This window comes from Hevea brasiliensis, chromosome 4 (genome assembly GCF_030052815.1).
Source record: "Hevea brasiliensis isolate MT/VB/25A 57/8 chromosome 4, ASM3005281v1, whole genome shotgun sequence".
NCBI classification, from domain to species: domain Eukaryota; kingdom Viridiplantae; phylum Streptophyta; class Magnoliopsida; order Malpighiales; family Euphorbiaceae; genus Hevea; species Hevea brasiliensis.
This window is the reverse complement of record NC_079496.1, coordinates 13,760,593-13,904,771: the sequence shown is the minus strand read 5'-3', so window position 1 is coordinate 13,904,771 and position 144,179 is coordinate 13,760,593. Positions and strand designations below refer to the sequence as shown.

General features: G+C 34.6%; 7 protein-coding genes, 2 long non-coding RNA genes, 1 other non-coding gene and 1 pseudogene across 13 annotated transcripts; 7 read left to right on the top strand and 4 right to left on the bottom strand.

The window, feature by feature from the left end:
* The first annotated feature begins 81,465 nt into the window (after nt 1-81,465).
* On the top strand, nt 81,466-86,340 carry LOC110670780 (uncharacterized). Its single transcript, XM_058145376.1, has 9 exons — nt 81,466-81,666; nt 81,779-81,868; nt 82,351-82,463; nt 82,837-82,915; nt 83,178-83,206; nt 83,944-84,037; nt 84,394-84,483; nt 84,591-84,777; nt 85,665-86,340. The coding sequence occupies exons 4-9, from the start codon at nt 82,877-82,879 to the stop codon at nt 86,117-86,119; spliced, it is 894 nt and encodes a 297-aa protein (XP_058001359.1). The 5' UTR covers nt 81,466-81,666; nt 81,779-81,868; nt 82,351-82,463; nt 82,837-82,876; the 3' UTR covers nt 86,120-86,340.
* A 365-nt stretch (nt 86,341-86,705) lies between these two features.
* LOC110670781 (chloroplastic lipocalin-like) lies at nt 86,706-93,124 on the top strand (annotated as a pseudogene).
* On the top strand, nt 86,922-88,536 carry LOC131179224 (uncharacterized). Its single transcript, XR_009148197.1, has 3 exons — nt 86,922-87,303; nt 87,742-87,828; nt 87,950-88,536. It is a non-coding gene; the product is annotated as an uncharacterized LOC131179224 (long non-coding RNA).
* Nucleotides 88,548-90,085, top strand: LOC131179223 (uncharacterized). Its single transcript, XR_009148196.1, has 2 exons — nt 88,548-88,772; nt 88,870-90,085. It is a non-coding gene; the product is annotated as an uncharacterized LOC131179223 (long non-coding RNA).
* Nucleotides 93,125-95,560: 2,436 nt separating the features above from the next.
* LOC110670782 (protein MOS2) lies at nt 95,561-100,376 on the top strand. Of its 2 annotated transcripts, XR_002497951.2 has the most exons (3): nt 95,561-97,070; nt 99,591-99,753; nt 99,999-100,376. XR_002497951.2 is itself a non-coding variant. In XM_021832958.2 (2 exons), the coding sequence occupies exon 1, from the start codon at nt 95,634-95,636 to the stop codon at nt 97,032-97,034; it is 1,401 nt and encodes a 466-aa protein (XP_021688650.2). In that variant the 5' UTR covers nt 95,561-95,633; the 3' UTR covers nt 97,035-97,070; nt 99,591-99,972. The 2 variants fall into 2 exon arrangements, 1 of the variants encoding a protein (XP_021688650.2); XM_021832958.2 differs by lacking the exon at nt 99,999-100,376 and having other exon boundaries at nt 99,591-99,972.
* Nucleotides 100,377-100,666: 290 nt separating this feature from the next.
* On the bottom strand, nt 100,667-102,415 carry LOC110670783 (protein LHCP TRANSLOCATION DEFECT). The gene is made up of 2 exons (XM_021832960.2): nt 102,047-102,415; nt 100,667-101,152 (listed from the first exon to the last, which is right to left on the bottom strand). Exons 1-2 carry the CDS (start codon nt 102,308-102,310, stop codon nt 100,898-100,900), a joined length of 519 nt encoding a protein of 172 aa, XP_021688652.2. The 5' UTR covers nt 102,311-102,415; the 3' UTR covers nt 100,667-100,897.
* Nucleotides 102,416-108,001: 5,586 nt separating this feature from the next.
* On the bottom strand, nt 108,002-110,963 carry LOC110670774 (uncharacterized). 3 transcript variants are annotated; one of them, XM_021832948.2, is made up of 2 exons: nt 110,823-110,963; nt 108,002-109,340 (listed from the first exon to the last, which is right to left on the bottom strand). In XM_021832948.2, exon 2 carries the CDS (start codon nt 109,197-109,199, stop codon nt 108,714-108,716), a length of 486 nt encoding a protein of 161 aa, XP_021688640.2. In that variant the 5' UTR covers nt 109,200-109,340; nt 110,823-110,963; the 3' UTR covers nt 108,002-108,713. The 3 variants fall into 3 exon arrangements, with proteins under 3 accessions (XP_021688640.2, XP_058001358.1, XP_021688638.2); XM_058145375.1 differs by lacking the exon at nt 110,823-110,963 and adding an exon at nt 110,496-110,813 and having other exon boundaries at nt 108,002-109,404; XM_021832946.2 differs by lacking the exon at nt 110,823-110,963 and adding an exon at nt 110,496-110,813.
* A 4,055-nt stretch (nt 110,964-115,018) lies between these two features.
* Nucleotides 115,019-123,599, top strand: LOC110670835 (microtubule-associated protein TORTIFOLIA1). Its single transcript, XM_021833110.2, has 7 exons — nt 115,019-115,152; nt 115,781-117,201; nt 119,195-119,389; nt 120,306-120,411; nt 120,508-121,142; nt 121,220-122,095; nt 123,177-123,599. The coding sequence occupies exons 2-7, from the start codon at nt 116,428-116,430 to the stop codon at nt 123,372-123,374; spliced, it is 2,784 nt and encodes a 927-aa protein (XP_021688802.2). The 5' UTR covers nt 115,019-115,152; nt 115,781-116,427; the 3' UTR covers nt 123,375-123,599.
* Nucleotides 123,600-124,725: 1,126 nt separating this feature from the next.
* LOC110670840 (probable serine/threonine-protein kinase PBL23) lies at nt 124,726-128,322 on the bottom strand. Its single transcript, XM_021833114.2, has 5 exons — nt 127,129-128,322; nt 126,270-126,451; nt 125,952-126,141; nt 125,415-125,806; nt 124,726-125,331 (listed from the first exon to the last, which is right to left on the bottom strand). The coding sequence occupies exons 1-5, from the start codon at nt 127,250-127,252 to the stop codon at nt 125,038-125,040; spliced, it is 1,182 nt and encodes a 393-aa protein (XP_021688806.2). The 5' UTR covers nt 127,253-128,322; the 3' UTR covers nt 124,726-125,037.
* A 497-nt stretch (nt 128,323-128,819) lies between these two features.
* On the bottom strand, nt 128,820-131,401 carry LOC110670839 (uncharacterized). The gene has a single exon (XM_021833113.2). The coding sequence runs from the start codon at nt 131,078-131,080 to the stop codon at nt 128,960-128,962; it is 2,121 nt and encodes a 706-aa protein (XP_021688805.2). The 5' UTR covers nt 131,081-131,401; the 3' UTR covers nt 128,820-128,959.
* Nucleotides 131,402-140,353: 8,952 nt separating this feature from the next.
* LOC131179751 (small nucleolar RNA R71) lies at nt 140,354-140,460 on the top strand. The gene has a single exon (XR_009148638.1). It is a non-coding gene; the product is annotated as a small nucleolar RNA R71 (small nucleolar RNA).
* Nucleotides 140,461-144,179: the final 3,719 nt, after the last annotated feature.

Sequence of the window (144,179 nt, the reverse complement as noted above, 5' to 3'; positions counted from 1 at the left end):
AATAAAAGCTATCAAATATAAATATCAATGTTATCTCAATTTAAGCAAATAAGAAATTAAAGTATTAAATAATTGATTTTTCAATAATTTCCACACTTACACATAGCAAGAACATCACTATCAATTTAATAAAAACATATCACATAACATAATACCTATTTGATTAAAAGCACATCGCCTGGTTAGCGTGTGTGTATGTGATATATGGGTTAGCATGCTTGATCAAAATTGCCATGGTTTTGACTAAGGTGTGTCATGTTACTGTCTCAAGTGTGTGTGTTAATCATTTAACAAAAAAAATTAAGTGCTGAAATGCTATCCCTTTAACAAAAAAAATTAAAAAGAAAAAAAAAACAAATTAAGTGCTGAAAGTCTGGTACTGCTGGCATGAAGAATGGACCGTAGAAGGAGGTAATAAAAGAAGGAGGAGAGAAAGAAGAAAAAACTAAAAAGAAAAAACCCCTGGATCACAACAGGTGCTTGCATGTTGTGCAGCGCAGGTGAAAGTAGAAGAAAATAAAAGAAGAGAAGAGGAGAGAGAGAGAGACAAAGAGGAAAGAATGTGAAGATGAGAGAAAGAGAGAAAAAAAAAAAGAAAGAAAATACCTGATTGCGTTGTTTATCCTTGCGTTCTTGCTTTTTGTAGGCGGGTAAAGTGGAGCTGCTTTAGGTTTTCTTTTGTTTTATGTTGTTAAAACAAAAATTATAAAAAAAAAGAGAGAGTTTCCATTACGTTGAAAAGGCGTCGCCTCTTCAACCCATCACTTCTCGCCTCAAAGGTCTCAGGCGCGCGTCTTTTCTCATTTGCCTCGCCTCAGCCAAGCTTAGGGCCTCGACTCGCCTCGCCTGAGGCTTTTTTGCTCCTTTTATAACATTGTTTGAAATAGATAGAAACTGAAACATTCATGTTCCACTCGTCATTACTATTAGTACCACTCGTCATTACTACTGGTACCACTATGGGTGCTGCTTCTGCTGCTACTGCTCCTTCCATGAAAGTTGGCCGTGCCACTGCTTGGATTGATGGCATCATTAAGGACCATATGCATAGCTCTACCAACGTTTTCCATTCCTCAGCTTATTCCATAATAAAACCTTAGGATGTTTGGTGTGAAGCTTTTCAAAGAAGAAGGAAACGGAGCATCTGAGAGAGTTAATGCGTGGCATACGGTGGTGGCGATTGTCGTAATGGAGAGTAGGCAAACTGTTCTAAAGGAGGGAAATTGGTATTGGGCTTTAATTTGGGGATTGGAAATGCTTTCTGTTAGATTTTTAGCGGAAAGTTTACGGTAGAATTGTTAAAAATAAAAAGTTTAGGGTATAATTGTAAAAAAAGACAAAAGTTTTAGAATTATTTTGGTCATTTCCCCTTTAATTATTTATTTTTTTTAAAACCATTCTGGAGTTCTATACATGTATAATATGATATATAGTTGTTTGATTGTTTTGGGGTGTGAACAGAAGGCAGAAAGCACTTGTAAGCCTCTGCGATTGATAGGGAAATTGATCATCCTATGCAATTTTCTGAACTAGTGTAGAATCTATTTCTTCTTGTTTGCTTACTCATCTTCTTTTGTGTTTGATACTTGATACAGTTAAAGGCTCCGTTTTTCCTTCCTTTGTCCTGACTTGAAGTAGGACCATCTGGAAAGCTTTTAACTAATATTTGTTTCAGTTTGCATAATTTTCTTATTCACTTGTATGTTAATTGGGTTTTTTCTGCACTAGGTGTTACGCTACTGTTCAACGAGCCTCCAGATGCTCGCAAACCTGATATAAGATGGCGACTCTATGTTTTTAAGAATGGTGAAGTGCTGAATGCTAAGTCCCGGATATCTTATTTCTTTGTTCCTTATTGTGTATTATACGCACTAATCCATGCTGCACAGAACATTTCATATCTTTCTCAAATCATAACTTCATTCTTTCATCAACTAAAAGGTGTTTATGCTTTGGTCCTGTCATGTTGTGAAGTAGTTTGTACAAGTTCTGTTTATTTTGTATTAGTTATAGAATTTCAATTTGTTTAAACTAAGCATAATATATATATATATATATATATATATATATATATATATATATATATATATATATATCATATTTAACTTCAACCATCTTATACCTATAGTTCTCATTTACATGTCTGGGAGCTTTTTGTATTCCTTAAGTGCTTATTTACCTTTATATTTATTTTCTCAATGTTCAATCCATTTTAGTTATGGAATATGAATTACGAGAGAGCTTTTCATTATTCCCATTGGCTTATATTTATTTTACTAATGAATGTTTTGATAAACAGTGCCCCTATATATACATCGTCAGACCTGCTCACCGCCCATCTTGTAGCAAGCAACATGCAGTCATTCAATTCCGGTAGATCTATTATTAGCAGTTTTATTTTTCTGGTCGATGTTCGGGACATTTTTTTGATTTTTAGTAGAAAAGGAGCAGCCTGATGGTACCTCATCTAAGCAAGTAAGGTGATAATTTGGCTGATTTGTGGTGACTGGAATTAATTGGCATTAATTTTGAGCGTATTGTTTTGATCCATGTTTAACCTTTTGATTTCTATATGCCATTATAGGCCTTATTTAATGGATCTCGGAAGCACAAATAAAACTTTCATTAATGTGAGCAATATATCTTGATATGTAGTTGCTGATTTATCTCTTTTCTTATTTTTTTATTTATTTCATTAATCGTTTGCAGAGTTATTATTTTTAAATCTTTTTTCTGCATTTGCAGGTTAATCCGATTGAACCTCAACGTTATAATGAGCTTTTTGAGAAAGACACAATTAAATTTGGTAACAGTAGGTAGGCAACTAATCAACGTTCCACTTCTGTATTTCCCTAGCATGGATCATGATATAGATTATTCTTGCTTTTCAAGTCTTCACTCTTATTGTACTGGTTAAAGTAGTCTAATTTTCGCCGGTATTCATATAATATGCCTTTTCTGCAATTTTGTTGTCTTTCTTTCGGTGATTTGCATTGACTTTCCATGGTCTGCAAAATAATATGGAAAGTAAAGAATATCCTTGTGCTTATATGAAAATTAAGGGATGACTCTTCTTCCTCAAAAAAGCTCCGGTTCTTTTTGAATCACATCAGCATGCCCATAGATGTTTGGCTGCTCTGAGGCATAATTCTTCTCTCTTTGGATGTTGGTTTAGAACTAACATGTCCTTTGACCTCAAATGATTTGATTATAAGGTGATTATAGTGTCAAACAGGTAAATGTTACTGAATTTGCATTTTCTGCTGAATGTATTATAAACGAAACACGTTAATTTAGTACTAATGCGTGTATTACAAACATATCAGTATGAATGAATAAAGGTGAACATTGTAAAGTTGTTACTGCTAACAATAGGTAGTTGTTATGAGGTTGCATTTTGGTTTTTTTGAGGCTATGCAGAGGATTACAGGAGATACAGTGAAGAATTCACTCGACACTATAAGATGATAAGGAAAATGTACTATAAAATTTGTTTTGGGAAAAGGGAATTTGCAGAATAGGATTGTGCCATTATGGTAAGAGTAAGACAGACAGACGGCAACCCACACACATGTTCGGCTTTCTAAGTCATTTCGCATTGTATGACTTGAATGATGACTAGATGTAGATGGTGATTGCGGTGATCCATGATCATAGGTTGTCTGCTAGACTTGTTACGACATATCTATGGTATTGTTGACATTATTACTAGTGATATTTTATTTCCCGTGTCTTTTGTTTTCGAAGTAGTTAATATGCTGGAATTTTGCAGCCAAGAATACGTACTATTGCACGAGAATTCAGCAAGCTGATGGGTGTCAATTTGCATCTCCGAGATGTTTTTCGGTCTTCAGCATGTGGGAGATTCAGGAACACTTTGTTTGTCTACAACACTCTTGTTCTAGGAAACAGGAGTGCTCTATATAGCAGTCATTTTGCTTTGATTAGGATTGGACAGAACTTATATCAAATGCAAGAACTCATTTGGTCATATTCATACTGCAATGCTGCTCTCTCTAATGCTCATCACGTATTTGGTAATTTGGTATGCATTCTTGGCCGAGGTTACACATCGTGATGGATCCTTGGACAGCACATCATATAATTTAACATTGTTACTAAATAATGAAAAATATTTTTATAAAACTTATTATTTTAAAAAATATTTTATACATAAGTGATTTTCTACAAAACAAATGAAGCACAAGATAAATATTATTTTCTAATGACATCTTAAGGGACTTATCATACAAAAATATGAGTATGTCAACTATATGAAGGAACTGAGTAAAATTCATAGACCTTTTAAATTTAATTCTAACAATATGATAAACAGCTTAAAAATATTTATTGAATTCTCTTAGCACATTAATTATTATGGATGAAAATTTATTATTGTATGTCAATAGGGATAAAAATTCATGAAATTATTGTAAAGCATTTTTTTGTATACAAATGAGAAGACTACAAAATTACAAAGTATGAAGTATATTTCATATATTTGAGCAGATAATTATAGATATTTTTACATGCCCTAAAAAAAGTAGCGCGATAAAAAATGGTGTCCTTTATATTAATTCATAATACATATAAAGACAATCATTTACATTTATATGAGTTGGAGAATGAACATGTAATAATCTCTCATAAGTAGATAACTAAATTAAATATATTAAGATAAGTTCATGATTAAATTAGTATTTTTTTAAAAAAATTTATAAGCTTATTAGCAAGGTTTGGAACAAATATATAATGTGCCTTTCCTAGTATTTTCAATCCGTGATGAAAATCCTAGTGAATTAAATATTTATGATGTCCAAACACATATGTCGCAAGGATTTTATGGTCGTCAGGCAGTTCTCACTAAAGTGGAAATGAGGAGTCGCCACTTTAATTTTAAGTGAAAATTATAGAAAATCATTTATTATTAAAAAAAAGTAGAAAATAGTATTTACTACTTCTAACCCAGAGATCTAGAGTTCGGGGTCTATATACGTGTGGGGAAGGTGTTAGGTACCCCACAATCGTCCCTAAACAGGGTAGATAGATTTAATAATATACTGACAATAATTTAATACAAATAATTCGAATGGAGTTTAAATCATAATATTGGTTCCTTGTATTTGTTCAAAAACAAAAAAGCATAAATATAGAAACACATAAATATCTCACTAGTAAGTCAAGTAAGTGAAACGATTGTCGCAAGGGATTTTGCGATCGCCTGGATGAGTTCTCACCGAAGTGGGAAAAGTGAGGAGTCGCCACTTTAATTTTGAGGGAAATTAAAGAAAACTATTTGTAAAAATAAATCAAAAACCACTTTAAAAATAGAGATTCTAGGTTCGGGTTCCGTATACGGGTGGGGAAGGTATTAGGCACCCCACCTCGTCTGTGACGCCCCTTACCCGTCTATTGTATAGCCGAGCAAGAAGTACCACATTCGGTGCCGGAGCACCCTATCTTGTCTTGTTATATCTATTGTAAATTTTAATGTCCTTTAAATCAGGTAATTTACGTGTAGAATTTTTTTTTTTTTATATCTTATTTTTGTGGAGACCCGAACAAATCCTCCTCTGTTTTATTAGCATCTGGCGGGTTCCACTATCACCTGTTAACATATTCATAGTCATCTCACATATTTCCATATCATATTCTCTTTTATCATATCATTCCCAACTATTTATGAGATCTCAAAATGAAGTGTCATCTATTGCATTCATATTGAAATTCATAGATAATAAATTATAAGTTTTCATTTCAAGTCCAAAATAAAATACATCATAAACTAGTAATTACATCATGACTAGACATAATGAACCAAAATACTAGTCTACACATGGGCCCTACCAAAATACAAAAGACTAGTGAGGTGACTCTGATCGGTGGTAGATCTGGTCGGAACTCTGTCTAAATACTACTGTGGCGACTGCTGATCTTCAGTACCTACGCGATGGAAAACCAACGCGCTAAGAATAACGCTTAGTGGTGCATAATTTATAATAACAATAATTAAACAATTGAATTAATATTTACAAATCATAAATTCTGGGTCTTTTACATTTTTTTTTTTTTACACTTTGGAAACAATTAAAATTATTGGGATCTTTCCTGTTTACATATTGTATATTCAGTATTAATTAATTATTATCAATGCCCAAGAAACCTATAACAAATTATAAAAGTTGGATACACAGGAGTATACGGGTTAGACAGCCATATGTCTACCATGTATACATCTGTCAGGCACGAGGCCAGCTGTCGGGCATAAGACCCGCTGTCAGGCTTGTAAAGCCAGAATAAAGTAGGCACAATGGCCAGTAAGTAGGCATATAGCCTGTAGAACAATCATACCAGACATATATTGTCAGTTCATGATTTTCTCGGTAGGCAGTACTGCTATCTATAGTCCCTAATTGGTATACCAATTTATCCAAACTAAATAAATAAGTCTAGGTATACTATGGGCAATTAAACATTTTTAATTAATTTATCACTATTCACTGTTACTATTTTCTAGCACTGTTCATTAGTACCATTAATTTCATATTAATAGGACATTAGTCCCAATTTACATATTCATATCATTTTTAATATTTAATTTTCCTTATGAGTATTTTAATTATCATATATAGCATTTTTCTCATGAATCTTTCTTTAGGTTCATGTTGATGTCTTATCTTTATCTAGGAATTTGACTAGGTTAGGATGTCTATTTAGTCACACTTCCTTCATAACAATTGCTCCTCTATGTTTAAACTTGAATTTCAATTTTTGAATCACTGAATTTGGAGTTATAGAACTCAAGTTATGGTCAAAATAGCATAACTGGTCCCTTTGTCTCTAAGCTGTCCAGAATTTACAATTCTTGGTCAATAAACTTTGACCAATCATTTGATCATTTTATGGTCATTTTTAGACTTAGGTTCCTTCACAAGATATGATCCTCTATGTCTTAGGGACTCCCAGGTACAATTTCATAATTTTTCAAGCTTGGTATAGTGAGTTATAGTCAGTGTATTAACCTGGACTCTCAGTCCTATAAGGGCAATAACCAACTTCAGGGCAGTATGTTTGACCCTCTTTTTAGGGTCTTTAAACTTAGAATTTGGCAAAGGTGTCTAAATCAATGTTGTAGCCCTAAGTATCATGTTTCTAGATCATATTGGCACATCTCAAATGGAATTTCCTAGTGGGAGTTATGGCCAAATGAACACACAGGTATCAAATGGCATTCTGGGTTCAACTTAACATTTTCTAGATTTCAATTCCTAATTTTGGCTAATATTTTCCCTAGGATGCAATGGTTTCTAGAGCTTGGTCAAAACATAAAAATTGTTGTGCTATGTCTTATAAAACTTTTGGCACTAGTTTCACTCAATTTGCAGCTTTGGACACCAAGTTATGGCATTTTTGCCAAAACTGTTCAAGCATACCAAAGGAACAATATTTTGGACAATTTCTGGGTTGGTAGTTTTAGTGACTCAATTTGTGCTAACAATTTGATTTGGTTAAAGGCAAAACTGGGTTAAGTGGTCTTCATGAAAAGTGTAGCCCTATGTCTAAACTTTCCATTGATGAAATTTTAGGTCATTTGGACCAGTATAGAGAGAGTTATGACCAAATGAACACGTACTGTTCATTTGGTCATTTTCTGGGTTGGCAGTTTCAGTGACCCAATTTTTGCTAACAATTTGAAGTTGTTAAAGGCAAAACTGGGTTAAGTGGTCTTCATGAAAAGTGTAGCCCTATGTCTAAACTTTCCGTGGGTAAAATTTTAGGTCATTTGGACCAGTATAGAGAGAGTTATGACTAAATGAACACGTACTGTTCATTTGGTCATCTTCTGGGTTGGCAGTTTCAGTGACCCAACTTTTGCTAACAATTTGAATTTGTTAAAAGAAAAACTGGGTTAAGTGGTCTTCATGAAAAGTGTAGCCCTATGTCTAAACTTTCCATGGGTGAAATTTTAGGTCATTTGGACTAGTATAGAGAGAGTTATGACCAAATGAATATGTACTGTTCATTTGGTCATTTTCTGAGTTTGGTGCAGGGAAATCCGAATTTGGGCAGTATTTAGGTCAAGTTTTAGACAGAATTTGGGCATGATTTCTTCATGGAAAATGGGATATTTTGGGTCTAGTTTCACCTCCAATTGGCCTCATACCAATTGGGGTCACACAATTTCATTTATGGCCTAAAATGTACACTGCCCTCAACAAACACAACCTGCAGAAAATTGACACTTCCAAAACTCAATCTCCTCCAACTGCCTTACTTCAATTTGCATGCAATACACTTCTATAAGCAGCAATCTCATCCCAATTAGGTCAAATTTCAAGCATTTACACAAAATCTCCAAGTCATGTACACAAACCCTAATTTCCAAGTTTCAAACTCAATCAATTCATTCCCTTTTCACTTCTCATACATATAATCATATCAATCATCATCTCTAAACTCATTTACATTATTTGAACACAATAAAATCCAACACATTTCATGGCTGCCAAAATTTGGGGACATCATGGGTTCATGAATTTCTTGTTAATTCCTTGAAATTTCCACTTATCTCTAGTCACTTTCAAGTATTAAAGAAGAAGGAAGGGGGAAAAGCACTAACCTCTTGTGACCCAACTTGGAAATTTTCCCAAAACTTCAACTTTCCTTCTTCCTATGGGTACCTAGAGCTTCCTTATGATGTGGGCTAAATTTTTAATGAAGGGGACTATGGGTTTTGGGGAGTGAAAGCTTGGGAAATCAAGCTTTAAGCTTGATAACAATGGTGGGGAGGGAGAGACTAAGGGAGACGGCAAGGAGGGAGAGAGAAGATGAAAAAGAAAGATGGTTGGTGGGGTTTTGTCTCTTATGGTTATTTATATATATACATTTATGTGTACTTTATTATTTTTAAATTTCATAAATCTATTTCCTTTCTTTTCTTTTCTTTCCTTTTCTTTCCTTTTCTTTTCTTTTCTTTCCTTTTCTTTTCTTTTCTTTTCTTCTTCTTTCTCTTCTCATTTTTCAAATTCAAATTCATAAAATTAATTTATGTTAATTATTCTATTTCCAAATTTTAATTTGACATTTAAGTCAAAATTCACCTCTAGGGGTGAAATGACCAAAATGCTTTTCATGGTGCTCATCGGATTATTTTTATTTTTTATACCAATTAATAAATTCTCTAAATTTTATTTTATTTCTCAAAATTTTTTTCTTATATTTTTTTTTATATTTATTTCATTAATTTATGCCTCCTCACTATAGTTTAAGTGTAGTTCCAAACATCCTGACTGTCCGAACAGACATTAGTCATCGGAACAGTAAAATGTACGGACTACCTACGGTGAGGGCGTTACAATTCTTCCCCTCTAAATAAAATTTCGTCCTCGAAATTTACACACTGTAATTAATCGAGGGACCGCTATCTCCTTGTCTTTTCACCTTTTTGTGTTATAATACTTTACTTTTTTTTTTTGTAGTCTGTCTTATTAATCCTTATTCTACAATCTTATCCTTATCTCGATTTACTATTGAAAATACATAGCTCTACACAATAGTCCCATGTCGGTACTGTAATCTGCAGCTTACAGCACAAACATCAAGAGCATTGCATAGTTACTATGGTATATCCCAATAAACTAACTCCTTTTTTTTTTTTTCAACCAGTTCTGTACTCATCTTCTTTCATCTCATATACAGCCTCCTTCTCATTTCCATCTATTATCTTTAACACGATCCTTTTCGGTTGATAATCTACAATCACCTGGTGACCTAAAGGGTTGGTGACAAGTATGTCATCTTCTGACCCATCTATCGGTATCCTCTTTCAACAGGAGGTACAATGCATATATAGGGGTGAACATAGTTAGGGTCTATCAATACATACTTAAAGGTATTATAATTAGGAAATGTACCTCTGATAACATCTACCGGATTTGGCTCCTCTCGAGCCATAGCGTACACACGGGATGCTACTTCAGCCTTGAGGTGTTCTATAATCTTAGAAGCTCTTTGTGATGTACCAGCTACCTCTGGTCTCATCGGTCTTCTACCCCTCTGTACTGTCGGGGCAGACTTCTGAGTCTGTGGTGGAGCTGTGGGAGCACTCCTCCATGGGCAATCTCTCAAAAAAAAATGCTCTATGGACCCACATCTGAAACATCCACCCGTTAGTAATCTACACTTTCCTCTGTGGTTCTTCCTATAATGTGTACAAACTGGCATCGGGATTGATCTCTGTGCTATAGGACCCACAGAATTGTCAATTGATACACTCATCTGACCTCTTCTCCTCAAGGCAAATCGGAACCTCTGCCTCTGTTCTCTACTCTGAATCTAACCCTGAGACCCCCTGGGTCTCTTACTCTCTATGTGACTCTGTTTGGGTGACAGTCAGACCATCTCTTGCACTGCCTGTCTCTCCTAAACTGCTCATCATTTCTAACTCTCTCTACTGGGGTCCTATATACTAGCTGGGGAGGTGGTGGCATAGCTCGAGTGACCTGACGGAGCAATTGAGTCAGTACCCAACGATGGTTCTGCTCTACTGCTACTGCGCCCCTGATTAAACGCAGGTGCAGGTGCGTGACTCTCTACTTCCTCCTATATCGGTCTTGGAGGTCCGTGCTCTGAAGGATCAGATGTCATCGATCCTATAAAACAGACAAAGAATAGATCTGCATTAGTGTCACCTCGACTCTATCTAAAGGCACATGCATGTGATGTAACTATTTCTTTCTATCTATCTAGGTCTAGGACCGCCTAAACCTCTGCTCTGATACCACTAAATGTGACGCCCCTTACCCGTCTATTGTATAGTCGAGCAAGAAGTGCCACATTCGGTGCCGGAGCACCCTATCTTGTCTTGTCATGTCTATTGTAAATTTTAATGTCCTTTAAATCAGGTAATTTACGTGTAGAATTTTTTTTTTTATATCTTATTTTTGTGGAGACCCGAACAAATCCTCCTCTGTTTTATTAGCATCTGGCGGGTTCCACTATCACCTGTTAACATATTCATAGTCATCTCACATATTTCCATATCATATTCTCTTTTATCATATCATTCCCAACTATTTATGAGATCTCAAAATGAAGTGTCATCTATTGCATTCATATTGAAATTCATAGATAATAAATTATAAGTTTTCATTTCAAGTCCAAAATAAAATACATCATAAACTAGTAATTACATCATGACTAGACATAATGAACCAAAATACTAGTCTACACATGGGCCCTACCAAAATACAAAAGACTGGTGAGGTGACTCTGATCGGTGGCAGATCTGGTCGGAACTCTGTCCAAATACTACTGTGGCGACTGCTGATCTTCAGTACCTACGCGATGGAAAACCAACGCGCTAAGCATAACGCTTAGTGGTGCATAATTTATAATAACAATAATTAAACAATTGAATTAATATTTACAAATCATAAATTCTGGGTCTTTTACATTTTTTTTTTTTACACTTTGGAAACAATTAAAATTATTGGGATCTTTCCTATTTACATATTGTATATTCAGTATTAATTAATTATTATCAATGCCCAAGAAACCTATAACAAATTATAAAAGTTGGATACACGGGAGTATACGGGTTAGATAGCCATATGTCTACCCTGTATACATCTGTCAGGCACGAGGCCAGCTGTCGGGCATGAGACCCGCTGTCAGGCTTATAAAGCCAAAATAAAGTAGGCACAATGGACAGTAAGTAGGCATATAGCCTGTAGAACAATCATACCAGACATATATTGTCAGTTCATGATTTTCTCGGTGGCGATCTTGCTATCTATAGTCCCTAATTGGTATACCAATTTATCCAAACTAAATAAATAAGTCTAGGTATACTATGGGCAATTAAACATTTTTAATTAATTTAGCACTATTCACTGTTACTATTTTCTAGCACTGTTCATTAGTACCATTAATTTCATATTAATAGGACATTAGTCCCAATTTACATATTCATATCATTTTTAATATTTAATTTTTCTTATGAGTATTTTAATTATCATATATAGCATTTTTCCCATGAACCTTTCTTTAGGTTCATGTTGATGTGTTATCTTTATCTAGGAATTTAACTAGGTTAGGATGTCTATTTAGTCACACTTCCTCCATAACAATTGCTCCTCTATGTTTAAACTTGAATTTCAATTTTTGAATCACTGAATTTGGAGTTATAGAACTCAAGTTATGGTCAAAATACCATAACTGGTCCCTTTGTCTCTAAGCTGTCCAGAATTTACAATTCTTGGTCAATAAACTTTGACCAGTCATTTGATCATTTTATGGTCATTTTTAGACTTAGGTTCCTTCACAAGATATGATCCTCTATGTCTTAGGGACTCCCAGGTACAATTTCATAATTTTTCAAGCTTGGTATAGTGAGTTATAGTTAGTGTATTAACCTGGACTCTCAGTCCTATAAGGGCAATAACCAACTTCAGGGCAGTATGTTTGACCCTCTTTTTAGGGTCTTTAAACTTAGAATTTGGCAAAGGTGTCTAAATCAATGTTGTAGCCCTAAGTATCATGTTTCTAGATCATATTGGCACATCTCAAATGGAATTTCCTAGTGGGAGTTATGGCCAAATGAACACACAGGTATCAAATGGCATTCTGGGTTCAACTTAACATTTTCTAGATTTCAATTCCTAACTTTGGCTAATATTTTCCCTAGGATGAAATGGTTTCTAGAGCTTGGTCAAAGCATAAAAATTGTTGTGCTATGTCTTATAAAACTTTTGCCACTAGTTTCACTCAATTTGCAGCTTTGGACACCAAGTTATGGCATTTTTGCCAAAACTGGTCAAGCATACCAAAGGAACAATATTTTGGACAATTTTTGGATTGGCAGTTTTAGTGACTCAACTTGTGCTAACAATTTGATTTGGTTAAAGGCAAAACTGGGTTAAGTGGTCTTCATGAAAAGTGTAGCCCTATGTCTAAATTTCCATTGATGAAATTTTAGGTCATTTGGACCAGTATAGAGAGAGTTATGACCAAATGAACACGTACTGTTCATTTGGTCATTTTCTGGGTTGGCAGTTTCAGTGACCCAATTTGTGCTAACAATTTGAATTTGTTAAAGGCAAAACTGGGTTAAGTGATCTTCATGAAAAGTGTATCCCTATGTCTAAACTTTCCATGGGTAAAATTTCAGGTCCTTTGGACCAGTATAGAGAGAGTTATGACTAAATGAACACGTACTGTTCATTTGGTCATTTTCTGGGTTGGCAGTTTCAGTGACCCAATTTGTGCTAACAATTTGAATTTGTTAAAGGAAAAACTGGGTTAAGTGGTCTGCATGAAAAGTGTAGCCCTATGTCTAAACTTTCCATGGGTGAAATTTTAGGTCATTTGTACTAGTATAGAGAGAGTTATGACCAAATGAATATGTACTGTTCATTTGGTCATTTTCTGGGTTTGGTGCAGGGAAATCCGAATTTGGACAGTATTTAGGTCAAGTTTTGGACAGAATTTGGGCATGGTTTCTTCATGGAAAATGGGCTATTTTGGGTCTAGTTTCACCTCCAATTGGCCTCATACCAATTGGGGTCACACAATTTCATTTATGGCCTAAAATGTACACTGCCCTCAACAAACACAACCTGCAGAAAATTGACACTTCCAAAACTCAATCTCCTCCAACTTCCTTACTTCAATTTGCATGCAATACACTTCTATAAGCAACAATCTCATCCCAATTAGGTCAAATTTCAAGCATTTACACAAAATCTCCAAGTCATGTACACAAACCCTAATTTCCAAGTTTCAAACTCAATCAATTCATTCCCTTTTCACTTCTCATACATATAATCATATCAATCATCATCTCTAAACTCATTTACATTATTTGAACACAATAAAGCCCAACACATTTCATGGCTGCCAAAATTTGGGGACATCATGGGTTCATGAATTTCTTGTTAATTCCTTGAAATTTCCACTTATCTCAAGTCACTTTCAAGTATTAAAGAAGAAGGAAGGGGGAAAAGCACTAACCTTTTGTGACCCAACTTGGAAATTTTCCCAAAACTTCAACTTTCCTTCTTCCTATGGGTACCTAGAGCTTCCTTATGATGTGGGCTAAATTTTTAATGAAGGGGACTATGGGTTTTGGGGAGTGAAAGCTTGGGAAATCAAGCTTTAAGCTTGATAACAATGGTGGGGAGGGAGAGACTAAGGGAGACGGCAATGAGGGAGAGAGAAGAGGAAGAAGAAGATGGTTGGTGGGGTTTTGTCTCTTGTGGTTATTTATATATATACATTTATGTGTACTTTATTATTTTTAAATTTCATAAATCTATTTCCTTTCTTTTCTTTTCTTTCCTTTTCTTTCCTTTTCTTTTCTTTTCTTTCCTTTTCTTTCCTTTTCTTTTCTTTTCTTCTTCTTTCTCTTCTCATTTTTCAAATTCAAATTCATAAAATTAATTTATGTTAATTATTCTATTTCCAAATTTTAATTTGACATTTAAGTCAAAATTCACCTCTAGGGGTGAAATGACCAAAATGCCTTTCATGGTGCTCATCGGATTATTTTTATTTTTTATACCAATTAATAAATTCTCTAAATTTTATTTTATTTCTCAAAATTTTTTTCTTATATTTTTTTTTTATATTTATTTCATTAATTTATGCCTCCTCACTATAGTTTAAGTGTAGTTCCAAACATCCTGACTGTCCGAACAGACATTAGTCATCAGAACAGTAAAATGTACGGACTACCTATGGTGAGGGCGTTACATCGTCCCTCGACAAGGGTAAGCAGATTTAATGTTGTGCTCTTTATAAATTAAAATTAATAATTAGGAGGGTTGGAATGATGATGTTAATCATTTGCACGGATAAAAGGAATATTTGATATTTCACTATTTAGGGTTACCCAAGAACACGGGTACATGAGATAACCCTTCAGTGAATAATTATTGTGTAATGGACTTTTTTGGGGGTTAATTCGCATGTTGAAGTTGTGATGTTTTGATTTGGATCTAAGTCAAGAGAATTCAGGTAAAAACTCTCTCCCGATCTCTTAATATATTCGGTTTAAAATTTAAGCGGGAGATTTCGGATAAGAACTCTCCTTCGATCTCCACATATTTTATTAAGATTTTTGGCCGAGAATTCGGGTAAAAACTCTCCCCCGATCTCTTAGTGTATTTTGTTTAAAATTTAAGCGGGAGATTTCGGATAAGAACTCTCCTCCGATCTCCATATATTTTATTATGATTTTTGGTTGAGAATTCGAATAAGAACTCTCCTCCGATCTCTTAGTGTATTTTGTTTAAAATTTAAGCGAGAGATTTCAGATAAGAACTCTCCTCCGATCTCCATATATTTTATTAAGGTTTTGGTTGAGAATTCGGGTAAGGACTCTCCCTCAATCTCTTAGAGTATTCTGTTTAAAATTTAAGCAGGAGATTTCGGATAAAAACTCTCATCTGATCTCCACATATTTTATTAAGGTTTTGGTTGAGAATTCGGGTAAGAACTCTCCCCTGATCTCTTATACTATTCTGTTTAAAGTTTAAGCGGGAGATTTCGGATAAGAACTCTCCTCCGATCTCCACATATTTTATTAAGGTTTTGGTAGAGAATTCGGGTAAGGACTCTCCCCTAAACTCTTAATGTGTTTATTAGAATGGCATTTTGTAAGAACTTGGAACTAAGGATTCAGGTAAAAGGTCTCTCTTGATCCCTTTTTTTGCGAATGGAGTACCGAATACATAGGAAACCCGTGTAAAACTTTTCCTAGCCTACAGGACCTTATAACTAGATAGTGGACGAAAGACCGAACTCCTTGCTGATCTTTCGCATGATCGCTTTAGTGATATCTGATCTCTTTTTAGTCGCTAGTCCAGGATCCGATCTTATCTTGATTCTCGATCTATTATACTATCACCTGGACTCGTTCTGTGGCCCAACCTCATAACTTATTTGTTTGACCTATTCTTGTTTCCAACCTATCCGACCTATGATACACCTATCTTCCTTTGTCATTCTTGTTTTTTTTTTTTAGATTGAAAACTCTCACATCGAAATACCCCTGCCTATATTCTTTTGAGTATTTACAAGTTGCCTGTGACTTGAACGTCTACTCTTGAAGGAAATGAAAACTAAATGACAATAAATGGAATTTGCGAATGAAATGAAAGAAGACACAGGAAATAACTATTGGCCTAGATAATCTATTTTGAGATTTAATGCGGCTGGATATAAAAGAAATTTTAAAAGAAAACTGGGGAAAACAAAAAAAATAATGTTTGACAAAATAACAGTTTAGGTGCTTACCTGTGGGAAGTTGGGGGAGACAGATGAGCTGACTCCGGAATCTACAAATCTTGTAGAGATGAAAGCTGATGGCTGAAGGACTTGAACTTACCCAAAGTACTGGAAATAGATCAGAACGAAGTTGAACTCTGAAGGTAATGCCAAATACTAGAACAGTGGGAATGAGGTGATATGAAGATGGTTGCACAGAAACTGAAAATGGAAGTTTCAGGACTTAGAGCTCCTTTTAGTGAAATACTTAAGAAAACTGATTTCTAAAGTTTCTCAACACTTCGAAAGCTCAGAATGGCAAGTAGCAAGACTGAATCAAATTTCATAATCTTTCCACTATAATCACCACCTTCTCGTTTTTTGTCCGTCCCCTCTACAATATTGCATATAGGTATTTATCGGAAACGGGTTTCCATAATGAAGGGTTAGGATCTTGCCAGGGGGAGACGGAGAGTTTAGATTCAAAAGGACATAATCTGATGTCTGAGAATTAAAGAGAATCAAAATGGAGGGCCAAGATCCCGTTCAGAATATCCGTCCTTTCTCTTCTTAATCCAACGACTCGGGGTCTTGCTGTACAAAATGGATCCAAAGGCTGGGAATAAAAAGCGCCGAATCTGTCATCTTCTTTTTTATCTAAGGGCTCCAGATCCATCCTTACGATTGTGATCAACGGTAGAGATCAAAATGTATAGAACTGCTTTAACTGTTCTGACGTCTGGCGGCTAGGTGGGCGTCCTTGCAAATGAGATGTGTGGTGAGAATCTGATCACGCCTGTGATGTTTTAACTAACCCGAATCTGACGATGGAGAGAGTTAGTGGAAAGTTCGGACCGGAAGTTACTTAACCCTTCGGCGCTTTTCTATCGCTATAGGCCGCCTTCTGTATCATCATGACCATCCCCTTTTCTTATCTCTGTCTCTTGCATCGGGTCTCTTTTTATTTCCCAATCTCTCTCATTCCGGATCTTTCCTCTTTATCTAACTTGCATTGGTCAACGCAATAAATTCTTCAGTTATCGATGCATCTGCTTCGGGTTCTGTATGCAATAAATGCCAAGGCCCTATATATATGCAGCAATAGGAAATCACCTTCAAACTTCACTTTTCCTTTTTCAGTTTATTTTCGATGCACCACTTCTTCAATTCTAGCTTTTCTGGTGATAATCCTGATTATGATGGCCCTTTTGATCTTTTTCTGACTGTTTCCTTCACCCCTCGCCTGAAAATTTATGACCCCGGCGATCGGAGAGCTATGAGAATGTCACCTAATAACAGTGAGGGAACCGGACTAATTTACCCATCAAGACCGAAAGCGACGGCCGTGCTGATCTTGAATCGGTCTATCGATATAATCGGTTTGGAAATTTATTCAATTTAGTTAACCGATCTCATTTATCTGATTTTTATTATGTTTCTGGAACCTTTTTTGCGACTTGTCAAGGTGGCAGCCCGGTTCCGCTAACCGATGCGTCACTTGGGACTTCGTGAGCATTCAATGCTCAGACGGGTATAAATAGGGGGTGGGTGAGTCATTTGCTCCCTTATGTCATTTCAGAGCTTCCCCTAGCAATTTCAGGATTTCCTCTCATTTTTTAAAATTTTCAAGCACCGATTACACTCCGGTAAGGATTTTGATCTTTCCTAAGTTAATTTTCTTTTTTTTTTTATGAAAATGAGCGGTACCGAGGGTCAGAGAGCTGCGAGCCCGCCTTCCGTCCAATTTTCGTGGACCTCGGAAGAAGGCAATGTGATTAGATCAGGCGAACGATCCAGCACAGCCATCGTTTCGGTTATTGGTCTGGCTACCAGACCGAAACGAGGGACCTCTTTGAGAAGGGAAAACCTACCAGTCGATGAGCTACCATCCGTCCTGAGAGAAACGGATCTCCAATCCATAAGTCAAGAGTACAATTTGCAGATCGACTCCTTTGAACTGATCAAATGCCATGGCGACTTTCGGGCCAATCACTTCTTTGAAGAAGACGATCTCATCATAGTATAAGAAGGGCAGCTGAAGGCCGAGCTCCGTTTTCCCTTGGATGAATTTTACAAGGCCGTTCTAAAGTTCCACCACGTCTCGGTAGCTCAAGTGCATCCGAACTCCTGGCGGACTTTAGTAGCCTTTAGGAGCCTCTACCGAGCCAAGAGACTGGAGCCCATGGCTAAAGTCTTTGCCGAGCTACATAAGCTTGCCTGAAGGAAGGATGACGAATTCTGGTTCTTTTAGGCAAAGTCAAACTGCGCGCTTTTTACCAATCTCCCTTCTTCGCTGAAGAACTGGAAGGATCGATTTTTCATCCTTAGGACTAAGGATCGAAACGGCTTCGAAGGGATCCCACGTAATTGGAATAACTTAGTCCCCTAACTCCCTAAGAAGCTCACCTTAAATAAGGACGAAGATGCCATGGTGAAAGAGTTAAAGACTCAGGCATCCACCCACAAATTCTCATACTTAGATACAATCATGGCTGAACTGAAGTGGTGGATGATGCGGCTGATCACCGATGAAGACTATGAGCTTCAGCTCTCTAACCTCGAACCTGGTACAATCCATATCTCTAGCCTCTAAATCTTAGTGAACTCACTGACTTCTTCTTTGTGTAGGTATGGCGGGTGGTGACGCTTCTAAGGAGAGCCGCAAGCGAAAGAGGGAGGTCTCCAGAAAGGTATGGGCGATGAAGGAGGCTACTGCTACTGCTGCTCAGACACCTCATCGAGATTTGGCAGAAATACCGAGCTCCCCTCCTCGACCTCAAGAGCAGTCGGTCTCTGAAGTAAAGGTCGCCGCTTCTCCACCTCAGCAAATTGAATGTTCGCCTCCTCTGATCTCTTCCAATGTGGAAGGGGAGTCTTTTGGCCCTACTGTTAGGACACTTTCCCGGGGAGCTCAACTCCTCATCCAATCACTAGAAAGGAACTGCTTCACCCGAGGGAATCTCGGTCTAGCCAAAGTCATGGGAGCTTCCATCTGCTTCCAAGAAGATCGAAACAGATTGATAAAGGAGAGTATCGACGATATTTTAACTCAAACAATGAGTTTGGGCTTCAAGGCTATTGCAAATCAACATGTAATTAGAGAAAAAGCCCACGCCTTAAGGAGGGAGATTCTTAAGGCGGTCCAGGATGCCTCAGCTACAAAGGCTCAGCTCTCCTCTGCCAATGATTACATTGCCCTGCTGGAAGATCGGGTGAAACATTGCAAAGAGAGGATATCTGAGGTGGAGCGGGAACTTGAAGTCTCCCAAGCTAGTCGATCTGCTGATCTCGCTCGTTTTGCTGAAGAACTTCGGGCGAAGGAGGAGGAGCTCCAGGCTAAGGAGGAAGAGAGCACTACAAAAGAGGCTGGGGCATATGTGAACACCCATAACAATCTCCTGGCCGAGCTAAAGAAGCGTTACCTTGAGGAGAACTTCTCCTGGATGAATCAGCTCATTCCAAAGGCCGATGAGGAGAGTGATGAGGAGCCTGAGAGAGAGAGAGAGAGAGAGGCTGAGAGAAGCGATAATGTACCCAGGGAGCAAGTTGGGGGAGACCCTCCTGCTGAATGACTTGTACATTTTCATTTTGAAATGAATTGATGTCCTCTTATTTTTATGTTCAATTTCTTGATGAGATTGGAAAGCGTCCAAACCAAATTGTCTGAGTATTTAATTGATTGAATGTAGTTGAACATTAAAACTGAGATCGACTATTAACCAAAAGATAAGAGATCGAAAAAACATTATACGTAATCATGAGATCGGACTAAGTCATGATCGAATACCGGATGAAACTTTAAAATATTAGGATTGCAGAGATTTGACATTGACTTTGAACTTTTAAGATCGAAACCATTATTAGACCGGATAGAAACCTTAACTTTATTTTAAGGAATATCTAGGGCATTCAAGCGAGAAGTCCGATCATAACATTAGCCAAATGAAGTTCTGTAATATTTGTACAGAGAGATCGGAGAATATCAGTAGGTAAGATTGGATGGTCCAGAGACCCAGTGTTGACTCGAACCCATCTGATAAAGACCAAGAGATCGGAAAGCATTCTAACTTAAACGTGAGATTGGTTTGTTTCAAGGATGAGCAATCGGTGAGCCCGGAAAAGCTATTTGTGATTGGGGACATCGGTTGAGAGCGAATAATAAAGTTTCAATTTTAAAAGTTCCTTGACTTTAGAGGTCGGCCAAAATATGGTGTCTACAGCTATCCCTCTTTACATAATTTCTATTTAAAGAGAAGGAAATTCTCTTTTATAGAAATTATGTAAATATTCGGACCCATATTTTGGGCGGCTGGGATATTAGAACCAGAGATCGTCAAGAAATTAAATGATGAAAATTATAATCAACTTGGATCTTGAACCCAAAGGTTGATAACAGAAAATTAACATGTTGAAAATTAAAATCAACTTGGATTGAGGAACTATAACGCCCTCACCATAGGTAATCCGTACATTTTACTGTTCCGATGACTCATGTCTGTTCGGACAGTCGAAAATGTTTGGAACTACACCTAAACTATAGTGAGGAGGCATAAATTGAAGAAATAAATGTTAAGAAAATATAGAAAAAATTTAGAGATTTTATTAATTGGTATAAAATAATAAAAATAACCCGATGAGTACCATGAAGGGCATTTTGGTCATTTCACCTCTAGAGGTGAATTTTGACCTAAATGTCAAATAAAAAATTAGGAAATAAAATAATTAATATAATTTAAATTTATGAATTTGAATTTGAAAAATGAGAAGAGAAAGAAGAAAGAAAAGAAAAGAAAAGAAAAGGAAAGAAAAGAAAAGAAAGGAAATAGATTTATGAAATTTAAAAACAATAAAGTACACATAAATGTATATATATATAAATACCCATAAGAGACAAAACCCCACCAACCATCTTCTTCTTCCTCTTCTCTCTGTCTCTCTCTCCTTGTCGTCTCCCTTGGTCTCTCCCTCCTCACCATTGTTATCAAGCTTAAAGCTTGATTTCCTCTTCATTTACCCATCAAAACCCATAGCTCTCTTCACAAATAATTCTCCCCACTCCATCAAGAAGCTTTAGATACCCATTTGAAGAAGAGAAATTGAAGTTTGCAAGTTGGGTCACAAGGTAAGTGCAAAAATACCATTCCTCTTTTCATTAAATCTTGTAAGAATGATGAGATGAGTGAGTATTCCATGAAAATAAAAACAAATAAAAAGGAATTGAAGAACCTTAATTTTGGCAGCCATGAATCTTGTGAGGTTTGCTGTTTTTAAATGATGAAAAATGGTTCCATAAGGATGTTTGAATAGTTGATATGATAAAAAGCGTAAAAAAGTTGAGTTTGTGTAAATTGGGTGATTGGAATTAGGGTTTATGTATATGATGTGGGGACTTTATGTAAATGCATGAAATTGACTTGGTTGAGTTGAGATTGTTGCTTATAGAAGTGCTATGCATGCCAATTGAAGTAAGGAAGATGGAGGAAATTGAAATTGGGAGTGCTTGTTTTCTACAGGTTTTAGGACTCATGAGTCCAGCATGAGTTTTGAACCATAACTGAAAATATGTGACTCCAATTGGTATGAGGCCAATTGGAGGTGAAACTAAACCCAAAATAGCCCATTTTCCATGAAGAAACCATGCCCAAATTCTGTTCAAAACTTGACCTAAATACTGCCCAAATCCGAATTACCCTGCACCAAACTCAGAAAATGACAAAATGAACAGTACGTGTTCATTTGGTCATAACTCTCTCTATACTGGTCCAAATGACCTAAAATTACATCAATGGAAAGCTTAGACATAGGGCTACACTTTTTATGAAGACCACTTGACCCAGTTTTGCTTTTAACTAAATCAAATTGTTAGCACAAGTTTAGTCACTAAAACTGCCAACCCAAAAAATGACCAAATGAATAGTACATGTTCATTTGGTCATAACTCTCTCTATACTGGTCCAAATGACCTAAAATTACATCAATGGAAAGCTTAGACATAGGGCTACACTTTTCATGAAGACCACTTGACCCAGTTTTGCTTTTAACCAAATCAAATTGTTAGCACAAGTTTAGTCACTAAAACTGCCAACCTAGAAAATGACCAAATGAACAGTACGTGTTCATTTGGTCATAACTCTCTCTATACTGGTCCAAATGACCTAAAATTACATCAATGGAAAGCTTAGACATAGGGCTACACTTTTCATGAAGACCACTTGACCCAGTTTTGCTTTTAACCAAATCAAATTATTAGCACAAGTTTAGTCACTAAAACTGCCAACCTAGAAAATGACTAAATAAACAGTACGTATTCATTTGGTCATAACTCTCTCTATACTGGTCCAAATGACCTAAAATTACATCAATGGAAAGCTTAGACATAGGGCTACACTTTTCATGAAGACCACTTAACCTAGTTCTGCTTTTAACCAAATCAAATTGTTAGCACAAGTTGAGTCACTAAAACTGCCAACCCAGAAATTGTCCAAAATACTGTTCCTTTGGTATGCTTGACCAATTTTGGTAAAAATGCCATAACTTGGTCTCCAAAGCTGTAAATTGAGTGAAACTAGTGCCAAAAGTTTTATAAGACATAGCACAATAATTTTTATGTTTTGACCAAGCTCTAGAAACCATTGCATCCTAGGGAAAATATTAGCCAAAGTTAGAAATTGAACTCTGGAAAATGTTAAGTTGAACCCAAAATGCCATTTGATACCTGTGTGTTCATTTGGCCATAACTCCCACTAGGAAATTCCATTTGAGATGTGCCAATATGATCTGGAACATGATACTTAGCGCTACAACATTGATTTAGACACCTTTGCCAAATTCTAAGTGTAAAGACCCTAAAAAGAGGGTCAAACATACTGCCCTGAAGTTGGTTATTGCCCTTATAGGACTGAGAGTCCAGGTTAATACATTGACCATAACTCACTACACCAAGCTTGAAAAATTATGAAATTGTACCTGGGAGTCCCTAAGACATAGAGGAACATATCTTGTGAAGGAACCTAAGTCTAAAAATGACAATAAAATGATCAAATGACTGGTCAAAGTTTATTGACCAAAAATTGTAAATTCTGGACAACTTAGAGGCAAAGGGACCAGTTATGGTATTTTGACCATAACTTGAGTTCTATAACCCCAAATTCAGTGATTCAAAAACTGATATTCAAGTTTAAACATAGAGGAGCAATTGTTATGAAGGAAGTGTGACTAAATAGACATCCTAACCTAGTCAAATTCCTAGATAAAGATAACACATCAACATGAACCTAAAGAAAGGTTCATGGGAAAAATGCTATATATGATAATTAAAATACTCATAAGGATAATTAAATATTAAAAATGATATGAATATGTAAATTGGGACTAATGTCCTATTAATATGAAATTAATGGTACCAATAAACAGTACTAGAAAATAGTAACAGTGAATAGTGCTAAAATAATTAAAAATGTTTAATTGCCCATAGTATACCTAGACTTATTTATTTAGTTTGGATAAATTGGTATACTAATTAGGGACTACAGATAGTAGTACTGCCTACCGAGAAAATCATGAACTGACAAAATATGTCTGGTATGATTGTTCTACAGGCTATATGCCTACTTATTGGTCATTGTGCCTAACTTTATTTCTGGCTTTACAAGCCTGACAATGGTCTCGTGCGACAAGCGGCCTCATGCGACAGACGATATCTTTGGGCGGACATATGGCTGTCTAACCAGTATACACCCATGCATCCAGCTTTTATAATTTGTTATAGGTTTCTTGGGCACTAATAAAAATTAATTAAGATTTAAAATACAATAAGTAATCATAAAAGATCCCGATAATGTTAATTGCTTTCAAAGAGCAATAAAAATGTAAAAGACCCAGAAATTATGATTTGCAGATATTATTTCAATTGTTAAATTATTGTTATTATAAATTATGCACCACTAAGCGTTATTCTTAGTGCGTTGGTTTTTTATCGCGTAGGTACTGGAGATCAATCCCGGTAGCGACAGCGGCACCAATAGTGCACTTGTGAGCTCGACCAGATCTGCCACTGTCCAAAGTCACCTCACCGGTCTTTTGTATTTTGGTAAGGCCCATGTATAGACTAGTATTTTGGTTCATTATGTCTAGTCATGATGTATTTCATTTTGGACTTGTAATTAAACTTTGAGATTGAAATGAAAACTTATAATTTATTATCTATGAATTTCTATATGAATGCAATAGATGATAATTTATTTTTAGATATCATAAATAATTATAAATGATATGATACAAGAGAATATGATATGGAAATGTGTGAAATAAATATAGACATGTTAACAGGTGATTAGTGGAAACCCGCTAGATGCTAATAAAACAAGGAAAGCTCTGTCCGGGTCTCCACAGAAATAAGATATAAAAAAAAAATTCTACACATAGAATACATGTTTTAAATGACATCAAAAGTTTACAATAGGTATGATAAAACAAGATAGGGTGCTCCGGCACCGAATGTGGCACTTCTTGCTCGGCTATATAGTAGACGGGTAAGGGGCATCACAGGAACCAAAGGTTGATAACAGAAAATTAAGTGTTGAAAATTAGAATCAACTTGAATCAAGGAACCAGAGGTTGATGACATGAAATTAAAATGCTAAAAATTAAAATCAACTTGGATCTAGGAAGCAGAGGTTGATTTAATGACATGAAAATTAAATGCTGAAAATTAAAATCAACTTGGATCTAGGAACCAGAGGTTGATGACATGAAATTAAAATGCTAAAAATTAAAATCAACTTGGATCTAAGAAATAGAGGTTGATCACATGAAATTAAAATGCTGAAAATTAAAATCAACTTGGATCTAGGATCCAGAGGTTGATCACATGAAATTAAATGCTGAAAATTAAAATCAACTTGGATCAAGGAACCAGAGGTTGATCACATGAAATTAAAATGCTGAAAATTAAAATCAACTTAGATCAAGGAACCAGAGGTTAATGACATGAAATTAAAATGCTAAAAATTAAAATCAACTTGGAGCAAGGAACCAAAGGTTGATAACAGGAATTTAAAATGCTGAAAATTAAAATTAACTTGGATCAAGGAACCAGAGGTTGATGGCAGGAAATTAAAATGCTGAAAATTAAAATTAACTTGGATTAAGGAACTAGAGGTTGATGGCATGAAAATTAAATGTTGAAAATTAAAATCAACTTGGATCTAGGAACCAGAGGCTGATGACATGAATTAAACCTGACAAAGCAAAGCAAAGCTGACACAAGATGTTCCTCCAATTAGAATGTACTTAACACGGTTCCTAAGATAGATGATTAATGGAGAGGGTTAGAATGAGTCCCAAGGCTTGGCCTACAATTTCCTCTTTTACTCACCTTTTCGGAATGCCCTTCGGGTTTTGGCTCCTCACTTATTTTGCAGAAAGCGCCCTTTACGGGTTTTCACTCTCTTCTACACATTTTGCTAGGAGCGTCCTTTCGGGTTTTCACTCCTACATTTTTTTTTTCACCCAGCCATCGTTCCTCCCCTGCAAATCTCATAGCAAAGTATATGAGGTTATCAATATTCAAATCATGATCTTATAATAAAGCTTTAATGAATTAATAGTGCATAAATGAAGGTGTATAAGAAAAACAAATTAGAGTGAAGGAACAATTTTATTATGACTTAAAGACAAAGGTATACTTTCAAAGGAAAAGGGTACAAGAATAGATCTCATAAATTCCTCGCAGCTAACTTTGAATTCCCTTAACTGCCATTATTTCAAGTAATCTTTCGATGAATGTTCATGCCGTGGTGACTTATTGTAATGGCCCGGCCCACTAGTGATATTGTCTGCTCTGGGCCGAAGCCCTCACGGTTTTAAAACGCGTCAATAGGGGTTACGAACTATCAACTTATGAACCCAGCATCTCTCCCGTGTTTTGTCGATGTGGGATTTGCCTAGGGTGTTACAATCAACCCCCTTATGGGACTCAGCGTCCTCGCTGAGGTTTGCCCCACCATCGTTCAAGGTTGCACGCGGAGCGGCTCTGATACCACAAATGTAATGGCCCGGCCCACTAGTGATATTGTCCGCTCTGGGCTGAAGCCCTCACGGTTTTAAAACGCGTCAATAGGGGTTACGAACTATCAACTTATGAACCCAGCATCTCTCCCGTGTTTTGTCGATGTGGGATTTGCCTAGGGTGTTACACTTATTACCTCTTCTGGTCTCGGGCTCCCTTCCTTATTTCTCCGTTTTCTGGTCCTAGGAGCGCCCTTTTGGGTTTTCACTCCTAGAGGATGATTTGATTTTTTTTTTTTTTTTGCTCACTTTTAGGGTGCCCTTTCAGGTTTTCACCCCTTGCTCATTTTGCAGAAAGCACCCTTGCGAGTTTTTGCCCTCTTTCACACATTTTGCTAGGAGAGCCCTTTTGGGTTTTCACTCCTACATTTTTTTTTCTTGCTCAGGCATAATATCTCTTTACAGCATTTGTATTCACGGGTCTTGGGAGTTCTTCACTGTCCATATGAGTCAAGATCAGTGCATCGCCAGAAAATGCCTTCTTAACTACATAGGGTCCCTCGTAAGTTGGTGACCATTTGCCCCGAGGATTATTTTGATTTGGAAGGATCTTTTTCAAAACTAGATCTCCCGATTGGAATTCGCGCAGTCGAATGTCCTTATTAAATGCTCTAGCCATTCTCCTTTGGTACAATTGTCCATGACATGCTGCTGCTAGTCTTTTCTTGTCTAGTAGATTCAGCTGGTTCAACCTCGATTAAATCCATTCTGACTCGTCGATTCTCGACTCTTTCAGAATTCTCAGAGAGGGAATTTCCACCTCTATAGGTAAAACAGCCTCCATTCCGTAGACCAATGAGTATGGAGTTACCCCTGTCGATGTCCTTACGGAGGTCTGGTAAGCATGAAGGGCGAAGGGAAGCATATCATGCCAATCTTTATAAGTGACGGTCATTTTCCTGATTATTCTCTTGAGGTTTTTGTTAGCGGCTTCCACTGCTCCATTCATTTGGGGACGGTATGGCAAGGAATTGAAATGCAGGATTCAAATTCTTAGCATTGTCGGTGATAATTTCACTGGGGAGACCATGTTGGCAGATAATATTATTCTTGAAAAATTTGAGGAATGTATTTTGCGTGATATGCGCATATGACGTTGCCTCAACCCATTTGGAGAAATAGTCAATAGCCACCAAGATGAACCTATGCCCATTGGATGCCTTGGGATTAATAAGACCGATTACATCGATGCCCCACATTGTAAAAGGCCAAGGTGAGACAATATTAAAAAGCTAATGAAGTGGGACATTTATCGGATCAGCATAAATTTGACACTTCTGACACTTCCGAAAGTACTCGATGTAGTCTTTTTCCAAAGTGGTCCAGAAGTATCCCCGTCTCATGATTTGCTTGGCCATCATATGTCCATTGGCGTGAGTAACGCAATTCCCCTCGTGAGTTTCAAAAAGGATCCTCCTTGCTTCTTTTGCATCCACGCACCTCAACAATTCGCCATTGGAGCTTCTTTTGTACAAAATTTCCCCACTGGGGAAGTATCTCAGTGCTAATCTCCTGATCATCCTTCTTTCATTCCTGCTTGCCCCGAGAGGGTATTCCCTGGTTTGGATATAGAACTAGATGTCATGATTCCAGGGTTTACCATCAGTTTCTTCTTCGATCATGAAGCAGTATGCCGGCTCACTCCTTGCTTTGATTTGCAACACTTGCGTTGTTTGTCCCTCTTCCATTTGAGCCATGACAGCTAGAGTGACTAAGGCATCGACGAATTGGTTCTTGTCACGATTGAGGTGAGTGAAGGAAATATCTTCGAATTTCTTGATCAATTCTAGGAGATACTTTTGATACGGGATCAGTTTCGGATCTTTAGTTTGCCATTCCCCTTTGACTTAGTAAATGATCAAGGTCGAATCTCCGTACATCTCTAACTTCTTGACCTTCATTTCGATGGCAGCCTGTAGACCCATCACACAGGCTTCATACTCTATAACGTTGTTAGTGCAGTTGAACCTCAGCTTGATAGCTATTGGGAAGTGCTTTCCATCATGGGATATCAAAACTGCTCCAATCCCATTACCGGACAAATTGACCGCTCTGTTGAAATACATTTCCCATACATCAATTGTTTCTTTGTCATCACTGTTGACTTCATTAACATACTCATTGGGGAATTCGAAATCCAGAGCTTCATAATCCTGGATCTAGTTTTCTGCCAGGAGATCAGCAATCATGCTCTCTTTCACTGCCTTTCAGGTTATATAGACAATGTCATATTGAGAGAGTATGACCTATCATTTTGCTATCCTCTCTGGCATGAATGGACTTTCAAATACATACTTCATTGGGTCCATTATGGAAATGAGCCATGTTTTATGATTCAATATGTAGTGCTTGAGTCGATTTGCCGTCCACGCCAATGCGCAACAAGTTTTCTCTAGAAATGAGTATCTCAACTCGCAATTATTGAATTTCTTGCTTAAATACTAAATGGCTCTTTCCTTTCTCCCCGTGTCATCGTGTTGCCCCAGAACACAACCCATTGAACTCTGATGAACTGCCATGTACAAAATCAACGGCCTTCCCATCACTGGAGGAACCAATACTGGCGGATTCAACAGGTACTATTTAATTTTTTCAAAAGCCTCTTGACAAACTTGATCCCACTGAATGGTGTTATTATTCTTGAGTAATTTAAAAATGGGCTCAGCTTTAGCAGTGAGGTTGGAGATGAACCTCGAGATGTAGTTCAGCTTTCCTAGGAAACTGCGCACCTCCCTTTCTGTCTTTGGGGATGGCATTTCTTGAATAGCTCAAACATTGTCTGAATCCACTTCTATTCCCTTCTCACTTACTATGAATCCCAATAGCTTACTAGACCTGGCCCCAAACACACACTTAGCCGGGTTCAGTTTCAGTTGATACTTCCTGAGCCTTTTGAACACCTTTCTCAGTACCTGTACATGACTTTTACCCTCTCTGGATTTGATAATCATATCATCCTCATACACTTCTACTTCCTTGTGCATCATATCATGGAATAATGTGATCATGGTGCATTGGTAGGTAGCTCCGGCATTCTTTAACCCAAAGGGCATGACCCGATAACAGAATACCCCCCACTGAGTGATAAAAGCAGTTTTGTCTTTGTCCTCTTCATCCATGGGGATTTGGTTATACCCTGATGCCCCGTCGATACATGAACATCTTCCCAGTTCTGCAGCATTGTCTACCAGCACGTCTATGTGTGGGAGAGGGAAATCGTCCTTCAAGCTAGCCTTATTGAGATCCTTGTAATCAACACATGCCCTGACTCTTCCATCCTTCTTCATTACCGAGACAACATTAGCTATCCATTGAGGGTACTTGACCACTTCTAGGAACCCAGCATCATATTGCTTTTTGACTTCATCCCTAACTTTGAGCAGTGTGTTGGGTTCATTATTCTCAACTTCTGTTTTACTGGAATTGTCCCAGGAATCAGGGGGATCTTATGCGTTGCTATCTGAGGATCCAATCCGGGCATATCATCATAGCTCCATGAGAATACATCAATGAATTCCTTGAGCAAGCTGACCATACTCTTAAATTCCCCGTTATTCAAGACTTTAAGTTCCCTCTTTATTTCCTCAGTCCCTAGATTTATGGTATGCGTTTCATTATCCCCACAAGGTACTAGGGAAGGTTCATCTCTTTCTCCCCATTCTTCTACAGGTTCTTCTTCAGAATCACTTGAACCAATGGTAGTTATGGGAGTTTCAAAGTTAACATAAGGAACTTCTGAGTCAATTGAATTATTAGGTGTGAATTGGTCAATGGTCCTAAAGAAATGAAAGTGGAGCATATTAAAAAAAATGGACTTTAATGGCGAAAGGAAAAAAGAATTGGACACAAAATGCGCTATGAATTCATTAATAATTTTATTATAAGAAAAGGGTCCATTTACAGCATTACACTTGTCACCATGGACAAAATGATCAAGTGTTGATAGCAAAATGTACTTTACTCGAGATTGAGCACAGGAATGTCTTCTGCTTCCCAATTATCCAGCTCTTGCCCCTCAGTGATTGGTGAGATCAGTGCCTCGGACAGGGAGTCCAGTTGTATGACATCAATGGATGGTTCTTTAGGAGACTCTTCACTTTCCTCTGGATTCTCGATGATTGGTTTGGTGAAGACATCTGTGATTTTCGGGATAAATTTTCTGACTTTTTGGTCAAACCTTTGATCCTGGAGCATGTTCCTCATCCAGAATCTCCCATCCATAAGAGCATCTTCCTCATATCCCAAGCCGAAGCGACCGATCTTCTGAATAGCTGGTACAGGTTCGACAATCCCCTGTAACGCGGTGCCCAATCCTTTGCCCTTCTCATAGCTACTTCTTAACATCACCTTTGCAACCATAGCCGCAGCCCTTTCATCCCTCAGGTTTGTTCCTTGTAATTCCAGTGCTTGGAAAGAACTTTCCAAGGATCTTTCGGTTGTTTCCACATAAGGAACAGATTGAGGCTTGGTGACTAGCATGGCTTCCTCCCCTTTCACCGTGATGATTTTGCCACCCATGATGTACTTGATCCTCTGATGCAAAGTTGAAGGCACAGCATTTGCTGAATGGATCTAGGGTCTCCCCAATAGCATGGTGCATGTCGGCTCAATATCCATCACTTGGAAGGTGATGTTGAAAGTGCATGCCTTGATCTGAAGCGGCAAATCGATGTCCCCAAGTACCTCCCCCTTTGTACCGTCAAAGGCTCTTACCACCATGGCACTTTGGCGTATGTTTGATGGGTCAACAGGTAGTCTTGCCAAGGTGGCATTAGGTAAGATATTGAGGGCAGATCCATTGTTAATCAAGACTTTGGAGACTATGCACCCTTTACACTTGATTGTCACATGCAAAGCCTTGGTATGCTTCAAGCCAGCCGGGTCTATCTCATCTTCAGAGAAAGTGACAAAACTAGATGCCTGAATTTGCCTAATTATTTTCTCAAATTACCCCGATGTGATATCGGGGTTCACAAAGGCCTGGTCCAGAACTTTCTGTGAGGCATGGCGATGCACTTCCGAGCTTAGAATTAGTGACAGCAAGGAAATTTGAGCAGGCATCTTCCTCAGTTGCTCAATGACGTCATACTCACTCTGCTTCATTATTTGTAGCAGCAGTTCTTTCTCTTCTCTTTGTTCAGCAGGTTCCCCTTTCTCAACCCTCACAGCCCCATCCTCCATATTTTCTTGTGGCTCTCCCATTTTTACTTTCTCCTTCTTCTTTTCAGCCTCATCATTCCCGTCACATCTCCCACTCCGGGTTATGAACTCTATTTCCTGATCTTGTGGGAAGGAGTTATTAGTTGTGACAGGTTTTGGGTTAAGTTGGGGAGCAGCATTGTTGGAGGGTCCTGTGTAGGTCATTTTAAAATGCTCGTGAGGAGCAAAGCAGGGCTTAGGAGGGCTGATGGGTTGAGTGTGAGTATGGTTGAGGGTAGTGGTTGGAGTGCTGCTGGATGCACCCTGAGTAGACACTTAGAGATTGTAATTCTAGGGCATTGCATGGGTGTTGGTGACTGGGAGTTGAGGCGGGGTTCGGATGATCGTTATTGGTGGTGTTGATAGTGTTGGTGTGTTGGGAACAGAGAAGATTAATCTTGGATTGGGGGTAGAGATATATTGGCCAAACCTGGCTGTGTTTACTTCACCCTCCATCCTCGACCTATGCTGAAATCTCAAAGTTTTGAGTGACAGCATTCTCCAAACTTCCTTCCGAAATTCATCACAATTATGCAGCTCATGATCAGCTGCTCCTTCATGGTAGGGGCATCCTATATCACTTTCAGACCCGGATGCCTGAGGACAGAGGTATCCCTCTCTTACTGCCATTGCAAAAATGTCCTCGAAATGAGGAATCAGCTGATCTACCTCCAAAGTCAACCTTTCATCCCAAGGTTCTATCATATTTACGCCATTACCTGTACCATGATTAGGCAATGGGTTTGACGTGACGTTGGGAAGAGAGCCATTTCCCTCAATTTTTAACCAACCATTTCTGATTAAGGCCTGTACTCTTCCCCTGAGAGCTCCACAGTTGTCAGTTGAATGCCCCAGTGCCCCACCATGATATTCACATCGGGCACTAGCATCATACCACCTAGGATATGGTGGCTGAATCGGGTCAAGGGGGATAGGCACTATCTGATTTATACCAAGTAGGTACCGGTATATTTCACTGAGTGGAAGAGGGAGAGGTGAATCAGGGTTCCTTTGTGGTCTTGGGTTGGTTTGGGGAGCAGGTTGTCTCAATTGATTAGGTTGGGTAGGTGGTATGGGGTGGTAAGTGGCTTGCAGTGGATATTGTGGACGAGGGTGAGGATAATTGGGAAAAGGGGGCGGAATGTTTGCTATTATTGGGCCTTGAGTAGGAGGGTACGGTCAAAAGTTATTTTGAGGGAATGGTGGTTGGGCTTGTCGGGTGATGGAGTGTACATCAACCTCCTTGTTTTTTCCAAAACTGGCAGTCTTCTTTGCAGAGTTCTCAGTCAACTCCTGCAATCTTCCTAACCTGAGGTTAGCTTCAATCTTTTGCCAGCTTGAATAATGTCAGAAAAGCTATTGGAGGTGTTTCCGATCATCAGATTGAAGTACGGGGCCTTCAAGGTTTCAATGAAGAGAGAGCAAAGCTCATTGTCAGTAACTGGAGGATATACCTTAGCTGCCTTCTCTCTCCATCTCTGGGCATACTCCTTAAAGCTTTCCCTTTCCCTTTGCACTAGGTTTTGGAGGTCTCTCCTTGTGGGGGCAACATCACAGTTGAACTTATACTGCTTAAGGAAAGCATCAGCCAAATCCTTCAAGGAGCATAGTTTGCTCCTATCCAGTTGTATGCACCACCTCAAAGATGCCCCGGAGAGGCTTTCATGAAAGAAGTGGACTAAAAGTCTGTCATCTTCTGTGAGGGCAAACATCTTAGCTATGTAAGTGGCCAAATGGATGCGGGGGTCTGAATTCCTGGTATACTTGCCGAAGTTCGAAACTTTGAACTTGGGTGGTACCACCACATCTGGTACTAATCTCAGTGATGATACATTTACGGAGCCATACATATTTAGACCCTCTATTACTCTTAATCTTTCTTCTAGAGTAAATAACTTCTCATTTTCTCTCGCTCTACTTTCTTCTCCTACTGCATGAGCTATTCCCACAGTTGGGAAATAAGTGGCAGGGTGAACTGGGGGGATTGGTATAGAAGGGTGCAATTTGGCATTTGAAACAGCCGAATTATAAGAAAAAGGTAATTCATTATTTAGGAATGTAGGATTAATAGTGATCGTCGGATCAGGAATAGGAGGCTGGAAGGTGAAAGAGGTTGAAGCTTGATGAGAATCAACCATTGTTGGGAGCGGAGGAGGTAGTGGCAAATTTGGTTCTGATGTAGGTCTATTTTGAGACATCTCTTTCATCAGTTTCATTAGCTCTGAGACTTGGTCTCTCAATTCTGAAACTTATCCCTGTAGGTTCTGCACTTGTTCTTGGTCTTCCATTATCTTCTTTGCCCGGGACCTCGTTAAGTATACTCTTTTTTACTGAACTGCTTGCTTGATCGGGTTTGCTTTGTCTGGAGCAATGTTGATTTCCTGTGGGAAATTGTTAAATTAGTTTTAAATTGTATTAGAGTTAAAGATCCTAATTAGACAAAGGATACGGTGGTCGATAACCACCAAAATGGAGTTTGCAGAAGGCAAATTATGTTAACTTTATCATTGCATCGCTCGATAGTCCAATGTCAAATGACGGGATCGTATGCGCGTCTATGATACTTGTCCATATGATGCATTCGTCTTTTCGCATAACCCTAACAAGGATAGTTCCCACGGGAGTTACATTATTCATTCACATTTTGCTAAACATGGTTCAAAATATTTCATTAATCAAACAGTTCATACGTAGCATTTTCGCTATTGTCTAGGTTCAGGAAGACTCTTTAAAATACAATGACATCTTTTGAGGTACTCATAAAGTCTTTCTTCCTGTCTGGCAGGATTGAATGTCTTCAAGGCGTACTCAAATTCTGGCAGGAGCTCTTGTTTCTCTTGCGCTATCATTCTTTCTAGCTGGTCAACATTTTCTCTCAGCTCTTAATGAAGGGTTGCTTGCCTTTCTTTTTCTTTCCTTTCTTTAGCACATTCTTTCAAAATGTTATTGGTAAGCTATGCCTGGTCCTTTAATTCAAGCTTTTTCTTTTTGCCTTCTTATTTATACTCTTCCATGAGTATTTCCTGATATTCCAGCCTCTCTCGTAATTTGCCAGTCTAGACTCCTGCCTCTCTTACTACACCTTGAAGCGAGGTCTTTTCCTTTTCCCACCGTGTTTCCCGTTCCTCAAATTCCGCTTTTTCTGCCATCATTTCTTCCCTGAGCCTCTTTACCTCCTTTTTCATTATTTGCTGTTGGACTTCTACCTGCCTTATGCATTCTAGCAATTGCTGGTTCTCGGCGTTCAAACTCTGTAGAGAGCTGACCAACTTGGCATTAACTTCTTTTGAAAGAACTTCCTGAGGAGGCATGCTTCCCTTAGGCTCTGCTAGTTCAGAAACCTGATACCCTTGGCCTTTGCTTATTCTCCATTTGAGGTAATCTTTTATGGTGCTTGGCCCTTTAGGCTACCGTTCAATCATGGTGACCTTTTCCTAAGATCTACGAAATGCTTTCAGTTCTTCCTCTCTACCAAGTTCATGATAGAAATGAGCTTGATGAAATCCTTCGATATTGGGCGTGAACTGGGTTGAGCCGAATTGCCTCATTACCAAACTTGGGGTATAACTTGTGTATCCGGTCAATCCAATCAAAGGTACCAAGTGATTATGCCCTGTACTGAACAAAAAAGGCTGGCCTATGGTCCATAACTTCCTCCAGCAATAGTTGTGACTATTGAAGCTTAGAATCTGTTCTTGCCATTATAGTTCATTCTTCGGACTTATTGATAATCTAGCCATTTTTTCGATGAGCGGCTGGTCAGGATACCAGGTTAATCCCTTAGTTTCCAAAGGACAGATGTGGCTGAGGATCTAAAGATGTGGAACAGCACTTGATGGTTCCCTTACCCTGTCGTCGATAATAGGTCAGAGTCAAAAAGGTCTCTGCAAGGATTGCAAGTATTGGGTTGACATTTTGCTTCTCTACTGCCCAAAACATTTCTGTGACACTGTGAGTTATAACTCCCAAAGGTCTGGGAAACAAGATCAGGCCGTAAATTCTCAAAGCTAGTGTCAACGAAGCCTTTTCCCATTACTTGTTTTGAATGTGCAGATCCAAATGCTTCTTGATGTATGTCCAATACCACCCATGTGTGCTTCCCTTGATGGTTTCCTTCACCTTTGCTTCCTCTGTAAAGATTCCAAGTATATGCGCGAACCATTTCCAAGTCTGTCTATGCTCGAGGTGTAGGTAAATCCGATTCTGCGCCACATAAGGGATTTCTAGCAGCACCTAATATTCTTCTATAGTGGGTGCTGTATCAATATCGTTGAAGGAGAACACTCTATACTTGGGATTCCAAGTTGATAGCATGGCCTTTAACGCCGGAACTTATAATCTGACCCGTATCAAAGTTGCAATCCTTTCGTACTTTTTCTCAAACTTTGCCTTGACATGATCGGGAAGTGATTTTCAACTGCTGAATAGATCCTCAAGATCGGTCATTCTAACCTTAACCTTGCTTGGGGCCAATGGAGGTAATAAGTCAATGTCTGCCCCTATGCCATCACTCTGTGGGGACTCTGAACTATGAAGCGGTTTGGACCATTGTCTAGCATTCTGTTCCTGCCTTGGAACTCTCTCAGTTGACTGACTCGAGGATGCCATATTAAAGTTTCCGTTTATCCTCTACAGACTCCAATTTATAATTCCTGCAGAGGGAATACGTTAGCAGAATAAATTCAGGTAATTTTAAATTATATTGTTGGCATGGCAATATCTATACACCTATCAAAGTAGGAAGGTGTTTAGATCATCCTGACAGTATGATTCAAAATTACCCTCATATTATTTAAAAATTTAAAAATATAAACAGAGTAAGGTAAAAACAAGTATGCCCCTTTTGTCCTAAAACAGGGAAAGTCTTAGTACCGGGTAAGTACTATCTAATTGGATAGTTCTATATTATGAGGTAGTTTGCTATGGTTTTCAGCTACTGTGATAGTTTAGCTCAAGGTCTTAATTTTCTAAAGCCACAGGTTCCCAAATTGTCCCTACTGTAAACAGTAGAGCCCCATTCCACCACCATGATACTAACAGGAGAATTCCACGGTATCACAGTAGATGGAACAAGTTCCAATCTGAGCAGAAACCTTCACGGATACTAACGTGGTAAAACCCACGGGTACTGCTACATAACTCCCTCCTATTTTCTAAAAGGGTAAGAAAGCCCGAGTATAGGGCTGAAGTGTGTGAGGACATTGTGTAAGTATTCAGTGTATGAAGGGACACATTTACCTCTTCCTTGTATGGGGGAGTTTTTTTTTCTTAGACGAAGACTGCTATGATGAATAAGACAATCAAAATAAGCAAAATGGTTAGAAAGAAATAATAATAATTAACATATTGAGACTTTCGAATTTTGTAAGTTAAGCCCCTTAATTATGATTTTAATTTATATGAGCATAAAATTAAATCTGCTTTTGGACCTCTAAACTAGGGTTAAGGTGAAAATTCCCCAGTGGAGTTGTCAAGCTGTCGTAAGGGATTTTGCGGCCGCCTGGATGAGTTCTCACCGAAGTGGGAAAAGTGAGGAGTCGCCACTTTAATTTTGAGAGAAATTAAAGAAAACCATTTGTAAAAATAAATAAAAAATTACTTCGAAAACAGAGATTTTAGGTTCAGGATCCGTATACGGGTGGGGAAGGTGTTAGGCACCCCACTTCGTTTGTCAAGGGTAAGCAGATTTAATGTTGTGCTCTTTATAAATTAAAATTGATAATTAGGGGGGTTAGAATGACGATGTTAATCCTTTGCACGGATAAAAGGAATATTTGATATTTCACTATTTAGAGTTACCCAAGAACACGAGTACATGAGATGACCCTTCAGTGAATAATTGTTGTGTAATGGACTTTTGTTGGGGGTTAATTCGCATGTTGAAGTTGTGACGTTTTGATTTGGATCTAAATTAAGAGAATTCAGATAAAAACTCTCTCTCGATCTCTTAATGTATTCGGTTTAAAATTTAAGCGGGAGATTTCGGATAAGAAATCTCCTCCGATCTCTACATATTTTATTAAGGTTATGGTCGAGAATTCAGGTAAGGACTCTCCCCTGAACTCTTAATGTGTTTATTAGAATGGCGTTTTGTAAGAACTTAGAACTAAGGATTCAGGTAAACAGTCTCTCTTGATCCCTCTTTTTGTGAATGGAGTACCGAATACATAGGAAACCCGTGTAAAGCTTTTCCTAGCCTACAGGACCTTATAACTAGATAGTGGACGAAAAACCGAACTTCTTGCAGATCTTCCGCATGATCGCTTTAGCGATATCCGATCTCTTTTTAGTCGCTAGTCCGGGATCCGATCTTATCTTGATTCCCGATCTATTATACTATCACCTGGACTCATTCTGTGGCCCGACCTCATAACTTATTTGTTTGACCTATTCTTGTTTCCAACCTTTCTGACCTATGCTACACCTATCTTCCTTTGTCATTCTTGTTTTTTTTTTTTAGACTGAAGACTCTCACGTCGAAATACCCCTACCTATATTCGTTTGAGTATTTACAAGTTGCCTGTGACTTGAACGTCTACTCTCGAAGGAAATGAAAACTAAATGACGATAAATGAAATTTGCGAATGAAATGAAAGAAGACACAGGAAATAACTATTGGCCTAGATAATCTATTTTGAGATTTAATGTGACTGGATATAAAAGAAATTTCAAAAGAAAACTGGGGAAAACAAAAGAAAAGAATGTTCAACAAAATAACAGTTTAGGCGCTTACCTGTGGGAAGTTGGGGAAAGAGATGAGCTGACTCCAGAATCTACAAATCTTGTAGAGATGAAAGCTGACGGCCGAAGGACTCGAACTTACCAGAAGTACTGGAAATAGGTCGGAACGAAGTTGAACTCTAAGGGTAATGCTAGATACTAGAACAGTGGGAATGAGGTGATATGAAGATGGTTGCACAGAACTGAAAATAGAAGTTTCAGGACTTAGAGCTCCTTTTAGTGAAATACTTAAGAAAACTGGTTTCTAAAGTTTCTCAACACTTTGAAAGCTCAGAATGGCAAGTAGCAAGACTGAATCAAATTTCAAAGTCTTTATACTATAATCACCACCTTCTCGTTTTTTGTCCGTCCCCTCTACAATATTGCATGCAGGTATTTATAGGGAACGGGTGCCCATAATGAAGGGTTAGGATCTTGCCGGGGGAGATGGAGGGTTTAGATTCAAAAGGACATAATCTGATGTCTGAGAATTAAATAGAATCAAAATGGAGGGCCAGGATCCCGTTCAGAATATCCGTCCTTTCTCTTCTTAATCCAACAACTTGGGGTCTTTCCTTACAAAATGGATCCAAAGGCTGGGAATAAAAAGCGCCAAACCTGTTGTCTACTTTTTGATCCAAGGGCTCCGGATCCATCCTTACAATTGTGATCAACAATGGAGATCGAAATGTACAGGACTGCTTTAACTGTTCTAGAGTCTGGCTGCTAGGTGGGCGTCCTTGCAAATGAGATGTGTGGTGAGGATCTAATCACGCCTGTGATGTTTTAACTAACTCAAATCTGACGATGGAGAGAGTTAGTGGAAAGTTCGGACCGAAAGTTACTTAACCCTTCGGCTCTTTCCGATCTCTATAGGCTGCCTTCTGTATCATCATGACCATCCCCTTTTTTCGATCTCTGTCTCTTGCATCAGGTCTCTTTTTATTTCTCGATCTCTCTCATTTTGGATCTTTCCTCTTTATCTGACTTGCATTGGTCAACGTAATAAATTCTTCGGTTACCATTGCATCCGCTTCGAGTTCTGTATGCAATAAATGCCAAGGCCCTATATATATGCAGCAATAGGAAATCACCTTCAAACTTCACTTTTCGTTTTTCAGTTTATTTTCGATGCACCATTTCTTCAATTCTAGCTTTTCTAATGATAATTCTGATTATGATGGCCCTTTTATTCTTTTTTCGACTGTTTCCTTCACCCCTCGCCAGAAAATTTATGACCTCGGCGATCGAAGAGCTATGAGAATGTCACCTAATGACAGTGAGGGAACCGGACTAATTTACCGATCAAGACCGAAAGCGACGGCCGTACCGATCTCGAATTGGTCTATCGATATAATCGGTAGATCGATCTCGAACAAGAGGATTGCTAATTTCAATCTTAATGTCGGTGACTGCCTCTTGAAGTTCATTTGGCTCCCAACCATATCGGGCGTCTCGACTATAGCTCAGTTCTGGTCAATGACATCGGTGATGACTCCGCTCAATATCATGAGAGTCATAGTCACCCCATCTAAGCTTCACATCTATCCAACATTTGTGGCTGACTTTCTGATCAAACACGTCTTTTGATTCAGCCACAAGATTAGGCTTTGACATAGGCCTGCATTTTGAACCTCGGAGTAGTCTTAAGCTAGGTAGAATGTAGTACTGATTTTGAGATATCGCCCTAAATGATGTAATCCGATCTTTTGAGATCGCCCAAATGATGTAATCCGATCTTTTGAGATCGCCCAAATAATGTAATTCGATCTTTTGGAAATAAAATAAAACTTTTATTTGCATGTTTTTGATTTGTTATTGCATTGGTTATTTTTCTAATCTCTGATAAGTGTATCCAATCTGATCCCTAGACGGATCACCATTCGGTGATCAATAGGTTTGGAAATTTATTCAATTTAGTTAACCGATCTCATTTATCCAATTTTTATTATGTTTCTGGAACCTTCTTTGCAATGTGTCAAGGTGGCGGCCTAGTTCCGCTAACCGATGCGTCACTTGGGACTTCGTGAGCATTTAATGCTCAGACGGGTATAAATAGGGGGTGGGTGACTCATTTGCTCCCTTATGTCATTTCAGAGCTTCCCCTAGCAATTTCAAGATTTCCTCTCATTTTCTAAAGTTTTCAGGCACCGATTACACTCTGGTAAGGATTTTGATCTTTCCTCGGTTAATTTTCTTTTTGTTTTATGAAAATGAGTGGTACTGAGGGTCAGAGAGTTGTGAGCCCACCTTTCGTCCAATTTTCGTAAACCTCAAAAGAAGGCGATGTGATCAGATCAGGCGAACGATCCAGCACAGCCATCGTTCTGGTTATTGGTCCGGCTACCAAACTGAAATGAGGGACCTCTTTGAGAGGGGAAAACCTACCAGTCGATGAGCTACCGTCCATCCTAAGAGAAACCGATCTCCAATCCATAAGTCAGGAGTATAATCTGTGGATCGACTCCTTTGAACTGATCAAATGCCATGGCGACTTTCGGGCTGCTCACTTCTTTGAAGAAGGTGATCTCATCATAGTATACGAAGAGCAGCTGAAGGCCGAGCTCCATTTTCCCTTGGATGAATTTTACAAGGCCATCCTAAAGTTCCACCACGTCTCGGTTGCTCAAGTGCGTTCGAACTCCTGATAGACTTTAGTAGCCTTCAGGGGCCTCTGTCGAGCCAAGAGACTGGAGTCCATGGTTAAAGTCTTTGCCAAGCTACATAGGCTTGCCCGAAGGAAGGATAATGAATTCTGATTCTTTCAGGCAAAGCCGAACTGTGCGCTTTTTACCGATCTCCCTTCCTCGCTGAATCCATTCCTCGCTGAAGAACTAGAAGGATCGATTTTTCATCCTTAGGACTAAGGATAGAAATGTCTTTGAAGGGATCCCACGTAATTAGAATTACTTGGTCCCCCAACTCCCTAAGAAGCTCACCTTAAATAAGGACGAAGATGCCATGGTGAAAGAGTTAAAGACTCAGGCGTCCACCCATAAATTCTCGTGCTTAGATGCAGTCATGGCCGAACTAAAGTGGTGGATGATGCTGCTGATCACTGACAAAGACTACGAGCTTCAGCTCTCTGACCTCGGACCCGGTACAATATATATCTCTAGCCTCTAAATCTTAACGAACTCACTTCTTTTTTGTGCAGGTATGGCAGTTGGTGACGCTTCTAAAGAGAGCCGCAAGTGAAAGAGGGAGGTCTCCAGAAAGGTACGGGTGATGAAGGAGGCTACTGCTACTACTGCTCAAACACCTCATCAAGATTTGGTAGAAATACCGAGCTCCCCTCCTCGAGCTCAAGAGCAGCCAGTCTCTGAAGTAGAGGTCGCTACTTCTCCACCTTGGCAAATTGAATGTCCGCCTCCTCCACCTCCTACGATCTCTTCCAATGTGGAAGGGGAGTCTTTTGGCCCTACTGTTAGGATGCTTTCCCGGGGAGCTCAACTCCTCATCCAATCACTAGAAAGGAACCGCTCCACTCAAGGGAATCCCGATCTGGCCAAAGTCATGGGAGCTTCCATCTGCTTCCAAAAAGATCAAAACAGATTAGCAGAGGAGAGTATCAACTATATTTTAACTCAAACAATGAGTTTGGGCTTGGAGGCTATTGCAAATCAATATGTGATCAGAGAAAAAGCCCACACCTTAAGGAGGGAGATTCTTAAGGCAGTCCAGGATGCCTTAGCTGCAAAGGCTCAGCTCTCCTCTCCCAATGATTACATCGCCCAGTTGGAAGATTGGATGAAACATTATGAAGAGAGGATATCTTAGGTGGAGCAGGAACTTGAAGTCTCCTAAGCTGATCGATCTGCTGATCTCACTCGTTTTGCTGAAGAACTTCGGGCGAAGGAGGAGGAGCTCCAAGCCAAGGAGGAAGAGAGCACTACAAAAGAGGCTGGGGCATATGTGAACGCCCATAACGATCTCTTGGCCGAGCTGAAGAAGCGTTACCCTGAAGAGGACTTCTCCTGGATGAATCAGCTCATTCCAGAGGCCGATGAGGAGAGTGATGAGGAGCCTGAGAGAGAGAGAGAGGCTGAGAGAAGCGATAATGTACCTAGGGAGCAGGTTGGGGGAGACCCTCTTGCTGAATGACTTGTACATTTTCATTTTGAAATGAATTGAAGTCCTCTTATTTTTATGTTCAATTTCTTGATGAGATCGGAAAGCGTCCAAACCAAATTGTCTGAGTATTTAATTGATTGAATGTAGTTGAATGTTAAACCTGAAATTAACTATTAACCAAAAGATAAGAGATCGGAAAAACATTATACGTAATCATGAGATCGGACTAAGTCATGACCGAATACCGGATGAAACTTTAAATATTAGGATTGCAGAGATTTGACATTGACTTTGAACTTTTAAGATCGAAACCATTATTAGACAGGATAGAAACCTTAACTTTATTTTAAGGAATATCTAGGGCATTCAAGCGAGAAGTCCGATCACAACATTAGCCAAATGAAGTTCTGCAATATTTGTACAGAGAGATCAGAGAATATCAAAAGGTAAGATTGGATGGTCCGGAGACCCAGTGTTGACTCGAACCCATCTGATAAAGACCAAGAGATCGGAAAGCATTCTAACTTAAACGTGAGATCAGTTTGTTCCAGGGATGAGCAATCGGTGAGGCCGGAAAAGCTATTTGTGATTGGGGACATCGGTTCAAAGTGAATAATAAAGTTTCAATTTTAAAAGTTCCTTGACTTCGAAGGTCAGCCAAAATATGGTGTCTACAACGATCTTAACAATGAATTTTAACTATATTTTATTTATTTTATTTTATTATAGAATAGTAAAAAGTAACCAAGCTTGTATTAATTTCGGTATAAAAGTATAAGAATATGAAAGAGGCTTTCAAATCTGATAATTGATTAATTTCTTGGAGAAAGGAAAAAAATTGAAGAGGACCTAAGAGGTAATGAAATTAAATCTAGAATCATTTACTAAAAATTTGCTAAAATTTAAAATGTGTGTAAAAATAAAAGTGGACATTAAATAATTTACCAACTAAAAATTAAGTTTTGCTTAAACTAAAAGAGGTGTATTTTGAAGATGGAATCATTTTATCAAAAGTGAAAGCCATTTTAGAATAAGAGGAAATTTTATTTTTTTAAAGTATAATTCATTTATCAATCAACAAATTAAATTAATATAGATTATGACTTCCATTCAGTATCCCGATTAAAAAGGAACATATAAATTAATAACTAAAGAGTTTGACCCATTACCCTACTTAATAAGGTCAAAGTCTCATCATCGATATTAATTTAACTACAATCTTAATTTTTATTAATTCAAATAAATTTTAATCACATATTTATTATTTACTAATATTGCTAAAAATGCACCCTCTTACTAGTTCAATTATTTAGTAACCGTACATCTTGTTATCCATGAATTGAACATTTTAACAATTATAGAAACAAAATTAAATTAATATAGGTCAAGACTTCCATTCTTTTAACCAGTGTTCCAATTAAAAGAATGTATCAATTAATACCTAAGAGTTTGACCCACTCATGGGTACCCCACTAAATAGAATCAAGGTCTCATCATTGGCACTAATTAATTACAATCTTAACCTTTATTAATTTAATTAAACTACAAAATATACATGCACTTTCACAATTAAACGTAATTTAATAACAAAAGAATTAATACATATCAAATCAAATATAATATACTTACAAATTTGTCAAAATTTCGGCAGAGTTTTCCCTAAAAACTAGACATTACTCAAATTTTAACAAAATACAACAGTCACAAAATTGCCATTCTGGCTTGTACATTTATTCATGCGTCTTCTACCTTAACAAGAAAATCACATAAAAATAAAAATAAAATAAATAAAGAAATTCAACTAGGGGTGGATTTTGGTTTTAGATAAAGTCTTAACTTGACTAAAATTGGAACCAACTTATTTTCTATTCCTTCGAACCAACCATTTATTTACTTTGCAATTCATAACACTAAAAGCACAATGTATAGAAGAACCTCACAAAAAAATCAGTTTGGTAATTAAAATAATAATAATAATAATAATAATAATAATAATTTAAGAGGTATTCCCTTATTTAAGCAATTAAAGGGTGTTTTTAGTGGTTAAAGGGGTGCCCCCTTTAACCACTAAAAAGAAACATTTTTTATAGAGAAAATTTATTTGATAATTTAATTAAAAGAATAATAATAATAACAATAATAACTTAAGGGGTATCCCCTATTTAAGTAGTTTAAAGGTACCTCCTTTAACTATTAAAAACAAACTTTTTTTATAGAAAAGTTTTATTTGATAATTTAATGATAATAATAATAATTTAAGGGGTATCCCCCTATTTAAGTAGTTTAAGGGGTACCCCCCTTTAACTACTAAAAGAAAACGTTTTTTTATAGAAAAGTTTTATTTGATAATTTAATAATAATAATAATAATAATAATTTAGGGGGTATCCCCCTATTTAAGTAGTTTAAGGGGTACCCCTTTAACTACTAAAAACAAACATTTTTTTATAGAAAAGTTTTATTTGATGACGATGATGATAACAATAATAATAATAATAACAATAATAATAATAATAACAATAATAATAATAATAATAATAATAATAATAATAATAATAATAATAATAATAATAATAATAATAATTTAAAGGGTATCCTCCTATTTAAGTAGTTTAAGGGGTACCCCCTTTAACTACTAAAAAAAACATTTTTTTAGAGAAAAATTTTATTTGTTGATTTAATAATAATAATAATAATAATAATAATAATAATAATAATAATAATAATAATAATAATAAAGTAAAAGGTTTATAAAACCCAACCAGAATATAGGAATATATCTTAAGAGCAGCATGTATTTTAAATGGATATTACTCTTAACAAAAGAATCATACATAAGACAAAGTACATATAAACAAATTATAGGAAAATTGTGAGATCAATATCCATTATCCACACAGATATACGCATCATATAAAATATTAACCATCAAACCATTAGTGATCAATATGAATAGATGATTCACTAATATAGCCAAAAACTATTAAATAATCACAAATACACTTTGGAAACAAAATTAGTTTAATTTAAAAAGGAAAGTACTAAAATAGGACTCAAAAGTTAAACTAGAATTGATATCTGTTTAATTCTAGTATTATTATAATTATCACTAGCATTTACATATAAGACAAGACAAACAATGAAATGAAAATACCTTTTCATTAATAATTCCTAATACAATTTTAAAGCACCCATGAGAGAATGTTAAAGTTTTTTTTTTTTTTTAAAGAAAGCATCTCATGTGTCCTTGAATAATCATCTAGAATACTGATATACCTCAACACAGAAGTAATTGCAAAGATAAATATATAAGCTTAAATATTATAATCGTAAATGCCATGATATTAAGATATTTCCTATGGTTATTACACATCAAAGCATTAGTATTCACAAATATTTCACCCCTCAGGTCTTATTAGCAAGGAGCATTGTCGGTACAAAACATATAGACTAATTGTTAAGTTTCACTAAAAACATCAGAAAAGAAAACAACATTACAGTAGATTGTCTTCTTAATAAATGAATTACCCAACTTCGATTCATATACCCGATTGCAGTTTAAGTATTCTTTCCCAACAAGCCAATAGGGCATGGCTTCAAAAAAACAAAAGCATAACCATTTGGATGCCTTTACAAGCACATAGCACTCATAAGAAATTATGGAGACACATAAGCAAAAGTTATGCTAAATCAATTAAATGATTATGAATGAAGGTAGTGCAAAGCATTGATACATAAAAATCTCAAAAATCACCAATCGAAACAAGTTTTAAACACCAATCCTAAAGCTAGAACAACACCAAATTTTACTCTCAGATTGACAATATTAAGACACGTTAAAGACATTCACAATATATACATCCATAGAGAATTATTTAATAAGGATTCATGGAACAAGAATGAAACCCATTTCATTAACCAAAGACAACAAGAAAATCAGTAAAAATGACTAAAAAAAGGACATGAGATCATAGTTTGGTCTTTACCCACAGCACTAAGGACGGCTTGTAATGGAGAACACGATACTACAAACCCGAATCTGAACCAAAATAGTGCATTAGGACATGATTTGAACCAAGCTACATAAAAAAAAAAACTGTCGCTACTCTGTTTTATAACTACAAATAAAAAAATAATGCTTTAGGACATGATAAACTAACTGGGTATGTTGATTTTGTAGAGAGAAATCAAAAGGAAATTGATTTGGATCAAGGACTATGTATAAGAGTGGCGTTGAGCAAAGGATGGGCCACTTTGTAACGGCCCGGCCCACTAGTGATATTGTCCGCTCTAGGCCGAAGCCCTCACGATTTTAAAATGCATCAATAGGGGTTACGAACCACCAACTTATAAACCCAGCATCTCTCCCGTGTTTTGTCGATGTGGGATTTGCCTAGGGTGTTACAATCCACCCCCCTTATGGGACTCAGCGTCCTCGCTGAGGTTTGCCCCACCATCGTTCAAGGTTGCACGCGGAGCAGCTCTGATACCACAAATGTAACAGCCCGGCCCACTAGTGATATTGTCCGCTCTGGGCCAAAGCCCTCACAGTTTTAAAACGCGTCAATAGGGGTTACGAACCACCAACTTATAAACCCAGCATCTCTCCCGTGTTTTGCCGATGTGGGATTTGCCTAGGGTGTTACACACTTTGTCTAAAACTCTAGACATTTGTAACACCAATTAGGTATTTATAAAGGGTTTAAAACCCCCAAAATAAAGAGTATGGATTTAAGGAGAGAAAATGGAGGGTTGGGATTAAAAGGTCTAAATTTTATTTTTATTTCTCTTATTTATTTATTTATTATTTTTTCAATCTAAAGACCAAAAATTAAAGAGAAAGAAATTAAAGGCTAAGATTGAGTAATACTAATTTTGTTTTTATTTCTTTTAATATAATGGTCTAGATTTATCCTTACAAAAAGTAAGGACTAAGATTAAAATGTACATTATTTGTTTTTATCTCTTTAAATAATTTTAATCCAATGGTGGGGAAATTATGCTTACAAAAGAGATCAATGGTCAAGATTGAAGGGTACTAAATTTGTCTTTTCCTCTTAACAAACTCTACATCTAATGGTCTACAATTAATTCTCTAAATATTTAATGGCTAGGATTAATTTGGAACTATTTTGTTTTATTACTTTTGATTTAAGGGTCTAGATTTGTCCTTACACAAATAAAAGGCCTAGATTAAAATGTACAAAAATTACTTTAACCAACTCCTAATTCAAGGGTGGAAAATAAAATCCTAAGAAAATAGATGGCTAAAATCATTTTCTATCATTTTGTCATTTTCACTTTTAATCATAAGGTCTAAATTAATTCTTACAAAAATTAAGGGTCAAGATTAAAAGGTGTAAAATACTTTTACTAATTTTTAATTTAGGGGTGAAAATCAAATCCTAAGAAAATTAAAGGTTAAGATTAAAAAATTAAATTTGTTTTAATTCTATTAAATCTAATGGCTACGAAATAAAATTAAAAAGAAAATAAAGGATGAGGATTAATTACAACAATTTTACTTTTTTTCTTTAATTTTTTTAAAAATTTAAATTTAAATCTAAAGAATGAAATTAAATTTTTATAAAATTGATGGTCAAAATTAAAATTAAATTACAAATTAGAATTAAAATAAAAGTGGAGTTTAATTAAAAAACTTAAATGAGCTAGGGAATTAAAAGTAAAATCAAAATAAAATTGAAAATTAAATTAGAATTAAAGCAATAATGAAAACAACAACCCAATCGATAAAATTATGTTTTTATATTTTTTTTAATTAATTAAATTTTATTTATTATTATTATTATTTAAAAGTTTTATAAAGCCAAACAACATATAGTGTCTAAAAAAGGATTTTATTGGCCCGGACAAAATATAGTGTCTACAACGTATTAACTTATATTTTTGGAAAGGAAAAGGAAAATTATTATAAAAAGAAAATGACAAACCCAATAAGCTATCAATAGGAGAAATTTTAGAGTAGAAAAGTTATATGTGAAATGGTTTTGTTATAGCAATTTATTATGGTAGATTTTATATTGGTCCAATCATAATCAATAGTCAAAATTTACACGTTGTACATATAGAGTTGGTGGCAATCTTTTCTTTCTCTATTTTGTTTATGGTAATGCATTAATAGTCAAATTAATGAAAACGATAGAAATTCCCTTGAAATACATTAGTCATATAACAGTTAGTTCTTGGTTGTATTATTTATGTTCATTTTATACCATTAATAATTAATTATTTTCCTAATAAGTAAATAAATATTGCAATAAAGGAAAATAAATAATTGTTTTCTGTTTCATTTTTTTATACGAAAATGACACGCCTTTTTGTTAATCATCAATTCCAAAATATAAATAAATTGCCACTACTGGCTGGTTCACATATACCAATATGAAAAAACCTACTGCATCTTTTTCACCACCCAAAAGATCTTTCAAAACCATGAACAACAATAACCAAGACATGTTCTCAATGCTCTCAAGCCATCTTCTCGTCCTTATTGTTAGTTATTTGCCTCTCAAAGAAGCAGAAAGAACAAGCATCCTGTCTAAGCAGTGGCACGACATTTGGCGTCAGACCACAAAGTTAGAAATCCATGAAAAATCCTTTGCAAATCTTAAAGAAGCTAATGAGAACCAAAGAATTCAAAGGAGTTCTTTCTTTGACTTCATCAGGCAGTTACTTGCAAGCTATCCAAAGAAGGATGTTCGGATATTCATTAGCTTGTTCAAAACCAGAGGATTTACTTATAAACGTACAAAACTTTTTTATTTTCGCCATTTCAAGAAATGTGAGGGAGTTAGAACTCGACTTCTCTGATCCTACCTAGAAGAAGTTGTTGACGATCTTGAGAATCATCTAGTAATAGATGAATTGCCTTCCCAGGTTTATCAATATGTGGGTCTTGAGTCATTGAGATTATTCTCATGCAATTTTATTGTATCTAGGTTCAACAATTTTCTGATCTTGAAAAGGGTTTCTTTGGGGTGGCTAGAAATAAATATAGTTTCATTCAAGGCCTTGTTATTGAGATTCCCTCTACTATAGAGTTTTAATTTAAAGAAGGTTGCATCACTTCGAGATTTGTATATGAAAACTCAAGCCTAAAGAATTTGGTTCTTGATAAGTGTAATTTTATTAAAGATTTTTTATGGATTGAGGGAACAAAGTTAAGGCTCTTTAGAACCAATTACTTAATCAATCTAATATGTTAGAGGTTGATATTGACTTTGGCATGAAGCCTAAATTTGATAAAGTAATTGGTTCACTTGTTCATAATTTTCTACTAGAGTTGTATGCTGTTAAAGTTTTGATTGTGTGTAGTGTCCTCTTTTATGTATTCTTCTCTACCTATAGTAACCCTCATCATGTTGCGAAAGCATTATACAAAATCATTTTTCATAATTCTTAGTCTCTCAATCCCTAATGATTTTTTTTTTTGGGCATTTCTTATTGAATTACATTAATATTACTCATTACTTCAATTATTTAATAGCAAAAAATTCTTATTACCAACAAACCACCTATATATATTTTTATACATGACCTAATCTTTGTATGTACAAAACCAACCCTCACTTTGATAGCTTAAAAATAATTGGCTTTTGTTTAGAATAGTTTGAAAATGATTATCGAATTATTTTAAATTTGATTCTAACAATATGATACTCAATTTTAAAATAATTATTGAATGCACATTAATTTTTATGAGTGAAAATTTATAATCACAAAATGATAATTTTAGCGATAATTATTTGTGGGTATGTTGATTTTGTGGGGAGAAATCAAAAGCAAATTGATTTTGACAGAAGACTTCATTCCAAAGTGGAAACTGATTTTGATCAAGGACTGCATATAAGAGTGGCGTTGTGAAGCGTTAGGCAGAGGTTGGGAAAGCGAAGGGAGAGGGCCAAATGACAATCCCTGAAACGTTTTTTTGGATTCCCTTTATATGTGTGTGTGTATATATATACATATATACACACACGTATATATATACACATATATATATATATGCTCAAGAGGGCCACTTTGTCTAAAACTCTACCCTTTTATAACACCAATTAGGTATTTATAGAGGGTTTAAAACCCTAAAATAAAGAGTGTGGATTTAAGGAGAGAAAATAGAGGGTTGGGATTAAAAGGTCTCAATTTTATTTTTATTTCTCTTATTTATTTATTTATTTATTATTTTTTCAATCTAAAGACCAAAAATTAAAGAGAAAGAAATTAAAGGCTAAGATTAAGTAATACTAATTTTGTTTTTATTTCTTTTTAATATAATGGTCTAGATTTATCCTTACAAAAAGTAAGGACTAAGATAAAAATGTATATTATTTGTTTTTATCCTTTTAAATAATTTTAATCTAATGGTAGGGAAATTATCCTTACAAAAGAGATTAAGGGTCAAGATTGAAGAGTACTAAATTTGTCTTTTCCTTTTTAACAAACTCTGCATCTAATGGTCTACAATTAATTCTCTAAATATTTAATGGCTAGGATTAATTTGGGACTATTTTGTTTTATTACTTTTGATTTAAGGGTCTAGATTTGTTCTTACACAAATAAAAGGCCTAGATTAAAATGTACAAAAATTACTTTAACCAACTCCTAATTTAAGGGTGGAAAATTGAATCCTAAGAAAATAGATGACCAAAATCATTTTGTACCATTTTGTCATTATTACTTTTAATCTTAAGGTCTAAATTAATTCTTAAAAAAATTAAGGGTCAAGATTAAAAGATGTAAAATACTTTAACTAATTTTTAATCTAGGGGTGAAAAATCAAATCCTAAGAAAATTAAAGGTTAAGATTAAAAAATTAAATTTGTTTTTATTCTCTTAAATCTAGTGGTTAAGAAATAAAATTAAAAAGAAATAAAGGATGAGAATTAATTAAAACAATTTTACTCTTTTTCTTTATTTTTTAAATAATTAAATTTTAAATCTAAAGAATGAAATTAAATTTTTATAAATTTGATGGTTAAAATTAAAATCAAATTACAAATTAAAATTAAAATAAAAGTAGAATTTAATTAAAAAACTTAAATGAGCTAGGAAATTAAAAGTAAAATCAAAATAAAATTGAAAATTAAATTAGAATTAAAGTAATAATGAAAACAACAACCCAATCGATAAAATTGTATTTTTATGTTTTTCTTAATTAATTAAATTTTATTTATTATTATTATTATTATTTAAAAATTTTTATAGGGCCAAACAACATATAGTGTCTAAAAAAAGATTTTATTGGCCCGAACAAAATATAGTGTTTACAACATATTAACTTATTTTTTTGAAAAGGAAAAGGAAAATTATCAGAAAAAGAAAATGATAAACCCCACAAGCTATCAATGAGGTAAATTTTAGAGTAGAAAAGTTGTATGTGTAATGCTTTTGCTATAGCAATTTATTATGGTAGATTTTATATTGGTCCAATCATAATCAATAGTCAAAATCTATACGTTGTACATATAGAGTTGGTAGCTATCTTTACTTTCTCTATTTTGTTTATGGTAATGCACTAGTAGTCAAATATTTTCCTTAATGAAAACGATAGAAATTTCCTCGAAATACATTAGTCATATAACAGTTAGTTCTTGATTGTATTATTTCTGTTCATTCTATACAGTTAATAATTAATTGTTTTTCCTAATAAATAAATATTGCAATAAAAGGAAATAAATAATTTTTTTCTTTTTCATTTTTTTATATAAAAATGACATGCCTTTTTGTTAATCATCAATTCCAAAATATATATAAATTGCCACTACTTGCTGGTTCACATATACCAATATGAAAAAACCTACTGCATCTTCTTCACCACCCAAAAGATACTTCAAAACCATGAACAACAATAACCAAGGCATGTTCTCAATGCTCTTAAGTCATCTTCTCGTCCTTATTGTTGTGCCACTGCTTAGACAGATATATATAAATTGCCACTACTTGCTGGTTCACATATACCAATATGAAAAAACCTACTGCATCTTCTTCACCACCCAAAAGATACTTCAAAACCATGAACAACAATAACCAAGGCATGTTCTCAATGCTCTTAAGCCATCTTCTCGTCCTTACTGTTAGTTATTTGCCTTTTAAAAAAGAAATAAGAACAAGTATCCTGTCTAAGCAGTGGCACAACATTTGGCGTGAGACCACAAGGTTAGAGTTCGATGGGAAATCTTTTGTAAATCTTAAAGAAACTAATGAGAACCAAAGAATTCAAAGGAGTTCTTTCTTTGACTTCATCAGGCGATTACTTGCAAGATATCCAAAAAAGGATATTCGAAAATTTTCATTAGCTTGCTCAAAACCAGAGGATTTTCTTATAGACATACAAAACTTTGTCATTTTAGCCATTTCAAGAAATGTGAGGGAGTTAGAACTCGACTTCTCTTATCCTACCGGGAAAGAAGTTAACAATCTTGAGAATCATCCAGGTTTATCAACATGTGGGTCTTGAGTCATTGAAATTATTCTCATGCAATTTTGATGCGTCTAGGTTCAATAATTTTCCGATCTTGAAAAGGATATCTTTGGGGTGGCTAGAAATAAATATAGTTTCATTCAAGGCCTTGTTATTAAAATTTCCTCTGCTAAAGAGTTTTAGTTTAAAGAAGGTTGCATCACTTCGGGATTTGTATACCAAAACTCAAGCCTAAAGAATTTGGTTCTTGATAAGTGTAATTTTATAAATGATTTTTTATGGATTGAGGGACCAAAGTTAAGGCTCTTGAAGGCGACGTTAGTTATTCTCACTTGAGTAATCAATCTGATATGTTAGAGGTTGATATTGACTTTGGCATGGAGCCTAATTTTGATTAAATAATTGGTTCACTTGTTCATAATTCCTACTAGAGTTGTATGCTGTTAAAGTTTTGACTGTGTGCAGTGTCCTCTTTTACGTATTCTTCTCTGCCTATAGTAACCCTCATCATGTTGCGAAAGCATTATACAAAATCATTTTTCATAATTCTTTGTCTCTCAATCCCTAATGACTTTAATTTTTTTTTTTTGGGTATTTCTTATTCAATTACGTTAATATTACTCATTACTTCATTTATTTAATAGCAAAAAATTCTTATTACCAACCAATAGAAAACCACCTACATATATTTTTATACATAACCTAATCTTTGTATGTACAAAACCAACCCTCACTTTGATAGCTTAAAAATAATTGACTTTTTTTAGAATAGTTTGAAAATGATTATCGAATTACTTTAAATTAGATTCTAATAATATGATACTCATTTTTAAAATAATTATTGAATGCACATTAATTTTTATGAGTGAAAATTTATCATCACAAAATGATAATTTTAGCGATAATTATTTGTGGGTCTGTTGATTTTGTGGGGAGAAATCAAAAGGAAATCGATTTTGACGGAAGACTTTATTCCAAAGTGGAAACTGATTTTGATCAAGGACTGCGTATAAGAGTGGCGTTGAGCAGCGTTGAGCAGCGTTAGGCAGAGGTTGGGAAAGCGAAGGGAGAGGGCCAAACGACAATCCCTGAAACATTTTTTGGATTCCCTTTATATGTGTGTGTGTGTATATATATACACACATATATATACCCATATATATATATATATATATATATATATATGCTCAAGAGGGCCATTTTGTCTAAAACTCTACCCTTTTGTAACACCAATTAGGTATTTATAGAGGGTTTAAAACCCTAAAATAAAGAGTGTGGATTTAAGGAGAGAAAATGGAGGGTTGGGATTAAAAGGTATAAATTATATTTTTATTTCTCTTATTTATTTATTATTATTTTCAATTTAAAGACCAAAAATTAAAGAGGAAGAAATTAAAGGCTAAGATTGAGTAATACTAATTTTGTTCTCATTTCTCTTTAATCTAATGGTCTAGATTTATCCTTACAAAAAGTAAGGACTAAGATTAAAATGTACATTATTTATTTTTATCTCTTTAACTAATTTTAATCTAATGGTGGGGAAATTATCCTTACAAAAGAGATCAAGGGTCAAGATTTAAGAGTACTAAATTTGTCTTTTCCTCTTTAACAAACTTTGCATCTAATGGTCTCCAATTAATTCTCTAAATATTTAATGGCTAGGATTAATTTGGAACTATTTTGTTTTATTACTTTTGATTTAAGGGTCTAGATTTATTCTTACACAAATAAAAGGCCTACATTAAAATGTACAAAAATTACTTTAACCAACTCCTAATAAGGGTGGAAAATTAAATCCTAAGAAAATAGATGGCTAAAATCTTTTTGTACCATGTTGTCATTTTTACTTTTAATCCTAAGGTCTAAATTAACTCTTACAAAAATTAAGGGTCAAGATTAAAAGGCGTAAAATAATTTAACTAATTTTTAATCTATGGGTGAAAATTAAATCGTAAGAAAATTAAAGGTTAAGATTAAAAAATTAAATTTTTTTTTATTCTCTTAAATCTAATACCTAAGAAATAAAATTAAAAGGAAAATAAAAGGACGAGGATTAATTAAAACAATTTTACTCTTTTTTTTATTTTTTTAATAATTAAATTTTAAATCTAAAGAATGAAATTAAATTTTTATAAAATTGATGGTTAAAATTAAAATCAAATTACAAATTAGATTTAAAATAAAAGTGAAATTTAATTAAAAAACTTAAATGAGCTAGGGAATTAGAAGTAAAATCAAAATAAAATTGAAAATTAAATTAGAATTAAAGTAATAATGAAAACAACAACCCAATCGATAAAATTATATTTTTATGTTTTTTAATTAATTAAATTTTATTTATTATTATTATTATTTAAAAATTTTTATAGGGCCAAACAATATATAGTGTCTAAAAAAAGATTTTATTGGTCAGGAAAAAATATACTGTGTACAACGTATTAACTTATTTTTTTGGAAAGGAAAAAGAAAATTATCAGAAAAAGAAAATGACAAACCCAACAAGCTATCAATAGGAGAAATTTTAGAGTAGAAAAGTTATATGTATAATGGTTTTGTTATAGCAATTTATTATGGTAGATTTTATATTGGTTCAATCATAATCAATAGTTAAAATCTATACATTGTACATACAAAGTTGGTGGCCATCTTTTCTTTCTGTATTTTGTTTATGGTAATGCATTAATAATCAAATATTTTCCTTAATGAAGACGATAGAAATTCCTTAAAAATACATTAGTCATATAACAGTTAGTTCTTGGTTATTATTAGATCAATTTCAACTTGAACAGAAAAGAGTGGAAAGCAGTGTTAATTTTTCAATTTTTTCTCTATGTGCTTTTTAATTATTTTATTTTAATTTTTAATTTTAAAAACTTTTATTTTATTTTTTAATTTCAAATTGAAAATGCATAACTAAAATATGTATTCAAATATATATAGCAATCCATAGATTTAATCTGGATAAATTACTACTCAACTAGTATAATTTTATTATAAATAACTTATTGAATAAAAAATTATTCAACTGTAAAATTATATTATAAATAATCTATCATACTATTCAAGTTAATCATTTTTAATATAATCTTATTTATTCAATATGTATACAATAGTAAAAATGTAATAACTTTCTCTCCACATTTTTGTTTTCATCAAGACATGGAAATACACAAAATCACTTCCTTTCCTTAAGGAAAAGATTTGTAAGGGAAATAATAATTTTCTTTCCATAAAGATTTTATTTTTCTTACAATTCCAATCATTTTTATTTTCCTAACTTTTCTTTCTACAAAATAGGCTTTCAGGACCTGTTTTACAGTGAGGAAAATAAAAAGGAAAATGGCAAGAGAAGGAAAAAAAAAAAAAAAAAAAAGAAGTCAATTTCCTTGTTTTGTTAGAAGTAAAAAGAAAGCAAAAAAGAAAAAAAAAAGTTCAATTCCCCATTTTGTAAAAAGGAAAAGGGGAAAGAAAAAAATTGTTAGAATTTTGGTGGAGCCATTTTGTTTGCCACACAAAAGAGTGAAAAACAATGTTAATTGTTTTGTTTTCCCTATATGCGCGCCCTTTTTTTTTTTCCTCAAATGGTTATTTTTTTAATATAATTTTATTTATTCAATATAGACGAAAAAACAAAAATGTAACAATTCCTTTCTTTTCATTTCCTTGAAAGAAAAATAATAATTTTCCTTTCCATAGGAATTTTACTTTCCTTAGAATTCTACTCATTTTTCTTTCCTTAACTTTCCTTTCTACAACATAGGTCTTAAGGTTCTTAACTTATACTATGTAAAAAAAGAAGTCTTATTTAAGTAAACATGCCTACGGTCTGAATTGAATATAGAATTAAATTGAAACCAATCTAGTTAATTTCAAAATTAGAACCAGTTAATAATTTATAGAACTGAAATCTTCTTAAAAGATAGTTGATTTCAATCCTTCCTCCGTTGAAACCGGAGATTTGGTCCAATTAAAATTAAATAAAATGGAATTAAACTAAAATTCTAATTGAGATCAAAACCATGCTATAACCATCAAAACCGAAATTGAATTGGCCCTCGCAGTTTGATTCAAGCCCTCCCTTGTGCAAATTATAATTAGCCCTTGATCTTCTTTATGAAAATGTGCGTATGCATACACACACATATATAATTTAAGGAGAATTTGCAAATTTTGCTTTCTAATTCTAATCTTTGTATGTAAAAAACCAACCCTCACTTTGCTAGCTTAAAATAATCAGTTTTTATTTAGAATAGTTTGAAAATAATTATCAAATTATTTTTAAACTTTATTCTAATAATTTGATATTCATTTTAAAAATAATTATTGAATGCTCTTAGTACATTAATTTTATGGATGAAAATTTACTATCACAAAATAATAATTTTTAGGTATAATTTCAAAATTTTATTCTTTTAAGTCAATTTTCTTAGGAACAAAATTCATAAAATTATTGTAAAACATATTTGCGTTTGCATATGTACAGACTAAAAAATTGCAAAATATGGACTGAATTCCATATATTTAAGTGGATAATTATTAGATACTTTTTCATTCTCTTAAAAAAAAAGTAGTGCATTAAAAAATGGTGCACTTTACATTAATTCACATACATATAAAGACAATCATTTACATTCATGTGAATGAAAGCATGGGCATTTGATAATCTCTTGTAAGTGAATAATTAAATTAGATATATTACGATTAGTTTGTGATTAAATTAGTATTTTTTAACAAAATTTAGAAGCTTATTAACATGGTTTGGAACAATTGTATAATGTGCTTTTCCTAACATATAGTGATTTCAGTCCCAAGCATTTAGTAGTTTTTGTTACTCATCTTAAAATGAGTGGTCTTCTAAATTCTAGTAGGAGGATACGGAATGCAAAACCAAGGTGATGAAAAATCATATAGTGGATTAAATATTTATGATTTCCAAGCACATATTATCTCAATTTTATGGAAAGAAAACAATAACTTCCAGAAAAAAAGTAAGTGAAGAAAAACACCTCTAGCTATTGATGCGAGAAATTTTATAATACAATTATTATATGTGTAACAAAATTATGATATATTTTATGTGAGTCCCATCATGTATAATCAACAGTCAAAATCTATTTATTGTACGTACAGTGGCTGATGGCCTTTCTTCTCTTTCTGTATTTTGTTTATGGTAATGCATTAATTGTCATTTAAAATTTTAAAATGAAAAAAATGGTTGTATGATTGTAGACACCATATTTTTTTTGGTCGATCCTCAAATACAATGTTCTTTTAAAATTGAAATTTCATTACGTTATCCGATCCCAACCGATGACCCGATCACAGATCACTTTTCCGAACTCAGCAACGGTTTATCTTCGGAATAACTCGATCTCACGTTCAAGTTAAATTGCTTCCCGGTCTCTTTGCCTTTATCCGATGTATTTAGATTGATACTGGATCTCTGGACCATTCAATCTTACATGCTATTATTTTTCAATCTCTCTATGTTCAAATACCTCAAAATTCCAAATCTGCATATAGTGTTGTGATCTAGTATCTCGCTCGAATTGTCCAAACATTCAAAGCTAAGGTTTTATCCGATCGCTAAATAATGATTCCGACCCTAATAAGCTCAAGTCATTTTCAAATCTTTACAATTCTACCGAAGCACTCTTCAAATGTTTTCATGAGGTTTCAGTCGATATTCAGTCACAGCACTGTCCAATTTCATGTTCACGTGTAATGGTTTTTCGATCTCTCTAGGTGGCTTGGTGTTTTATGATTAATAATCGATCTCAGGTTTAATGTTCAACTGTATTCAATTGATTAAGTACTCAGGCAATTTGGTTTCGATGTTTTCCGATCTCATCAAGAAAATTGAGCATGAAAAGACTTAGATTCATTTCAAAATATAAAAAATATACGAGTCATTCGGCAGGAGAGTTTCCCCTAACCTGCCCTTCAGATACATTTTCAATCTCGTCATTCTCTCTCTCTCTCTCTCTCTCTCTCTCTCTCAGGCTCCTCCTCACTGTCTTCTTCAGCTCTTGGGACGAGATCCACCATCCAAGAGAAGTCTTCCTCAAGATGGCGCTTCGCGAGTTCTGCCAAAAGATCGCCATGTGCATTCACATAAGCACCAACCTCTCTCGCCAGAGCCTCTTTTTCCTTGGCCTTGATCTCTTCGGTAAGTTAAGCGACATCGGTAAATTGGCAGGCTCGAGCATCTTGAAGTTCCCGCTCCAGTTCAGCTATCCTTTTTTCATAAGATTTCGTCTGACCTTCTATCTTGGTGATGTAGTCCTGGGCAGTGGAGAGTTGGGCCTTGGCGGAAGATGCATCCTGGATCGCCTTCAGAATCTGCTGTCTCAAGAGATGAGCTTTTTCTCTGATCAAATGTTGGTTCAAAATGGCCTCCAAACCTAGGCTCATCATCTGAGCCAGAAGTTCGTCGATGTTATCCTGGGCCAATCTATTCCGATCTTCTTGAACATAGATGGTGGCACCCAGGACCTTGGCAAGGTTGAGATTACCCCAAACAGAACGGTTCCTTTCCAGTGAATGGATAAGGACCTGAGCACCTCGAGAAAGAGTCCTTACTGCCGGTCGGGAAGGCCCCCCTTCTGCACTTGAAGAGACTGTCAGAGGTGGATGTTCGGCCTATTGAGGTGGAGAAAGAACCACTTCTACCTCTGAGACTGACTGCTCTGGAGGTCAGAACGGAGAGCTCGGTACTTCTGCCAAGTCCCGCCTCGGTGTCTGAGTAGCAGCAGCAACAATCTTCATCTCCTGCACTTTCTGGGGGAGCTCCCTCTTTCGCTTGCGGCTGTCCTTTGTACTTTCGCCTCCCGCCATACCTGCACAGAGGATAAGTTAGTGAGATCACCAAAGTTAGGAGACTGAAGATTTAGATTATACCGATCCCAGGGCTGAGGTCAGAGAGTTGCAGCTCATAGTCCTCATGGGCGATCATTTGCATTAACCACCATTTCAGTTCGGCCATAACCGTGTCCAAACAAGAGTACTTGTGAGTGGCCACCTGATCCTTCAACTCCTTCACCATGGCGTCCTCATCTTTATTTAGGGTGATCTTCTTTGGAACTGAAGGAACCAAATACTACCAACTACGCGGGATGCCCTTAAAGCCATTCGGGTCCTTGCTCCTCAATATGAAAAACTGATTTTTCTAGTTCTTCAATGAAGAAGGGAGATCGGTGAAGAGCCCACAGTTTAGCTTGGCTTGGAAAAACCAATATTCATCATTCTTCCGCCTAGCGAGCCTATGCAACTCGATAAAAACCTTAGCTGTAGGCTCGAGCTTTTTAGCTCGGCAAAAGCCTCTGAAAGCCACCAGAATCCACCAGGAGTTCAGATGTACTTGGGCTACGCAGACATGATGGAACTTCAGAATGGCTATAAAGAATTTGTTCAGGGGAAATTGAAGCTTGGCCTTCAATTGTTCTTCATATACCATGATCAGGTCGGTTTCTTTCAAGAAATGATCGGCTCGGAGATCGCCATAACATCTGATAAGTTCAAAGGAGTTAGTTGGAAGGTTGTACTCTTGGCTAATGGACGGGAGATCGGTCTCCTTGAGAACCGATGGTAACTCGTCCACGGGTAAGTTCTCTTTCCCTGAAGACGATGCTTGTTTTGATTTAGTCACCCGACCATGGGCTGGGACAGTGGTTGTAGAAGGTTCGGGTCAGTCACTCAGTCTGGCCACCTCACCTTCGTCCGATGTCCATGAGATGTGAACAGAAGGAGGACTAGCAGCTCTCTGACCATTGGTACCACTTATTTTCAAAGGTGACAGATAAAATTGATCGAAAAAAGATTAAAGCCCTTACCGAAGTATAAATCAGCGCCGAAAAACTCTAAAACATAAGGGAGAGTGTCGAAGTAGCTAAAAGAAAGTTTAAAAATGACATAAGGGAGCAAATGGCTAACCCCTTTCCTATTTATACTCGCCTGAGCATTAAATGCTCACGGAGCCCCAAAGGACGCATTGGTTAGTAGGACAGGGGCCGTTTCAATGACACATCAAAAGAAGATTTCAGAAACATAGTAAAAGGTCGGACAAATAAGATTGGTTAACAAAGATCATCAGATAGAATAAGGTTTCAAACCAACAGGTCGGTAAAATGGCGATTCGTCGAGGGATCAGATCGGGCACATTTATCAGAGATCGGAATAATAACCAATGCAATAATAAAAACAGAATAAGTATATCCAAATTTTAATAATAGATTTTATTACATTTCCAAAAGGTCAGATTACATCATTTGGGCGATCTCTCAAGATCGGTAATTACAAATGTCCTTACACTACATTCTACCTAACCTGGACTACTCCCGAACCCAAAGTGTCACACAATAGGCCTGTGTCAAAGCCTAGTCTTGTGGCTGAATCAAAAGATGTGTTTGATTAGAAAGCCAACAATAAATACTAGACAAATGTACAGCTTAGATGGGGTGACTATGACTCTCATGATATTGAGCAGTGTCATTGTTGATGTCATCGACTAGAACCGAGCTGTGATCGGGACCCCTGATATGGTGAGGAGAAAAATGAACTTTAAGAGGCGGTCACCGATATTAAAATTGAAATTAGCGGTCCTCTTGTCAGAGATCGGTCTGCAAGCCATACCGATGAGCCGATCCGAGATCGGTGCGGTAGTCAGTTTCGACCTTAATCGATCAATTAGTCCAGTTCCCTCACCAGCATCAGATGACGCCCTCATAAACCTCGAATCACCGGAATTGCTCATTTTCAAAAGATGAACAAAGAAAACATTCGAAAAAAGATTAAAGTGGCTGTCGTGAGAAGAATTCTTGCCAGAAAAGCCAAGAACTGGGAAATAAAACATTGAAGATTCACCGAAGGAAGAAAGTTGTGAGTATGCGAAGAAAAATTCGTTAGCATATATATAGGGCCGTGGCATTCATTGCATGCAGAACTCGAAGCGGCTCATCGGCAATCGAAAAATTTATTGCTTTGACCAACACAGAGAAGGGATGAAAAGGAGGTCAGAAAACAAAAAGAGATTGGGAAAGTAGAAAAGACCATATGCAAAAGAAAATAGAGATCAGAATAATAATTCTAAGATCAGTCAGTCACAATGAGAAGATCGAAAAAGGGAAGGACGACCTATGGAGATCGGGGAACTCAGGGAGTTAAATAGCTTCTAATCATGACCTTTAATTCATAAACACTAGCTCCCTCCACTATCAGATCAGAGTCAGTTAAAGCATTGCAGGCACGATCCAATCTTCACCACACATCTCATTTGTAAGGACACACTCCCAGCCGTTGGATTCCAAACGGTTAAAGCAACCCAGTACATCTCGATTTATACCGTTGATTATAATTGTAAGGATGGATTTGAGGCCTTCGGATAAAAAATAAATGACAAATTCTATGCTTTTTGTTCCCAGCCCTTGGATCCATTTTATAAGGCAAGACCCTTGACCGTTGGATTAAGGGGCGAAAGGACAAAAATTTCTAACTGAATCCTAACCCTCAATTTTGATTCTCTTTAATTCCAAGACGTCGGATTATGTCCCTTTGAATCTAGGCCTTTCGTCTCCTCCTGATGGAATCCTGGCCCTCTGTTTTGAGTACTCATCTCCTATAAATACCTGCATGCAACACTATGAAAAGGGGGAACGGTGATTATTGAGGAGAAACCCCGGAATTTTTGCTGTAGCTTGATTTTTAATCTAAAACTCTCAAGGTTCCTAGAGACTTTAGAAACAAGTTTTTTGAAGGATCTTACCACAGAAACTATAGAGCTTGCAATCCATACTTTGGATAACCTTGCACAGTCTTGGGAATTTAATCACCGTTTCTCAAGAAAATCTCACTTTAGTTGTTTATAACTCCTCAAAATCACCTTACTATCTCAGTGTTAGTGGTGCCGACATCGATACCAGCTTACTCGTTGCTGCAGCCTTTTCTACAGGTAAGCGTTCGATTTATCATTCTCAAGTGTTCATGGCATAGTTTGTCGCAACAAATCTTCAGAATAAGTTTATGTCGAAACTGGACTTACTTCACTTTTTATGACGTCCATGAGTTTTACCTTTTATTTTTACGTTGTCTTTGATTTCTTTACGTTATTTTGTGAAAAAAAAGAGAATAATTCAGGATACTTACATTCTGTAAGTACCATAAGGAGTACAGATAGGAGAAAACAATGTGGAGATTCCCGATCAGGGTAAAAATGATTAGGAATAGTACAGATGAATTGGAAGTTTAGTTATTCAATCTAGCTCCAAAAAGAAATGAGATCGGGATTTGGGATCCAGTTCGAACGAGAACTTCCGAAATAAGATGTCTAGAAGGTTCAAAATGAGGAGTCATAATAGGTTGAGAGAAGTTCGGTAAATAAAATTCTAATATACACATTTTAAGAGATTGGAAGGGAGTCCTCACCCGAATCCTCTTAACAAAAATTCTAATATATACATTTTGAGAGGTCGGGAGAGAGTCCTTACCCGAATCCTCTTAGCAAAATCCTAATATACACATTTCAAGAGATCGAGAGAGAGTTCTTACCAGAGTTCACTCAACAAAATTCTAATATACACATTTTAAGAGATTGGGAGAGAATCCTTACCCGAATCCTCTTAATAAAAATTTTAATATACATATTTTGAGAGGTTGGGAGAGAGTCCTTACCCGAATACTCTTAGCAAAATCCTAATATACACATTTCAAGAGATCGGGAAAGAGTCCTTACCCGAATCCTCTTAATAAAAATTCTAATATACATATTATGAGAGGTCAGGAGAGAGTCCTTACCCGAATCCTCTTAGCAAAATTCTAATATACAATTCTAATCCTCTTACCTGAGTCCTCTCCCGAAACCTTAGAATCCTAAAATGAACAATTAAATAAGATATGTAACAAATCAAACAAACAAAACATCAATTCACCGTGGGGACATCCCATGTACCCGTGTTCTTAGGTAACCTAAAATGGTGAGATATTGAACACTCCTTCTATCGATAAAAAGACCAACAGCATGACTCTAAAACCCTCAAATTATTAATCGTAAGTAATCAAAGAGCACACCGTTAAATTTGATGACCCTCGTTAAGAGACGAGGTGGGGTGCCTAACACCTTCCCCACCCGTGAACGGACTCTGAACCCAGAATCTCTGTTTCGGAAGTGGCTTTTGTTTTTAGTAATGGTTTCCTTTAATTTCCCTTAAAATTAAAGTTGCGACTCCTCACTTTTTTCACTTCGGTGAGAATCGTCCGGCAACCGCAAAATCCTTGCGACAATGATTTAATCAATATATTTAAAGCATGCATATTTACCTTGGTGTCTCAACATATTATTGTAAATTTATGTCACATAGTAATTTATTAATTTATTATTTTAATTGCCTTTATTGAATAAAAGTATATAAATCCTAATTATTATGATAAAAATAAATGTTATATATATAACAGTAGCCAATTAACTCTTTAAATATACCTATTCCTTTTTATGGTACATACATATTTTTTAATTCTTTCTTTTGCATTATCAGTATGTTTTTAGAATATAAATATTCTTCTTTTTAGTATTATTGAGAAAAGGAGAATATTGTTAATTAGATATAAAGAATTTTGGTATTTTAAAACTAAAAAATAAAAACAAATATATAAATTAAAAATATTTATATACTAAAATTTTTAATAGCCACTTGCAAAACTACGAGCAATTCCCTAGTTCATATAATTTCCCTTGTGTAATGTAAGGAGGTTACATTTATGGTTTGAAAGGATATATTTTGTAATAAAAGAATGATTTAAAATTTCATCGGATTTTTAGCAAATCATAGATTTTGACCTTTTTTTTTTCTTTACCATCTGATTGAGTAAAATTCATAGATTTTTTTAATTCCCTCTTTTAAATTCTCTCAATCTAAACGTTACTTATATGACATAAAAATTCACACTTTTAACTACTTTAATAAGTAAAAAAGCATATTAAAAAGGTAAAAAAAAAAGGAATTTATGTAACAACAATAAGAGTTATCAAATATAAATATCAATATTGTCTCAATTCAAGCAAATAAAAAATCAAAGTATTAAAAAATTAATTTTTTCAATGCAAGAACATCACTACCAATTAAATAAAAACATATCACATAACACAGTGCCTATTTAATTAAAAGCACATCACAACAGTACCCATTTAATAAAAAAGCATACTACACTATCATTTAACAAAAAAATTAAAAAGAAAAACAAATTAAGTGCTAGAAGTCTGGAACTGCTGACGTGAAGAATAGACCATAGAAGGAGAGAATAAGAGAATGAGGAGAGAAAGAAGAAAAAGCTAAAAAAAAAAAAAAAAAACCTGGATCACAGCAAGTGCTTGCATGTTGTGCAGCATAAGTGAAAAGAGAAGAAAATAAAAGAAGAGAAGAGGAGAGAGAGATGGAGAGGAAAGAATGTGAAGATGAGAGAGAGAGAGAGAGAAAAAAAAGAAAGAAAATACCTGATTGCGTTATTTCTCCTTGTGTTCTGCTTTTTGTAGGCGGCGTAAAGTGGAGCTGCTTTAGGGTTTTCTTTTGTTTTATGTTGTTAAAACAAAAAATATATATATATATATATATATATATATATATATAAAAAAGAAAAGTTTCCATCACTTTGAAAAGGCGTCACCTCTTCAACCCTTCACTTCTCGCCTCGAAGGTCTCAGGTGTGTATCTTTTCTCATTTGCCTCGCCTAGGCGAGGCGTTAGTGTCTCGACTCGCCTCGCCTGATGCCTTTTTGTGCCTTTTATAATACTCTTTGAAATAGATAGAAACTGAAACATTGATGTTCCACTCGTCATTACGACTAGTACCACTATGTGTGCTGCTTCTGCTCCTTCCATGGAAGTTGCCCCCGCCACCGCTTGGATTGATGGCATCATTAAGGACCATATGCATTGCTCTACCAACGTTTTCCATTCCTCGGCTTATTTCATATTAAAACCTTAGGATGGTTAGTGTGAAACTTTTCAAATAAAAAGGAAACGGAGCTTCTGAGAGTTAATGCGTCGCATATGGTGGTGGCGATTGTCGTAATGGAGAGTAGGCAAACTGTTTTAAAGGAGGGAAATTGGCATTGGGCTTTAAAGAGAGTTTGTGAGTAGAGATGAGCTGAAGTAGAGCCATAGAGAGAAGAAAAGGGAGAGAGGTTTAATTAAGTTTAATTTGGGGATTGGAAATGCTTTCTGTTATATTTTTAGAGGAAAGTTAGGGTAGAATAAAAAGTTTAGGGTATAATTGTAAAAAAATACAAAAGTTTAGAATTATTTTGGTCATTTCCCCTTTAATTAATTATTTTTTTGAAAACCATTCTGGAGTTGTATACATGTATAATATGATATATAGTTGTTTGATTGTTTTGGGGTGTGAACAGAAGACAGAAAGCACTTGTAAGCCTCTGCGATTGATAGGGAATTTGATAGGGAGAAAGCACTTCTGAACTAGCGTAGATTCTATTTCTTCTTGTTTGCTTACTCATCTTCTTTTGTGTTTGATACTTGATACAGTTAAAAGCTCCGTTTTTCCTTCCTTTGTCCTGACTTGAAGTAGGACCATCTGAAAGCCTTTAACTAATATTTGTTTCAGTTTGCATAATTTTTTTATTCATTTGTATGTTAATTGGTTTTTCCTGCACTAGGTGTTACGCTACTGCTCAACGAGCCTCCAGATGCTCGCAAACCTGACATAAGATGGCGACTCTATGTTTTTAAGAATGATGAAGTGCTGAATGCTAAGTCCTGTATATCTTATTTCATTGTTCCTTGTTGTGTATTATACGCACTAATCCATGCTGCACAGAACATTTCATATCATTCTCAAATCATAACTTCATTCTTTCATCAACTAGAAGGTGTTTTTGCTTTGGTCCTGTCATGTTGTGAAGTAATTTGTACAAATTCAGTTTATTTTGTATTAGTTATAGAATTTGAATTTGTTTAAAACTAAGCATAAAATATATATATCATATTTAACTTCAATCATCTTATACCTATAGTTTCATTTATTTGTCTGGGAGCTTTTTGTAGTCCTTAAGTGCTCATTTACCCGTATATTTATTTTCTTAATGTTCAATCCATTTTAGTCATGGAATATGGATTACGAGAGAGCTTTTCATTATTCCCATTGGCTTATATTTATGTTGCTAATGAATGTTTTGATAAACAGTGCCCCTACATATACATCGTCAGACCTCAAATGCAGAAAAAAGATTTAGAAATAATAACTCGGCAAACAATTAATGAAATAAATAAACAAATGAAAAAAGAGATAAATCAGCAACTACATATCAAGATATATTGCTTACATTAATGAAAGTTTTATTTGTGCTTCCAATATCCATTAAATAAGGCCTATAATGGCATATAGAAATCAGAAGTTTAAACATGGATCAAAACAATATGCTCAAAATTAATGCCAATTAATTCCAGTCACCACAAATCAGCCAAATTATCATCTTAATTGCTTAGATGAGGTACCATCAGGCTGCTCCTTTTCTACTTGCCAGGCAAAGCAGAAGCTAAAAATCAGAAAAATGTCCAGAACATCAACCAGAAAAATAAAACTGCTAATAATGGATCTACCGGAATTGAATGACTGCATGTTGCTTGCCACAAGATGGGTGATTGAACCTCAACGTTATTATGAGCTTTTGGGAAAGACACAATTAAATTTGGTAACAGTAGGTAGGCAACTAATCAACGTTCCACTTCTGTATTTTCCTAGCATATGGATCATGATGTAGATTATTCTTGCTTTTCAAGTCTTCACTCTTATTGTACTGGTTAAAGTAGTCTAATTTTCGCTGGTATTCATATGATATGCCTTTTCTGCAATTTTGTTGTCTTTCTTTGGGTGATTTGCATCGACTTTCCATGGTCTGCAAAATAATATGGAAGGTAAAGAATATCCTTGTGCTTATATGAAAGTTGATGGATGACTTTTCTTCCTCAAAAAAGCTCCGGTTCTTTTTGAATCACATCAGTATGCCCATAGATGTTTGGCTGTTCTGAGGCATAATTCTTCTCTCTTTGGATGTTGGTTTAGAACTAACATGTACTTTGACCTCAAATGATTTGATTATAAGGTGATTATAGTGTCAAACAGGCAAATGTTACTGAATTTGCATTTTCTGCTGAATGTATTATGAACGAAACATGTTAGCTTAGTACTAATACGTGTATTACAAACATATTAGTATGAATGAATAAAGGTGAACATTGTAAAGTTGTTACTGCTAACAATATGTAGTTGTTATGAGCTTGCAATTTGGTCTTTTTGAGGCTATGCATTTTACGCAGAGAATTACAGAAGATACTGTGAAGAATTCCAGGAGATGCTGTGAAGAATTCACTTGACACTATAAGATGATAAGGAAAATGTACTATAAAATTTGTTTTGGGAAAAGGGAATTTGCAGAATAGGATTGCGCCATTGTGGTAAGACAGATAGACAGCAACCCACACACATGTTCAGCTTTCTAAGTTATTTCGCATTGCATGACTTGAATGATGACTAGATGTAGATGGTGACTGTGGTGATCCATGATCATAGGTTGTCTGCTATTGTTATGACATATCCATGGTATTGTTGACATTATTACTAGTGATATTTTATTTCCCGTGTGTTTTGTTTTTCGAAGTAGTTAATATGCCTGGAATTTTGCAGCCGAGAATACGTACTATTGCACGAGAATTCAGCAAGCTGATGAGTGTCAGTTTGCATCACCAAGATGTTTTTTGGGTCTTCAGCATGTGGGAGATTCAGAACTCTTTGTTTGTCTACAACACTCTTGTTCTAGGAAACAGGAGAGCTCTATGTAGCAGTCATTTTGCTTTGATTAGGATTGGACAGAACTTGTATCAAATGCAAGAACTCATTTGGTCATATTCATACTGCAATGCTGCTCTCTCTAATGCTCGTCAAGTGTTTGGTAATTTGGTATGCATTCCTGGCTGAGGTTGCACATCATGGTGGATCCTTGGACAAGAAGTACTTCCCTTTTTCTGTTTCAGTTTTATTATTTATTTTTCCAATTTTCGCAGGCAAATTATATAAATTGAAAAAAATAATTTAGAAGAATCTCATTAAAAGATTTTCAAGTTATTTTTTCAGTAAATAATCATATTCTAAATCAAATTTTTACTCATGGGAAAATTTTCAAAGTATTAAATAAAATTTAATGGGGGCATTAAGAAAAAAATATATATTTATAAAAAAAATGATAACTAATAATTAAAAAAAAAATTCAATGCGATCAATTGTCTTCAATACACAAAATGAATTTTATCAATTGTCTTCAATACACAAAATGAATTTTATCTATTGAATTGGTTCATACAAGTTTTATTTTCAACTGAAAAATCATTACTTATAAGCCCAAATCACTTAACCATTAATGTTAAATTTAAATGACAAATTAAATGTTTCTTTACATTCAATAATTTTTTTTTTTATAAAAGTATGAATGAAGGCACAAACTTTTGAACAAATTAAAATATTTATAATATAATTATAAAATTATTATTAAAATTAATTAATTATTTAAATATATATATATATATATATATTTAAATTTTTAATCATATTTAACTAAAATTTATAGCCATTTTTTTTAAAAAAATTATTTAATCAATGTTAATTGAGAGTTTAATAATAAATTAAAATATAAATAATTTTTATTTTAATATACATAATTGAATAATAAAAAATATTTTTATAAAAATTATTATTTTAAAAAATATTTTTGATATATAAGTTATTTTTTACGCAAGATAAATATTACTATCTAATGATATATTTAGGGACTTATTATACAAAAATATGAGTGTGTTAACTAATAAAATAACCGTTGGATGGAAAGTTTGCTATCAGAAAAGCAAATAATTATTGGAGAAATGATTGATGATGACGATAAGATGAACAACTATAGATATATACAACTCAACTCAACTAAGTTTTTATCTCAAAAATTTGGGGTCAGCTATATGGATTCGCTTTCTCCACTCTATACGATTTTGGGTTAAATCCTCAGAAATGTGTAATGCTTCTAGGTTATGTTGTACTACTCTCTTCCAAGTCAATTTAGGTCTACCCCTTTTTTTCTTTCTATCCTCTAACCTAATGTGCTCTACTTGTCTAACTGGAGCCTCCGTATGTCTACGCTTCACATGACTAAACCACCTCAATCTCCCTTCTCTCAACTTATCTTCAATTGGCACCACTCATGCCTTTTCTCTAATACTCTCATTACGGACTTTATCTAGTCTAGTATGGCCACTCATCCACCTTAACATTCTCATCTCTGCAACTCTTATCTTAGACGCATATGACTCTTTCAGTGCCCAACACTCACTACCATATAACATAGCCGGTCGTATAGTTGAACGGTAAAATTTTTCTTTCAACTTATTGGGAATCTTATGATCACATAAAACTCCCGTGGCACGTCTCCACTTCAACCATCCGACTTTAATCCTATGACTAACATCCTCCTCACATCCCCCATCTACTTGAAGGACTGAGCCTAGCTATTTATAGTGATTACTTTGGGACAGTTCCACTCCATTCAAACTAACTCATTCCCTATCACCAGTTTGGCCTTCACTGAACTTGTAATGCATGTATTCTGTCTTCGTTCTACTTGACTTAAAACCCTTTGACTCTAGAGTACTTCTCCAAAGCTCTAGCTTTCTATTGACTCCTTCTCGTGTCTCATCTATCAGAACAATATCATCCGCAAACATCATGCACCAAGGAATACTCTCTTGTATATGTTTCGTCAATTCATCTAAAACTAATGTATAAAGGTAAGGGTTTATGGCTGATCCTTGGTGTAATCCAATTGAGATCGAAAAATCTCTTGTGTCTCCTCCCACTATGCGCACAATAGTAGTTGCTCCTTCATACATATCTTTCAACACTTGTATGTACCTAATAGATACCCTCTTTTGTTTTAACACATTCCATAAGATATCTCTTGGAATACTATCATAAGCCTTCTCCAAATCAATAAAAACTATGTGTAGATCTTTCTTCACATCTCTATATTTCTCCATCAAGCTTCTAATGATAAAGATCATTTCCATAGTTGAACGACTGGGCATGAAACCAAATTGATTGAGAGAGATAGAAGTATCATCACGTAGTCGATGCTCCACAACTCTCTCCCACAACTTCATAGTATGACTCATGAGTTTAATTCCCCTATAGTTTGAGCAACTCTGTATGTCTCCTTTATTTTTAAAAATAGGTACTAAAATACTCCTCCTCCATTCATCAGGCATTTTCTTTGAGTTTAGAATCTTATTAAATAATTTAGTTAAACATGCCACTCCCATATCTCCCAAATACTTCCACACTTCAATTGGTATTTCATCGGGTCCACAGGCTTTACCTACTTTCATTCTCTTAAGTGCTTCTTTTACTTCTAAAGATCTAATCCTTCACATTCTTTTCTATTGTTCTATAATCTATATTCATGCTATTACCATTTTGACTATTATTAAAGAGATCATTAAAATAATTTTTTCATCTTTCTTTAATGTCCTCATCTTTCACCAACACTTTTCCTTCTTTATCCTTAATGCACCTAACTTGATTGAGATCTTGACATTTCCTTTCTCTCCTCCTTGCTAATCTATAAATATCTTTCTCCCCTTCTTTAGTTCCAAGTTTCTCATATAACTTTTCAAAGACCTGTGCTCTTGCTTGACTAACTGCCTTTTTTGCCTCTTTCTTTGCTATCTTGTACTGTTTATATGCCTCATTATTATCACATTTAGGTAATTTCTTATACCATTCCCTTTTTCTCTTCATTGCCTTTCGTGCTTCCTCATTCCACCACCATCTCTCTTTTGAGGGTGGTCCATGTCCTTTAGACTCTCCAAGTACTTTTCTAGCTACTTCTCTAATCTTTGATGCCATCTGTATGCACATATCATTGGCCTCCATATTTAGCTTCCATACTTCGGACTCGAGAAGCTCATTTTTGAACTTCACTTGCTTTACTCCTTTGAACTCCCACCACTTTGTTCGAGCTACACTATTTCTTTTGACCTTACTTGAATTGTTCCTAAACTTGACATCCAAGACCACCAACCAATGTTGACTTATTAAAGCCTCTCCTGGAATGACCTTGCAATCCTTGCATAGAGCTCTATTTGTCTTCCTGGTTAAGAGGAAGTCGATTTGACTTCTATGTTGTCCACTTTTGAAAGTCACTAAATGTGACTCTCTTTTTATAAAGTAGGTATTTGCTAGTATTAGGTCATATGCCATAGCAAAATCCAGGATGCTTTTTCCCTCCTCATTTCGCCTGCCAAAACCAAAACCTCCACAAACATTCTCATAACTTTGTCTATCACTTCCTACATGTTCATTCAAATCTCCACCAATGAAAACATTCTCTTCATTCGGTATGCTTTGCATTAAATCATCCATATCTTCCTAAAACCTTTGTTTACTCTCACTATCTAGTCCTATTTGTGGGGCATAGGCACTAACTATATTTATTGTTTCTCCTTCTAGTACTAGCTTTACTAGTATAATTCTATCTCTCACTCTTTTCACAGCTATTACTGCGTCTTTCAATGTCCTATCTATGATTATGCCCACTCTGTTCTTGTTTCTCTCCTTTCCGGTAAACCACAGTTTGTACCCTGAATTACCCACTTCCTTACTTTTCTCTCCTACCCATTTAATCTCCTGAATGCAAGCAATATTCACCCTTCTCCTTTTTAAGGTATCCACAAGCTCCATTAATTTTCCTGTAAGTGATCCAACATTCCAAGTACCAACCCTGATCCTCCTCCTATCATGCTCCTTCCTAATTGATCTCCTTCTATGATATCTTCTATTGTTTTCTATGTCTATCTTGTGTTCCGTTCCACTATTTGTTATCTGTCCTATGGACTAACTTCTTTACCCACACCCGTCCATGATGTGGGAACCCTTGCTCACTTAACACCACACCCGGGCGCCGACATGGCTTGTCGCTTTCGGTGAACATCCTACACCCTTGCATATTTCTTACTACACCCGGGCTCCGATGTAGCGTGTCATTAGTAGAGGACGCCCCAATGTTTATATCATTTGAATCAATATCATAAGGTGTGACGAAATTTTTACGCTGATTGTCACCTACCGCAACCCTCCTCCTTTATCTGGGCTTGGGACCGGCTAAGCGCAAACTACTTAGGCGGAGTTAACAACTATATATATATATATGATAAAAAAATGTATATAATCTACCATTTAGAATATAATAGGTAAATCAAATTTATTTTCTTTAAAATAAAGAAAAAAATTTTGAAAGAACTTAATACGGCAAGCAACTCGCATGTAAATCCTAATTATTATAACAAAAATAAATGTTATATATCTAATAGTAGGCAATTAACTCTTTAAATATTCCTATAACTTTATCTAGTAAATATATATATTTTTTCCTTTTACATTATCTATATGCTTTTTAAATTATTAATATTCTTTTGTAGAATAATATTAAAAAAAAGATCATATTTGTATATATTATATTTTTTTAATATATTAATTAGATATAAAATTTTAACATTTTAAAATGATTAAAATAATCATATGATCTAATGAATCTCAAAATATTTTACATCTTTAATGTGTATTTTTTATTTTATTGCTATATTTTCTTAACTATTTTTATTGATAATATTCTTTTTTTTGTTTTTATGATATTATAAAATCTTCATTAAAAAATGTGAGATAAAAAGTTTAGTCTATATAAAATGTAATAAAAATAAAATACAGAATAATTAACAATAAATTTAAAATATTATTTTATTTTTATGTACTAAAATTTTAAAATAAATATATTAAAACTACTCATATACTAAAATTTTTAATAGCTATTTACACAGGTAATTTCCTAATTTATATAATTTTCCTTGTTTAATATGTGGAGATTAAATTTATGGATTGAAAGGATATTTTTATAATAGAAGAATGATTCGAAATCCCACTGGATTTTGAACAATTCATAGATTTTGACATTTTTTTTTTATCAACTATACGAAGGAATTGAGTAAAATTCATAGACTTTTTAAATTTGATTCTAGCAATGTGATATACAGCTTAAAAATAATTATTGAATTCTCTTAACGCATTAATTATTATGGATGAAAATTTATTATCACAACATGATAACTTTCAGCTATAATTTCAAAATTTTATTCCTATAAGTCAGTAGGAATGAAAATTCACAAAATTATTGTAGAGCATTTTTGTGTATACAAATGAAGAGACTACAAAACTACAAAATTACAAAATATGAAGTGTTTCCATATATTTGAGCGAATAATTACAAATATTTTTACATGCGCTAAAAAAAGTAGTGCGATAAAAAATAGTGTCTATATTAATTCATATATATATATATAAAGACAGTTATTTACATTAATACGAATTGAAGTATGAACACGTAATAATATCACTTAAGTAGATAATTAAATTAGATATATTAAGATAAGTTCATTAAAAATTTTACAAGCCTATTAGCAGGGTTTGGAACAAATATACAATGTGCCTTTCTTAGTATTTCAATCCGTGATGAAAATTATAGTGGATTAAATATTTATTATGCTCAATCACATATTATCTCAATTTTTTAGAAAGAAAAAGGAAAATTATCAGAAAAAGAAAGTGACAAACCCCACAAGCTATCAATGGGAGAAATTTTAGACTAGAAAAGTTGTATGTGTAATTGTTTTGTTATAGCAATTTATTATGGTAGATTTTATATGAGTCCAATCATAATCAATAGTCAAAATCTATATATTGTACATACAGAGTTGGTGGTCATCTTTTCTTCTCTATTTTTGTTTATGATAATATATTAATAGTCAGATATTTTCCTTAATAAAAATGATAGAAATTCTCTCAAAATACACTAGTCATATAACAGTTAATTCTTGATTGTATTATTTCTGTTCATTTTATAAAGTTAATAATTAATTGTTTTTTTCCTATTAAATAAATAAAGAAATATTGCAATAAAGGAAAATAAATAATTGTTTTCTTTTTCATCTTTTTATACAAAAATGACACACCTTTTTGTTAATCATTAATCCCAAAATATATATAAATTGTCACTATTAGCCGGTTCACATACACCAATATGAAAAAACCTACTGCATCTTCTTCACCACCCAAAAGATCCTTCAAAACCGTAGACAACAATAACCAAGACATGTTCTCAATGCTCTCAAGCCATCTTCTCGTCATTATTGTTAGTGGGGCGACATTTGGCGTCAAACCACAAACTTAGAGTTTCATGAGAAATCCTTTGTGAATCTTGAAGAAACTGATGAGAACCAATGAATTCAAAGGAGTTATTTCTTTGATTTCATAAAGCAGTTACTCGCAAGCTACCCAAGAAAGGATATTCAAAAATTTTCATTGGCTTGTTCAAAACTAGAGGGTTTCCTTATACACATACAAAACTTTGTCATTTTCGCCATTTTAAGAAATGTGAAGGAGTTAGAACTCGACTTCTCTAATCCTACTTGGAAAGAAGAAGATGATCTTGAGAATCATCCAGCAGTAGTTGAATTGCCTTCCCAGGTTTATCAACATGTAGGTCTTGAGTCATTGAAATTATTCTCATGCAATTTTAATGCGTCTAGGTTTAACAATTTTCCAATCTTGAAAAGAGTTTCTTTAGGGTGGATAGAAATAAATATAGTTTTATTCAGGGCCTTGTTGTTGAGATTCCTTTTGCTAGAGAGTTTTAATTTAAAGAAATATGCATCACTTCAAGATTTGTATGCCAAAACTCGAGCCTAAAGAATTTGGTTCTTGATAAGTGCAATTTTATTAATGATTTCTTATGGATTGAGGGACCCCAGTTAAGGTTCTTGAAGTTATTGGGCAACGTTAGTATTTTCACTTTAGTAATCAATCTGATATGTCAGAGGCTAATATTGACTTTGGCATGGAGCCTAATTTTGATTAAGTAATCGGTTCACTTCCTCATAATTTCTTACTAGAGTTGGATGCTGGCAAAGTTTTTACTACTTGCAGTGTCCTCTTTCAAGTATTCTTATCTCCCTATAAGAACCCTCATCGTGTTGAGAAAGCTTTATACCAAATCATTTTTCATAAATCTTAGTCAATTTTTGTAGAGATAGAGTTCATAAAATTATTGCAGAGCATTTTTGCATTTACATGTATAGGATTACAAAAAAACAAAGTATTTAGTAAATTTCATATATTTGAGTAGATAATTATTAGATATTTTTACATGTGATAAAAGAAATAGTGCATTAAAAAATGGCACACTTTACATTAATTCATATACTATAAATACAATCATCCTTTCAAGTAGATCTCTCAAGAAAAGCTAGTGCTCATAAATAGCTCTTAGGGTAATATTCTCTCTTCTTCTTCAAAATTCGCAATATTTATAATGTTCAAGCACATGTTATCTCAATTATGTGGAAAGAAAAATGATAATTATCAAAAAAGGAAAATGACAAATATCCACAAACTATCAATGGGAGAAATTCTAGTATAGAATCATTGCATGTGTAATGATTTTATTATAGCAATTGATCATGATAAGTTTCATATGGGCTCCATCCTAAGCAATAGTCAAAATTTATTCATTGTACTTACAAAGTTGGGGGCTTTCTTTTCTTTTTCTATTTTATTTATGATAAAGCATTAATTGTTAGATGTTTTCCTTAATGAAGGCAAAATTATTTTTCTCGAAATATACTAGCCATATAGCAGTTAATTATTGGTTGTACTATTTATCATCATTATAAAGTTATTAAATAATTATTTTTCCTACTAAATAAATAAATAAATGCTGCAATAAAGGAAAATAAATATTTTTTTCTTTTTCTTTTTCTTTTATTTTTAAATTAATGTGCATAGAAATGACACATCTTTTCACTAATCGTCAATTCCAAAATATATATATATAAACTGTCACTACTGGCTGGTTCACATTTACCAATATGAAAAAGCCTACTATATACTATATCTTCTTCCTACTAGAGTGATTGAATCAGATCTATTTCACCACTCAGAATATCCTTCAAACCATGGACAACAACAACCTAGACATGTTCTCAAAGCTGTCAAGCTCTCTTCTTGTCTTTATCCTCAAAGAAGCAACAAGAACAAGCATCCTGTCTTAGCAATGGTGCAAGACCACAAACTTAGAATTCCATGAGAAATCATTTGTGAATCTTAAAAAACTGATAAGAACCAGATAATTCAAAGGATTCATTTTTTGACTTTATTAGACAATTACTTGTAAGCTACCCAAGAAAGGATATTCAAAATTTTTATTAGCTTGTTCAAAACCCGAGAGTTTCCTTGCAGAGATACAAAACTTTGTCATTTTTACCATTTTAAGAAATATGAAGGAGTTAGAACTTGACTTCTTTAATCTTAACTGGAAAGAAGAAGATCTTGAGAATCATCCTGCAGCAGTTGATTACCTTACCAAGTTTATCAACATGTGAGTCTTGAGTCATTGAAATTGTTCTCATGCAATTTGATATTTCTAGGATCAACAATTTTCTGATCCTGAAAGGTGTTTTTCAGAGTGGCTAGAGATAAATTTAGTTTCATTCAAGGCTTTATTGTCGAGATTTCCTCTACTAGAAAGTTTGAATTTAAAGAAGTGTTGGAAAATGCATCACTTTGAGAGTTATATGCCAAACTCGAGGCTAAAGAATTTGGTTCTTGATATTGACATTGGAATGCAACCTGAATTTGATGAAGATGGTTCATTTCTTTACAATTTACTACTAAAATTGTATGTTGTTAAAATTTCGACTGTGTGCAGTGTCCTTCTTTAGGTATTCTTCTCTCCTTGTATGAACCCTATAATGTTGAGAAATCTTTATAAAAAATCATTTTTCATTATTGTTAATCTCTCAATTACTAATGGCTTCCATTTATTTAGGCAAATCTTATTCAATTACATGTCATATTATTCATTACTTCATTTTATCTAGTGGCATCGATCAATCACCTGTATAATTATTAATTACACATGCATTAAGCATAAAATTTAGATCAAAATGTAATCATAATTAACTTCATTAATTTATGGTTTTATATTTATTTTACTATAAATTTTAGAAAGCAAACTCAATCTCGTATCTTATCATATAATCTAAATTTAATATTATTTAAATTCATTCATTCATAATTATCAAACGCAAGTGCATTGCACACACGATTTAAATTGGAAAGTTGCAACGCTTCCATAATTTGAAACTTAAAATTGTATTTGGTGGTGGTATTTGCAGATTATTCCTGAAAAGAAGAACCATTTGGTTTGCAAGCTCCACTTAATCTCCGCCATTTGATCTTGAAAATTGCAATGCACCCCAATGAATTTTATGGGATCAAGTTCATGTTGATGAGTTGCCCACATCTTGAGACCTTGACATCTGGCATAGGCCCTGCAAAAATTTTCCCTGTAAGTACAAAAATTTTCTTGCACTTTAATGAGTTGCTATATAAAAAACCAATTGGATTGGGATTAGGGGTTAGACTTTGTGCTTTATTAATGCCTAAGCTTGGTTTGCTGCTTAATATATATCATTTAAATTATGATATTTGAGAGTTTATCTCATGAAATCAGTGTGTGAAAACTGATCTCCTTAAAGATAGTGAGTATCATATGAGAGTTTACACCCTTTGTACGTTGTCCTACTATGAAGCATAAATTAAGTAACGATAATTTGAGATATCACAATTATGGCAGTGTTATATTTAACTTGCATTTTGGCTTGTTATTTTTAGAATTATAAACATCCCTTAGAATTAAGTTCTTCAGAGTTTTGGACAAAGAATGTAAGGGTTAAAAAATGCATCCATAGGACCCTTAAGGCGGTGAATGTGAAGGGATTTAAAGGCATATTGAATGAACTTTATATCTTGAGATACATAATCTGTTATGGTCGCAAACTTAGGCAAGTGAATCTCTATATCTCCAATGAAGAAGATGACAATGAAGAAATCAGGAAGAGATACATGGCAATAGTTCATTATCTTAAGCAGTTCAAAAGCTCCTCACAGAACCTGCAAATATCTATCTTTTAAATATGATCTTTCTGATATGAATTTGTTAAAAAATTATTGTATCAAATAAGTCAGTATGAATTGATGAACCATATATGCTAGAACTAAGACTAGATTATGTTCTTTATTTATCGTTATGGTTAATTTAAGTATTGGGGAATTAGTGTTTGTGAAATATCAACAAATCTCATCAACCCATCAGAGGTCTCCACCAGGTATTTTACTGTTTTAGCTTTAAATTTCAAGTAAATTATTATTGCTCTGGCATAAATTTGTGTTTGCAAATAATCTGAAACTGACTTTGTCGCTATACACTAATCGTATATTGCCATAAGAAATAGCCATCTTCTATAGTTGTTGAGAGAACGACCTGTCATTGGTCTTTGACCTTAGTCATGGATATAGCCTAGAGATTAGGTTCCCGCTTGTCGTGACCTCTCTTGGCCGGGGAGGCTAGAAAATATTTAGTAATTTTAAAAAATAATTTTAATATCATAAATTATTATTTTATTTTTTATTTACTTTCTATACACTACTTTATTTATAAAATATTTATAAATTTTTTTAGACTAATTATTATCAATAAATGTTAATTTTTTTTGATAAAATCACACTTATTTAATTAAAAAAAGATATTTTTGTGATTACTTTATTTATTTTTTTGATTACTTTATTTTCAATTTCAAATTTTCTAGTTTATTTTTTTACCATTATACTAAGTTTTATTAATTCATTCAAAATTACCAACTACATGTCATTGAGATTTATTTTTTAGAAAAAAAGAAGGCGACTAAGGGAAGAGAAATGAAATGAGCCGCTTGTGTATTTCGCAATGTCTAATGATAATTTTTTTTAATGAATTTTTATAATTAAATTCTGCAATTTTAATTTTAGTAATTTTAAATTATATTTTATTCATTTTATTTAATTTTAATTAATATTAATATAAACGATTTCTATCATAATATAAATTATAATTTATAAATAATTAAATATATCTAATTTAATTAATATATCTTATAAACTTTATTTCAATTATATAAATTAAATTCTTTTTCACTTGCATTTATCTTCAACCAACAAATCACATACTTCCATAACCTAGTTATTATAAATTATATTAGTAAAAAAATGTATCTGATATTTTACTTATAATTAAAAATTATAAATAAATAAAGTAGTAATATATCATTGATAAATAAAAAGAGGGAGAAATATAATATAGTCTCTAGGTTTTACTATTATTCATGATAAACTCCTTTATTTAGAGAATTTCATTAATTAGTATTTGTAATTTATTTATGAGTTAGATGTGCTCAACTTGTAATTCTCTCACTTAGGGCCTGTTTCACTAAAAAGGAAGAGGAAAATGATAAAAAAAAAAAAAAAATTCTTTCATTTTATTAGAAAGAAAAAGGAAAAGAAAAAAAAAATAAAAGTATAATCCTCTTATTTTGTAAAAAGAAAAATAGAAAAAGAAAATATTTGTGTAGATTTGAATCATTTTATTTTATACTCAAATTGGACAGAAAAAAGTAAAAGATAATATTAATTTTCTATTTTTTCTTTATGTCTTTTTTAATTTATTTTTTTTTATTTTTAATTTTATAAACTATTTTATTTTAATTTTTAATTGCAAATTAAAAGTATGCACATTTAAAATATTTATTCAAATATATATTGCAAAACATAAATTTAATTGAGAATAAATTATTATTAAGCTTGTATAATCTTATACAAAAAAAAAATTATATCATAAACAATTATATTAAATAAAAAAATTATTTCAACTATAAAATTATATCATATTACCTAATATAATTTTATTTATTCAATAAAAACATAATAGTAAAATTTCATCATCACTTTCTTTCTATTAAATATACAAAATATACAAATTATTTCCTTTTCTCTTTTTTTTTTAAAAAAATATAAAAAATAATAAATCTGCAGTTCCGAGTAATCCTTATGGTTCTTATTTTTATTTTTATTTTTTCTTCTTTTAAATAGAGATTTCACTCATAAAAGCGCGATACAATCCAGGCCCTGGGGCCCAAAACATGAAATACAGCCAATCGATTTAAACCACCCGAGCCCTAAAAGAAAGCTAGGTCCAGAGTCCAAAACAAGGAAAACCCTACGGCTAGGTAGCTTGACCCGATCCTAACCCACTAGAAGAAGATAGCTGTAGTCCCAGTGCCGCTGCACAAAGTCCCGAGCTGAGAACGACCTCACCGGCAAGAAGGAACACGGGCCGTTTCCGGCCATCTGAAGCGAGAGAACAAACACTGAAGCCCTTACTCGGCCAAGAAGAACCCCTGCAAGCAGCTGCCATCCACATCCTTGAGCTCGTCTGGAGGCGAGGCAGCGCTCTTGGTGATCTCGTTCAGTTGTAGCTGTTGTGGGATTGGGCACATTTAGAGTCGCCAGTAACGTCCCCGAGATACCCCACCTCAAATACCGACGAGCAGAAAACAGAGCTTCCAACCACAAGTAACTTGACCCATAGCAACCATGGCCTATGCTGAGCCAAACACAACACAAAAACAACAGAGCAGGTAACCATAAAACACGCTTACTATAAACCCATAACTGCAGAAAACAAACACAGCAAAAGAAGTATATACAACGCCACCTGGTGAGTGGAGGGTGGAAATCCACGATATCGGACAGGGTAGGAGCCCCCCTTGCCTGATAGGGACAGGGAGACAGAAGAAGCGGCTGGTTCCGCAGAGAAAAAAACCCTATAAGACAAAGAATTCTCTCTCTAGAAATCTAAAGAGAAAGCGAGCTGCAGTTACGTACTTACGATTCAGTATTCGGTTTTAATTTATAACAATTGAGAAATTGTAGAATGGGCACTGAAATTGAAAGTATAGAGGAGAGATTGAAATCTTTTCTTGCGCAGCTCAAAGCAGAGTGTGGGGTTTTTGAAAGAATTGTATACAAAAACAAAAACCAGCACAGAAGAAGCTCTTATTTTCAGTATCTCCTAAAGGTAAAGAATTACTATTTCAAATTCTGAGCGGTTTAGTATTCTTTCATGTTAGCGATTTCTAGGTTTTGTTTGCTGTATAGAAAATTGATGAAGAGAAATAGAACTATGTGATTTTTGTTGTTTTTGTTAAGAAAGGGTGAGGTTCCCTTCTATTGAGTTGGTGGCGTGTTTTAATTTTCTGCCTCTTTTGGATTTTTATTTGTTTTCTGAGGTTAAAATGATATTTGGATGCTCAGAAAAGTGAAGCAAAAAAATATAAAAATGATTCGCTCGGAAAATTACTGAAAATTTTGAACAGGGTATGCAGCTATTACTGGCCCAATGGTGCATTTTTTGTTTTAAATTATAATGCTGTTCTAAGCTCAAATCTCGATTAGGTATTCTTTTAGTGCATTTTTTGCTCTCAAACGGAGAATAGCTTATCTTATTTTTATTCTTATAGAATTCTTTTTTTAGCTTATACTTCCGGCATGGGATTTTAGGTGAGACGAGATTTGAGGCTTTTGCAATCAGCCAAGTTGGAAGACATACTGGGTTCCTGCTTTCATGTTATCACTGGAAGAAAACCTCAGCAAAAAGTGCATTTTCTGGAAAGGTATGTGTTTTAAATTTCAAATATACAATTGGTTATATTCATCGGAGCTATTACATAAACTTGCATTGTGCTGGAATATGAAGCATGACAATATCAACAGGGTAATTTTTTTTTTTTTTAAAAAAAAAAAGACCATGGAGTGAAAGATGGAGATGCTTTATTAAGCTAAATAAAAGATGCATTTGTTACTCATGCTAGTTTTTGAATAATATAACATGTATATGTATCCTCAAGTCAGTGGGGGAAAATGTTTTATTTTGTATGTAAAGTTCACCTGATTTATAACATAATTGTGCATGGTCTGGGAAATTAGACACTTTTTATGGGACAAAATTATCTCCTTTTTTCTTAAATGTGGTAGTATTTGTGACAGTTTGAAGAGGAGAAAAAGTGACTGTGGAGTACCTAATTTTATGGAGCGACTTCTGGGTGCAGCACGCATACTATCTCAGGTGCATTTTCTTTTCATCTTCTTCTGATTCCACATGATTTCTATTCACATATATACTGGATTTATAAAAACGAAGACATTTCTGATAAATCACGAACTCATCTTTTTGTTTCATGGGTTTCATACTTTAACCATATGATCAGTTGGAGATGATAACAATCTGCTAATAGACTAGTAAGAGGAGGTTGAATAATCCTACGACAACAATTAACCATATGGATGTGATGCTGAAACTAAATATTTGTTCTCTTTTGCTATCACAGATGGTTGAGCTAATGCTGAAGGCAGCTACGTATCCTTCTTCAGTTATTTAATTGGATCATCTTTTATCAGTTTTGGCACGCTTTTTTTTGTCTATATCTTTTAGATGGGTTCCTATTTATTTCATGGTTTTATTGATTTGGTGATTTGAGTGAAATTATTTTGCTAATTTGGTGCACCATCCTATATTTGTTCTTGACTTAAGTAGGTGACTTGGATTTCATCTTTTATATGTGTCTGGTTCAGTTACTTGTATTCTTTGCTAACTTATTTTACATCAAAAAACATATTTATTAAGAGCATAAAATTTTTGATGTTATTCCGAGTTATTAGCTGTTTATGGTGCCATTGTGGCCAAATATTTCTTTTTTGAAATTGAATATTGCACGCTTTGACTAATATGCATGTAATGTACGTATAATTGTGTGCACTTTAAGACAATTTCTTTATATGTATTGTATTGTACAAATCTTGCCTGCTTATTTCCCTACCTAACTGTCTCATTTATCTGACGTTTGATGTTATAGCATGTGTATGTAAAGAGTATTAGTTGGGTTTTTCTGCTTTCTGTTTTGTCTCTGTAATTTTAGGTTCTAGTAGTTGTGGGTTTTTTTTTTTTTTTTTTTTTTTTTTTTGCTTCCTTATTTTTAGAAGATTCTGTGTTGTTTGGATGAGCTCCTTTTATCTTGAGGCAACTGTTTAAAGAGCAGCCTAGGCTGCATGGTTTCTTTCTTTTTCATTTGGATGATTCCCTTAACCATTCTATAGTGAGGTATCCACTTTGCTTGCACGTTCTTTTTTTATGGGATTTTCTCTTACTATTCTGGCTCTGCTTGCACGACTCAGAGTTTTGGTTCAGCAAGTAAGTCATACGTATGCTCAAGAAGTGTTTATTGTGGTGCAAACTAAGTTGTGAGAAAAAAGGTGCAATTGGTATGTGTGAAACGGAGATAAGCTGGGACAGTTGAGAGTTCTCATTAGCATGGAGAGCATGTTTCTGCTGCATTTAGAAAATAATTCACCAGAACAATAGATAACAAGTAGAATAGTTAATATATAGGATAGATGATTGAAAGCAAGTGCAAATGAGAGTCTGTTTTTTCTTGGGAGGTTGTAATGTTTCAAATTAGTGCAGTCTCTGGATATCTAGATGAATGCTGTGAGTGAAAATTATGCTGCTGTTTTTGATTGAAACGTTCATATGGTTTTCTCCTACAGATATTACTTGATGTCGTTTCAGTATTCAACATGGTATATTCTCTCTCCCAAAAGAAGCAATCGATTAAAATAACTAAGGAAGGAATTGAGGTTGGTCAGAACCCTATATATTTTGAAATCCTTTTGTTATAAAACCTTTTCTAATACCCTTTTGCTTAATTTTGGTTTCTATCCTATTTTCTTTGATGTTGATGCAGGCTTTTAGGGAGTATTATCCAACAAATAAGGAGTTTGTCACTTTAGAGTGCATATGGGAGAGAGATAAGTTTGTGTTACTTGAGACAATACAAAAAAGCGAAATAGAAAGTCAAGTTGGGGTTCATGGAGATACTTCCATTGAAACATCAGCTCTACGATATAAGAGTATTGAGTCTTTTCTTGGAGGTGAGAATATCTGCAGCAGCATCCTCTTTTATTGCAGCATTTTCCTTTATAAGTTCTTCCCCAACCCCACAAAAAGCACACCCACAAAAAAGAACCCAGATGCCCCTTCTTTGTGGTTTTTTGGTTTTATCTGTATGTTCTTTCGGGAAAGCTAGTCTCATCATTTGCATAATCATTCTATAGCTCCACTTGTTTGCCCATCAATCTTGTTTGTTTTCGTGCAACACTTTCTTTGTTTTATATGAGAAATTGATGTGTCTGCATAAACTGATTTAAACTTACAGTCCTGTATATATGCCTATCTGCTATACATTCAAAGCTATGCAGCTAGCTGAGATTTTCCCATCTATTTGATTTCTTGCGTGCATTTGAATTGAAATAATGAATATGTAGATAGGCAATGAGGCATTAATAATGATCTTGCTTTAAATCAGAATCTTGGCAATATGCTAAGATGGCATATTCCTTGGGATTTAATATAATCCTTTCCTGTTTAACTGCTTAAACTGCTCAACATGGTGGTCATACAAGTTGGGGAGAACAATCCCTTGATCAATTGCATATGTTGTTTGTCAAGGCATTGCTATTTGTCTTCCATTTGCAATTGCCCCAGTGATTTTTTTGGAAACTTCAAGGCATGGGCTTTTGATTTATATTGTTCACTCCATCTCTACATGTTTTAGCACTCATTTTGACTCTGCTTCATTGTAATCTGAGATTGCTCCATTATTCATTGCCAAACACACCACCACCACCCCACACCCCCCCCCCCCTCTAAAAAAAAAAAAACAATACTTTTACCTGCCTTATGATTTTGGTGCTACATTCCCTAATATTGCTTGTTTTTTTTCTTTTTTTTCTTTTTTTTTTTTTTTTTGGGGGACAAGATGATTCTGCCTTTGAGGAGTTGAACGAGCATCCTGCCAAAGAAGGTTCTACTTACACCAAGGAAGACGAGAAGGATTTGTTTCCTGACCCTTCCACTGAGAGAGAGAACGAGAAGGAAGTTGAAGGTGGTTTTGACCTGGGAGATAATCCAGATGCAGGAACTCCAGATGAAAAACTTCAACCAGAAGGTGACCTGCTTGCAACCTCAAGTTCATCTCCAAGATCAAAACCTTTGACACCAAAGTCCAGTGCGAGATCGGTGACATTTGTCTCGGTTAAAAGACCTGCGCCCTCAACAGCAGCATTCATCTCGGTTAAAAGACCTGCAATCTCAACTGCAAATATAACAGTAACAGATGTTCATTCTGCAGAATCTGAAAAGGACAGTGGCAACAAAGAGGATTCGTTTTTCAATTTGCTCACTGGGGGAAGCCTTAAAGATAGTCTATTCTGAATTTCTTATTTTGTGGATCAATCTTTTGATTTAAAAGATGTTTTATACACACATGCCAAATTTTGCTTTAGATTTATTGAGGGGAGACTTCATCAACTTGTACATATGAGGTTAAAGAGAATTTAATTTTTATCCTTGTAAGTGAAACTATCTGGATGCAGAACAGAAACTATCCCAGCTTAGCCAAAATTAATCTTTAACAGAAGGAAAGTTTTGCTCCACCTTCTGCCTAACATGAAGAGTTGGAAAAGGGTTGGTGATATAGTTGAAATTTGATTTATAAGTGTGAATCTAATTTATGGTTTTATTTTGATTAGTTTAATTACTAATATTCAATTATTCAGACTAGCTAAAAATGGAGGTTAGGGTTTGAATCTCAGGTAATTCTTGCCCGTTACAAATTACATTCTCCATTTGCCAATATTAAAATTTTTTTATGATTATTTTTGGCCAAATTAATCACCAATGATCAATTAGTTATTCAAAATAAATAAACAATTAATCAATTGGTTAATTAACTTAACTGTTAAGAATGAATTGGGAATGAATCAATAAACGGCGTCGTTAAAACAATATTGCTAATGACATCTAACTGTAGTTAGTGTCGTCGTGAATCAACGAACTCGCGGGTGATCACTCGAAGTCGCTAGTCCCAGAAAAGGAGTAGCCGTAGAGAGAGACGGTAAAGTGTTGAGAAGAAAGAAATGGTGAATGCTATCAATTTTATCAATCATCAAATATCGTCACCTCGGCTTCAATGTTATTCTTCTCGTCCTCCTATGTTCCCTAGGTACAGGTATCAAAATCTCACACTCATTATTCGTTTAATGTTGCTCTGCGTTGAATTGTTTTATCGATTCCATTTCTTGCTTTGTTTGCTTTTATGAACTGGGCTTATATTTTTTCGATAGATGTTTGTTTGTGGGTTTTGGCTACTCATTATGAATTCTGGGGGTTTGGTTGAGTTGCCATTGTGCTTGGTTGCTGAAAAAGCATGGGAAAATAATGGCTAAAAGTTCTAATTGATTGTTATTCATGATTGAGCAGGAATTCATTTATTTATGAATGTGTTCGTGATGGATACTAAAAGTTTTGAGTATTTGAACTTTTAGGGGACAATGGTTTAAGGTTTAGCGGCCAATTTGAGCTTTTAGTTGAAATAATTGAGCAGTTGGTTGCGTCTGGTGAGGCTTTATTCCTTCCTTTATTTTAATTTATTTGATATGGATAGTGCCATTGGTTTGAGGACAGAAGGAAAGTTCTTCTATAAAAGGGATACTAAGACCAAATCATCCCTGGAGAAGAATAACTTGTCCACAAAAACACGAGGCTGATTCAGGAAGTGGGACGATTATAGTTCAATCCATATTTCTGAAAAACGAGGGGCTAATTATAGAATACTCCAGGTTCACTAAAAAATAATGCACCTTACACTCTCAAAATTTCAGTTACTCCTCAAAATATGGAGTATGGGTCCAACGTGTATGTGAAAGAAGGAGCATGTGCTCCAGTTGCATGGAATCCATTAGTGATGCTAACTTTCACTTATTGCTTAATGTTTAACTTTCACTTATTGCTTAATGTTTTTAGTTACTTTTATTTTCCTGTTTAAACACTCCCAGGTAAAGTCATTTTCACCCCACCTTGCAAAATCCTTTTTTCCAAATTCCCTCTATAAGTTTCAAGGGCTGCTTCCTTTGAATTTTTTGGTAAGTGTTCAAAACTTCCTTATTGTGTTCTTTATGCATTAAAGTACAAATCATCTACCTTTTCCCTTTTTGATCATTTTGCAACGAGTAAATTGAATTGAGATTTGTTTCCACCTTGTAGTTCCAATGAGAAAGGGAAAGAAACTGACTTTTGAAGATATGACACCTTTCCAACGGTTGAAGAAAGTGAAGAACTTAGAAGGAGATTCAGTCACCTACAAGTTGCTTATCCCTTTGGACGAATCAACTAAAACATACACATTGGAACCTATTTTTAATTAACATGATTCCTCTTATGATGAATGGTTTCCTAACCACAACAAAGACCCCCTTAGGTTTCCCAAATCCAATGACATGGTTATTTGGGTCAAATTCACACTTAGTAGGTCATGGCCTCTTCCAAGCCAATATTATCTATGTTGGCTCAGCCAAGTTGAGGCCCAATATAATGAACTTTGGGATGAAATAGCTATTTTTGATTTGATCCAATTTCCATGATTTTGAATCCCACTCCATAACAATCTTCTTGCATAAGCCCTTTTCTTTTGGTCAGGAACCTCAAATTGCTTCCTGTTCAGGTAAGCCATGATAACAAATACCTTGTATGGCGTAGGAGTCATGTTTGATGACCCACCATATGGTGAAGAGAAATCTTAGCTTTACAAAGTTTCCATAGGTTTAAGTAAATCTTGACCAAGAATGCTTGGTATAGTTCTACAAGTACAGGTTCCAAGGTGACCAAGAATATGACAAGCAGAGAGTTACAATATTTATTGGAGTGGTTTATGGGACTTTTCAAGTTAAAACTTCCTTGACCTCATAACCAAATTTGGGATTGCTAGCAAGTGCTAAGAAGAATAGAAAGAAGAAAATGAAATTGACTGTCATGGTTAGGAACTACCAATGGAACTTTGCTGTGTATCAACTTTGGTTTTGTGATAATTGTGAGCTTGCTCAACCAATCATTTAAAGTCATATTATGCTTGACTCGATCATATAGGCATGATTGGTCTAACTACAATCCATCATATTTTGCAATAGAAGATGTTCCATGCCCAATCTTTGATGTGGCTCCGCCTAAGAAGAAAGCTAGAATGAAGGCAAAAGCTCACTGTCGATGTATAAACGGAGACTCCATGTGAGGTAAAATTTTCGAGACTAAGAATTTGTTTTGTATCTTTTAACCATTGACCTATAGGAATCAAGATCAGTTGTAAGTAGAGGATCTAGTGTGACCAGGTGCAAAATGAAGGTTTCTAAAAAAGGCCCAATCTCTTCAAATATTGAGCAAAAAGTGGAGGGAGCACTTCAACCAAAAGTTCATAGTTAAAGACCAAGCTACTCAAAAGCCATCTAAAGGTCCAGTTGGCCAATGTAGCTCCTCCAAACAACCAACAACCAATCTTGAAGAAAGTTCCTTGCCTATAGGTTCATAACTCAACAATATCATTGAAATATTACATATCCTATTTCTAGTTGTTCACCTTTATAGGACACTGCACATAATATGCTGGAATACTTGTAGAAGTTAAAAGCTTGCCCTAGCTCACTTGCCCCATTGTATGGAAGCACCAAAGTCAAGTTTCGAAGCTGAAACTTCCCCAAGTGAAAATGAACTAAAAGCAACTATGAACAAGGTCAATGAAGGTTTATCGGTGGGCCTGACAATTTTTCTTAACCATAAGGCTGATAAAGAGTTAAAAGATGACTTGCAAAAATCTCCAATGTTTCAAAAAGATGATAAGCATTGGCCAAAATGTTGCTCTTGGGGCCTTTTTGAGGGAACTGGATGTGCTTTCAGTTCAGTATAAAACTACTGACAAATTACCAAGGTGTTTGCAAGGAGAAAAGCACGAGAATTAGCCAAAAAAAAAAACTTTTGAAATGAAGGTTGAAAAGCTTAAGGAGATAAAGATCCAAACCTGCAAAAACCTGGAGAGGATTCAAACATTGGAGGTAGAGCTAGCTACTTTGAAGAGGGAGCAAGACTGTCTTTTGGCAGAAAGCAAGACATGTAGAAAGATAGCTGAAGAAAACATTTTCAAGTCTGACTGTTGAGCTACAGAAGCTTCAGCCTAAAGAAGAGGCTGCCAAAAAGGATATGACCAATGTCTCTAGTCCTTTTGTTACATTGAAATCATCTTTGTTATAATCAATCAGTATGCTTTTCAATCTTGTACATAGTTTTCCCCTAGCCAACTGCTGTGTTTGCTCTTTGAACAATTTATAAAAGTTGATCATTGGGAGGCTTGATCTTGATCTTTGATCTCTGAATTCACTTTTCATTTGTTTTATTTGCCTATTATGTGTCTCTCTCTTCATTTTTCTAGTTGCCTCTATGCATGTCCTTGAGCATGTAGCATACCTATTAGGTCATACTTTCATGTGAATGATGTGTTTCTTAATGAACTTATGATGGGCTCCTAATTTTATTGTTTTGATCGAGACTACCATATTCATGTTGTGAACTTATGGAAGATGGCGAGTATGTGCTACATCTATTCGTGTTTCTTGCAACCCTCACTCTTAATGTCTAATTAGTAAGGTAGAGAATCTTAACATCATAGTTTATTTGCTTATTCATACAAGTGAAATCCAAAAACAGGGATAGCCTAGAGCTGTTCCATGTGCATTAACAATCTCCCATGTAAATTTGGATGACTGACTATGATTCTATCATTGTACTATAGCTTTCTGGTAAAAAAACAGCTACTATAATATTGCATCTCTCAAAGTTATAGAACATTTGGAGTTCTTGTAAAGTTAGAATTCATTGATTTGCTTGTATATAATTCCTACTCAGAAATCATTTCTGCAGCTTTTATGTAACGGCTAATTTCTCTTTTTTTTTTTTTTTCTTTTTCTTCTATAGAGGAGTGCCTGGAAAAACAGGTTCAAAATGCTCATTTGAGAACCCTATCTCAAGCAAGGTTGTGGTTAGAAATCTGCTATCTGGGCTTTCTGCTTCATTAATTTTTCTTTCCCAAACAAATCAGGTTAGTTGGTTATATTTCTTCTAGTACTTTATGCTATTACCTTAGTATTTTTCAATTATGATTTGAAGTCTAAATTTGTAGAAAACCTATATTATTGATGTGGTAAGGAACATGCTATGTAAATGCAGTGTTTCATATGCAGGATATACAGTAATCAGAGAATTTAACATATGCTTATAGGCAAAATGTCAACCCTCTAATGTGAAACAAACTCTAAGATAGTTCAGGATCTATACCATTTCTTTACTCTTTATCTCAAAATCCCAGAATTTTATATAGAAAAGATTCATCTCAAAATGTCCTTGAATGGTAGGTTCCCTAACATATGATTATATCACAAGTTTATGTGGAAAATGACCTCTTACTTCCTTTTCTTCCCAGAAGTTTGGTTCACGCCCTACTTTTTTAAATGCATTGCTCTTCCTTCGAGGTAGACCTGTGATAGACTGATTCCATGGAAAAATGTAATGAGTAATATCAATCCAAGATTAGATTTCTTGTGGTCTTGCTGGGTTCAAAGTATATAGGATTATCATAGTGATCTTTGCATATCATCTCAAAGATCATGAACTCCCTCTGAGAAAAAATCCTCATTTTTCTTGTCAGGTTGTTGCAGCAGATGTGTCTCATTGCCACAATATCTGCCAGCTTGCAAGTGCTGCCGACAATAAAATAACCATTCCACTTGATGAGAGCTCTGATGAAAGAAGGGGGAAGCTCACGATGATGAGAGGTGTGACAGCAAAGGATTTTGACCCACTCAGATATTCTGGAAGGTGGTTTGAAGTAGCTTCTCTCAAACGTGGATTTGCTGGACAAGGTCAAGAAGACTGCCATTGTACCCAGGTAAATGCTAGGGATATGTGTGGTATATAGTTTTAATGAATATATTCATCCTTTTGAACTGCTTCACTTGCTGAATGGAAACAAAATTTCTCAACTTTCATTAACATTGTATACCTTGCATTAAAGTTTTAAAGCTGTGTGATAGGCAATGTCAGACGATGCTTTGTATATGTTTTATATACATTAGGCTGTCGAAAGTAGTTGCAGTTCATTGATTGGTCTCCTGGGGAGAATGTGGAAAACTATAATACTGTCCCAGTCTAAAACATATCTTGGCTGTTCCTCATATTTATTTAATCTAGATTCTCTCTCACAACTTTATGCCTTCAAATAGGTGACGTCTGACTAGTTAATTTATAACTAGCAGGGCGTGTATACATTCGATATGCAGGCATCAGCTATTCAAGTAGACACTTTTTGTGTTCATGGAGGCCCTAATGGATATATTACTGGCATAAGGGGAAAGGTTCAATGCTTGGCAGAGGAAGATTTGGAGAAGAATGAGACTCAGCTAGAAAAGCAAGGGATGATTAAAGAGAAGTGTTACCTTCGGTTTCCAACATTGCCATTCATCCCAAAGGAGCCTTATGATGTGATTGCTACTGATTATGATAACTTTTCTCTCGTCTCTGGAGCAAAGGACAAAAGTTTTGTTCAGGTAATGACAGATTTGAAGAAGATCAACTAGATAATATCTGGGTTCTGGGATATTATAGATTCTGAGTTTACGTGGTTCATGAAGTACAATAATATTCAGCTAAAAACAAAAATTGCATCAAGAGGTCACTTATTGTTATTGATGTTAGTAGCAGGAGATTACCTTGTTCACTTCAACTACTAAGCTGAAGCTGAAGATTTAGGAGCAAGTGGCTCTGATTATAGATGCAACCATTTTATGTATTGCCGTTGCCATAACCATGGCATCCCCATTGGTCATATCTAAGTCTTGCCATTGGCAAACAATAATTTGTCTTAGTGATCGACATACTGAAGTTTAGGAACTATGAGAAAATGCTCTTTGCCGTTCGCAAGTATCATTATAGCTCAGGGATGCGGCAGCCATAACTAGAATCTAGTATGTTTTGGCATAAATGTTTCAGATATTTTCAAGGAAACCTGATCCTGGACCTGAATTCATAGAGAAATACAAATCTTACTTGGCAAACTTCGGATATGATCCGAGCAAAATCAAGCACACCCACAAGATTGTGAAGTTATGTCTAACAGCCAGTTAGCTGCAATGATGTCTATGCCTGGGATGCAACAGGCGTTAACAAATCAATTCCCTGACCTAGAACTAAAGGCACCTACTGAACTTAACCCCTTCACAAGTGTGTTTGACACTTTGAAGAAGCTTCTTGAGCTATATTTCAAATAGAAAATGAACTAGTGCACATGGTGGTCATATATTCGTATTTGCGTATACAGCAACAAATACAGATTTGTTTCTTCTACTTTAGAAAGCATGTTCTACTACAAAAGTGAGCGTATATATATACTTCGATTTTTTTTTTATAAATAAAGATATGAGATAATATTAGGAAAACTTGTTTGGTAATTGCTTTTTTGATTGACAGCTTGGAATTGGTAGCTGATACTTTTAATTGTCAACTTTCAATCTTTTAGGGCCTCTTTCGATGTGAGAAAAAAAAAAGTCAACTTTTTTTTTTATTTTATTAGAAGAAAAAGAAAAAAATAGAAAAAAAAATTAAAAGTTTAATTCCCTTACTTTGTAAGAAGAAAAAAAAAATAATAAAAAATAGTATTTTACTGGAAAAGAGTGAAAAAAAAAGTGCTAGTTTTTATATTTTTTACCTAGTCTCACATGCACTTGTGTAAATTAATTTATTTTAATTTTATAAACTATTTAATTTTAAATTTAATTTTTGGTTAAAAGTATGCATAATTAAAATAGCAAAATATAAATTTGATGTGAGAATAAATTATTTTTCAACTAGTATAATTTTATTTATAATAAAATTATATTATAAATAACTACATTGAAAATTATTCAACTATAAACTATATTATAAATAAACTATCATACTATTTAATTATAAAATTTTATTATGCTATTCAATATAATCATTTTTTAGTATAATTTTATTTATTAATAATTTTTCTTATAAATTTTATTTATTAATAAAAATATAATAATTTTCTTATAAATTTATTTTCATTAAAATATGAAAAAAATACATAAATCACTTTTTTTTCCTTTACTTTTGGTAAGAAAAGTTTTATAAGGAGAATAATAATTTTCTTTTTCAGATTTTACTTTCCTACAATTCTAATCACTTTTTATTTACTAACTTTCCTTTTTACAAAACAACCCTTTAGCTGTGATTGTTAGCTGCAATGCAAGTTTTTATTTTTTTTTATTTTTTTTACAATTGTTTTTTTTTTCAGATTCAAACTAAAATAGTCATTTTTTTAATATAATTTTATTTATTCAATATAAACATAATAGTAAAATATAATAACTTTATCTCCTCACTTTTCTTTCTATTAAAATATGGAAAAATATATAAATCATTTCCTTTATTTTCCTTTCCTTTCCTTTCTTTTTTCTATGAAAAGATTTATAAAAAAAATAATAGTTTTCCTTTTTATAGTGATTTTATTTTCTTTATAGTTCCAATCACTTTTTCTTTATTATTATTATTTTTTTTTTTATAAAACAGAGTCTTAGCAACAATGTAAGTTTTTTTTTTTATAATTAATTTTGATCAAATTCAAATTCAAGATTTTATAGTTTTAATTTTTTTTTTTTCTTTTTAGAATTGTTTTCGCTTGGATTCAAACTAAATTAGTGATATTCTGGACATGATTTAATTTATCTAAAATGAGCATAATAGTAAAAATGTTTTCTCTCCTCACTTCTTTTTCCTATTAAAATATAGAAAAATATGCAAATCATTTCTTTTTTATTTTTTCATTATCATTTTTTATGAAAAATTTATAAAATAATAATAATGATATTTTTTATAATAATTTTGCTTTTTTATAATTCAGTTCACTTTTCCTTTTTTAGTTTTTTTTTTTTTACAAAGCAGGTCGGAACTGCAATGGAAATTTTTTTTTTATATAATTGATTTCATTAATATTCAAAACTCGAGATTTTATTGTTTTTAAAACGAATCCAATACCACAAAATAAAAATTGATTGATGATCAAACAGTTTAAACATATTAGTTTTGCCTAAACGTTTAAAAGTAAAAACAAAAAATACATATATATTATAGGTAGAGGGTACAATCGATTGGTTTGATTTTGAATTAAATTAAAATATTTAAAAAATTAAATTAATAAATAATAATAATCAACCTAAATTAGGAGTTAAATCAAATCAAATCAAATTAAATTAAAAAATTTTAATTCATTTTATCAGTTTAGGCCTATTCTGCTGGGCTTTTTTAATTTTTTATTCTTTAGATATATGCTATAAATTCTATAAATTACATATTACATTATATAAAAACCCATAAAATAAAATAAAAAATCATAAATTGAAATTTTAATTAGTTTGATTTTTTAATAAAGATAATTGAATTGAACTAAAAATCAAACTTTTTTAAAAATATTAATTAAACTGAATCCAACCAATAAAAAATTTCAAATTAAAATTGTTCGATTTGAATTTTTTTAATTACAACTAATTATTGCTCACTCTAACTAATATAATTTTCTGGGCCGCTTGCTTAACGCTTGGAATAGCAATGGACTCATTGGGTTCTCAACAAGCATAAGGCCCACACTACAACGGAGAGTTTTCTTTTTATTTTTTTTAAATAAAAAAAGGCCTGATTATAGAATTCTAGCAGGGGGGGAGACCAGAGGCGGACCAATCTTGATCAAAAATTCTTGAGGCAATGATTTTAAATAAAAAAAGGCCTGATTATAGAATTCTAGCAGGGGGGGAGACCAGAGGCGGACCAATCTTGATCAAAAATTCTTGAGGCAATGAAACTCTCCTTCTCAATCCCCAAATCAGCCGCCAAATCCACACCTAAACCTAAACCTTCCTCTGAAATTGATATCGTTACCCAAAACAATGGCACTGTTAAAGAATACGTCACCGAATTTGATCCCTCTAAAACCCTACCCAATTCCAATAGGAATCTCATCATCCCCCCTAAAGAGAACGAATGGAGACCTCACAAGCGAATGAGGAACCACGACCTCCTTCCCACTCTCCAATCCGACAACGAAGGCCTTCGCTTTGAGATTGCCACCGATGGCCACGGCGAGGACGATAAGAGTGTGTCCTACGGCCTTAATATCCGGCAGCAAGGCAGCGCCGACGGAGATAAGGGCGATGGTGACGAAGGAGTCAAATCTCACCAGAAAGAAGAAAGTACTGAGAATTTGTTGTTGGAGAAGTTGAAGTATGATCTCCAGCGGTTGCCGGATGATCGAGGATTTGAGGAGTTTAAGGATGTGCCTGTAGAAGGGTTTGGCGCGGCTTTGCTGGCTGGTTATGGTTGGCATGAAGGGAGAGGTATCGGGAGGAATGCTAAGGAAGATGTCAAAGTCAAGCAATACCACAAGAGAACTGATAAAGAAGGGTTGGGTTTTGTTCCTCCTGCTTCTAATGCTGCAAGTACTAGTGTTAAGGATAGAGACAGGCAAAAGGAGAGGAAAAGAGAAAGAGACAGAAATGAACCTACTGATGGTTTCTTTGTTGGTAAAGTTGTCAGAGTTATTGCCGGTGGAAAAGGTATTTTGGGTTCAAAGGGTAGAATTTCAAAGAGGCTAGATGATGGTCGGGTTATTTTGAAGCTTTCAGAAACTGAGGAGGAGCAAAAACTGCGTATTTCTGATATTGCTGATTTGGGCTCTAGAGAAGAAGAGAAGTGCTTGAGGAAGTTGAAAATGATACAGAGAGAAGGCAAGCAACCGAACGATGGGGACAATGAAAAGCGCATTGCTGAATCAATTAAAGAAAGCAGAGAGAGTATGAGGAGAGACAGCGGTCAAGAGAAGGATGACAGAAAGCGATGGCTCAGAAATCACATTCGGGTCAGAATTATAAGCAAGGACTTGAAAGGAGGCAAATTTTATTTGAAGAAGGGGCAGGTGGTAGACGTGGTTGGTCCATATCTATGTGATATATCCATGGATGAGACTAAGGAGTTGGTACAGGGAATAGATCAGGACCTTCTCGAGACTGCATTACCCCGACGTGGGGGTCCGGTCCTTGTTCTGTATGGGAAGCACAAGGGGACGTATGGTAATTTGGTTCAGAGGGATTTGGACCAAGAGACTGGGATTGTGCAAGATTCTGATACCCATGAATTGCTCAATGTCAAACTTGAACAAATTGCAGAGTATGTTGGGGATCCCAGCTACATTGGGTATTGATGCTTCTGGAGCCTCTTTAGTCCATGCTGCCAATAGGTACTCTGGGATACTTTGGCTTGATTGCCTCTGTTGATATATAGTTCTCTTCAATCTTTTTACATTCTTAAGGAATTTGTAGCTGTTTCTTTTGTTGCTTATTTGTTATTTTATGAGATGGAACTTTTTCTTTCTTTCCATAAACCAGTTCTAGCATTGGATGATGTCTGAATATTTAGGTTCTTTTAGCTTGAAGAATTATATATATAGCTTGAAGAATTTATATATATATATATATATATGTATATTGAACTGCTCATACAGTCATATTTGACTTTAATGAATGATTAGTGTGGCCATGAAATGAAAAATTCATCATGTCGAGTGAAGCACTCATTAGACGTGCTTGTGGTACTCTTTATGTTCACATATATATATATATATATATATATATATATATATATATATATATATATATATATATATATATATATGTATATGTATATGTATATGTATATATGTATGTATATTGAACTGCTCATACAGTCATATTTGACTTTAATGAATGATTAGTGTGGCCATGAAATGAAAAATTCATCATGTCGAGTGAAGCACTCATTAGACGTGCTTGTGGTACTCTTTATGTTCACAAAGACGGAGTTAGTTTTAGTTGACAAATCCAAAATGCTCGATAACTTTGAAGTCTGTTTGCTACTATGTTTTGTATTCAGCTTTTCATTTTATAAGGCCATCTAAAAGATTCCTGTAGTGTAAATAAAGCCATCTCTAGGTTGGTATTTTTGGCCTCCCTGAATATTTTTTAAGCCAATTATTTTAATGTTCAACTTTATGATTTCCAGCAGAAACTGATATAATCTGGCCCCATTAAATATTCTCTCTAAACATGAATCAAGTTTTTGTGGGTTTAGGAAATTTTTAGACAAGATTTTTTTGTTGATTTTTTTATTGTCTTGAATGAAGGATGTAAACGTTGATTGTGCTTATGAAAGAGAAGTAATATGAGTGGAGAATGCATTTTTGAATGTCAATTTTAAAAAAGCTGGAAACTTTTAAGCTTTTCATCTGTTGTCCAGTTATAATCATTCTCAGTAGTGAATATAACACGGAAATGAGAATCAGAAACATTCAGAGTTTTTTCTTTTTGTTTCTTACCTTATCTTTTTTTTTTTTTCAATGAGAGATTTGGTATCTTGTTGTGGATTATTTTTCATGTGCATTTATATATTAAAAATAAATTTGATAAATATTCAATTTAAGTAGTTTTTTTCATGCAGGACAAAAAAAAATGATACAGTGGAAGCTGTAATTGTAACTTAAATGTAGATTTTGATCAAGTGCAACAAACTGAGTAAAAAGATATGAGATCTTTTTAGTGTTGGTTTCAAAGGAGCTGAGGCTGCACCCACACAGCTACTGTTGAGATTAAATAGAAAAGGTGTATGACGTAAGGTAGATGTGTCTAGTATCATTTCAGGACTCCTATGAATCACTTGCTCCAGTTTTTTAAACACAATATCTCAGAAGTGGATGCATTCACATAAATGCTGTTGATGAGATAAGTTGAAGATTTTCTTTTATCTATCTATAGTGAGAGATTGTAGAGGAGGCATTTAGTTAGCTAGGAATAGAAGGTGATCTGTGAGCTTAAGTCTGAAGAGAAAAGAGAAAGGGGGGTGAGGGAGATTTAGATATCTTGATAATTTGGTTTTAAAAACAATAAATTTGGTAGTGAAGTAGCTAGTGTGGTTTTCATTACAGCCAGTTAGTAGTAACACAATGCCATTGTTCTACTAGTGAAGGCAACTTATGAGTTATGACTTGCTTCTGCTGCATAGAATGGAAGTTTTATTTTGGTAATCTTGCATTTCAAGAAGGATACCTTCTACTGTAACTGTGGTTTTAAGTGACTTTGTTTTCACTTTGCTTTTCAAGGCAAAGGATCAAAGCTTTTTCAATGCATGGAAGGTTGTGATTGACAAAGTAGGATTTATTTTGTCAAAAAACATTATAATAGAATCCTCCTTGAAGAAGAGAGTCTACAGTTCTTCATTCTTTTGTGGTTCAAAAAGCATATAATTCACAAATAACATACTTATTCATCTAGACTGGATCAAATTTGTTAGCTAAGAAGGCCATAGGCCTATTCAACAGTTAAGATTTAGGACCAACCGACCAAGTAGTTAAGGTGATTGCGTGCAACTTTATCCATTATATAACTGTAGCATAATCTTAGTTAAAATCTACCATTGCCATCTGCAAACAGTAGTTTTGGAATCATTAAAACCTTAACCTGACTTTGCCAGATTAAGTGCTACACCAATATGTTTGAGAACTTCCCATGGGTAAATATCTTGATTTTTTTATTCAAATGATGAATTACCCTTTGATTTGATTGGGATTGTTCCTAATTTCCTTTCAACATCAAATAACATTGAAATCTTTTTTTTTTCCCCACTCCTTTAACTCTCATTGGAACTTGAGGATGCAGCAAGCATACCTAGAATCTAATTATGAATGTGATTAGTAACTTAAAGTATATTTTGGCATAATTTTTTACAGATATGTTGGAGGAGACCTGTACTGGGGCCTGAATTTGTAGAGACACCACAAAAGCTTACTTGCTGAACTTGGGTATGATCCACACGGAATCACCAACCCCCCAACAAGTCTCAAAGTGATGTCTGAAGGTCAGCTGGATGTAATAATTTCTATATTTGGGAAGGTACAATTCCTGATGTTTTGCTGACCTAAAATTTTTAACTCCTTTATGAGCATGGTCGATTCTTTGAAGACACTTGTGGAGCTTTATTTCAAACTGAAAGTAATTTTATGTGTATTATAGCCTGCCTTTGTATTCCATACAGAGCTACAGATACAGAATTTGTTCTTAGAGCTGGTAATATTTGCCACAATCATTATGTTCTTTCAGCTTTGTGCCGATGATCTTCCTTGTATCATGATCAACAGGAAAACGCTGGTAACATTATCAAATACGGTTACAAGAGGTGTTGGCTTCATCCGAGGTTGAGGTTGAAGTTGGAGTTCTTTGTTTTCTCCAATGACTTTCAACCTCAATTCCCCAGAAGTCACATTAAATGAAGGTATGTAGTCAATTTTCGTGAAAGCAATAACTTAAGCAGGCTGGTTGTGGAACCTGGGACGAACTGACCGATTGCAGTCTTTTTTTGTTTATGTAACTATGAAAGCAGTCGTAGAATCATTTGAGTTGTTAAACTAACGTGCAATGGGAGTACAAAAATTTTCTTGAAAAAATGTAATCCAAAATAATCTTTGTACTATTTGCAATTGCTTGAATTCAATCCTAGAAGTTTCTTCTTTTCCAAATTCTGAAGTTACGAATATAGGAACGGATGATGCATCAATTGTATGCCTCAATTGTGCTATGTGAACGTAAATGGCGAACAATTTAATGAAATTAGCTCTTTCCAAAGAAATAAATGCAGATTCACTTCTAAGGATGATCACATAATCGACAAAACATATTCAAAAGTGTGTTATAATCATTTGGATTTGAATGTGCCATTAATACATCTCAAATGAAATGACTCGAATAAACTCGTGCTGTTAAGGATGAATGCAAGAGCAACGTAATTTGCAAAGGTAAACTCTTTGAATTATCATGGCAACACTGCTAAACAAGTTGACTAAAATCTTATTTAATATATCTACCAGCTGTTTGAATTACATCATGCATTGACGTAGACTGATGACCAACTAACCTCAAAACATTACATTATATTTCTCTGCAGAACAAGATACTAAATGTCCAACTTGTCATAACTTGAGAAGCAACAACTATAAAGCACAATACAGGCAAATGGATTGGTACATTTATCTAAAAATAATCATGCCATTTGAACTGAAAACTGAAGGATGAATTCCCTAATTTCTTCGTTGGCTCTATCAAGTGCGGTCCGTCCATCTGTATCCTTGACATTGTAACTTGCTCCAGCTCTTAACAACTCTTCAATTTTTGGCTTGTCACCTTCTGAAGCAGCCAACATCAATAAGATGTCTACTGGATGAATATTTTGACTTAGGAGAGCCTCCATCTTGTCATATGAACCTTCAACAGCAAGCATCCCCATGTAGTTAAAGTACTGCAAATTATGAAATTTTTTCAGTCTAGACAGCATTTTGACCATCGATTACCCCTGTCAAATGCTTGGAATCTTTGTTTCACCTCGAAATAACAATGTGATGAATGTTGTCTCTAGGTAATCTAGTGTGCATTTCAGAACTATCATTAGCACTCTATTCATAAATGTTAAGAGAGTGTCATATGTTCCGCTTGGAACCCCAGCCCTGATTAGCTTTTTCATGTCATCCATGAAAATGCAACTTGACAAAGCTAAAGGCTTTGCTCCCAGATATGCTAACGAAATTATGTTATTGGGAGCACATTGATTGTGCCATAACCCCAGTTGTGCTTCATGTATTATTCACAACGTCTTGATCTTGATTTGCCGATGAAAGGTTCTCAGGGGCACTAATCAACCCTATTAAGCTTCTAATTATTCATCTGCTCAAATCAGTGCTTCTGATGAGCCAAAGTTCAAAACAAGAATATGAACTTCGTTTTCCAACAAAGTTCTAAGCGCAAAGCAATGACGATGAGTGAGCAGTTAGTATTTTATGCGAGTTTTAATCAAATATTAGAAGTAACAACGTCTAAGCCAGTTTTCAGTGAAGCCGTATCTTTTGGACAACATTCATGTTTGGGATTGGGAGACCACAAAAGCAATATTTAGAAAAAGGGTAGAGAACAATCCCCCATCCTTAATCCTGAGACCCCTAAGATTCATGTCTAGGCAATTGAAAACTAAAAGGAATCCACCATAAGGTGACAAAGAGTTGAAGAATATGGAATATCAGAAAGCTTTTCCAGTCCCAAAATACAATCAACAAACAAGCAAACCCCAATTGTAAAATTAGAGCAAAAGCATGAAATTTACACATTCAGATAGAGAGAGAGAGAGAGAGAGAGAGAGCACCTGCTCAACATCATCTCTATCAAAGTCATCACGGGATTGGCTGCCATAAATGCCAGCTCCTTCAGCATCAACACCACTTTTACCAAACTTGAACCAGCACTTTACTCTTGACCCATTGGAGGGTCCAATTCTGCAGTGTCTTACCCAACCAACCTTATTTTGGATGCCCAGAAACTGAGAACTTAATTTGGGGGAAAAAGATGGAGACTTTTGAGGTTTGGAAATGAAGGGTAGATGAGTTGTACATGATGGTATTGAGGCCATTACAGTGTTTTCTACGAAACAAAGAAGATAATGGAACTGATGTTATCACTGGCTTTCTATCCACTCGAGTGTTTTTCCTTTGGTAGTGTAACAGTGTAGAAAGGATAGGGTGTGCCCAATTTCACGTTATTGAGGTAATTATCCCTTTTTTTCCCTGGTCTCGTTTTCATTTTTCATGTAAGAAAGCCAATGAATGTGGATATATTTATCATTCTAACTTTTTTTAAATTATTAGAATTAAATAAAATTTAAACTAGCTTATGAGTAATTCAAGGAATTAAAAGAATAAATTGAATAAAAATATGAAAGCTAATTAATATATTTTTTATATTTTTTAAAATAAAAAAAATTATATTATTAATTTTTTTTTTAAATAGAGAAAGTAAATAATAATTTTTTATATTTTTGTAAGTATTGATCATGAAAATTATTGATAAAATGATATATTTTAAGAGGAAAATTATTCAAATTATGTATGAATTTTTTTATTTTTTACCTTTTATTTTTAGAAATAAAATTAAAAGAGTAGAGACTCGAATTTAAATTTATTAAGAGTAAATTTTATTGAGTTTCTCAAAGAAGTAATAATACCTTCCATCACTGGATTAAGTCAAGCTAAGTTAAAGTAATTTTGTTTAGTATAGAACTTAACACTTTTCTTACATTAAGATTACATTTTTAAAGCATAAAGTTTGTTGTATTAAATATCCACGGATGATTATTATTGCAAGTGGAATTAATTCTAAGTAGACGCTATAATAAAAATATAGTATTTAAAATTTAAAAAAAAATCTTAAAAATATAAAAAAAACTTAAATTTTAAGAATATAGTTTTAAATATTTGTAGAAATTTTTATTTATCATCTTCACATATTTTTTTTCTATAACTTTTAAAATGATGATGGAGAGATTTATAATTATTTTAAATTTATATTGACTTTTTGCGATTAAAGTTTAGTAAAATTATTTTTTCAATATTAATTTTACATAGTATTCATTCATGAATATATACTTGTGAGTATAGGTTTTTATATCACATTATGTTGGCTAATTATTTTTTATTTTACTTGTTATTAGCCTATTGATGTCAACTTATTTTCCATATTATACTATTTCGTAATTTAGTTTTATAATATTTATATCGATATTTTATTAAGAATTATGTAATCAAAAAATCACATTACTAAGTGATTAGTAATAATAATATAGCGATAAATTTAATAAGATCAATAAATTTTATTTAATATATACATATTAATATTTAACAATTAATGATAAGATATAGCTAAAATAGATAGAAATAACATACATTAAAATTAAATATAAATATATATTAATTTTATTTAAATTTTTGTATTAAATATTAATAAACTAAAAAATCACATATTAATTAGTGATATTAACAAGATTAATGAACTTTATTTAATATACACACATTAATTATTATTAATGATAAAAATTTATATTCCTTCATAACTATATTTCATTAATATAGATGTATATTAATTTTATTTAAATAAGTATTAAAAAAAAACTAAAAAGTCATATCTTTAGAAAAAAAATTAAAAAAGTCACTTATTAATTAGCAATAACAATCTTAAAAAGTTATATATTAATATTAATTAGTAGCAATAATAAGATTAATAAATTTAATATATACATATTAATGTTATTAATAATAAAAAAGTAAATATTTATTTAATTATTATTATATTAATTATTATTAATGATAAAATGTATTTTTTTATAATTATAATATATATATATATATATATATATATTAATTTCATTTAAATTTTTATATTAAACATTAAGAAATTAAAAAGTCATATATCAATTAATAAAAATAAATACAACTAATAAATTTATTTAATATATATATATATATATATATGTATATTATTAATAATAAAAATAAAGAAAAATATTAAACATTAAAAAATTAAAAAGTCATATTAAATAGGTAAACTTATTTTGGAGACTAATTTTATTTTATTTATAATTATTATATAGATAAATATAGTATTGACAAAATGTGTGAGAAATCAAAACATCTAATTGGCCAATTAAATTTAAAATAAGAAATTAAAAAATAAGACCGTCTATTACTTGAACTAATCCTCTCTATAACTTTGATTAGATAGTTTACCATTAAAACTGTAACACCCCAAAATTTTAAATTTTATGAGCATTTTTGGTATTTTAATTTTATTTAAATTTTAGGAATTTTTATGAGATTTTTCGGATTTTAAAAATCGGATTCGATTTTCCGAAAATATAAACTTTGATGAATTTTAAAAATTAATTTAAAGACTACGTGGCAAAACTAAAAATATATTTGGAGTCTACGTATTTTTCTGAGTTTTCTGAAATTTTTTCGGAATTTTTGGACCTCGTTTTCGGTCCCGAGGCAGAGTAAAAATTTAAAATTTTGTATTCTGAATCGAACCGGTCGAATCGAACCTGACCGGATCGGACCGGTCGAATCAGACCGGCCTTTTCCTTCTTCCCTTCTTCTTCCCCGCGCTCGTCGTTCCCTCTCCCTTTTCTCTCTCTTTTCTCTCTCCTCCCCACCCCAACGCCACCCACCCTTGCCCCCCTTAACCGCCGTCCGCCCCACCCCCTCAGCCCCAGCGCGCGGCCAAAGCGCGAAAAACGCCCCAAACGCGCGCCTCTGCCCGCTACCGCCTCAAAATCCCGCCCGCCCGCCAATCAAATCCAATATCAATTCTTGTGTCTAAAATCATCTACTCGACGAGAGCTTTCCATAGACACCAAGAACGCCGAAATCCATCCAGCGGTTTGTCCGATTTTTGCTCGGGAAGATTTTAGCCCATTTCGACTTTTGGACTAGATTTCTCGAAAACCGTGAATCCCACGAGAAAACCGAGGCTACCAGCACGCTCCACTCGTCGAGAGCTTCGCAACGACATAAATTTCGAATTTTTTTGACACCGTTTTTCGGTGAGTCCCACGGAACTTCGCAGTATTTTTCTGAGCATTAAATGAGCTTAGAAAATTCTGAAAAATTTATGTACTAACCCCCGTGTTATGGGCTTCGTGTAGGTATCCTCAATTCGCGGAAATTCGGCGAATTTCCAAACCCGTTACCGAAAAAGTCTCCGAATTGGACCGAGGTTTTGGCTACCCCCCTATTGTCAGACGTCCCGAGTGCGTCCCAGAAGTCGGAATCGGCAAAGGTAAACCCGAACCTTGCTTTTTCGTAATTTTCTAGTGCTTAAATAGGATTAAAAATCCATAAAATATTCGTGGTAGCTTAAAAAATTACGATTCTTTTTGCAATAGCTTAGTAATATTGCTAAGGACCGCGGGGCAAAGTTTTATAATTTTTAGAGCTTGTTTGGGCAGTTTTTGCAAAAATGATCAATAATAAGGACTAAATTGAAATTTTGCGTATTGTGATGGATGACTGATTTGATGGGCCCAGGAGGGGCTGTGTGATATGATTGAACTGTGGATATATAGATTGTGAATATAGAAGTGTGTTTTGAGCCATTTTGCAGGTTGGGTAGGTCCTAGGTATAGGGGAGACTCTGCCGGATTTTCGACACGACTTAGGACGTATTGGTCTTTTTCTTTGTTTGTATTGAGTCAAATTTATTAAATGATTGTAATAAAATTGTCAGGTGAGTCGGGACAGCCTTCTTCCTCCGCCCAGCCGCCTCAGTGACCACCGTTAAGTCTGTGAGTAAAATATTAATTTTAATTGTAATTTCACTATTATTATACGTTCAAGCATGCCCATGCATCACTTATATGCATATATTTATGTAGTTAAACTCTAGGCACGAATTATGTTGCATTGATAACTATTAAAGTGCCATGATGTTGTTGTGGTAATTTGGAGCAGTGTGCGTGCGTTGGTGTGCGTGTGATGTGGTGTGGACTATGGATAGGACGGGTAGTCACGGCTTGAGTTCTTCGCTGGGAACTCGATCCTTCGAGGGGTAGTCACGGCTTGAGTTCTTCGCTGGGACCCTCGATTTGGTTTATTAAGCGAAAGTCCGGCTTGAGTTCTTGGTTGCACCAAAGTTGGATTTAAGAGAGTCAGATAGGATCAGCTCCCATATATTATGATTGATGCTACAGGGTGCGTGAGTGCTCCAAATTACCTTTTTGATGTTATGATGTGAAAATGTTGTTGTTGTTGCATTTCACTCCACAGGTTGTATTAGTACTAGATAGTTATAGAGATTATGGTTAAAATTGATATTTTACTCTCTGAGTCGAACGCTCACTCCTGTTCAAAAATTTTTACAGGCCACAGGAGGATATTTTTTTGAGGTTAACCTGCTTTCTCCCTCGCAGGTCAATTATTACTGTTTGTATAAACTTGTTAAATCTTATAATTTCCGCATGTGTTAGAAATGTTTATTTGATTTGGGTCTGTAAACTAAATTATTATTTTGGGACCTGTAAACTTAATATGCTATGCATGTTTGATGGATTGGATGAGGGAGCTGAGCTCCCATTTATTATTATGTTGATGAGTATGTGGAGGGTGAGCTGAGCTCCCCAATTGACTATATATTGTGTTTACAGGTCGGGTAAGTCGAAAACTCTCCGTTGGAAAGTTCATTTTATGGCCGGACTCTGTCCGTTTGGTTTCTTGAAATTGGGCCCAAATGGGCCTTAGAATTGGGTTAATGAACAGTTAGGCTTACTACGGGCCTCGGGGGCTTTAGGCTGGCCCAGGTCCTAGTGCCGGTCCGGCCCATAGGTTGGGTCGTGACAAAAACTCATTTTTATTACTTTGATCTTCCTAATTTTCTTAGTTTCAAGTTGAAAATGACTGAAATGTAATAAAGAATTATAAGATCTTCTTGCTAGGGTTTTCAAGATCTAATGAAACATTAATTCTAGAAATAAATTCTTCACAAATTGACACTGTTTTCTCAGTAATAATAATAAATTAATAATTAAGTTAATCTATTTTGCATTAATACATCTTTAATTTGTGAAATTTCTGATTCGGAGAATGCATCTGACAATTGGTAAAAGGTACATGTATTGAGTTTGGGATTGTCTGTTAAATTGGCTTGACTCCTCTTACTATATATTTTCTTGTGGGACTCCAACTTAATTCTCTTTATTTCTTTTAATGGAAGAAATTGAGTGAGTTTGAACTTTGAACTGATGAGTACAGTTTACTTTTAACTCCTAAATCTAGCAAATCTTTCTGGGTACAACAACGGGTTTTAATGTGTCCTGCAAAATTCATGTAAAAACTCACCTACTGTTCACCCTGTCACACAGTTTTGATGGCTTACCCAATTGGGGTGGCTCCTTTACTTCCATTTACTCATTTCTCGCCAAGCTGGTGAACACAACTATTGCTACACAAAATCAATCATATCTTCCCTGTGAACCCACCACAATGATAGAAAATAGGTAAAGGAAAGAGGAGAAAATGAAGCAGCAATTGTTCCCATGCCTGAAAAGCACTCAAAGTTAATGCACCAAACTAAATCATACACCATTCCCTTTTTCTTCCCTTGCCATTCAAGACATGAAAAGAAAGTAACAGCCTACACAAAATAGACAAGAAAGAAGCTGTCTCTCTTTCTGAGTCTCTCATCATCATTTGACACTAACTGGGAAAGTGAGGTAGGATGTTATGGTCAAATAATGAATGTATTATGCAGATATTTCACATAATTCACCTTCTAATGCCAATCATAATCATGATCCGAATATGCATTGATTGACATGTGAATCAGAACCATGAAGTTAAAAGAGGAAAAAGTACAGTGGTTAACAAATTAAATGTATTGACAACAAGCATATGAATACAACGTACATGTCACTATCTAATATTTTAAATAGGGAAATCTAATGCTCTTCACGTCAGACAAAGAACATGGGGGTCAAGAATTCATGTAAATACACCGAGTATAAGGCCAATCACCATATGCCCCAGACTTGAAGCAATCTCCCCACCCAGATCAAGATCCCAAAACCACTTCTCTTCATCTGCAAGCCTCCTTCACCTGAACAAACAAAACATGTATAAATCAAGCACCACGACCACAAAAAACCCTGAAGACATGGCAACACAGAATCCCGTAGACATAGGCACTCGAGGAACCATTGGGTCCCTCATAATGCAAGAAATCAGATATTTCAGCCAACTAGAATTAAGCTGTCCAGAAAGCTCACAGAAGCCCAAGTCCCATACTACTGGAATAGCCTCAACTAGTAGTAGTCAATCCAAACCCACTGTTGGATCTGTCATAACAACCCCGAAAAAGAAAAAGAAAGGAAGCAGCAGGCTTCTACCAAGCATGTGCTCTGTGGTGGAAGTTTCAAACAACAACCGGCCAATAGGGATTTCAGGTTTCAGTTACAGGAACCTGAAATCTGATGTCAAGAACTTGCAAGTTTAGACAATGCTCTCAGATAGCTTTGAGAAACCAAGCTTCTTAAGCTTGCTGGTTATAGGGCTAGCCCACGCCTTATCTGGGTGACCACATTTTATGTCCACAATTTCAACAATGTTAGTTCCTTTCTTCTTGGTTTTCTCCCTACTAGGAGTTCTCTCCAATATTACATTCTCAGAGCAGAGCATTGGCATTTTATGGGCACTTTTAGCGTAGCTTTTCATCTTCTGAGATGTTTCAGGGCTTCTACAATTAGTACTGCTGCTTGCTTCATCTAATGATTTTCTTGCTTGTGATCTTCTAGGAGTGGTTGCACTACAGGGAATCGAGACAGGAACAGTCCTAGGCTTATCTTGTTGAGATACTGATGTCTGTGATGCAGATTTAAAGGATTCCAGTTCTCTTGCCATCAGTGCACTGACTGTTCCTGTGGTCCCCACCTTGATGGATCCTCCACCACCCTTGATAGCTTCTAGTTTCTGAACCATGTCTATTATCTATTCAGTTTCAGCCAAAAGTCCAAGGTCTTCTTTTAAAGAGGAGGTCTTAGCCTTCAAAGCTTGTAGAAAGTATTGTGCGTTTGTGACCAAATGAATTCTTAAGCCTTTTATGCAGTACAGCAGTAGCACCTGAGTACAGGAATATATAGCATCCTTTAAACCATAATATGGATCAAATTCTTCACATATGAGCCTATCACCGAACACATCTTAGTTAAAAAAGAGAGAGGGAGAGAGCATGATCATGCTCAAGTGCACACAAAAAACACAACTTTCAACAAAGTAAATAATAGATTTTGCAAAAGAATTCAGAATCAGTGTTGGCTCAACATAAATATGGTCCCAGGCTGGAAAATAGTTATGATTGTCCTTCTGAATTGAATAGCGCAAATCTAAGAAAAAGGATACTTGTTTTCGAGTTTGCACAAGAATAAGGAATTAAATAAATTGTTCTTTATCATCCAACCCCAACTAGTTTGATATTAAGACTTAGTTGTTATTGTTGTTCTTCATCACAATAAACGGTTAAACTAGGAGTTAGCCTCCATAAGCAACAAATACAGAGTGAAAAATATCTTCCCATAGCAATTATAAATAATAACATGAAGGATGTTCACAAGGAAAAGGTTCAATATCACTACATCAGATCCAGCGACAACAAGAGGTCCGAAGTAGCAATTGGTTCCTTGCAGTCATCTAGTATTAGGCAGTCAGAGTTATACACAAATTCCAGAAACTTGGACTAGAGATGATCAGATCGTCATAAGCTTCCCTTTAGGGCAACAAGAATTCATAAATTATACCCATAAGCAATTCGATAGTATTGTTCAAAACTGGGGCAAATCAACGATGGATATTGAAACACTACATTTACATAAAATGCTCAAATCAAAATATAAGTATCACTGTGCACATAATTAGCAGAATCAAAAAATCAAAATTCAAAGCCATCAATCCTTAGGGTAAAGTTGACTAGAATCTAGAGATAATAACAAGAATTCAGAAACCAGTATCACTAAAATAACATCAAGAAAGTTGCAGTAGTCATCAAAAGCAAAGTCTTAAGGCACCGAAAACATCATATAAACACACCCATCAACAAATAATCGTTGAATCTAAAATAAGACCGTAAATTTCATGTTCTTTTTAACATCAGTAATCCCAGAAACTGCCTTGAATAATACAAAACTGCCTCTAAAAATACAAAAGAACCCACAACTAATCTGTAGTCAAACCACAAAAGAATCAAATGCAGATCATAAAGACGGAGATTAAAAGGCATACCGAAAAGCAAGCGAGCCAGTGAAATTAAATTTTGAGCTTTAGCTAAGTTTTTGAAGATGACAAGAAACAATCTTAAGGGGAACAGGAAAATGAAACAAAACCCAGAAACGCTTTTTGGAATCTTTGGCAGCTAAAAGATCCTTGAAAAGTGTTTAAGGATTAATCAGCACATGTAGTAAGCGACAATGCCACCTTCGAAAAGAGCAATTCTAATCTTAATTTGCAAAGAAAATCTCACTCTTCCAAAAGGGTTTGTCTTTATTTAGCAACGTTTGACAGAGTGGTCAAGTGGTACCAATAAAAAATGGAGCAGTGAATGTGACGTACTCGACAGTACTACATTACTTGGTGCTTCACTGCTAGACCTAGTGCTTGGGACTCATTTTCTGCCATGGAAGCACTGTGCTGGTCCATCCTCTACTAAATGCGCCGTTCTTTTACCCAACTTCTTGACAAGTTGGCACGCACTCTCCTGGGTTTAGTTAGAGATCCCAGCAAATAAATAAATAAATAAATAAATATATATATATATATATATATATATATATTTTTTTTTTTTTCGAAGATCTCAACAAATATTGTTGCTTGATTTTCTGCTCACGGAATAATTTTAAAATATAACCATGTATGTAAAGAGGTTTATAAGTTATAACCAAAGGTTTGCATTACGATCATAACATATAAATTTCATCATAGGTTAAAATGTATTTATTATAAATATAACGATTGCACTCAATCAATTTTAGAGTTAATTTTTAATTTTCTCTTTATTAAGTTCGTCCTCATTTATTTTGTTCTATTATTATTTAAAATAAATTATTATTTAATTTTTATATTTTAAAAAATATATTATTTAATTTTTTTATTTTATTTTTATTAAATTATTTAGTCTACCGTTTAAATTTTTCCTTATTTCATGCGAATAAAAATACAATTTAAATCTTTTATTTTAAAAAATTTATTAATTAATCACCATATTTTGAAAAATAGTATTGAAATTAATTAGTTGATTTATATATTTTGAAAATATAATATTTAAAAAAAATATATTTTTGGATAAAAATGAAATTTTTTATTTTAAATTAAATATGAATTTATATTTTTTTTTAATTTTTGTAACACCCCTATTTTTTAAATTTATTATTTTTGGGTAAATATTAATATTTTATTTTATTTGAATTTTAGGAAATTATTTGAAATTTTTCGGATTTTAGAAATCAGGTTCGATTTTTCAAAAATAAAAACTTTAATGATTTTTAAAAAATTAATTTAAAAACCACGTGGCAAAACTAAAAATATATTTGGAGTCTACGAATTTTTCTGAGTTTTCTAGAATTTTTTTCGGAATTTTTGGGCCTCGTTTTCGGTCCCAAGGCAGAGTAAAAATTTAAAATTTTGTATTCTGAATCGAACTGGCCGAATCGAACCAAACCGGATCGGACCGGTCGAATCGGGCCGACTCCTTCTCCTTCTTCTTTTTCTTCCCGCGTCGCGTTGCCTCTCTCTCTTTCTCTCCCGTTTTCTCTCTCCTCTCACCTCCCCTCGCTGGCCAGCCGCCTCCCCACCTCGTCGGCGTGCCACCCCAGCCTCCTCCCACCGCTGGCCACCGCCACCGCCTGGAACGCCGGGAAACGTCGCGCGAAGCGATGCGACACACAGCACGCTGCTTCGTCTTCTCGGAGGAAATCCGACCGATCTGGCCACCGATTGGGTCAAGTCTTGTGTCAAACACCATTTATACCTAGAGAGCTTTCCATAGACACCAAGAATACCAAAATCCATCAAGCGATTTGTCCAATTTTTGTCTGGGAAGTTTTAGCCCATTTTGACTTTTAGGCTAGATTTCTCGCAAACCATGAATCCCACAAGAAAACCGAGAGTACCAGAGCGCTCCACTCGTCGAGAGCTTCGCGGCAATATAAATTTCAAAATTTTTCGACACCGTTTTTCGGTGGGTCCCACGGAACTTCGTAGTGTTTTTCCGAGCATTAAATGAGCTTAGAAAATTTCGTAAAAATTATATACTAACCCCCGTGTTGTGAGCTTCGTGTAGGTACCTTCAATTCGCCGAAATTCAATAGTTGTCCGGGTCAATGAATTTCCAGCCAGACAGATCGGCTACCGAAAAAATCTCCGAATTGGATCGAGATTTTGGCTACCCCACCATTGTCAGACATCCCGAGCGCGTCCCTTGAGTCAGAATCGGCATAGGTAAACTCAAACCTTACTTTTTCGTAATTTTCTAGTGCTTAAATGGGATTAAAAAATTCATAAAATATTCGTGGTAGCTCATAAAATTATGATTCTTTTTGCAATAGCCTAGTAATATTGCTGAGGACCGCGGGGCAAAGTTTTAAAATTTTTAGAGCTTATTTGGGTGGTTTTTGCAAAAAGGGTCAACTATAAGGACTAAACTGTAAATTTACATATTATGATTGATGACTGTTTGAATGGGCCCAGGAGGGGCTGTGTGACGTGATTGAGTTGTGGATATATGGGTTGTGAATATAGAAGTGTGTTTTAAGCCTTTTTGCAAGTTGGGTAGGTCCTAGGTATAGGGGAGACTCTGCCGAATTTTCGGTACGACTTAGGACGTATTTGGTATTTTTCTTAGTTTGTATTGAGTCAATTTTATTAAATGATTGTAATAAAATTGTCAGGTGAGCCGGGACAGCCTTCTTCCACCACCCAGACGCCACAGTGACTGCTGTCAAGTTTGTGAGTAAAATATTAATTTTAATTGTAATTTCGATATTATTATATGTTTAAGCATGCCCATGCATCACTTATATGTATGTATCTATGTAGTTAAACTCTAGGCACGTTTTATGTTGCATTCACAATTGTTAAAGTGCCATGGATGTTGTTGTGGTAATTTGGAGCAGTGTGCATGCGTTGGAGTGCGTGTGATATGGTGTTGACTATGGATAAGACGGGTAGACACGGCTTGAGATCTTCGCTGGGACCCGGTCCTTCGGGGTAGACACGGCTTGAGTTCTTCGCTGGGACCCCGATTTGGTTATTTAAGTAGAAGTCCGAGCTGAGTTCTTCGCTGGCACAGGTTAGATTAAGAGAGCTGTATAGGGGATTAGCTCCCATATATGTATTGTTTGACATTATCGGGTGTGTGAGTGCTCCAAATTATCTTTTTGCTGTTATGATGTGAAAATATTACTGATGTTGCATTTTCACTTTACAGGGTGCATTAGTTTTAGATAGTTATAGAGATTATGGTTAAAATTGATATTTTACTCTCTGAGTCGAACGCTCACTCCTGTTCAATATTTTTCCAGGCCACAGGAGGATATTTTGAGGTTAACCTGCTTTTCTCCCTCGCAGGTCGTTTATTAATGTTTTGTATAAACCTGTTAACTCTAGAATTTCCGCATGTGATAGAAATATTTATTTGATTTGGGTCTGTAATATAAATTGTTATTTTGGACCTGTAAACTTATTATTTTATGCATGTTGATGGACTGGATAAGGGAGCTGAGCTCCCATTTATTTTATGTTGTTATGAATATGTGGAGGGTGAGCTGAACTCCCAAAATGATTATATATTGTGTTTACAGGTCGGGTGAGTAATAAAAAACTCCCCGTTGAAAGGTCCATTTTATAGCCGGACTCTGTCCGGTTGAATTCTTGAAATCGGGCCCAAATGGGCCTTAGAGTTGGGTTAAGGAATAATTAGGCTTACTACGGGCCTCGGGGGCATTAGGTTGGCCCAGGTCTTAGTGCCAGTCCGGTCCATAGGTTGGGTCGTGACAATTTTAATTTTTTAGATATATTTTTATATTTTTTCTATTGAAAAATAATTTTATTTAATTATTTAAAAATTTAAAGAAATTAATTAATTTTTTTGCATAGATAAATAGCAAAGAGAAAATAGAAAAAATTAGAGAATTAAGGTAATTTAGACATAAAAAATAATTATAAAATTAAATAGTTAATATAATAAAATTATATGGATTAATTAATATATTTTTTTAAAATTTAAAAATTAATTAATTAATTTATAATTTATTCGGTATTGATTAATAAAGAAAATGGAGACTAAATAATTTAATAAAAATTAAATATAAAAATTAAATAATATATTTTTTAAAATATACAAAATTAAATAATTAATTTACTAGAACTAAATAATAATTTACTCATAGTTTTTATATACAACATGAATTAAAAAATATATGTATATAATTAAATTTAAGCTAATTATATGAAATGTATAGAATTTAAAATTAATTATTCAATTAAATTGCGAGCCACTTATTTTATAGCTAATTGGAAATGAAAATTTGCACTTGGATTTTATCAAAAAGTTTTAATTTTAGTAATTAGGTATTTGAACATTTATTTATTTAATTCTACCATTAAGTGCTAGTTTTGTTATATTATTAAAACTTAATTTAATTGTCTACATCAATTGATCATTACACCAAAGTATGTTTGTCAATATTTCATTGATGGTGGTCACGTGATCTTTTCTATCGATCTCTTTGATATAATCATCATAATTCGATTGGGTTTTAATTAAAAATTAACATCGTTGCTGGTCGGCGGTGGTTATTAGCTTTCGGTGAAGAGTTCATCATCCTCCCCCATTCAATTCGCTTCCGCGTCGTAATTTCAAATGCTGGCAATCTCGCTTCATCAGGTATTTTTAGAGACGAACATTTTAAAACTTTGAATGTTATGCAGTTTAATTCCAGTTCCATTAAAATGTTGAATCAAAAGGGATTCGAAATGGACTGCAGCCCACCCATAGCCACTTGTAGTTGCTATAACTGCCTGATTGGGTTCAATGTAAGGATTTTCTTGCGAATATTTGGAGATGGGAGAATAAATTTAAATTACTCTGTTACTCACAAATAACTTTACTCATTTGTGGTTAGATTGCAGATTAAGGTTTGGCAGGGGTTTAAAAATGCAGGTTTCCACTTGGGGTTTTCAATGATCTTTTTTGGATTACGAATTTGAAGAGGAGCGTTTTCGAATTTTTGCATTATTACTTTAATTAACAGTAAATTTATTGAATTTTTAATGAAGGATACTATTAATAGATTGCAAATTGACAGACGAAAATTATTTTAAAAGAAAAATAGAAAAAATTTAATTATAGTTTTTACTAAATTTCAGAAGTAATAATAGGGCAAAGTCAGATTATTTTCCTAGTTCTAAACGTGGAATCCACGCACATATTTTCTTGTTCCCACCAACTGTTTGAAGAAATGCAAGTGGTTACAGATTCAATCATCAAACCATTTATTGTTTTAATTTTGCAGGAAATTGTTGAGCTAACGCTAATGGTATTGCTTAGCCTCTCCAAACAAATCCAATTGGGCTGATACAAGAACAATTCCAACCCAACCAAAATTTGATTTCACGGAGATTTTATGCAAATGGGTCCCCACTTGTATAATTGGCTCCCACAAATTTCCATGATCAAGATTTTGACTGCTTACCAAGTCATAAAAATGAAGGGTTGTGATCATTTTGATCCCAACTTCAAAACCAAATGACCCCACATAAAACAATTGAAAATTCTCTACAATTTCCAAATTGTCACTTTCACATTATGAATTCTAATCTCTAATTGGTCCCATCCCTAATTACTTGTTTTACATGAAAGCAAACAAACTATTTGATTTTCAAATAAAACCACCTTTTTGCGGTTTCCCTCACTCTCAGATCTCACCTTTTGCACCTTTGCCATTCACATGCTGCCTTCTCCTCAACAAAACACTATCAATAAGCTTTATTTTGGCTTAGCTCTCACTCCATCTCTACCTCTCTCTCTGAATTATAAGAATTCTTCCTATCTGTGGCTGCATTTCAGTCTCCTTCTTCTTCCATCAACGTCAAGTTCCCTCCTTTACACGAGTATCTCACCTGTCCCTGCAAAAAACGAATCTCTTTCTCTCTCAATACGATGAGCACACAGGCACCCAAATTGGGGAAACCCTCAAAACTCCCAAACCAAAACCAACCCAACTCAAGATCCTCCTCTCTTTCTACTCACTTAGCCATGGTAGAACTCAAGCAACGAATCATTACCTCCCTCTCTAAGCTTGCCGACCGTGACACCCATCAGATCGCCATCGAAGACCTTCACTCCATTACCCAATCTATCTCACCTGAAGCGCTCCCTATGCTCCTCAACTCCCTTTACGATTCCCTTTCCGACTCCTCCAACGCCAAACCATCCGTCAAGAAAGAATCTTTGCATTTGCTTTCTTTGACTTGCCAATCTCATCGCGATTTGACATTGCCCCACTTGACGAAAATTATTGCCCACATTGTTAAGAGACTGAAGGATTCTGATTCAAGTGTTAAGGATGCGTGTAGTGATGCTATTGGGGTTTTGTCACGGTTGTATTTGAAGAGTGGTGGTGGTGGTGGTGGTGGTGGAGAGGGAGGTGGAGATAGTAATGGCGTGGGATCTCTGGTGGGCTTGTTTGTTAGGCCGCTGTTTGAGGCCATGGGAGAGCAGAACAAAGGTGTTCAATCAGGTGCGGCAGTGTGTATGGCGAAAATGGTGGATTGCGCAGCTATGGAAGCGGACAATGCTGACGGCAATTCTGGCGGTGGTAATGTGCCGATTGGGGCGTTCCAGAAGTTGTGTCCAAGGATTTGTAAGTTGTTGAATGGGCAAAATTTCCAGGCGAAAGCTGCTTTATTGGGGGTTCTGACGAGTTTGGCGCAGGTTTGAATAACGTGGTTGTCAGATCTTATTTATTTTTTTTCCATGTGGGTAAACTATATTCTTGAAAGCAGTTGATTCGAATTGTTTTGTGTCTGGTTTTTGATAAGTTGACGCTCTAATGGTGTTGCTTTTGGTGCTTTTATTTAGAATTTTTCTTTTTTTGGTTGCTTGGAATTTTCAGAGAAAGAGATAGAAAGTTGGATTGTTAGCATATATTTTGATGATGCGTAATTGTGTTTTAAGCTTTATTGGTGGATGATAAATTTTAGGATATGATTTTGTGGCTGGATTAGTAATGTGGTTGTTTAGCGTGTGGCTTATATTGTTTTTGGTAATGTGGCATACATTGGTTTTGCATCTACATGATATTATGTGAGGTGACAAAAATTGATATTGATTTAGATAAATGGAGAGGAAAGAAATATGAATTTTGGATTTTGAATGATTTGTTCTGTTTCATAAAGCAATTTTGGCAATCCCCTTTGTGGTGTATTTCTGCTAAATATAGTTGATATCCATAGTTTATCAACCAAATATGTTATTTTTGCCGACCCCAAATTCTTGGGATAAAGGCTTAGTTGAGTTGAGTATAGTTGATATCCGCAGTTTATTTGGTTGATAAAATGAAGTAAAAGAAAATAACATCATTGGGATGTGGCTGAAGTATGGTGGTGCTGATCTCCTTAAAGCTTCAGTTGGTTATTAATAAAGTGAAGGACATAGGGAGACATTTTGAAATATTTCACAGTTGTTTCATATTTATCTGTAGGAACTGACCTTCTAAGATGATATTTTCTCTTAAATCTCATTTGCTTCTCTGTCTGTAAAACTCTCTTTCCTATCTCTTTCAATCTCCATCTTCTAGTTCCCATTTACTTCTTTATTCTTTTTCTAAAAGTCCATCTTTGTGTCTGCATACCATACAACATGAGCACAAAAGCACCTAAATGCCCAAAACTTGCAGAACACCCTTGCCAATCTTCAATTCCATCTTCCTCTATATCCTCTTCTCTTTCCTCTCACTTTGCTGATGTTGCACTGAAGCAACAAATTCTGCTTTCTCTTTCTAAGCTTGCTGATCGTGACACTCACCAGCTTGCGCTTCAAGACCTCCAATCCATTACCCAGTCCCTGTCCCCAAATGCGCTGCCCTTGCTTCTCAACTCCCTTTATAGTTTCTCATCTGACCCCACTAACAAAGCCATTGTCAAGAAGGATTCTCTCCATTTACTCTCTTTGTGCTATCAAATTCATCATGAATTGAAATTACCATGTTTGAACAAAATCATTGCCCACATTGTTAAAATGTTGAGAGATTCTGATCCAAGTGTTCGGAAGGCATGTAGTGATGTGGTTGAGGTTTTATCAGGGTTATATTTGAAGGGGGGAGTAGGGGAAGGTAGAGTACAGTTGTTCGTTAGGCCATTTTTTGAGGCCATGCGGGAGCAGAACAAAGGGGTGCAACTAGGTGCGGCTATGTGTCTGGCAAAGATGGTCAAGTGTGCTATGGCTGAAAACCTGCCTGTGAGGGCATTTCAGCAGTTGTGCCCTCGAGTTTGTAAATTGTTGAATAGGCAGAATTTCCATGCCAAAGCTGTGATGTTGGGTGTTGTGGAAAATTTGTTGCAGGTTTGGGCAATATATTTCTGTTATATTGGTTTTGGTACTGCTGTTGCATGACACTTGATGATATTTTTAGGTTTGATTTCTATTGAATGGCACAAAAAAGGTTGTATTCTTGGCATAAGTTTCAAATAGTTGCTCTTTGACAAGCTAGCTTCCTTTTATTTGTAATTAATTGCATATTCATTCTCTTAGACAGTTAAAAATTACTTAGATACTTATTTCAAAGTTTTTTTACCAAATGGTGGCTGATGCAACCTAATTTGTTGTGGGTTTGTGAACTGGTGAATGATACTAAATATATTTGTATAATCCTTGCCATAAAGGAAACAAAATTCTGGATTTCTAAATAATTGTGAAATTGTTTTAGGTGGGGGCAATTGCACCACAGGGGTTGGAGCCATTGCTGCAAAGTATTCATGACTGCCTTGGGAGTGCAGACTGGGCAACACGTAAGGCTGCAGCTGATGCTCTAAGAGCGTTAGCATTGCATTCAAGCAGCTTAATTACTGATGGAGCTGCTAATTCCACGCTGACAGTGCTTGAGGCTTCCCGATTTGACAAGGTAGCTTATTTCATTTTTCCTCTACATAAATATAATATTTTTGTGCTTCTATTGACAGCATATAGTCCGCATAGTTATTTTGTTTCAATCAGTTTTGGTGGTCAATAAGCCTAATCACCAAAGTTTTTACATTGATTGTCAATACATTTACACATGAGCCTTGTCATTTATCTTCTCTAAAATTTTCTGAGAGTTGTTCAATTTGTATTGGAGGTTCCAATGCTTGATAATTTTTAGTGGTCCTCAATAAGCAAAAGTTGCACCTTGTTCTATGGAATATCTGATAGCGGCAATAGTCAAATTGCACTTTATTAGAAGACTTGTTTCATGTGTTGGAAGCAAATTCCATTATATGTATATCACACAAACTATTCTGTTTCATCATTTTCAGTGAAATGGAATGTAAATTTGACTGTTCTATATACACCAGTGTTCAGGAGCTTGTGCGCCTGTGTTAATACCATCTGAATGAAATGTATCTATCTGATAAGAAAAAAAGATAAAAATTATGTGAATCTGGGTTATTCTAGTTTTATTAATAATACAGAGACCTCTTGAGAGTTTTACCCCAGTTAAATGTTAGCTTAAATTCTCAACTGGAAAATCCAAATGAAATATACCTTGAATTATCTCGACTATTGATCTATTGGAGAAAGGAGTGCACTGGCTGACTTCTCTAAACTGTTCTGCAAGCCATTAATGACACCCGCATATTATTCTTGTGATTCTCATATGGTGGTTACATAGATATTGTTGTGCGGCTCTGAAGAATTTTAAATTTAGTCTATTGTTTAAGCAAGTGAGCTCACACTTTGGTTGAAATATATTGCTCTAGAAGATCAGGGTATATATGTTTATATAGCCTTTTATTTCCTTTGGGATCATCATAGCAAAATGATCATTATTGGGTTAACAGATAAAGCCTGTCAGAGATAGCATGACAGAGGCATTGCAATTATGGAAGAAGATTGCAGGGAAAGCAGAAGATGGCGTTTTGGATGATAAAAAAGCTTCCTCTCGTGGTGAGCATTTCAGTAATACTATACTGTCTATGATGAATTGAGCTTCAAATGTCTAATACTTGTTTTTTGCCCATTTTCTTTATAATCAATGTTCAGATGGTCACCATCCTGAAGAAGCTGAGTTGTCAGATAAGATTCCAAATCCTAGTGGCCAGAAAACAGAATCATTGGTGAGGGATTCATCCAGTGGTTCTTCTCCAAGTATGGATTCTGTTTCAAAAAGTAAAGCTGGAAGCATTCCTGACAAAGCGGTTGTAATATTGAAGAAGAAAGCACCTGCTTTGACAGACAAAGACTTAAATCCAGAATTCTTCCAGAAACTTGAAAGAAGGGGTTCTGGTGATCTGCCTGTAGAAGTTGTGGTTCCTCGTAGATGTATCAATTCCTCAAATTTGAACAATGAGGAACAATCAGAGCCAAATGATTCTGAATCAATGGGAAGGTCAAATCACATGGGAAATAGCCAATCAGATGATGTCCATGGATCTTTCAATAATAAGAACCGTGGCATTGAGAGAGGAATTGCTGGGAAAGATTCAAGAACTAGAGCATTTGATGATGACAGGCTTGATGTAAATCACAGGGAATCATCTGGTAGTCGTGCAGGTTTCTCTAAATCTGATGGCCAATCTGAAGGAACATTCATGAATAGTAAAGGAAATTGGTTGGCTATACAGAGGCAGCTTTTGCAGTTGGAGAGACAACAAGCTCATCTCATGAATATGCTGCAGGTATGTATAAATTTTCAAATTAAGGAAATTGCTCTAACCTATGCTTTTGTTTTACTGATGATTGCTGCACATTGTAGGATTTTATGGGTGGGTCTCACGATAGCATGGTAACTTTGGAAAACAGAGTTAGGGGGCTTGAGAGAATAGTTGAAGACATGGCACATGATTTGTCAATATCATCAGGTCGAAGAGGTAGTAATTTTCCTATAGGTTTTGAGGGATCTTCTAATAGACCTTTAGGAAAGTACAATGGCTTCTCTGACTACTCCAGTGGCAAGTATAATGTGCGAGTTCCTTTTGGGGAAAGATTTACCCAATCTGATGTTACTGCTTCAGGCATGAGAGGAAGGGGCCTTCATTGGAGATCAGATATTTCTGATGTTTGGGATTTTCCTGCTTATGGTGCCTCCAGAAATGGTCGGGTTAACTCAAGGAGAGCTCCAGGTAGTGGTTCTCTGGATGTTAGATCCCCCAAATCAGAACCTGAAAGTGATCAGGTTGGCAGCCGGAGAGCCTGGGATAAAGGTGCTGGACCTGTTAGGCTTGGTGAGGGGCCTTCTGCTCGAAGTGTTTGGCAAGCCTCTAAGGATGAAGCTACCTTGGAAGCCATTCGGGTTGCTGGGGAGGACAATGGTATATCTCGAACTGCAAGAGTAGCCATCCCAGAATTGACAGCAGAAGCTCTGGAAGATGATAATGGTGGACAAGAGCGGGATCCTATTTGGACGTCTTGGAGTAATGCAATGGATGCCCTTAAAATGGGTGATATGGATACAGCTTATGCTGAAGTTGTATCTACAGGGGATGATTTCCTGCTTGTGAAGCTTATGGACAGATCAGGACCTGTGGCTGACCAACTTTCGAATGAGACAGCATGTGAGGTCTTGCATGCTGTTACACAGTTTCTAATGGAGCAGAACTTGTTTGACGTCTGTTTGTCTTGGATTCAGCAGGTATGGGTTTTCCTCAAGTGAGCATATCATTCTAATGATTTTTTTAGTTTTTCTTATCATGCACATATCCTTAGCTTGTGAAGCCATCACTCAGTAGAATTGCTAATGACCTAATGTATGACCTCATTGTAGTGAATTAAATGAGAGATTATTGTCTTTCTTTAAGCCAGATTGTATCTTTGGGGTGGATAGGGCTGGGGAATCTGTACTACCTTAGGCCCTGTGGTAAGCAATTACATGCCCCAACACAGAATGCCGTTAGCCATTAAATCTTGAATGCATGTGGGATCTGGTGTGATGTTGTGGACAAGTAGGCAGAACCATGCGGTTAGAGCTTGTGTGGCAGCATGGTGGAGATGTGTTTTATATATATATATATATATATGTATATAAAATAAAAAATTTACCTTTAAATATTATCTATGCTTCTTTTTTTTTTTTAACTTTAAAAAATAATCGAGCAATGCCTATCCATTCTGCTTAGAATAAGATGGGGTAGGTATGGGTATGGGAAAACCTGTCCCATAATTTATTTGTTGCCAATAACTGGATGCTCTGGACAAAAGCCAAGACACAAAAAATAAAAAAAAATAATAAAAAAAAGTTTCAGAAGACAACTTCACTTTCTAAGCTTAACCAAAAGAGTGCTACTTTTATGTCTTGGCTTTTACACCTTGCTGCTAAACAAGCCCCCAGTTGCATTGATCAATCTCAGATTATAAGAAATTGATTTTGATAACCATGTAAGGATATCTTTGTAGGTTTACTTGGAAGTTCAATGGTTAGCATGGGATTTTGGACAGTTAATGGTTGGGATTTAGTTGGGGTACATCTTGTAATATAGGGGCCTTACTTAGTTTTGAATTTAAGCTGATGAGGAATAGAGCTTGTGTCATTTCAGTGTCTGCTTTCTGGAATGGGATAGTTTGGTCTATAGCTGTTTATTCCACATACCGTTTGTGGTTATTTATTGAACTCCATTTTGTATAATATCATGCCCATTGTTTGTGTGTAAGCAGCTATACATCATGAATTGATCAGAGTTGTCATATATTTCATTTGATTGCTTCTTGTTCTTCAGTTGGTAGAATTAGTGTTGGAAAACGGACCTGATACCCTGGGCATTCCAATGGAATTGAAGAAGGAGCTTCTATTGAATTTACATGAAGCTTCTACAGAAATTGATCCACCAGAAGACTGGGAAGGGGTAACACCTGATCAACTCTTGATGCAGTTGGCATCAGCCTGGGGAATTGAACTGCAACAGTTTGACAAGTAGTCACTTGACTGCCTTTTGGTGTTATTATGAATTTTGTGCAAACATTTTACAATTAAAATGTAAATGAACAGAAAAGTTTTGAACAAATTTGCAAGCTGGCATTGTGCATTAATATTAGGATTTAGTGAAGATGGAATTTATACTTTCAACTAGGAACAGGTTTACACCGGTTGGAGGTCATGCAAGCTGTTTGGTTAATTGTTCAGTTAAGTGCCATTATTTTCATTTGCACCTGTTATAATCTTAATGAGAAAATAGTGTATACAATTCCGGAAAAGGGCTAAAATTATTCGAAAAAAAAAAAGGACCAACTTATGTTTGGTCCTACATGGATGGGTATATATACATTAGCAGCCAAAAGTTTGCAGACAAATTTTGAATCGCTCATTTGCCATTGATCAAGACTCGTCAAAATTGTGCATGGACCTAAGCTAGCAACAAAAATTTACAGGAAAAGAGTGTAATCTTCAATCGTCAGCTTCCTCAAATGTTCTTGTTACAAGATGACGCCAAAGCAGCACCAGAATGCACATTACTTACATCTCGTGTTGGCCAAAACTGTGCTGCGGCTATGGCTGAGCGCGGTTCTTGAGATTCCGAATCTAACTAAATAGGAATTGAATTAAATTTATGTTATTATTTTAATTTCATTTTGTTTATTTTTGTGCATATTTTTTAATATCTTTTAAATATATTATAGAAAATATATCTTTTTAAGCTACAAATATATTATGTAATATGTCTTATAATTATTCTTTAATTATATGATGTTTTTAGTTAGAAAGTATATATTCATAGTATGACTATATTTACGGCTACTACCTCAGCAATTCTCTCCAGCATAGTACAGCTGCAAGCAATGAATGTAGAAGGAAGAAAAGTCGTTTTGTTGGGTATTTCAATGGCAACCCGGTAAAAAATTGGTTTCTTTTTCAGGAAAGGCAAGTGGGTCTGGGAGAGAAGTAGGAGCACAGCAGAGCCCTGTGGCCTTAAGGACACCGAGAGAAGAAGGCAAGAGAAGCTAAAACCCTTTTATGGTTTTCTCTGAAATTGTAAGGCACAATATTAAACTGCGGATGTACCATTCTACTGTGGATGGGCATGGATGTTATGAGACTCTTACATTGCAGACGATTTTTGTTTTTATTTTTTCGCAAATAAAGGGAGGGAAGCTTGAACTTGTCACCCTATCCAAGTTCATATGTTAGAAAATTTTAATTTTAATATCTGACAGCTAAAATATATGGATGTGAACATTACACTTTGTTTAATGGATGTTACTTTGTGAATAATAATAATAATAATGTAACCAAACATGTTTGCAAGAAAAGAAGCATTAATTTATGTTTAAAATGGTCCTGTCCAATGCCATTGTAGGTGATAAATTTGAGCATTGTTTGAACTTTACTTCCTTCTGTCCTATTTGCTGAAGAATGAGTAAATGGCTTGAACAAATTGTGATTAGAATCCCTCCAATAACACTGCTAGGATACACAATGATTTGCCACAGAGGTAGCAGCTGTACACTCTTGTTATCAATGGCAGTTCTTACAAAGGCAAAACCAAAAACATAGAAAAATGATATCTGAGTAATGAAAAAAATGGTTGTTTTACAATGTCTTAAAAAAAAAAATGTAAGCTGCATTAAAACTTCTTCCATTTCCTACCCCTGCCAGTCATCTGGTCTATTAGGTTCAGCATGATTTTCTTCTGTATCACTATCAGGATAAGCTACATTGACATGGTCATCCACTCCCTCATCTTCTTCTTCCTTCACTGCTAAGTATTCCAGAGCTGTTACAACATCGCTCATTATTGGCCGAGTAGTAGCTTCCTCTTGGAGACACATAGCTGCAACTGCAAGTGCTTGATAAAGACCCTTAATAGGATAATTCCTTTCTAACAATGGGTCTGCCATTAATTTGAACTTTCTTCTGTCTTTAAATAGTGGTGTTGCCTGCACAAGAGAAATATATTGAAATCAAGATAAGGGCATCAAGTTTATAGTACAAATCACAAATTTCTGTACATAGTACATACCCATACAACCAGATTCTGCTCTTCGGTTGGTCTCGAATTGTCGATAACTCTTCTTCCTGTGATGATCTCCAGAAACACAACTCCAAAGCTGTAAACATCAGATTTTGACGTCAATTGGCCTGTCAATGCATACTCAGGTGCACAATAGCCATAAGTTCCCATCACTCTAGTGGAAACATAAGTCTTGTCTCCTGTTGGACCAAGCTTTGCCAGACCGAAATCTGAGAGCTTTGGATTGAAAGTCTCATCTAATAATATGTTTGATGCTTTAAAGTCACGGTATATTACTGGAGGATTTGCTGTTTCATGCAAGTATTCAAGTCCTTTTGCTGCTCCTGAAGCAATTTTCATCCTTGTTTTCCAATCCAAAGGCTTTCTGCCTGGTGCTAAATCTGAAAAGAAAATTCTGGCCGATTTTTACATAATAACCTTGAAGATACAACAATTTTTTGATCTAAACTGTAATTTTTTATGCAGTGCAATCATTGTTATCAGTTGAAAGAGCAAGAAATTGAAGTGCAGTTACTTTGTACGCACCAAGAAGGTGATCCTCAAGGGAGCCATTGGGCATGTAATCATATACTAAAATCCTTTGATCACCATCAGCACAATATCCAACTAGATTCACAAGGTTGGTGTGGTGAAGAAGGCTCAACATCAAAACTTCTACTAGGAATTCTCTGTTTCCTTGAAATCCATTTCGGTCGAGTTGCTTGACAGCAACAACCTAAGCAAATGAAAACAGCACAATAATCATTGATTCAACTCAACAACACACACACGCACACACACACGCACTTTCTTTATTTGTAGAAGAAAATAATGAAAGAAACAAGAATTATACTGCAGTAGTACTTTGTTTGTTTTCTCAATCTGCCCTTTGTACACCCTTCCAAAACCACCTTCCCCTAGCAGATTGTCAGGGTTGAAGTTTTTAGTTGCCACAGATAACTCACGGAATGTGAAGACATCAGCAGATATATTGCCCTTTCCAATTTTCTTGATTTCTTCGGTTATATACCTTCTTCTGCTGCTATCTGCAGATTAAAATACCATTAATTAGATGTGGCTCCTTAAGGTTGTAGGGAAAATAAAATTCTTGCTTCTTCTGCTGCTATCTAAACATTGTTGATGAATTGAGTATTTGGCATGATGACAATGTGGCCAAGAGTATTGACATGAAGGGTGAACGTCAAAAAGTTGCCTGGTTAATTTCCTATAAAAGAAAGGTGTAATTTAGTATTGCCTTGTATTATATTTGAAGCACAGTGACATAAAAAATAACATCAAATAGGGAAACAAATAAACTCTTGAATCTCCATTTTAATGGTAGAAAATTGACAAAGAAGGTAAAGGTTTAGACAATAGCATAGATTACATTCCAAAATTCAAGGATTGTGCAGGTAAATTCCACAAGAAGATGGTCTCACTGATGAATGCAAAAGCAATAGGATTCAACTCCAAGAAACAAATCTAGGATGCATTATATGGCAACTTATGAATTATAAGCAATCATTTTTGGGCAAGGGGACAACCGAGAGAACAATCATTTATGTTAATACCAGGGTTTTTAACATATGATTAAGATGGATATTGCTGAAAAAACAAGAAACAAGGTCAAGGGAAAATTGAAGGAGAAAAAAAAGGAAATCCATATGCTCTTTAAAGTTTTCATAAAATTTAAGAATTTAACAGTAGAGCTTCAAAAATGTACTGCTTCTGAAGGAGATGTTTGCGAATGAGGCTAAAGTTCTGGTGTCTTGATATTCCTTGATGCTTTTTTTCAAAGATTTTCTGCTGAGTTTTTGTTCTGACATGCAGCATGGAAAGCAGTTCATCTTGCCCTTCCTCTAATTCAACAACCATCAAAATCTTGAATCTAAACAAATATATATCACAGAGACATATATATGTTGGCCTGTTTGAGACTTGGAAAGATTCAGTCTCAAAAACAAGCAAAGGCATTCAATTCAAGAAATGGGTTGATCGTAGAGAGATGATCTGCTTAGCCTGCTGAAAACCTTAGCCCTGGAAGAGATTCTTGTTATTAAGAAGACACAAGAAAGTTCTTCCCTTCATTTTTGTTTTGCTTCATCTCTCAAAAGCCATTGAGCTAGGAAAGGGAACGAAGACTCTGTCAAATTTGCTAATTATAGTAATGGACAGGTACTTGCTATCTTTGTTTTAACAACCCTTGCCATGTACAGAATTTCTTTTTGAGGCAAAATGGGCTTGCTATGGTTTTCTTTGACATTTATCTCTATATGGTTATACATAGGATATTCTATTTAAGCATAGGTGCATGATTAGAAAAAATTTCACATTTTCTGCCCAGCCATGGTGGCTTAAACCACCCATACCAAAATTGTAACCCACTAAATTATATATCCTAAGGTTTGGCGATCATTGGGTATCAAGCCATTTCACAAGGGATCGATCGTAAAATTGGAAAGGAAGGTACTTGGCGGGAAATGGGTATCATTTTTTTTTTCAACAATTGCAGAAATTTTCTGTTTTTTTCGGGAAAATGAGGGAAATCAAAGATGTAGCTCCTCCATTGTTTTGCCTCGTTAGGGAGTTTTGTTTCAGTAAAACAACCTCTATGAAGGGGAAACTTGGGAAAATAAGTGGGTTCAGAGAATCACAAAGGCAAAAGGAGCAGAGAGCTTTGCACAAAGTGATAATGGAGGGAAGGTATGCAGGTGGAGTTTGACAAAGAATGCAATTTCTTGCTCTTTCTCTCTCTTGTCAGATAGGCACAGATTGTAGTTGCAGGGCGAGAGCGCAATTAGGTAAGAAAACCTCCCTCCTTTTTCATTATGGGTAAATTACAATTTGAAGCCCTGAATTTGATAAAAATTATTATTAAATCCTTTTTGTTTTTAATTTAAAATAATTTGATTTCACAATTTTGATTATATCTATTAGAAGCAAGAGAATTCTTTGTTATTTAAAATAATTAAAAAAATATAAAGTAAATTGTAAAAACTAATATAGTTTTAGAAGTTCATTCTAAAAGAAAAAGTTACCAACTTAACTGTAAAAGCCAGTAGACCACAAAACTATTATCCTGTTTATAAAACTTTTTAAATGAAATTAATAACAAGTCCTTGTAAGAAACCAATGAAAAAGAAAAAAGAAGGAAAATTTTATGCAATTGAATAGAAAATATATTAGATATAGTATTATTAACATTTTGGAATCATTAAATACATTTGATATTGATTACTTCATCTATGTTTATTTATTTTGTTACTCATAGTTTTGCTGCCTGAAATCCTCTCCCCAAGAACTTCTCTTTTTATGTCTGATTCACAATTAGCTAGAAAAAGAAAGAGTTGCTGAATTTACCATTCAGACTGAGATGATGACTCAGTTTGGCATGATTTAATCTTTGATCAGAAGTAGTAGAAGGATAATAAAATGTTATTTTGAGCTCAAACACTTAGGTTTATTCTGCATTCAATAAAAAGTTACTGCTGTTTTCATATGAAAAAGTTCAACAATAATATCAGAAAAAAAAATTAAACTAATCTTTACTACATTCATCTGTATGGAAACCTGTTGCCAAATCTTGCTGCTTTTAGTATAGTAATTTCTTTTTCAAGCCTTTTAATCCGAGCCTCAAGTGCCAATCCTGGTATTTCAAGTGTATCACTACTATCTTCTCCTTCATTGCCAGTGAGGCTTACCTTGTTATAAACCAGATTTCCTTGTTTACTCTTACTTGTTTCTTCCATGCCTCTCTGTGAACTCCCCACTGCAACCTCACTATGCAAAATGTTCTCTACAAATTTTGGCATTGAATCCATCTTTCTTGCAGTTTTATCATGCGTAAATGAAGCTGAAGAGCTTTGAGATTGACCAAACAACATATCACTATTATCAAAGGCTCTCTTGCCAAAAGTCTTGCAATTATGACAGGTAGTCAACATTTCCTCATCTGTTTGATCATGGGAATTTTCCATTTTCACCACGTTATATTTGGGATGAAAACCAGGTGGAACATCAGGAACTCTAGCTTTCTTCTTTATTTTTGCAGCCTGTTGGTCTGTTTTCAATCTCTGCATACTAGTTTGCATCTCTGTATCTTCTGTAAATGAGGACGAAGAACTTTGAAATTGGCTAGACAATTTAATAGCATTGCTAAATTTTGTTTTGCTAAATCTCTTGCGTTTGCTACAAGTACCTGGTTTATCTTCCTCAACAGAATCTCTACGCTTCCTCTTCTGTATTGAACTTCTTTGCACGGAAACCTTATTTGATTCTTGTTGGCCCAAGACCAATTGCTTCCACCACTTCAAGTATCGAGATGTAACACCCGATTGGAACAGTCTTGATGGGACATAAAACTTTGAATCAACGATAGGCCTAGAGTAATTTGTCCAACCAACTTCTGAAGTCTCATCACATTGTTCTACATGACCTGGAATATCCTGATCAATTCCAAATTGCATTGCTACTCGATGTGGAAAGTAGTTTTCTATAAATCCTATTCCAACAAGTTTGGAGACCCTCAAGCAACAAGCAAATGACTCCAGATCCCTATCTAAATCCAAATCTGTTGATAGCCACTCTTCTTTTTCATTGTAAAACCTGGGAAAGCGCCAATTATGCAGAAGTTTTGCATAAGGTCGCCAAACAAAACTCTCTCCAGCAGAAGCTAAAGCCAACCCAACATCGTCAACTTTTGAAAATCTCACTTTGTTCCATCGGGAAAATCTTGGATCACCTCGGATGATCATGTTAGGATTCGGCTGCAATGCTTGGAATCTCTCCCATGCCCAAAGTTGCACCAACTGAAATGGCGAGGGGATGTGCAGTATTGATTCATTGTTTACATCCTCACCAGTTTTAAATTTGGAAGAGATAATTATTCCTTTCAATCGACTCAAATCCCTGTAAATACTTGCAAGAACTGCTGGTGCAAGAGCAACTGGGATCCCTCTAGCCAGATTGATCGCTATGGGGAAAATATTTTTCCTAATTGTCTGCGCTGAGTTTTGAAAAACAAATCTTGACAACCACAGTGAAAGAAATGCTTCGTGCTCTATTTCAGTGCCACACTGAATAAAATTCCTCATCCATGCATACTGACAGACCTTTTTAGCTTTACTCATAACCACTTTTTGAGTATCCATCAATTTCCCTTCAATCTTCTTCCATTCTATCTTCTGAACAGAGCATGAAACAGGGGATCCCAGAACAGGGTAATCCCCCAAAAACATAACATCCTCTAACGTAATAGTAGCTTCTGCCCAAGGGAAAATGAACGTGTTGGTGTTAGGACACCAATACTCAGCTAACCCAAAAATCAAATTATCATATCTAGGTATTTCATAAGTGGAACTCAGAATTGCTTCACAAATACCAGCCTTTTCCCAAGCAGAATGGTGTATCGAATGCATGCAAGAAACCCATTTGTTCCAATCTTTATGATGGTGTCTCCACGCTCCAAACGAGACCTTGAAGCTGGGTGCAAAGGCTGGTGGCAGTGGTAAAGACACAGAGTAAGAAGGAAGATCAGGTTCATCAATGGAGGAAATGATAGGTTTCAGGAAATGGGCTGTTCTCAGAATTGGCTTACAATCACCAACTGGTGAAATAATGAGTACCTCTCTTTCTTCGATGATGGTGGAAGTAGTATCCAGGAAGGGTTTTGCCATTACTGAAATTCAAGTCTGTTTTGATTATTGGGGAAAAGCCGAAATAGAAAGGTTTGAGAGGAGAATGGAGCGTGTTGATTTTGATGGTACAATTTTCTCTTCCGTGTATAGATCAAGAGGTTTTCATTTTCCAAAGGCCTTGCCTTTGGTCTTCCTTCTTATCGCAAATCCAGTTTTCCACGGAGGACACGTCAACATTCTGTTGAAGCGCAATTTTGCCAAAAGTCTATCAATGTCACCCAGAAATCAAGATGATTTCTATTGGACTCCAAGGGTAAATGAGAGAAACCATTTAACATGAACTTATTTCCTGATTTTATTTTCGTTATTTTAACTTTAATCTATTTTTAAAAAAATTTTAAATATTAATTTTATTTTGTAAAAATCTCTCCATCTAGTTATAAGAGGTTCCCATTTAAAAAAAAAATTTTTTTTTTCTTATATCTCATTCTTTTTGTATTAAAAAAATACTGATTATTTTAACTATTACTTAGATTTATCATAATTATCATAAAAATATTAATGCTATCACAATAATTTACTTCTTATTAATAAATTTAAGTTAATAGATAAAAGTGAAACATGAGGTAGAGTACAAGGACGAGCTATAAAAATTACTCTAAAATTTTTGTATAAATACGATATATTATATGTCTCAAATATAATATATATAGTAAAATCAATATATAAATTAAATAAAATTTACGTATTTATTTATTAAATTATGAAAATGCGATATATTATATGCCTCAAATATAATATGTATAGTAAAATCAATATATAAATTAAATAAAATTTACGTATTTATTTATTAAATTTATAATAAATTAGATCTACATATATTTTTTTAATTTTTATGTATTTTTAAGAAAACTATGCACTCCCTTTAAAAGAAAATCTCAGCTTGAATTTTATTGAATGAAATCTAAACTTAATTACATAAATTTTAGGAGTTTATATAGACATTAAGAAAAATAAATATACTATTTAAAAAGTTTGGATAACTTAAAAAAAATTAGGAATCTTAGACAAAATAAGAAAAAAATTTAAATTCTAGATAAAATAAAAAAAATAAACAATTTCTAACTAGAATAAGAGGATACCTAAATTTTAAATTCTAATGAAATCTTATAACAAAATTTTTTGAATTCAATTTAATATATATAAAAATTTTGTATACAGTATAGTCATTAAATTTTAATTTGTAATATAATATTTTTTTAATTTATTAAAAGGTGAAAGCACTCTTAAGAAATATTAAGAATTGAATATTCCATCTTTCTTAAAAAAATAAATGAGAACATGAAACATAATAACAGGTAATATAAATATTTATTCTCTCTCTTTTTCTCTTCTTTTTTCCACTATGTCAATCTCTTTTCTCATTAAAACAAAAAAAGAAAGAAAATCGCCAAACTCATTAAAATCATCAAACAAGATTTTCAATACATAAACAAATTTCTTACAAATCTTTAAAATAAAATTTAAAAATTGAAATAACAATAAAATCAACAAAATTTTCAGTACATATTACTAGCATCACCACCATTCTTCCCCAACATACCATCACTTCCACTTGGTTTTTACCCTAAAAATCAACAAACACGAGCTAAATTTGGGAGGTGAGAATCTATTTGCAAGTCAGACCCCGAAATAGAATTTCTTGGAGATGGAAGCTTTACAGCAAAAACATATTTTCCTCTATATGGTATTGGTTCTTCCACAAATTCTCTTAAACTATCAAGTATGAAAATTTTCCGTAATAAAACGGTGATATTGAACACAAAAGGTCCACCAATCAATAAAAAAAACAGGTTTTATATATACATATATAACAAAAACCAAATCCAACCCAAAATAAGTAGCAGCATCCATCAAGAATCCAAAGAAGTAAAACCCAGTTTGTAATTCCAGACAGATGATTGATTTTTATCCTTTTGCCTGGTTATCGAAAAAAAAAAAAGGAAAGAATTTTAGAAGTAAACATGATAATTCATCGAACGAGAGTTGGAGGAAGTAATATGATATTGCAAGGAAATTTAAAGAAACTTAAAATAGAAATTTGGCATCGAATCGGGTTTGGAAGAGAAGAGAAAAGAGCTGTTTTCATGATACAAGAGGTTATTACCTTAGAAATTTTCTCTAATCATTCAGAATAAGTGTTAGTTTTTGGGCATAAAAAAACATAGCAGAGAAGAAGGAAAAACATCTTTTATCGAGCTGAGCATAAATATATGCACATTACAAAAAAAATCTTTACATTAGCAGAATGACATCAGCTCACCACTACCTTCCAACATTTGTCTTCTAGCTTTTTCAAGATTTAAACTACATCATAAGTTTACAACTTCTAGATACATCTTTCTTGATCACATGCTTAAGCTAGAATTACATTTTTAAACAAAAAAATATCATCAAAATACTGATAAAGTGACAGCAAAAGTGTCACAGCTGCTCAACAATCTCCTCCTTGGCACTTTGCTGGAAACACCTAGCTTGTGCCTTAGTGTTTCAAAAAAGAGTTTCAAAACTTGATTTTGGTAAGGTTTTGGTCATGATATCAGCTAGTTGATCTTCTGACTTGTAATGAACAAGCTTTACATAACCATTTCTTTCAGCTTCTTTAATAGCGTGGAACTTGACAAGAATCTTCCATGTTGAATAGGATTCTCAGCAATTGAAATGGCTGACTTGTTGTCACATTGAATTTCAATAGCCTCCATTTGCTTTTCCTCCAAATCAACAAGAAGTTTTCTGAGCCATAATGCTTGGTTAGCAGCACTAGCAGTAGAGATGTATTCAGCTTTCACTATGGATTGCGCAACCACCTCTTGCTTCTTGGAATTCCATGAAAATGGACCTGAATCAAATGAGAATAAGTAGCCAGAGCTGCTCTTCATATCATCTCTGTTTCCAGCCCAATCACTATCAACATAGCCCTTCAATTTAACTTCATTTAAATACCACACACCAAGTTTTGCAGTACCTTTAACATATCTGAGGACTTGTTTAGCAGTAGCAAAAAGACTTTATGAGGGAGAACTCATGAATCTTGACAATAGACTAGCTGAGAACATTAAGTCTGGCTTTGTAGCTGTTAAATACAATAAATTCCCAATAAGGCTCCTATAAACAGTTGCATCAGTTTTGTCTGAACCATCCTCCTTAGTTAGATGTTCATTGTGAACAATAGGAGCAGCAACACTTTTGCACTTCTTCATATGAAATTTCCTTAACAACTCCAAGGCATACTTGTTTTGAGATAAGAAGATGCCACGTTTACACTGCCACACCTCCATACCAAGGAAGAATTTCATCAATCCAAGGTTAGACATTTCAATGACATTTTGCATTTGTAGCTTGAACTGATTTATAAACTCAGATTTGCCACCTGTGACCAATAAGTCATTTACATATAAAGAGATAATAAATGCATTTCCATTAGAGCATAGCTTAGTGTACAATGTAGGCTCATTTTCGCTCCTCTTGAAGCCTTCATTTAGCAGATAATTATCAATCCTGCTGTACCATGCTTGAGGAGCCTGTTAAGGCCATAGAGTTCCTTATGAAGCTTTTACACCTTGTTTTCCTGGCCTGGCACAACAAAACCTTTTGGTTGCTGGATGTAAATTTCTTCTTAAAGATAACCATTCAAGAATGCTGATTTTACATCCAAATGATATATTTTCCAGCATTTTTGAGTAGCTAGAGCCAAGAGCAACCTAATGTATCATGTTTAGCCACAGGAGCAAAGGTATCTCCAAACTCTACTCCAGGTTGCTATGCATAATCCTTCACCACAAGTCTAGCCTTATATTTATGAATGGAGCCATCGGCATTGGGTTTAGTTCTGAAAATCCATCTTACCCCAATTTCATGTTTACCTTCAGGCTTCTCCACTAGCTCCCATGTTTTATTTTTTTCTATCATGTGTATTTTTTCTTTAATAGCTTTCCTCCATTCTTCGCACTCTATGGCTTCTTCATAACTTATTGGATCAGTGATTGCAAGGTTGCATCTCTCATAAATTTCAGCCAAAGGTCTGTTACCTCTAACTGCAAATTCTGAGTCAACAACTGAATCTCCTCCTTCTTGATTTGCATCTTCTTCATGGGGCATACTCTTCAAGCTTTTGATCTCATTGAAGGACTCAACTTCTTCTTTATCCCAATTAGACTTTTTAGCCTTATCAAATTTAATATTTCTACTCAACATAACCTTCTTTTTGTTATTGCAACCAATAAAGATCCCAACTTTAGCTTTGCTATCCAACTTATCTCTTTTAACTTTGGGTATATAAGTGTAGCAAATAGACCCAAAGACCCTAAGATGCGCCACTTTCGGTTTGAATCTATGCCATGCTTCATATGGAGTTCTATCCTCCAAGGCTTTTGTTGGCAATCTATTGAGCAAATATACAACAATATTTACTACTTCAGCCCAAAATTTCTTAGGGATCTGCTTTTCAAACAATAAACATCTGCTCATTTCCATTATGGTTCTATTCTTCCTCTTACTCACTCCATTTTATTGAGGAGTGTAAGGACTGGTGAGCTGATGATGAATCCCTACTTCCCTGCATATTATTTTAAATTTTTTTGAGGTATACTCAGTCCCATTATCTGACCTGAGAGTCTTGATGCTACAATTTGATTGATTTTCAACCATAGACTTGAATTGCAAGAAAATACTAGATACTTCAGATTTGTGCTTTAAGAAATAAACCCAACAGAACCTTGAGTAATCATCTATAAAGATGATGAAGTGTCTATTTCCATTTAAAGATGAAGTCCTCATAGGTCCACATAAATCAGTGTGAACTAATTGTAGCTTCTCAGTGGCCCTCCAAGCTTTGTTAATTGGAAATGACAATTTTTTTTTTTTTTGCTTTCCATGCTGACATATACACAAACTAGTTGATCTTCATTTATAGCAGGGATACTATTAGTCAAATGTTTAGCATGCAAAAGTTTTAGAGAGTTGTAGTTACAACGGCTAAATCTCTTGTGCCATAACTGAGATTGATAAAATGACCTTGCATTTAGTGCATGAATCTCAGTTTTGTTCCACTCAATAGGAAAACTCTTATCTTTCATCTTAAGAGATAAGAGTTCACAGCCATTTTGATCAAAGATAGCGCTGGACATATTGTGAAAGCTTGAAGAATAATTTTTTTTAAGCATTTGTCCTACACTTAATAGATTTTGACTTATTTCTGGAGCAAATAAGACATCTGAGATGAATTTGATACCTGTTGGTGTCTCAATGGCCACTTTTACTCTGCCTTTGACATCCACATACTTCCCATTGCCAATTTTAACCTTTAAGGCATAGCTTTTATCTAACACTCTGAATATGATTGCATCATGAGTCATATGATGGGTGCAGCCACTATCCACTAACCAGGAATTCTTGCAGCTGCTTGTTGCAATAAAAATTTGCTCCTCCCATTGTTGTGCATCTTCAGTCACTTAAGCCTATTGTACTTATTGTTCTCCTTTATTTTTGCTTACTTTTCAACAAGCCCTTACTGCTTACATGCTCTACATTGCACATTTGGTCTAAACCAGCATGTGATTTGTTTTTTTTAGCAATGTGAGCATGGTGGGTACTTCTTTCAATCACCATCTTTGCTTGCAGCTTTTTCTCTCCTTCCTCCCATTTGCTTCTTTTTACCAATTGCAGATGGAGTTCTTCCCATTTGTTTTGCAAAAAGTGCACCTTCAAAAGACTCTTCTTGTCTTATGGCTCTTCTCTACTCTACTGCTTGCAAGGCATTAACCAACTCAGTTAAAGATAACTGAGAAAGGTCTCTGGAGTCTTTAAGAGAGGAGATCTTCGGTTCAAATTTTTCTAGTAGACATTCAACAATTCTCTTATCAGTAAGCTCTTCATCAAGCAATCTGATCTGATTCACTATCTTCATAAGCTTGTCAACATACTCTTTGACAGTTTCAGTATTCTTCATCTTTAAATGCTCAAACTCTCATCTTAGATTTAGCACTTGCATCTGCCTTTTATTGTCATTGCCCATGAACTCCTCTCTAAGCTTATCCCAAGCTTCTTTAGCAGTCTCACAAGCCATAATTTTTGTAAAACTCACATCTGTGACAGCAGAGTGAATGTAGGATAAAGCCTTATACCTTTTTGCTTCCTCCTCATTATGTAACTTTATCTGGGCTATAGTTGGATTTGCAGGCAATGGCTCTAGATCTTTACTAGTTTCCACCACCTCCCATAGGCACGGGAGCTTTTGTATAATGAACATCTATGCAACTAAGTATGGAGGTGTGGCATAACTAAGTATGAATGTATAATGAACCTATATGCAACTAAGTATGTATAACTAAGTATATGAAGCTATATGCATTGAATATGTGTGAATATATACAAGTATGAATTAATGAATGATTATGTAACTATATGCTAATGAAAAGGAAAAATAATTTTTGCAAAAAATTTACCCTCTCCCCCATACTCAGAATGGACATTGTCCTCAATGTCAAAAGAATACAAGGAATGGGATAATTTGGCGATAAAATAAATTCAAAAGGCTCACTCAAATTTGTGCAAAAAATATATGGCTAATATGTGCATAAAGAATGGATAAGTACGCCTAATGAACTTAAAAGAAAGTGGATGGATGTTACCCTGTTGCATAAGTAGCAACTTGTTACCTCATTGAAGATGTAACAAATTTAATTAAAGAAAAATTTGGAGCTGCTGTACACTTTGCAAAAAGAAAAACAGGGTCCACATGAAATCAATTAAGCACAAAATGAAATATGGAAGTAAGAATGTAATCAAGATATAGCCATTCAACAAGAAAAATTCCAAATGAGCATATTAAAAACAAGTAAAGCATTAAAGAGTCAAAATAAAAAGAAAAATGTACTGGTAAATAACTAAAAATACTAAATAAACAACCATCTCAAATAAAAACACAAATAAAATATTAACTAAACAAGCTATGAAAGGATAAAGCTAACTAAACAAGTAACTAAAAGAACTAACTAAATAAACAATTAAATAAAAACATGAAATATAAATGTTGTAAGTAAAACTATTTAGCCAAGAATAACAACTCCTTTGCCCTTGCCATTTGGTGGAGGTGGTGGTGGTGGTTTTGGCTTTAGAAAAATCTTATGCATACAAAGTATTGGGCTAATTTCTTTTATATCATCAATTGTAAATCCCAAAACTCTCCTATATTCTCTAAAAACTCTCAACAATTTGTCAATCTCAATATCAGTCAAGGATGCATTAATTATAACAGGATATGTTTCATTGGGTCCAAGAAAAGCATACCTGAGGTTTGAAGTGAGAGGTTTAAGATCTACCTTTGGGGCATCCTATACCTTTAATGATGGTGATTTAATCTCCAATGCCTCCACTTCTTCAAGCTTAAAAATTGTAGCTTCAGGATGTGGTGGTGAGCTCTCTAAGTGTTGTGCAAAAGTAGCTATGTGAGGATTGTCATCATCAATGCTCCTACCATGGACTAAGCAATTTTCAAGTGGGTCTTGTGGATAGCTTCTTCTGAAATGCTTTTGAACAATCTCATCAATAATGTCTACCCGCAAATAAGACTCAACTTCTTCATGTTTCCTCTTCATGGCTGGATTGATATTGAATATCATTTGATCATCTCCCACTCTAAGTGTCAATTTCTCACCCTTTACATCAATTAAAGCACCAGCTGTGACCAAAAATGGTCTTCCCAACAAGATAGGAATTTTTGTGTCTTCTTCCATATCTAAAATGACAAAATCCATCAGAATGTAGAATTTTCCAATCTTGATAGGCACATTTTCTAGAATGCTTTTTGGATACTTAATTGAATGGTCAGCCAATGAAAGATATATATTGGTGGGCTTCAACTCTCTCATATTTAACTTCTCATATATTGAAAGTGGCATTAGGCTGAAGCTAGCTCCAAGGTCACATAAGGCATTTGCCACACAGTTATCATCGATATGACAAGGAATGGAAAACACACCTGGATCCTTGAGTTTGGGAGGTAACTTGTTTTGAATTATAGCACTGCATTGCTCTCCCAAGTTGATGGTATCATAATCCTCTAGCCTTCTCTTGTTGGTAAGGATCTCCTTCAAGAACTTAGTATAACTTGGCATTTGGGATAATGCTTCAGTGAATGGCACATTGATATACAACTTCTTCTGCACTTCAAGGAATTTGCCAAATTGTTTATCTAGCTTCCGTTTGATGAATCTTTGAGGGTAGGGAAGGGTTAGCTTATAAGGTTCAGGTGAGATGTATGGTTTTTCTCCCTCATTTTGCTCACTTTTGCTTTCTTTTTCTTTTTCATTTTTCTTGCTCTCAACTGAATTTTCTTCTTCTGTGTTATCTTTTTCTTCTTTCTTATTTTCACTCCCTTGATCAACTTTTTTACCACTTCTCAAGTTCATAACCTTATATTGTTCATGGGGGTTTTGTGGTTGGCTAAGTTGTTTTCCATAGAATTTAGATCCTGATGAGCTTACTTGTTGAGCTAATTGAGTCTCCAACATACGGTTATGAGCTTGTAGCTGATCCATAATTTGTCTCATGTGTTGCATTTCTTCCTCCAATTTGCTATTCATCTTACTTTGTTTAGCAAAAAATTTTTCCATCATACTTTCCAAGGTTGGCTTTGGTTCAGGAGGTGGAAGAGGTTGTTGTGCTCTTGATTGATATCCAAGTGGTGGCCGCCTTGTGGGCTGAAATTGAGGCTGAAACTAAGGCCTATTCTGCTATATATACTGTTGGTTATGAGCATAGTTTGAGCTTTGACCTTGTTGAGCAAAAGTTGCTTGTGGTCTCCATGTTGAGTTGTTCATATTAGAATAAGAATTTCCCATAGGTTTCTGTTGATAACCTCCTGCATAAGCAACTTGTTCCTGCAAATAATCATCACCGTAGGAAGAGTAATTAACTCCACAACTTTAGGTTCCATCGGTGTAGGCAATTTATTGCATAGTTGTAGGAGTTGAGACTATTGTCTTTGTGCAAAAATCACTAAGAAGCTGAGTCAACTGATCAAATCTTGCATTCATGTAACTAACTGAGTCAAGTTCATAGATCCCAGCCTTCTTTGGCTCAATTGCTCTAGGATTTCCTCATAAATGGGTATTATGAGTAATCTTCTCTAATAGATCGTAGCATTCTTCACTTGTCATTCTCATGAAATCTTCTCCTGCTTGTGAATCAATTGTATTTCTTATGGCAGGAGTAACTCTGGTGTAGAAATTCTGAACAATCATCCATTTAGGTATTTCATGAAGAGGACATTGCCTTTCAAGCTCATTAAATCTCATCCAAGATTCATACAAAGTTTCATCATCCTTTGGTCTGAAAGCTACCATCAAATTCCTCAAATGAGTGGTCTTCCCATGTGGGAAAAACTGTGATAGAAAAGCTTGAGATAGCTGCTCCCAAGTAGCCATAATAGCTTGTGGAAGTATATCATACCACTCCAATGCTGAATCTCGAAGAGAGAATGGGAATAAGGTCAGCCGAATAAGTTCATCTGAAACTCCAGGCTGTCTTTGTGTGCCACATATCATCAAAATTTTCTTTAAATGAGAATGGGGATTTTCAAGTGAGTTACCTCCAAATTGTGAATTCTGGACCATTTGAATAAGACCAGTTTTTAACTCAAATTGATTAGCTCTAATGATAGGTCTATTATTTCTCACATTTGCACATCTAGGAAAGCATAATCTAACATGGACCTTCTTTGAGGATCATTTTGATTAACAACTTCATTCTGCCTATTCTGATTATTTCCTCCATTGTTTCCATCAATAACTCTATTTTGATTCTCCATATTTTCAATTTTCTCCTCGTACTCAAATGTTTGTTGTTCTTCTTTTCCTGCTTCCTTTCTTCTCTTAGATTCCTTTTTGTTAGCTCGACAAAATTTTTCAATTTCAGGGTTGAACAACAATTGAGTATCACTTGTGCTTTTCGATCATCTCATAAATAAGAAAAGTACCTGAAAAACACAAGGAATAACAGTGAAAAAAAAAAATAAAAATTTTAATCAGCTTAAAATAATTAAAATCCAACTTAAAACCAAACAATTCACCGGCAACGGCACCAAAAACTTGATGTTGCTGTGAAATAGTTTCTGCAAGTGCACAGATCACAGTAGTATAGTTTTAAAAAAATATTGTTCCCATAGGAAATTGTGCTTAAATTGGAACTGAAAGATTAAGCTAGTTAGAATACTAAAATTTAAAGATATTGATAATGAAATTTAAAATTGAAATTGGTATTTGAGGAATTTAAGCCAAATCAAACAATTAATTAAACTAATTGAACTAGATGACTAAAACTTAAAGCTAAAATTGTAGATTATGGATTCAAGGTGATTTAAATATAACTTCAATAAAAATTAAAATGATTATACAGATAGGGTTTTCAATATTGTTTGCATGTGGTTTATCCCAATTTAGCCAAACACATGAGAATTGCAATTTTGAGGGAAATCAATTCTTCGTTCTTTGAAACCTTTTTCAAGCATTTCAAAGTTTGTATTCATAAAATCAAACCCTGTTTTCACGGTATTTTAAACCTGACAAAAACCCAATTAAAGCTCTAATTAATTTTAAAAGTCCCTTTAATCCTCTTAGCTTATCTCTAATACCAAGAAAACTAAGTTTATTGCAAGATTATCTATCACAAACATTCATTTTTCAGTCCATCTATTAAGGATTAAAACTTAATTTAATGAGGGCCCTTTCATCAAGCAAGACAATAAGCTTACAAGCAATAAATCAAAAATCAACAAATCTCATTTAAATAACTAAATCAGTTCAAAAACTACAATACAAAGCAATATTTACAGACCCATCTCTAGAATCTCAAAGTTACACTCACAAATCATGATTTCAAGACAAACCCAAGTAGAGAAATGAAGAAATAATAAAATTCTAAGCTAAGGGAAGGAAAAACCCAGTAAAATGATGAAGAATTTGCTGCTGGGATGTTGCAGAAGCTGTCCTTTGCCGCTGTAAAATCTGATTTCACGTGCTCCTCTTCCTTCTTCTCTCTCTTGCAAAATCTCCCTATTTTTCTCCTTGTGGAAAGAAAGAGAAAATGGTGTTTATATATGGTTCAGAGGTCTGCCCTAGAATATGTAAAAGACAGAAAATTATGGAGAAAATGATGTATTAAATCAGAGGGACGAAAATGCCACATCAACAATTTTCATTAAAACATCACAAATTGAATAAGTTGTGTTGCGCCTTGTATTGCAATTTGTGTAACTTTCTGTCTGAGAAAAACTTCATATCTAACAACGACACAACCTGTGACATAGCTGTGTCATAGGTTGTGCAACTTTCTGTTTCTCTAAAACTCAACTTCAAAATTTTCTTTTTGAAATTTTGCAATTCAACTCTAATTTCCTTCAAATGTCTGCTTTAATCAAAATATTATCAAAATTCTCCAAATTTAACCTTTATAACAAATAAATTCTAAAAATTAAACTAAAAAGTGTAAAAAGGCAAAATTAACTAAATATAGGCTAATATCTACAGTAAAAGCTATAAATAAGGGTAAATTATGTGCAAGAATTATAGCTAAATGATGATATAAAATGCATGCATCAAACTCCTCTCTAAGCTTATCCCAAGCTTCTTTAGCAGTCTCACAAGCCATAATTTTTGTAAAACTCACATCTGTGACAGCAGAGTGAATGTAGAATAAAGCCTTATACCTTTTTGCTTCCTCCTCACTATGTAACTTTATCTGGGCTATAGTTGGATTTGCAAGCAATGGCGCTAGATCTTTACTAGTTTCCAGCACCTCCCATTGGTCAAAAGTTCTCAAATAGGCTTTCATTTTAATTGACTAGACATGGAAGTTTTCACTTGAAAATGCAGGTGGTGAGGGGGCTGAATAGTTATTGGAAGCCATTTTGAAACTCTCAAGTGTTTTGGTGTTTATTATGAAGGAATATCCTTGCTGGTTTTCTCTGCTATTCAAGAAGACAAGGTCTCTCTGGTTTTTTTATCACTCACTCACTTTCGGCTCCCTCAAAGACCATAAAGGCTCTAATACCAATTGTTAGTTTTTGGGCATAAAAAACATAGCAAAGAATAAGGAAAAATAAACCAACAAAAACTTCAAAACATCTTTCATTGAGCTGAGCATACATATATATACATTACAAAAAAAATCTTTACATCAACAGAATGGCATCAGCTCACCACTACTTTCCAACACTTGTCTTCTAGCTTTTTGAAGATTTAAACTACACCACAAGTTTACAACTTCTAGATAAATCTACATCTTTCTTGATCATATGCTTAAGCTAGAATTACATTTTTAAACAAAAAATATCATCAAAATACTGATAATGTAACACTCTAAATTTTTAAATTTATTATTTTGTGAGTAATATTAATATTTTTATTTTTATTTAAATTTTAGGAAATTATTTGAAATTTTTCGAATATTCGAAATTGGGTTTGATTTCTCGAAAATATAAAACTTTGATGATTTTTAAAAATTAATTTAAAGACCACGTGGCAAAACTAAAAATATGTTTGGAGTCTACGAATTTTTCTGAGTTTTCTAGAATTTTTTTTCGGAATTTTTAGACCTCGTTTTCGATCCCAAGGCAGAGTAAAAATTTAAAATTTTGTATACTGAATCGAACCGGCCGAATCGAATCGGACCGGATCGGACTGGCCCTTTTCTTTTTCTTCCTTCTTCTCCCTCGCGCGCCCGACCTCTCCTCCTTCCCTTCCCATTTTCTCTCTCCTCCCTCACCCCCAGGCCACACCGCCACCTCCCCAGCTTCCCCACCTCGCCGGCTCACAGCCCCACCACCTGCCCACGGCCGGCCGACACTTCAAGCGGTCGGAAAAAGAGCGTGAAGACCACCTGATGCACGCGCACAGTTTCGACTTCCCGGCCAAAATCCAACCGATCCGGCCACCGATTGGGTCGGGTCTTGTGTCAAACACCATGTACACCTCGAGAGCTTTTTATAGACACCAAGAACACCAAAATCCATTGAGCGGTTTGTCCAATTTTTGTCTAGAAAATTTTAGCCCATTTTGACTTTTGGGCTAAATTTCTCGCA

What these genes read in the sequence shown, in the direction of transcription:
- LOC110670780 (XM_058145376.1), top strand. Translation starts at nt 82,877, where the DNA reads ATGGAGCGACTTCTGGGTGCAGCACGCATACTATCTCAG. An exon ending in CAGCACGCATACTATCTCAG is followed by an intron (nt 82,916 to 83,177) that starts GTGCATTTTCTT and finishes TTGCTATCACAG; the next exon opens with ATGGTTGAGCTAATGCTGAA. An exon ending in CTAATGCTGAAGGCAGCTAC is followed by an intron (nt 83,207 to 83,943) that starts GTATCCTTCTTC and finishes ACCATTCTATAG; the next exon opens with TGAGGTATCCACTTTGCTTG.
- LOC110670782 (XM_021832958.2), top strand. Translation starts at nt 95,634, where the DNA reads ATGAAACTCTCCTTCTCAATCCCCAAATCAGCCGCCAAATCCACACCT.
- LOC110670783 (XM_021832960.2), bottom strand. Translation starts at nt 102,310, where the DNA reads ATGGCCTCAATACCATCATGTACAACTCATCTACCCTTCATTTCCAAA. An exon ending in ATAGAGATGATGTTGAGCAG is followed by an intron (nt 101,153 to 102,046) that starts GTGCTCTCTCTC and finishes CATAATTTGCAG; the next exon opens with TACTTTAACTACATGGGGAT.
- LOC110670774 (XM_021832948.2), bottom strand. Translation starts at nt 109,199, where the DNA reads ATGGTTCAGAAACTAGAAGCTATCAAGGGTGGTGGAGGATCCATCAAG.
- LOC110670835 (XM_021833110.2), top strand. Translation starts at nt 116,428, where the DNA reads ATGAGCACACAGGCACCCAAATTGGGGAAACCCTCAAAACTCCCAAAC. An exon ending in AGGCTTCCCGATTTGACAAG is followed by an intron (nt 119,390 to 120,305) that starts GTAGCTTATTTC and finishes TTGGGTTAACAG; the next exon opens with ATAAAGCCTGTCAGAGATAG. An exon ending in GTTTGTCTTGGATTCAGCAG is followed by an intron (nt 122,096 to 123,176) that starts GTATGGGTTTTC and finishes CTTGTTCTTCAG; the next exon opens with TTGGTAGAATTAGTGTTGGA.
- LOC110670840 (XM_021833114.2), bottom strand. Translation starts at nt 127,252, where the DNA reads ATGAACTGCTTTCCATGCTGCATGTCAGAACAAAAACTCAGCAGAAAA. An exon ending in AGATTGAGAAAACAAACAAA is followed by an intron (nt 126,142 to 126,269) that starts GTACTACTGCAG and finishes TCATTTGCTTAG; the next exon opens with GTTGTTGCTGTCAAGCAACT. An exon ending in CCTTGAGGATCACCTTCTTG is followed by an intron (nt 125,807 to 125,951) that starts GTGCGTACAAAG and finishes TTTTCTTTTCAG; the next exon opens with ATTTAGCACCAGGCAGAAAG.
- LOC110670839 (XM_021833113.2), bottom strand. Translation starts at nt 131,080, where the DNA reads ATGGCAAAACCCTTCCTGGATACTACTTCCACCATCATCGAAGAAAGA.